A 142,514-nucleotide genomic window follows, 5' to 3' on the forward strand; every position below is an offset into this window, starting at 1 on the left:
TCAACTCAAACTAGTCTAAGACTTAAGGACATTTGTCTTCTCACAGCCCAGAAATCCTGGCAGGGCATGCTCCAGACAGGATGTCAAAGCTCTGACTTCACTTCTCCTGGATCCTATGAGCTCTGCCCATTGGCTGCATCTTCAGAGTGGAGGTGAGGTGCAGCTGCTCTGGGCATCACAGCCAGACACAAACATGACAGTATCCCAAGAGAAAAGAGGGCCCCTCTCTCTCTTCCACTGTCTCCTTCCTGCAGATGGTGGAGGTGGGTGGGGCAGGAGACGGCTTTTAGCTGTGGATTTTCTAATCCCCAGGAGAAGCCGATCATGAAGAGTGAATTCAAACCCCACAGGCTGTCTCAGTGGGTCTTCAGGCAGGCCAGGCAGAGCAGAAAAAGACAAACAACTACCTTCAGCGGGTTCCCAGGCCCAGTGGCCGGTCAATTGGGTACAGCCATGCCAACAAACCCCTGCCCACGGAAGGCAGAGTCCCTCTCTTCTGCTCAGAGCTTGGCACCATTCCACCAGTCATGGAAGGATCAACTCCAAACTGTCAGCTCGCCTTGCAGCCCTCCTCCCTCCACCCAAACCCCCTCCCAGAGCTGACCACCCACCCGCCCGCCCAACTCCTCAGGGTCTCTTAAACAGCCTTCTCACTTGTCACCTTGGCTGTGCTTTTCTTTTGCCCAGGAAGGAAGACAATTGGCATAATGGCTCTTTTTGCTGGATGTGTCACCAGAGCAGAGACTGCCAGAGCCCCTGCAAGCTCCCCTCTTCATCCTGGCTCCCAGCGCCCCACCCAGTGGCTCAGGCCCAGCTCAGCCATCTCGTCCTCCCTCCCCCAAACAGAGGTGGTGAGGGGCAGGGGCAGTCACCTGGGCGCTGCTGCCAGAGGTCCTGAGGCCAAACCACAGCCTTCAGATGATTGTCAGGGTGGAAGCAAGCGATGAGGACTGTGGCCAGTCCATCCTTCTTTGGTTTTCTTTTGAACAAAGAAGGGAAAAAAAGGCCCCATCACAAAAGTACCCTGCAACTTGAGTTGAGGGAAAATGTCTGGAGTCACCTGCCCTGGATGTACCTTCCTGGGCACAACTTGCCATTTGTCCCCAGTGCCCAATGGGAAACACCCCACTTGCCCAGCCCCAGGCTGCACTGTATAAAAGGAAGGTCGGAAGGTGGAGCATCTTTTAGGTATTCATTCAACAAACTTCACCAGGCACCCACTGTGGGTACCCCTGTGCTAAGTGCTGGCTGTGGATACTGATGTGGAAAGCATGTGGGCTTGGATAGGCTGTCCCTCAGTAGCGGGGTGGCTAAACAAGCCACTTAACCTGTGAGAACTCAGTTTCTGGATTGGCAAAATGGGAATAGTATAGACCTCAGAGGGCGACTATTGGGATTAGATGAGATGTGTAAAGAATTTAGACAGAGCTCAGAACATGATAGGCAGTGATGGCAGCAATGACTGTATTAGTCCGTTTTGCATTGCTATAAAGGAATACCTGAGGCTGGGTAATTTATAAAGAAAAGTGGTGTGATTGGCTTATGGTTCTGCATGGTTCTGCAGGCTATACGAGAAGCATAGGTCCAGGATCTGCTTCTGGTGAGGACCTCAGAGAGCTTCTACTCATGGAGGAAGGCGAAGGGGGGCTGGCATGTCACAGAGAGAGGGAGCAAGAGAGAGGGGAGGAGGTGCCAGGTTCTTTTTTTTTTTTTTTTTTTTTTTTTTTTAACAACCAGCTCTCATGAAAACTCGCTCGTTACTCTGGTGGATGGCACCAAGCCATTCATGAGGGATCTGCCTCCATGACCCGAACACTTCCCACCAGTCCTCACCTCCAATATCGGGGATCACATTTCAACTTGAGATTTGGAGGGGACAGACACCCAAACTCTATTGGACACAAAGCTCCTCCCCTCAGGGAGATCACAGGATACTATGGACTTGAGTTTAGCTGGGGCCTCCTAGAGGAGTGACTGGGCTGGGCTTCTCCAGGCATAGCAGTCCACGTATGCGTACTCGGCATCCGGGTGTCTTTGCAGTGACTCAGGGACCATGGCTGCTTTGCCCTTAGAGGTCCTTGGTCTCATCCCGAGGGAGACAGCACTTGGGGAGCTCTGCCTGCTCCTCTGGGCCTCAGCTGGAAATGACACTGACCATCCTGCTCTCCGTCCCTGGATCAGGACTTGCCACGTGGCCCCGCATCACTGCAGAGGGGCTGGGAAATGCAGGGAAGCACATGGATACTCGACCAGCAGTAAATGTGCACCACTCAGAGGGTGGGGCCAGGGGGCTTCCAGGCTTGGGGAGCTGGGACAAGAAGCAGAAGGGCGTCTGGGAGCCGTCAGTGCTCCGGGTGCCTGCAGGGTGACGGCAAGGAAGGCGGGTGGGGGCTGCTTGGTGGCAAGGATGAGACGGTGGGTCGGGCTGGGCTGGGCCGGGCTGGAGAGCTCTGGCTACAATGAAATGAAGGCAGTGGAGTGTATAGGACACGGAGACCTTTTGGGAGGCTGTTGGAGAGATCTACACATGGGGGATGGACTCCTGAATTGGGGCTATGGCAACGCAGCAGGGGAGGAAGAGGCAGGGCCTTGAGCTATCAAGAGTGGAATCCAGCTGGGGACAGGGCAATTCCCAGACTCCTCATTTGGGCGACTGTCATTCACTGAGCTTGCGATCAGGGAGGCTAGGGCAGCTTTGGGAAAAGATGACGGGCTTGTTGATGGATTGCCCCAGCAGGCAGCAGCATACAGCATTAGAGGGCTCAGAGAGACCTGGGCCAGATTCATCAACCTGCTGAACACCAGATGCCCTGGCTACCTCCCCTCACACCCTGCAAAGCACCCACTGCCCTTCTGCCTCTGACCCCTGCCGGGCACTGCTCAGCAGCCAGTCCCCAAAGAACAAAGGGGAGCCTGACAGATTAAAAAGCCCCGTGTGTTATCCTGGCAACTGAAGCCTGGAAGCCAGTGATCAATTCCCAGTCTGAACATAAGTAATCCCAGGACAGGCAGGGGTGGGACGTGGGGGCAGACATGAAGGTGCTCGTTATGGCAAGTGGAAGGATGCTTTTAACACAGAGATGGCCGGGGCACATCACATAAGTATCATGCTTTGCAATTGTGGAGGTAATTGAAACATGATTAACCTCCTTGGTCTTTGGTCGTTGGGATTTGGAATCCAATATATTATGAACACTCTGTTCTGAAACTGGCTCTGTCAGCCTCTCCTCTGCAGACAGGAGCTGTTCTCACAAGCATCATAAAAAGCTTCGTGCATTATTGAACAGTGGAGGTAGTTTTCCTGTGCCCTGAAGTCCTTTGCCATTTTCTCTGTTGCATTCTGGCATTTATTTCAAAGGCTGCTTTCAAGTCAAAACAGACCCACCCGTTCAGCCTCCAGGAAGGAGCCCCCTCAGCCCCAAATACAAGCCCTCGCCTCTCACTTCTGGGAAGAATCAGGTTATCTGGAGGTGAATCAGAGGCGAGCTCTTTACAAATCAGTCAGCATCTACATTACACTCTAGCCATTTCACAGATGGGTAAATGGAAGTGCAGAGGAGTTAAGTCATTTGCCTAGTTCACCAAGCAAAACCAAAATAGGGTGAAAATGGAAACTGAAAAACCTGTTCTGACTTAGGTAAATCATGGCCGCACCCTGTGCTCTGCAGAGGGAAAACACAAGCTCTACTGGACAATGAGGATGAAGCTACCCCTCAGCAATCCCAGCAGAAAGTGGCAGGCTTGGGAAATAGAGTCATGCTCGCTGGAGCCTCTCTGCCCCGCGGAGAGGCCTGAGTGCCTTTTATTAAACAGAGGACTATTCAACAATAAATATTTCTCACGCAAGGCCGGAGAAGTTACCACGCTTGGCTCCCTCCCAGCCTGGCTGAGTCAGCAGGGAATTTGCCAAGGTGCGGAAACCTTGTGTTCTGTGGTTTTGGTGTGTTGATATTTTTTAAATACTGAGCTGGAAAGCCTGAGGACTGCAAAACACACATGGATGCACTACCCCCATGGGTTCTGATCCTGAGAAACACGGGTTAGGCTCCCAGGGTGCTGGGAAGCTGCAGGGGGGAATGGGTGGGTGGACGGATGCTACAGGGGATTTGGGAAGGGGTCAAAGGCAATGTTCTCTCTCAAAGACAAGTTTCCTTTTCTATAGAATGGGTCGAATAAGGTGTAGACCCAGGGATGCTGTGAGATTGAGATTTTCGAAGTGCAGGGGCTTTAGCAGGGAGAGCGCTGTACTTGGATTTCAATCCTTCCTGATACAGTTATGACTTATCGGCTGTGAGTCCCTGGGTAAGAGGTTTCCCCTTTCTGAGCTTATTGTTTCATTTATAAAATGGGGCATTAATATTTCCTACATGAACCTTTAAGAGATAGGTACCAGGGCCCAAAGAACTGGATGAATATAAATGCGTTTGCACAGAGATACTTATGGCATGATTATTTTTGGTGTGTTGCTACTGCAGCGCTTTGCCTGGGGCAGGTCCTGTTCAGCCTCGGGACCTTGTTTATTTGTATTAGGCTTTTTGATGAGACTAGGGAGAGCTCCTTCGCTAGGACTTCACAGAAGAGAACTCGTCTGTCAGTCCCTTCACATAATATTCCAAATAAGAATTACACAGCCATTTCTATTAATATTTGATTCCTTGCCTCTTCAACTATCGGCTCAGTTTTCTGACTGAGTTGAAAGAAGAAATAATTGTTTTTACAGCCACTTCTACCGAGGAGGCAGCTGTAGACCCTGATCGCAGCCAGGGAAGTAACAACTTTGTTTGGTTGGCCTGAGGACAAGAGTTGGGATGCCTGTGTTAGCCTCAGTGGTTCCTGCAGGGAGAGAGAAGCCCCCCTCGGCTGCTTTTGAGGCAGATCCTGAAGGAATCGGCTTCTGAGTTCTGAGTGCCTTGGAGGCATGGGGAAGGCCTGCTAGAAGGCTGGTTCAGATGTGCTCCCTGCTGGGAAGAGATTGGTCCACCACTCCCGGGACTTACAGAGGCCCAGCCTGGGGGAGGCAGATAATTAGCAGATGGGGCCAGAGGGTGACTCTCGGCTTCGGTCTCCAACACAGCCCCTGTTGGGTACCTGCAGGAGGCAGACAAGGACCTGGCTTGGAGGACGACTGGGCACGACCTCCTCATCTTGGTAAAGACGATGGAGCTTCCCACTCTGGAAGGACAGAAGCCAGCCCTACACAGGGTGCAGGGCCTGGGGGCCTCTGTGGTCCAGGAGATGTCCTTCTCCACTCCTTCACTTCTCAGATGCTGGGCTCCTGCCTCCTGGAATTGCCCCCACCCAGGGCCCAACCAGAGGCCAGATATCCGCAGAGGCATGGGGATAGTGAGGGGGTAGCGCCTGATCAGAGTCTCTACCTGGACCGGATTCTTAGAATTTTATGTTGCCCCAGCATCCATTTTGAATATAAATTTAACTTTCTCAGACCACAGGTAGAGCTTAGACCCGCCTGACAGTTTCTACTTCTCTGGCTCCTCCCAGTTCCTCAATGTGTTTGATCCAGACATCTGCCCTATACCAGGCCTCCTGGTGACCATGTCCCCCACCACCTATGGGACAGCTGGGTGCAGCCTACTCGATTCACCCCACTGACGTCCAGAATGCATGGACTGAGCAGATAAGTGGCAGCCACCGCCTCTCGGCCACAGCAACCCCATGGAATGTGTGCCTGCTTGCTCTAAACCCACCAGCTAGAACTCCCATGGGAAACCTGCTTAGGTAAGGCCCTGGACCCCAGTGAAGGCTCTGGCCCATGGGTCCCCCCGGCCCTGTTCCCGACATGCTGGTGGAGCCTGTGTGCCCCACACAGCTCCCTGCTGCCCGCTGGCCCTGAGGCATGCTGCCCTCTTCTCTCTGGGACCTGTAAGTAATAACACCTGGTTCTGTTATTTCATGTGTTTTGCTGAGTTGCCTCCTCCGTGTCTCACTTGACTGACACACCCAAATCTACCTTCCCTCTTGCTCAGTGCTGTCCTAGAGAGTGGCTGTCCTGGTAGGAATAAATTGGACACAAGTCAGGCAAGAGTCACAAGGGCATCTGACAGCACAAAGGACAGGGACACCTGGTCATGGGTCAGACACTTGGGCCTTAATCAGGCTGTTCCTCCAGGGCAAAGAAGCATCCCATGAAAGGTACACAACCACCTCCCCTGCAGCGCTGTCAGGGCAGGGCCAGAGCTTATAGCTGCTCTCCTAGGAGAGACCTGAAGGCCACATTAGGGGACAATATAACATCAGCCTTGGAGCCTTTGCAAATTCTGTTCCAAATTGAGAAGTCATTGTGATGCCATGTTTAGAGGCAGGTGGCCCCAGGCAGCAGGGTCACCGTCAAAGGTGGTGTCCATCATGAGTTGTGCCCCATTTGTAGGCCCTGCTCCTCCTCTGTTTTGTCCAAGTCTCAGCTCCATCACCCCTCTACCCCCTCCCATGACAGAGCCTGGCCTGGCTTGGGAATAAAAGGAGAAAACAGGAAATAGCAAACTGCCCCAAGGATTGTAATTGTGACATTATCATCTGAAAATGTTTGCAGTCCTTGTTGGCATATGCTGCTGGAGCAAAAACATGCAAATCTGGAGCAAGGTGACAGGTGGCCCTCAGGATCCTGGGGGAGACCCCTGGGTTCCAGTTTGGTTCTAGTCTGCTGGGGTGGGATTCTCAGACAGCATCTGGCCCAGAGTACCATTTCTGGGTTGGATGATACTCTGAACAGGGCACTGATTCAAGGGCCAATGAGTCCCATCCCAACCCTGCAAAGCTGTGTGCATTTTGCCAACTGCATGAGCTTATAGACGGGGCAGTGTCCTCTTAGCCTTACTCAAGTGCTTGCAGGCTCAGCTTAGCTGGAGCACCTGGAAGCCATTGGTGCAGAGCTGCAGACTCAGCCGCTGGTGTTTATCACCCCAGAGGTTGCAAAGTGATGGCCTGTGGGACTCTCCTGCAATCTGATGGCATTGGTTGTCACTATATTGTACAATTATTTTTTCTGATTTAGTTGCTCATCCAAGATTTATTTTTTAAATTGAGCTATTTCACAATAATGTTCAAATTTCAGACTCCCATGCTCCATCCAGTGGGAGCTGAGACATAGCTGCTTCCTTGGATGGGCGTGTGTGCTCCACCATGCTGAAGACCCATTCTCTGTTGGCCACCTCAGGTCCTCTCATTCATTTCCCAGCACCCCTGGCCTGGGTGGGTCAGGACTGCCCAACCATGCTCTACACCATCTAAGAGAAGCCAGAACAGGGCAGGTGGCAGGCTGCGGTGTCTTTGCCTGAGCTAACAGGCATGCCCTGGCATAGTGCCAGGCACAAGGTCGGTGTGGGATGAGCAAGCATCCCCTTGCCCTGTCCCTTGCAGTGAGATCAGGAGAACGCTCACTGCCCCTAGACCCTGTGCTCTTTGAGGGGGATCAGCTTCTACTCCCATCCTTCCCCTGTGGCTTCAGCACAGCCAGTAGTTTGCTGTGTCCTTGGAGACTGGGGTGGGCTGGAGACCTGGACTCAGAGAGGCCAAGAGGCCAGGAGGCCTGGCCTCACCAGGGACCAGAAGGCCCAAAGCCCAATTCTGGATGGAGGGACCAGCTGTGAAGCTGGCCTTCCTCAGGGTTTCGGGGATGTGGCCCACAGGTGTAGGCCCCTGAGCTGTGCCTGGGCTGAGAACACGACATCTCAACCTCCTCAAATGCTCAGGACATAAGAGGCTTAGCAGACAACAAAGTATTCCCCTCTTAGACCTGGGGATGGCGGGAGGGGCGGGGTTTTCATTGGATGCTGAAACCAGGGTATGGACGGCCCTTGGGCCCTTTCCCAGAGCAAGCTTGGGGCAGAGGGTGGGAAGCATGAACAGTGCCCTTGAGTCTTAAGGGCAGGGGGATTGCAAGTGAGACTCAGAGAAGAAGGTCGGGTCCTGAGGCGGAGGAGGGGCCTCAGAGGCCATCGCTGAGCCCGAGCTTCCCTTGCCGGAGTAGATTCTCCCTGGCTGCTTCTGGTGCTCTCTCCATCCTCTGGCCCCTCTCCCACCTGCATTCCTCTTCCCCCTGCACACATGCAGTGTGCCCAGACAGGGCTCACCCAGACCACAGGGGATCCTAGGTGATGCAAACATCCAGCACTAAAGACAGCAGGGCCACAGACTAAGAAGGGCATTTGGTTATCAGCTTTCTTAAAATCAGAAAGATAAAATAAAACTGATGCATCTTTTTAAAAACTGATCCCTGTGAGAAAGCCTGCTGGACCCTGGGCCCTAAACTATGGCACTCACTCATATTCCTGTTAACAAGGAGAAAGGACTCATTAGTACCTAGCTGGAGATAAGTAACTTTGTTTTCTTTTCATTGTATTTACTTAGCGATTTTTTTTTAATAGTAAATGATGGTGGTTTTTCCTTTGTGATGAAGACAAAAATTGTCATTTAAAATGCATTTTTAAAACCCTTTTTAAATGAATATTTCCAAATATAGACCAGAAATAGGGATGAATGCCAGCATGCCACCCGCCAGCCTCAATGACCCTGGCTGGTCTCATTTTTTGACACCCCCAGCTCATCCCACAGCCTATTATTGAAGCAACTCCCAGCCACCATAGAACTCCACCTGTGTATATTTCAGTGCCAACTGCTTCTGTGTGACTATATCAAAAGAACATGGTGAGTCAGTCATTGCGCAGGGAGTCCGTGTGTAAAGAAAATCCCTGAGCATGGCTTGGAGTGATGTGGCTGGGAACACTTGCCTGGGCTGGCTTCTCACTGAGTGCACAAGAACTTGCACCTGATGGGGGGCAGCCACCTGCCCCAGCCCTGACGTGGGCATGGCACCTGGTTCTTCCCTGTCTGTAGCCTTTCAGACTGTGGGCCTCCCAAGGGTAGGGTGGGAGTCCTGGAGGCTCATGTGTGATGTCCCTGGAGCCTGCTCAGAAAATATTTGCTGAAGAAGTGGGACAAGCTAGCTGGTTGGCACTCCTAACACAAAGGGTGAGGTAGGCCGAATTTTAAATGACCCCTGGGATGGTTAATTTTATGTATCAACTTGGCTGGGCCATGGGGTGCCCAGATATCTGGTCAAACATTTTTTTCTGGGCCTGTCTGTTGGGGTATGTATTAGTCCATTCTCACGCTGCTAATAAAGACATTACCAGAGACTGGGTAATCTAAAAAGAAAAAAGGTTTAATTGACTCACAGTTCAGCATGGCTAGGGAGGCCTCAGGAAACTTACAATCATGGTGGAAGGGGAATCAAACATGCCCTCTTCACATTGCAACAAAAAGGAGAAACATTGAGTGAAGGCTGGGGGAAAGCCCCTTATAAAACCATCAGATTTCAAGAGAACTCACTCACTATCATGAGAACAGCATGGGGGTAACGGCCTCTGTGATTCAATCACCTCCTACCAGGTTCCTCCCACAACACATGGGGATTATAGAAACTACAATTCAAGATGAGCTTTGTGTAGGGACACAGCCAAACCACATCAGAGTGTTTTGGGATGAAATTAATATTTGCATTGGTAGACGGAGCAAAGCAGACTGCCCTCCCCAGGGAGGGCGGGTCTCCTCTAATTCAATAAGGGCCTTAATAGAACATAGGGCTGAGTAAGAAAGAGTCCTCTCTCTCTCTGCCCCACTGTCTTTCACCTGGGATGCCAGCCCCCTCCTGCCTTCAGAGTCAGACTCAGGCTGAAACTTGTGGGCCAGGACTCCTTAGCTTCCATGATCATGTGAGCCAATTTCTTACAGTGCACAAATACATACATGCATGCATACAGACATACATCCTATTGGTTCTGTTTCTCTGGGGAATTGTGACCTTTACCCCCATCACCTTTACCTGTGCCCTGGTGTCATGCTCATGAATATGTCGGGTTACATAAGAAATGAGACTCTACAAAAGTAATTAAGGTTACTAATCAGTTGACTTTAGCAGAGGGGGTTATTTTGAATTATCCTCAGTGGGCTTCATGGAATCACATGAGCCCTTAAAAGCTGGCAGAAAAGGAGGGCAGAGGGGTTTGAAGAGTGAGAAAGACTTGCAATGCTGTTGCTCTTTGGTAGGTGGAGAGGGCCACATAGAAGGAATGTGGGTGGCCTCCAAGCATAGAGAGTGCACCCACGTTGGCACCCAGCAAGGAAATGGGGGCCTTAGTTTTATCAACAGCTAAGACTTGGATCCCTCCCCAGGACCTGTAGGTTCGAGCCTAGCCTGACCGACACCTTCCCTTCATTCTTGTGAAACCCAGAGCAGAGACCCCACCAGAATTCTGGTCTACAGGCTGTGAGATTAAAAAAAAAAAAAAAAATGGATGCTGCTTTAAGTCATGAAGTTCTGGTAATTTCTTATTCAGCAACAGAAGATCGATTCAGAGAGTGAGGAAATCCCTTTCTGTTCACTTCTCACAATGAGTGATACCGATTTTGGATGACCCTGGACAGGGGACAGTCCCAGAAGAGAATCCTGTTCCACATTTCATGTCACAGGGAGGGATGTGAGGCTCAGAGGGGGTCACAGCAAAGGAGGAGTGGAGCTGAGGTCAGAGCTGGAGTCTGGGTGCTTGCAGCCCATGTACAAAGTGCTCAGGTGAGCCTAGCACGGGTCTGGTGGGGGTGGGGCGCACCCCTGAACAGGTGCTCACACCGCTCCCTGCCCCCAGCTCTCACCCACATCCACAGCCATATGCACAGCAGGCTTCAATTTTGTCTAAGTAACTTCTAAGAGCCAACCCCCATCTAAAAGCAGAGTCCCTGGAAGTAGACACCAGTGTTCCGTGGTGACATTGTCACAGGACTCATCTTTTCAGAACCACTCTGTCTATTGCCCCTGAGCCACTTTGGGAAGCCATGTGGATGGAGCTGATGGGTGTCCAGGAGCCAAGGAGGGAGATGGGCCCAGGAAAGAGGCAGGACCACAGCTGCGCGGCCTGGCAATGTGGACTTGGACCTGGCTAACCTTGTTGGTGCAGGGGAGGCGCTAAGCATGGGCATCAAAGGTGTTTAGTCATGGGGCTGACAGGATCAGATCTGTGTTTTGGAAAGGCCCTGGCTGTGTAAGTAGAAAGAACCAGTTGGCAGAAGTCGGGAGAGGATGCAGGGAAAGTAGCAGGAGGAGGCTATTGTGACAGCCCCAAGGGAGACATGAGACCGGTCCAAACCAGCAGCTGTCAAAGGTCAATGCGCGCTGAGGGAGCTTGTTAAATCCACAGGTGCCCAGGTGCCACCTCAGACACTCTGATTCAGATGACTGGCCCCACCCCACTGTAATAGAATCTCTGGTACCAGGGCCTAGGAATCTGCATTTTGAAAACTGTCCAGGTACTTCCAAGACGAGCCAGGCTTGGGAAGAGGACGGTGGCTCACTGAACTGGGGTAAAGGAGCAGCAGTAAAGATGTCATGGAGACTTCTCCCACAGGCACCACCTGAGAAGGTGCACAGTGGACATTCACAGAGCCCGGGGTGGTGGGGGTGAAGCAGGTCTGTGTTGGAGCTGGCAGGAAAGCTGGGCTGGGGAGGAGTGCCCATCGTGATGCACTGCTAGCTGCGTCTGCCTGTGCTTGTTCATTTCTATTATCCCCCTAAACACCGCTTGTAACATTTCACTGCATTAAATGCTCAACCAGGAAAATGAAATTTATTTAGAAGGCTGAGGTATTTCACATCTAGGGCAGGCGATGCTGCTCTAAATTTACCAAGTCAATAGCTCATTTTTGCTGTTGAATGGGTTGTAGATCTTATGACAGAAGCAAGTAAGTGAGAACGCTACCAGCTGTAAACTTTATCTTATTGGCGAAATGTCTGTTATGCAGCTAAAAACATCTACTTAATAGGTGCTGTCCTTCAACAGTTGATAGCAACAGAGTCTTAGGTGATGATAACAATGACATTATGTCTCTTTTATCACCTGTAGGTTCTTTGTATTGTCAGTTACTGGCTGCACATTCCTTCCGGCCTCAGATGCTGTAGGATAAACAGGTTGCACCATTCTGATGATGTGGTCATCACTGGAGGCACTGGGGGTCTGCATCTGATTTTCCTTCAGAGGCTTCTGCCTGTATTTTAGGATCCCCAGTCTTCACCAGGACATAGTGAAAATCATATGAAACTAACTAAGTCTGATGGATGAGTAAGTGCTCATCAAGCCAGGTGATTCCAAGTGGGTCATTCATAAACACTTATAGGCTCTGAGCTAGGGGAGGGGCATGCAGAGACATACAGGACTCCATTCCTCTGGAATAGAGTTCTGAAATCTTAAAGCTGCAGCAGCACTTTTGGAACAAGCAAACCGCCCCTCAGGGGGACCCTTTAAGAGCAGATGGTGCTCGTGAATATACAAGTCTGGACATTGGTTTAAAACAAGCCCCATTCCTTTTTTCACTGAAGGATTGATGCAGAGCCGAAGTCTGCTGATCTAAGGAACCACTAGTTGTTATTGTCCTAAATCTGGTAGAGGTTTTGGATGGGGTGTAGGAAATTTTCACAAGAACCCAAATTTCATGTCGATTTGTGATGAATTAGCATACCAAAATGGGCTTAAAGTGCACTTAATGGATGCATTACTGCAGAAGGCAGCCGCCTAACCAGAGCATTGCTAAATTTATGAAATTGAAATGCACTTCAGGTTACTGAGCAGTCTAAATTCGTCAAAGTCACAGAGTGGGAGGCAGGTCATTACTGGTGGCAGAGGTGGCAGAAATCTGAAGCCAGGGCTGCCAAAATGAATTTGAAGGCCTCCGCAATGACCCCAAGGGCTCCCTCACACCCAGGTGCAGCCCTTTTCAGTGGCAGGAGCAGGACCTGGGGCTCCTGAGCCTCAATGTTTACTGAGCCCCTCCTAGCACGCAGGAGGCAGAGAGTGACAAGGTGTGTCCATTCTTTGCCCTGCCCCACGGCGCTTCCCTAATGGGTCTGCCCACTATGGACTTAAATTCGTCGGCACTGGTGCACACTCATGGAATAGGCATGGCCTTTTGTCTTTGAGTGTTTGGTTTGTAAGCCTCAGTCTCCTGGCCTGAAAAATGGGGATAAGTAATACTGGCCTCATAGGCATGGGAAAGTGCTCAGCACAATGCTTGTCACAAGGTGGGACTTTGAAGGTCCCTTTCTTCAGGAGGGGGCTGAGTCTTAGTGACCTTAGTGGTTCCAACATTCAGCCCTGTGAGGGGCACACAGCAGGTGTTCAGAGAGTGTCTGCTGAATAAATGAATGAATGAATGAATGAGTGAGTGAGTGAATGTGATTTTAAGGATTGTGGCAGGTCCCTGACATTCCAGGTTGCTGGCGTCCTTGTAGCATCTCTTACAGAATCTTTATTCAAGTTATACTTATTCATGGATTCAATTCACTACATAATTGCATGTTAACAAACATGCAATTATGTGACTATCATGGGTAAAACTACTTGCAATAATAATGATTACTAATAAGAACGATTTTCAACTCTTACTGTGTCCCAGGAATTGTGCTGAGTATTTTTAAAATACTTTGTCTTCAGTCTTGACACCAGCCCACTGAGGCCATGTATCAGCCAGCTACAGCCACAACAATGCTGTGTAACAAAACACTTTGCAACATTCAGTGGCTTGCAACAATAAGCGTTTTCCCTGCCTTGCTCATGTTCTGTAGGTTGCCTAAAGCAGCTCTGAGTCCTGCTGTATGTGGAGTGACATGGCTCCAGAGAGCGAGTCAAGTTCAGGTTTCTTCCTTGTGTGTTCCTTCTGAAGCCTCTCTGGAAGAGGCAGCAACATGTTTGTCTCATGGTGGACCACCAGAGCAGAGGAAAGCAGGTCTGGCCCTGCAAGCACATTCCAAGCCTCTGATCCAGTTATATTCCCCATTATCTCATTGTCTAAAGCAAGTCCAAAGTCAAGGAATGGGGAAGTACAGTCCCTGCACTGGAAGGCTGTAACAAGGATGCAGATGCGTAATAACCACCACGGGAGAATGAGGAGTTGGGATCAACAGCTCAATTGACTGCTCGTGGGTGCTATCAGAAGCCTCAAACTGAGGCATGGAAAGAAGTGACTTGCCCAGGGTTGCTCAGCTAGTGGGTGGCAGAAGTAGAATTTGAACCCAGGCAATTTAAATCCACAGTTGTGGGGGCCTAGAGTGCACACACGGGAAGCGGGGATTTATTTTCTGAAAGTATTTGCATTTTTTTCTTTCTTTTTTCTTTTCTTTTTTCTCTCTTTTCTTTTTTTTTTTTTTGAGAGGGAGTCTCACTCTGTTGCCCAGGCTGGGGTGCTGTGGTGTGATCTTGGCTCACTGCAACCTCTGCCTTCCAGGTTCCAGGGATTCTCTTTGAATCTACAGGCATGCGCCACCACGCCTAGCTAATTTTTATATTTTTAGTAGAGACAGGGTTTCACTATGTTGGCCAGGCTTGTCTCGAACTCCTGACCTTAAGTGATCCACCCACCTCGGCCTCCCAAAGTGTTGTGATTACAGGTGTGAGCTACCGTGCTTGGCCAGTATCTGCATTTTTTCAGCTGTGACTTGCTAATACCATGTTGGTACCAACCTCTCTTGCAGTTACACATTTATTTGTCTATCCTTCTACCCATCCACAGGGACCTGGCATTTGGGTGTTCTTTCAATTCGCTGCAATAACAGGCCCAAGTGCAATTCTTGGGTAATTTTTTGAAATTAAGGTTGAAAGGAAAAAATCACCCTCTAGTTAATCTCAGGCATGTGTATAAATACCTTTGGAAAGTCCCTGGTGGAATTCGTATCAAAGCGGCACCGTGATTTTTACTTAAAAACAATTTGCTCCATGTCAACTGTGGTTTCTGACACCTGAATTTGAAAGTGATCTGGGTGGGCCCAGCGCCATCTCCATAACGGAGTTATGTGTTTACTTGGAGGGAGGAGAGGAAAGGCATTATTCTCTGGCAGTATGTGTGGCCCTGGAATAATGTTCCACACACCCTTACAGGAGGGGATTTCCTCCTCGCTGTTTCCACAGACCCTTCCCTGTGTTTGTTTAAACCCGTTGCACACTGGTCTGACAGCTGCCTGGCCCAGGGCCTTCCTTGCAGACGCATGTACAACCAACCCTCTTTAACAGCAACCTGCTCTGTGTCCCCTGATGCAATTACTCGAGTATATAAACCTCACTGAAAGGCAGGCTTTTCTTGGGAGCTAATAAATAAGCCCCAAAGCCACAACGTGTGTGAGACCTTGAAAAATGGCATCATCATCTATTGGGAATTGTGAACCCTGCAAAAAGCAGCTCATTGTATTTTCAGAAATAGGTTTTTGTTTAAAAAAATAATAAAGAACAAAAATCACCAAGTGGAGTCTATATGGAAAAAGCAATCTAGTCTGAGATTCTAAGGCAAGTCTCTTTGCTGCATTCATCTTTCTTCGCAGATTTTATGTAAGAGGCATTATTTGCAGGAAAACAAGACAGGATTTTAAAGAACTCCCCTCTCATCCCGGTTTCCCATCTGCAGTTATAATCCTCTGATGGTGACCTCTGCATTAGTAGCCATGGATGCTGAGCAGAAGTTTATGACCTCAGGGTGGACTGTAGCTTCAGGGGGGTGAGATGAAGCCTCCAGCAATAAAGAGATAATGGGGAGAAGGCACTGTCAGGAATGACCCTTCGGTGGCATGCAGTCTATAGTTAACGGAGCACTTTCATTTCTACTTCTGGTTGCTTTGAGGAAGAGGGTGCTGGACTCTGGCTACGGGAACACAGGCCGGCAAAAGACTGCAGATTCTTTTTGTCTCTTGGACCTCAGTTTCCTGAGAGGCTGGGCTTGGTGCTCCAAGCGCCCTCTGAGCGAATCTGCCAGAATTTCATGTGTCTTTTCTTTAACTGATGGCATCTTTGGCCCAGTCAGTGGAGTCGGCCACTGGTGCCGCTTTCTTGCCCTCGGGCTGTCCAGGTGGTTCCCTGGGGCAGCCGACTCCAGGCCACTGCGGCAGGCAGTGGCGATCGGGGTCCTGCAGAGCTTTACCTCCCCGCGGAAGCAAACACGCCGGGCCAAAGAGCCGGGCCAGCCTTCCCGGGATGCAAAAATACAACAGAGGGCGCCGAACTCACCAGCGCTGTGGCCTTGAATGTTAATGTATGGGCTGGCTCCAGACCGCCAAGTTCCTTAAAGATGTCTCTGGCGGCCGGGCGCGGTGGCTCACGCCTGTAATCCCAGCACTTTGGGTGGCAGAGGCGGACGGATCATCTGAGGTCGGGAGTTCGAGAGAAGCCTGACCAACATGGAGAAACCCTGTCTGTACTAAAAATACAAAATTAGCCTATTTTGCGTGGTGGCGCATGCCTGTAATCTCGGCTACTCGGGAGGCTGAGGCAGGAGAATCCCTTGAACCCGGGAGGCGGAAGTTGCAGTGAGCCGAGATCGCGCCATTGCATTCCAGCCTGGGCAACAAGAGCGAAACTCCGTCTTTAAAAAAAAAAAAAGTATCTGGCAAGGTGTCACTGCCAGACTTCAGGGGTTTGATGTGCTTTTATTTGGAATCACCGCAACGCACAAGCAGTGTTGACTCGGAGGGGGAGGGGGCAAGGGCCAAACCCACCGCTCGGCGCACACGCCTTGATCTGGCATTCCAGACTCGAGCTGATGTGTGTCAGCGCGACATGGGGCGGGGGGAGGGTTCTCTTCGGATGTTTCATTCGCCGTCTGCACGTCACTCCCAAACTTTTCCTCCCAGCGCTTGGGGAGTCAGGTTGACGCGCCCTGGATGCGGGGCTAGAGGCTCAGGGCTGGGCGCGCTCCCGCGGAGCCGGAGCCGCAGAGGCTCCCGGGCTGGACTCAGGCTTCTCAGGTACAAGTTAGGTGCCAGACGCCGAGTTGGGGCGGCAAGGAGCGGCGGTAGGAGGTCTGGCCCTGGGCTCGGGGTTCCGGCGCCCCTCCGCGGGTTCGGGCCAGGCAGCGCCGGCGGCGGCCGGGGCTGAGCGTAGGGAGTCCGGGCCGGCGGAGGCGGCGCGCAGCCTCACTCCCCGCGGCTCTCCAGGCGCGGTGGTGGCGGTGGCGGTGGCGGTGGCGGCCCAGGCAGACAATGAACTTGCGAGCGCGAGGAGCCGAGGCAGGTTTGGGCCCGGCGATCCTCGGCCCGGCCTCCCCGAGACTTCAGCGATTCCCAGCGGGAGGCGTCCCTTCGCCATTGGCCCTGGCCGCGCTCCGGGCGCCCTGCGCGCTTGAGGGCCCCGCGGGAAGGGTTACCCAGCGGCGACGCACGCCCCCTCCCTCGCAGACAGGACGCGGCCGGAGCGAGGGGACAGGGGACCGAGCAGTGGCGTGGTGGCGCCGTGGATAGCCGGAGGCCGGCGGGGGGCGCACGCCGCGTGGAACGCACCGGCGGGCTGTCCGGGAGAAGGAGCCCAGTAGTCGGAATCGGGGCGCCCCTGCACCGCCCAGCTCTGGAAGCCGCAGGCGGGGGACCGACCGACGGATAGACCAGTGCTTTCGCGGTGTGAGCGCGCGTCGTTTGGTGGTAGGGGACGGGGATTCCCCCCAGCCTTGCGCTCCTCCCCCACACCCCTATCGCACTTTGGGGAAGTTTCCAGGCGCGGCTTGGGGCAGGTAAGTGGGCATCCGCCACTCTCTCCCCCGTCTCGAGCTCGGATGCGCTTCCAGAACCCTGGCTCCAGCCTTGCGGCCGTTCCGGGCGGGGAGCCCAGAGCTCGCCGGCGCCTAAGCCCGTGGGACCCGGTTCAGGGAAGGGGGATGGCGGGGGCGGGCCTGGGAAGAGGTGGGGGCGCGGCTGAGCCCCGAGCGGTGTGAACTTTTGCTCCCCGCCCCCTCCTCCTTCCTTCTCCCCGCCCCGCCCCCACTGCTGTCCCCTCCCTGCGCCCCGCCGCGTCTCGGGAGGCGGCGTGACTCGGGAGTTGCCGGCGCTTCCCGGCGGTGGCGGCGGCGTCCCTGGCCGGCCTGGGTGCGGCGAGCCGAGCGAGGCAGGTCTGAGCCGCGCGGTCGGGCCAGAGGCGGGGAGCCGGGGCTGCGGGGCGGCGAAGCTGGGGAGCCGGGTGGCAGCGGCCAGGGCGCGGAGACGACGCTGGCGGTGGAGATGGAATGCGAGTCTGTTGGGTTGTGTGTGCCGGGAGATAGGACGCGGTGGCCGTGGGTGGCTGGGTGGCGGGCTGTGGCGCAATTGGCCCCCTGGGATGGCAGGATGGAGGCGCTGGGGCGAAGGGAACCTTGCCTTTGGGAGAATGAATGAATGAAGAGCCGTGGAAGCACCTTCCCGACTTCTCCAGGCAACCGATTGGCCGGCGTGCGCGCGAGTGTGTGCGTGTTGAGGCTTCGGAGCCGCCCGGTTCCTGGGCACAGCTGCTTGACCGCCCCGTCGCGGTCCGGGTGCCCACGTTGCCCGCCCGCCCTGCGCCCGGGGCCGGCCGGCGCGGCTGGGACAGCGGGTATAGAGGAGGAAGGCTGGGGCTGGGTTGCCGGCTGCTGACGGCTGGAGGTCCGCGCCCAGTGTAGGGAAGTCCGCGAAGGAGGCTGCCAGGCTGGGGGCTGGGACCAGCTGCTGGGGGCGGGGGCCCTTCTTCGTCTGCCGGCGTGCGCGGAGCCGCTGTGACAGCTGGGCACCTTCGCCTTGTTCACGTTGGGTAAGTTAATGGTACCGAGTTCTCGGGAATGAAGTGTGGCTCCGGGGTGCCCCGCAGAGGGATGTGACAAGCCGGTCAGTGAGGCTGAGCAAAGGGGCTCACCTTGCCTCTGGGCGCCCTAGCAGTGCCCCCAGCCCCTCTTTATCAGCTGCAATTCCTGAGTGTTGTGGGATGCCTCGGTGGGTTAGGGTAGCCACCCAGTGTTGGGGCAGAAAGGCCTCGGAGAGCATCTGCACCCCCCTGAGGGGCCCTGAAGTAAACTGAGGCCTAGAGATTTGCCCGGCGTTTCTCCTGGACCCTCCTTGGACCTTCCTGGACCATTATCCATCCCCCGCTTTCCTGCTCCTCCTCCCACGACCGGCAACCTTGCAAAATCAGGAACCCTCCCTTCCAGAACATGGCACTTACTAATTTTACAAACTGAATATTGAACTAGGATCTCTTGATTGATACATAAAGACATACATAGATCATATATGATTTTATTCAAAGTAGTATAGGAATAAAAATGCCTTCTAAGTAGTAGGTTTTTCCAAACAAGTTTTTCTCCCCCAAATTCCTGAGAAACTGTCAGAAGATTTTCTTTCTTGCCACCTCCTAGATGGGCACACTGAGCTGGCGAGGTCAAGTGGCTTGTTATGGCCTTCCTGTGGGCACATAGGTGAGCTGCAGGTGGAGCTGCCGGTCTGGGCTTCCCTCCAAAGTCCAGCTCCTGAGGAGAGCCCGCTCAGAGGCCCTCTGCAGAAGTCCAACCCTGTCTTTGCAGCTCTCTCCTCTGGGCATTGGATGATTGCAGTGAGCTGGCTTGTAGGTGAAACATGCAGGGGTAATTCATCCAGGAGATTGTCCAGGGGGGTGGCAGGCAGGTCGGCCCACAGTGGTCACATGTGTGCCTTGCTTTTCTCGGATGATCAAAGCTCGCCATGTCTGAGCCACTGTCCTGGCCAGGGACCCAGCACGGTCACCGTGGCTTCCATGAGGGCTGCAGTTTCCTTCCACACCTTTGTCATCCCTGGTTGCTGCTGCCCCTGGCCAGGAAAGGTGAGATATCAGAAGCATTTGATTTTTCACATACCTGGAAGAGAGAAGATTAATTCCTGCATCAAGAAGTGTTTGGGGAAAGGTTGGTAAAATGGGAAGCGGATTCTACTTATTTGGCGTCTTGAGAAACAGCAGACAAGAAACTCCAAGTTAACTAGCTGGGCCCCAGGAGTCTGCAGCAGGGGAAGCTGTAGATTAGTGCTGGATTGTGGTAGTCCAAGCCATTTCGAGTTCGGCTGGAAGGTCCCCTGCTAGTGGAGGGGGCTGGGGAGAAGAGGGAGACCCCAGGGCTGTCCTGAACAGGTGAGCACATGCCCAACTACAGGGGACAGACTCGACTCAGCTCCAGCCAGTTTGGGGGAAAACAGAGTCGACAGGTCTTGTGAATTTTCGAGAGGATTCTCCAGCCTGGGTATTTAAATTTGGGCTCAAATTCTAGAAGTATGGTAGAGGGTTAGGGGTGAGTGCCCTTCCAGGAGGTCTGAAGCTTGCCATCTGGCCCGGTGCTTATCTATTGGGAAGGGTGTCACTGCATCAGAGAGCAGGGCACAAGAGCCACACCCATTGTGGGCCCAGGGACTAAGAACTGATGGCTGACCATCATGCCTGCGGCCAGGTCCCTAGGCTGGAGGTGAGGCGGGCAGAGCTCCTTCATGTACTCGTGTGCCATGTGTTCATTCAGCAGCTGTTGAATGAATTCCCATAATGTAGAAAGTCATCTGCATGAACCTTTTCATATAATTCCTTTCACCAAATAGATCCTACAGCTGAGCCTCTGGGATGATTTGGCGGGGCTAGGACAGACAGGGTCCCAGCCCTCATGGGATGGGGACAAGCGGAATTGGCTGTGTAGACAGACAAATGGTCCAGAAGCTGCCATAATAGCCCAGAAGGGTGGTGATGCAAAGCAAGGCTTGGGAGCAGGGGTGGGGGAGTGGAGGGTGGACTCGGGGGAGTGTGAGGAGCCTCCTTTTCCAGGTGTGGACATTGAGTTTCAGAGCAGTGGGTGGGAGGCACCCATCCCCTGAGCAGGGGATGCTCAGATATGATATTAAGTTGGGAGTGACTTGCCCAAGGTCACATAGCCAGTAAGTGGAAAGTCAGGGGGTCTCTGATCTCCAGCTCTTGGCCAGCTCCTTCATCTCCACTGTACTGGGCTGAGGCCTCTTAGAAACCCCCAGAGGAGTGGACACTCCCTGTAATTGGCAGCTCTCATTTTTCCCATCTACACGTTCAGGCCCTGTCCCCGTTCCTAGGGCCTCAGCAGGCCCAGGATTGCAGAGATGCCATTTAGAGTGCATTTGTATGAAAGAAGAGTCGTCTAAATTCTAAAAGCAGAGACTGTTTTTAAAAGTGGTGGCTGACTTGGGAGTGTCACTGATCTGAGCAATCAGCCAGCGGACGTCTCTTTAGCAGCTTGTGATTTGAAGTGACTCAGTCACTGGTGAGAATCACACAGCCTCCCTCCCCTTCTGGTCTGTAAAGGGGATGCTCAGGTATGAGATGAAGTTACTTCAAAGGGTCACTCTGTTCCTGTGCTGTGAATGAGGAGATCATGTTTGCACTTAGCTGGCTAAGTGTTGGGAGACTGAGTGTTTCCACTGCTCGAGGCATTTCTTTATTGGCCTCCAGTATGAGGGTCTGATTTCTTTACTGAGATAGTTTCTCCTTTCAAATAAAGCACTGGGACAAAATGATTTATGTGTAGACCTGTGTCTCCACAGCAGGAGATGGAGCATAAAGGGAACATTTATCTAATTAGTGTGTCCAGTCTAGGTGTCTAGTTAGGAGTGTCCAGGAAGAAGGAGAAAGGTTTTGTGTCCATTTGGGCCAACATAGATTTTTAAAATTGTAAGTATGGGAGTTGGGGAGGAAGACAGTTCATCGCAAGACCTATCACGTGCTGCATCCCCATAGGTTGAAGCTGGCCCTCTGCTAGGCAGGTCACACAGGTGTATCCCTTTGTGTCCTTTAGAGGGCTGGGAAGCTGTTGGAGATGACACACACCAAGCTCTCAGCCATCCGGATGTGCAGGAGGAGGGATCGGGAATGACAGTGGAGGCAGGAGGGAAATAAGGGGGTGAGGGGAGAAGAACAACTGTGGCTCCAGAAGGAGGAGGCGGCGTGAATCAGCAAGTGGTTAAGTTGTGGGGAGGTGGCAAGTGGGAAGCAGTTTCTCATCTTCGCTGGTTTCCAAAGGGATGGAGAGGAAAGGAGACTGTCTGCAGCAGGACTTGCAGCGTTTCTGCCCTGCAACCCTGGGCCAGGTGCATGGGGGCAGAGAGTCAGAGCTCAGCACAGAGCACAGCTCTCAGATCAGTGGGCGAGGTGGAGCTTGTGCAAGTCAGAGTTATATAACGCCGTTGACAGGCACCTTAAGGGGCTTGGCAAAGTGCAGCGGGAGCCCGGGGTAGCGACTCTGAGATTGGAGTGTTCTGGGAAGACTTCGCCCCCTGGCTTGAGGGCGGGTGTCTTTTCTAAGAGTTAATACCTGGCAGTGCTTGGCACAGTGCCTGGCATCCAGTAAGTGCTCAGTAAACACTGGCTCGGGTGGTATTCTTCAGCCCCAGAGCTCCTAACCCTGCATGTCTCCATATTTGATTCCAGTATATTCTACCTCAAAGGGTATAGATAGGCAGGGGCCCCTGCAAGCCTTGGCTCCAGCTGTTTCTTTAGGGTGGTGGCTTCACTCTCTGGACTCTGTCTCCTCATCTGTGTGAGGAGAACACTGGTAAACAGCTACCCTTCAAGACCCTTCAGCTGACCTTGCAGCCAGGCTGTGGAGCAGCTCGGCTGTGCCCATATTTGATGCAATTAACCAGAGAGAGGAGACCGCGCTGCTCTAGGTGGGACTGTGCTGGTGTAGCTCGCTTGTGAATGTTACATCTCGCCCCACTCTCAGCTTAAAAGAGCCCAGAGGGGGTCTGAGGGGGGCCTCCTGGCTTCGGCAGGCTCTCCCCGAAGCCTATTTTACATTTCTAGAACTCATCGTGGCCCAGGCCTTTTAGATCTCTGAAGAAAGTAAGGCTGGCAGATCCTCAAAAGCAGAGGGTATCATTATAATGGAAACTTGGACACTTTCCAGAATTGCATTTGTGGTAAAAATATTGAAACAGACAGCCCAGGCACCCAGGTGCCTGGAAAATACCCCAACATGGGCAAATAATTAGATACAGGCCAGGCACAATTACGTTTTTCTGACAATAGGCTGGAACTTGGTGGCTTAGCATTTTCTCTTGAAATGGAATACGCCCCTGCCAGACCCTTTTGCTCCCTGTGGTCAAAAAGATAGTGGTGTGGCCACCAAGGGGGAGCGCATACAAGGAGAAGTGGCAATCCCATCCCTCCCAGGGTGGCCCTGGATCTATCTCAGGGAGGTTCTGTCCTGCTTTTGCTTTTCTGTATCCCTGTAGGTAGCTGTCCTGAGGGACTGGGCCCATGGCACCTTTGCTAGGAGGCCAGAGCCTGCATTTCAGAGTCTAAGAGGTCGAGAGAGGTGTAAGATGTATTATCTTACCCTTCCACGAAAGTGGTCTGGGCAGCTGTGTTCCCTTTTGTAACCCCTGGCAGCTCACTCACGCTGATGGCGGTAAGTTCACCTATACCTTCACGTTTCTTGTCAGCCAAATGTTTGGTGCAAGTGACACGGACGCTCTTTTAGCCCAGGTGTTAGATCCCATAGGCACTGGGTAGGGCAGGGCAGGTAGTGGGTTGAGCCTGGGATCCACGCTGACTCAGGTTCAAGTTCATGCAGTGCTGCTTCGTCCCATTACTGTGACTCTGGACAAGCGGCTTAGCTTGCATCTCGGTTTCCCCATCTGTAAAATGGGGTTAATGATCTCTACCTGGTTGGGTGGCTTGAGTATTTGAAATAGTACAATTTAGGGTTCAGGGGAGCTCCCCACATGGAACCACTTTTTTCTGGGCGAGGTCTAAACCTCTGGAGAGATAGAGGAGGAGGAGGAGGAAGGCAGGTGGAAATCCACATGTGATGGCCGTTCCCGACTGCAGCTGTTGTTGGAGAATGTGGCTGAACCAGTGGGCAAGGAAGTGGGGAACAGGGGCAGTCAGGCAGACCCACCTACCCCATCGCCTGTGGAGCTGCAGGAGCCTCTCCCAGCAGGGATGGGATCGCCTCCTTGCCATGAGGAAAGGCAGGGCTGGGCTGTCACGTCCAGGCCCTCTTTCCATATTCCTGGGATGGTGTAGACACCACCAGGTGTAGACAACAGGAAAGTTACACAGCGGGAGCTTCCATCTCACGGAAGGAAACATCTGGAGTCGTGGAGAAGAGTCGCCTTGTGGCAAGGAATATGATGTGCTGGGCTCCGTGCCTGGCCCACGGTTGGAGGGTGGTCAATGGCATCTGTTAGGTACGTACTTGGTAGAGGTGGCCACAGTGTGTCAAATAGGTATAGTTGTCCGCTTTAGGAAATAATGTGGCTTTAAATTCAAGAACATCTCTTTCCTACTTGTTGGCAGAGCATGATTGAGATAATGGTGAGCCATGGATCTCAAGGTTGCATTCTAACTTGAATGCAATTCACAGGGAGCTGAGGTTGTGCTTGACTCCTAGCCTGGACCTGGACAAGTTTCTCTGCCTCCTCTCTCTTGGTCCCAGCCCCTGACAGGGCCTGTGCTTCTACCAGACCTGGCTTTGTCTTCGCAATGAGACGCCTGGCCAGCCGGGCCTGGATCTAGCTGCACTTGGGTCCCCCGGCCACTGGAGAGGGGGAGCCCCCACATCTGCCTACTTCATCATCGAGCGCCCCCACCCCCACCCCCACTGCCTTCAGGAAGCGTTTGCCAGTCATTCTTGCTATCTCCTCCCGGTACCTCCCTCCCCCATCCAGGTGGAGCCTTCCTCCTCTGAGCTTCTGCAGTTTTCCTCTATTGTATTTCTCAACCTTGACCCTGTCCCACACTGTGCTGGGCTTCAGTTTCCTGGGTACACGCTGCTCTCCCAGCCTGACAAGGCTCTCTTCAGGAGGAGGGTGTCTGGGGCTCACGGCACGTCCATGTAGCTAGACTCTCACTTAGTGACCAGTGACTGCCATGTGTTGCATTAATGCATCAATTAAAAATGATTCTTCCAAAGGCTAGTTTCTCCTGGAGATTTTATGTGAACCCTAAGTTTGATAGTGTGGCACAGGAGAGCTCACACTTGTCACTCAATTTCCCAAGGAGTCGAGAGTCTAATGGAATAACCTTGGATTTCCTGGCATTAGGTTTTGGGGCTATTAAAACATAGTAACCACAGTTTTTTGTGTCTTGAGAGCCTTAGGGGAAAATGTTATGGAAATGTGGTTGTTGTTTCAGGAATATAAGCGGAGCCATCCACTCAGGCGAGAAATGTGGAGGCTGCTGGTGTTTCTTATAGCTGGTATAAATAGCTTGGCTTCAAGTTCCATGCTCCTTTGTTTGGAATGTAAATATTTGCATTAAAAATATAAAGTATGTCCTGGCATGTATTTTTAGGGACCATAATTTCCAAACCCCAAATCAGACTATGGGTCTACTGAGGATTAATTTTTTCTGCTTTGTGAACCTGTGTATGTAAAGAGTCTTCCAAATGTACACACCAAACCCTGTTTGCTTTGTGCCTGGAAGGGACCGCCAGGATTACAAGAAAGCAGGGTTGCCCCGGGGAGTGTGGGCCGAGGGCTTGCGTTTCTCTCCATACAGTTCTGATGGTTCTGCCTGGTAGCTGCAGCAGCCCAGGGCGGTGGGGTGGAGGAGTTTTGGCCAAGATCCTGTGGGTCATCAGGGGCCTGGCTTCTCTGTCCTTGGTTTCCTGGACATCCAGGTGGGGATTTGGCTGCAGCTGGCTGACCTCTGTGTCACGTAACCAGACGCTTGACTTTGGAGTTGCTGTTGCTCTAGGAAGGTGTTCGGGAGTTTGAGTGCCCTTTCTGTGGCCTGGTGGAGGGAGCAGGAAGTTCTCATGTCCGCTTCAGAGGGGAACTGTGAGGCCCTCTGTGCGGTGTCTTCTTCCACTGGATTCCTGGGGGCTGTTTAGCTTTAATTTTTCTATGAAGGATAACCCAGATGATTTGTTAATCCCTTACTGTGGGTGGGATGTCATCTCTGGCCTGGCCTCGGCCTGTTCTCAGTAGTGGGGGGCTTGGTGGGGCAGCAGGAGCTGGGCAGGCCATTTGCCCCTGGTATGGGGGAGCTTGTTCCTAAGGCTCTCTGGGCGGCCTTCAATGGACACCTTCTGGCTCAGAGGCTCTAACGGAGAAGGTTGGGCCGTGGAGGTCAGCTAGCCTGCAGGGAAGGGCCGAATGCAGGTGGGCCCCCAACTGGCAACCTCCCTCATGTCTCATCACAGGATGAAGGGCAGATGAGAAGACAGCCAGGAGGGTCCTGGGCCCTCAGCTGTGACTCCCCGAGAGGCAGGTACCAAGGGCTTCCTTTGTCCTTGCTTCCCAGCCAGCGCATGGCCCCTGCCCTTGAGAGAGTCAGCTCCTCCTCCATCCCACTGAACACTGTGATGCCTCAGGACTGGACTCCTTGGGGCAGCGGGGACCCTTCCGTCTTTCCTTCCCTAGCTCTGCCTTCCAAAGGTGCAGCCTCCTGAGCCTCAGAGTGTCTGACGTCTCTCTGCCTGGGGACCCTCTCTGAAACATTGTGTGGGCTTAGAAACTGTGAGCCTTGGGAAGGACCATCTTCCTCCGAGCCTTGGGTGTGTTGAACTGCGGAGGCTTACCACTTCCTCGCCTGTGGTCATCTCCAGCCTGACCCACGGTGGCGTGATCCTCTCTCATCATCCGTCACAGTTTTTAATAAAGAAAATATGTTCCAGAAAGGCCGAGTCCCATGCTGCATCAGGTCAGTGATCCAAGTGCATTATAGTGAAAGTCAGAGGAAATAGCTGCTTTTAGGACACGCTGAACTTGCCTAAGAAAGTTATTAGTGGGAATAAATGAGGGGGAAGAAAGCATGCTCCGACTAACGAGAACAGTATCAGCCTGACATTTTGTGTCGTCCTAACTTTGAAAAGCTATTTATACCCACTTGATAGCAGTTTCTATGAGAAATTAGATATGAGGAGATGTGCAGAAGAGAAGAGTGGGAGCTGGGTGACTGTGAGCTTCTCCTCAGAAACATCTTCCAGGCAAAAAAAGAAAAAAAAAAAAAAGAAAAAGTCATTTGCTCACCTATTGACAATTGAAAATCCAGGGATCTTTTGCATTGTATAAAATTTGGCTCAGAGAAGAAAAATGATGTATTGAAAAAAAGATGAAGCTTCAGTTGCCATTTGAGTGGTAGAAAATAAATTTGCTTTTGGCCGTCAAAATGGAAACAAGTCAATAGAAAAATGCAGGCCTGCCCCCTTTTGAGTCAGCAGTATTTTTGGTTTATGGAAGAGTGAGAAGACTTGCTCACCTCAAATCACCCACTGGATCACTTAGGAAGCTGCAGAAGTGTTGAAGGGCATGCATGTGTATCTTTCAAAGTTCTCAACTGATTTATTAAAAAAAATCACAAAGCAGACTTTTGAAAAACCTGTTAAATCTATTCTCCTTTAACAGCTTTACTGAAATATAATTCACACACCGTAAAATTCACCCAAAGTATACAATTCCATGTTTTTTAGTATATTGACAGATATGTGCAACCACTACCACAGCTAATTTTAGACCTTTTTTTATCTCAAAAAGAAATCTTGTACCCCTTTATCTCCCCATTCCCCTACATGTACCCTTTAGCCTTGAGCAACCACAAATCTACTTCCTGTCTCTGTCCAATCCAATTCCTCTATTGTGGACTTTCGTATGAGCAGAATCACATAGAATGAGGTCTGTTGTGACTGGCTTCTTTCACTCTGTGTAACTTTCATGGTTCATCCATGCTGTGGCATGCGTCAGCGCGTCATTCCTTTTCGTGGCTGAATAATATTCCATTGCATGGATAGACCACAGTTTCATGGATCCATTTGTCCATTGATAGACACTTGGGTGGTCTCCACCTTTGGCTCTTATGAATGAGGTGGCCATAAACGTTTTTGTACAAGCTTCTTTGGGTGTGGACATGTGCTTCTGTTGCTAGGGTTATGTTTTATGAGATATTTTCACTTTCTTCTAATAATAAGATTCATTTTTTAAACAATGCTCTTTCCCTGGTCCTAGAAAAGGCTTTGTTCTTAGATGAGATCCCAATACCCCTGTCAGTGATCCTGGCTGAGATACTGAATTGTCTGAATTTTAGAGCTGGAAAGGCCTTCAGCCCCTTTTTGTAGCTGGGGAAGCTGAGGGCCAGAGAGGCCATGCATAAAGAGACAGGATTGAATACAGGTTTTTGGAGTTACAATCCAATTACTCCAAATGTGCTCCCTAAACTCTTAATAAAACCCCAGGTTGCCTTCTTGACTGGCCTGGGGCAGCAGATTAAGGTGGGTTGGGTGAACAGATGGTGGTTAGCTTGCCCTCTTTTATGTGATTATGGGTCAAGGTTTTCAGTTATCCAATGTACTCTTGCCTGTTTTCCTTTCACCCATCTGTCTGTCCATCCAATGTCCATCTGATGTCCAAGGCCCAGAACATCTTCCCATCCACCAGTGGCCAAATGAGAACTGCAACTTGTGGCGCCAGCATCTTTCTAGTTCTTTCTCCCCTGCAGTGATGGGCGGCCCGGCTGCTTATCCGGGGAATAATTAAATTAGGAACCAATTCAGAGAATGAAATTTTATCTGATCTGGCCAAGCCCATAAGAAAGGGGCTGTAATTGTGACTCCAGGGTACATTAGGAAGTTGTTTTTTCAAGCATACACTGGGTGAAAGCATTGAAAGAAATATGTGGAGGCCAGGCCGGGAGACCTCCCTGGGCCAGGTTTCTTGCATGGCCTGGGGGTGTGGTCCCATGGGGGCAGCTGTGTCCTCAGGCTGGTCCTTCCAGCATTTATGTTTCCAGGCACCATTTAGCTCTGATGAGGTAGATAAAAGTGTTTTGTGGCTGGAGTGTTCTCTGTGCTTAGGAGAGTTCTGTTAAAATCCTAATGGATATATATCTGATTGTTACCATTGATATTCTAACGCACCTTTACAGCTGTAATAAGAGGTAAACTTGGCGGAAACTCTGTGGCTGTAAATCAGGGGCGCCGCTTTGCAACCCCCACGGAGCTTATTGAAAGAAATGCACATACTTTGGTCCTACATCAGCTCTGTTACATCATGTCTCTGGGGATGGATGCTGGGCATTTGTGTGTGTGTGCACGCATGTGTGTGTGTGCATGCATGCATGTGTGTGCATTCATGGACCTGGATTCGTTAAGCTCTTTAGCTAAGAAACACTGAGGGAACTTAGCGGTGATTATCATCATTCTTCTAATGAGAATTTCCAGTTCTCCTATGGCAGAGATAAGGGACAGATAATTAGCACAGTGGTCTCAGGAGTGAGCCTTATTTGTCCTCAATCTGTGATGAGACTTTGTGACTGTCTTTGAGTTTCATGTTCAGATTCCCTGATTGTAACTAACGCACATTGTTCAGCACTCAGTAGCAGTGGTGGAATTTTAGATCTGTTTTTCTCTTGGGGAAGGACCCCATTCTCATCCCCACAGTGGCCCGGGCTGGAGGCCCAGGAGTCTCCTTTGACAGATAGCTGGTCAGTGCAGAATTGCCTCCTTTCTGTCTCTGCCACTGGAAGGTTATCTGTCCCTTCAGAACAGGAAATGTGTCTTATTCAAGGTGGCATCCCCAGGGCCTAGTCCATGGGAAAGAATGATTGGACCGATGGCCAGACAGATGAATGAAAGGAAAACAGGCAAGAGTATAGTGAATAATTGAAAACTTTGACCCCTAGTGCAGGGATGGTGAGCATCTTTCAGATCGTCTGTTTATAGCTGGGGAAACAGAGGCCTGCAGAAGTCAGTGACTTGCCCCAGTCCTTCAGCTTTGATCAAGAAGATCAAAGAAGATTTGGGAGCCTGGCCCTTCGATGTCTTCAACTCTTCTGACTCAGGCTCTGCACATCCTCTTGAGAGTCACCCTCCAATGAAAAGAACTCCTTATTGAGGCCTTGCTGTGTACCCCATGCTGTCCTAGGAGCTGGGGATCTAGCAGTGAGTTAGACACACAGGGTCCCTGTGCTCACAGAGGGCATATCCTCATGGAGAGGGCATATCCTCATGGAGAGGGCATATCCTCATGGAGAGGGCATATCCTCATGGAAAGAGACAGGCCGCAGACAAGGTTGCAAATATCAGAGAACAGACAGGCATAAGGGCCATGTGCTGGAGTGACCAGCTGGTGGGCAGGAAAGGCCTTTCCACGAAGGCGACATCTCCATTGATTCTTGAATGGTCAGAGGGTGCTGCTGTCTGATGCTTGGAAGGAGGGTACAGTCAGTGCCAGGACCCCAAAGGGAGAACCTGTTCATGGGATGGGATTCATTTATGCTCGGGAGAAAGAGACTTCATTTATTGGACGCCTGGGTTGATTTTCTTCTCTTCTGCATCCTCTGCACTGACATTTGCAGCTCTGCCTTCTCCCCGTCCCGTCTCTGAGTAAAGAACACCTGTCCGACGCTCGCTGGCCTGCAGCTGCTGCAGAGTTTCAGAAAACAGGGCTAGCAAAAAACAAAGCACAAGCCTAACGTCCCTGTCCTCTCACTAAGGGCTTGGCTGGGGAGGCAGAGTTATTTTTATGTAAGCACATGCTTGAGGGGGGACGTCTTGGGGTGGGCAGCTGAAACCACACTCATAAAAACAAGACCGAAATAGGACTGTGAATTCCCAAAGGTGAACACAGGCTGTTAACTTGAATTTGGTGACAGTTCCATGCAGCCTAGGTCCTGGAGCTGGAACCCTTTGGAGGCGGATGAGGCATGGAAAACTGTTTGCTGGATTGGCCTCTTCTTTAAGCATTGCTTTCTGGCCCTGGCTGTGACAGAGACCCGGCCCTTGCTCAGGATGTGAGCCCACTCAAGGGGAAGTTCTTCCTCCCTCCTGGTGCTGCCTCCAGCTGTTTCTGTCCCCTCATCAGTAAGAACCTCTGTTTCTTGAGGGCCCTGCTGTTTGTTGTCCTCTTGTTGCAGCCACCTCCCTACCTGCGAGGGAGTGGGCCCCAGGCTGCCTCTCCATCCCAGGTCCTGCTGTTAACCTGGGTAACCGTGGTCTCCACGGGGCAGCACTCTGGCCTCCCAGGTCCTGCATCAGGACACTCTGAACCTTGTCTACTCCCGGACTGCTCCATACCACGTGGAGTCCATCCTTGTTAATGACGTGTTAATGCCGGGCTTTCTTGTGGAAACCACACCCAAGACACCAGCTGGTCAACCTGACACACAGTAAGGCCTCAACGGATTGTGTCTATCAGTTATTTTCATCAACTTTAAATCTCTTTCTGGTCTCCCCAGACATCCTTAAGAGTGATCCTTTGTCACATTGCAAAGTTTTCCCAATAAATATTGATCAGTAGTTGTGACAGTAATATACATCTCCATTTTATGTTGTTGACTAATTTTTAAATGGTGGACAAAACATAAATTTTTCTGTATTTTAATAAATGGAAAGATAAAAGAAATATTTTTTTCTGAGTAGTTTGGTTTAGAATCATTCCAGTTGTTCATTCAGCATCTCTTCCCAAGTCACGTGAGACCCACACCAGGAAGCTGTGGCTGTATTGACATGCTGAACGCTTGTTCAGAGTCCCCATAATCTGTTGGCACTCCTATATGCTGCTTCATACTTTTATTTTAACTTTTTATTTTGAAATAATTTCAGACTCACAAGAAGTTGCAAAAATAGTACAGAGTCCCTGTGTACCCTTCACCCAGCTTCCCACAGGGAGAATATCTTATGCAACCCTCGGACATGATCAAAGCCAGGAAACTGACACTGGTACAATACCATTAACTGAGCTGCAGATCTTATTTTTCTTATTAAACCTAGGGATCTACAGCATTTTAGAAGCATTTTAGAATTTCATAAGCTTTAGCATTGTTGTTTGTCTTTTAGAGGATGTTTCAATCCCTTCCAATTGACAATCAATTAAAATTCGTTTCCGTAAGTTCAACAAATACTGGAGGATGAATTTCACAGGTTCCACGGGTCCACATGGTGCTGTATGGGTGCATCATCTCTGATGCGTGCACGCAGGTGACCTTCTGCCGCAGATCTGAGAGATTCTCAGAGATAAAGAACCTTAGACAGTAGTTTGGTTCATAGGACAGACCAGGGGAGCTGGAGTTCTGATAATGGAAACCAAGCTGCATTGAGTACTTAGTATGCTTTAGGTTTTATCTACTTTATTTCATTTCATACACTCAGCAACCCTTGAGGTAGATACAGTTAACATCCCCATTTTACAGATGTAAAAACTGAGTTCGGAGGAGTTCACCCTGCCCACATTCCTGCAGCTGGATGGTAGAGTTGGGTCTGTAATATAGGCAGCGTGAAGTCAGAGACTGCTTGTTCTTACCTTGCCGGGCTCCCTCCTTGGCTCAGGCCTACACAGTGACTGCTCTGTGCCCTGGGGCTGTTCTGACTTCTCTGAGTCTCTGTTTCTTTACCTGCAGTGCAAGAGGCTTGTGTGACATCTGTCGTGTCCCTTCCATTTCTGAGTGCAGGTGGTTTTATTGGTGAAAACAATTCTACCTGTAGAGCTAGAAACGCCCAAGCAACATCCAAACGAAATTTGTACCTTGCCCCTTGTAGGTGCTTTTAAGGCTGGTAAAATTTCTGCAGCCTAGTTTGGTTTGATGGGAGCCTCAATTCCAATTGAATTATACTCTGGTGTATTTTAATTAAACCATCTACAAGCTGATTTTATAAAGAGGCAGAATCCCCATGTAGTGAGCTGTGCCTGCCTCCCTCTGCGCTCAACTCCGGAGCCGAGTGAGGCTCGTAATAACCAGAGGACTATGTGAGCTGCTCACGTTCGGCCTCATGGGCAGCATTAATTGTGAGATGCCACCGGAACGAGATGCGAGGGCATTATCAGCATATACTTAATTGATTTTGCATTCTCCACAAAGGAAGGTTAAAGTTAAGCTTGTTTGTAAATGGTGTTTAAACTGCACAGGCTTGGGGATGAGTTGCAGAAACTAACAGAGCAGGGCACTGGTTGGAGGGCCTAATTTTCTCTTTAGGTGGTGGACAGAGCACATCACTCAAATAAGGTAAAGATCCTCCCATTTAAAGGGGCTGAAAGAGTGTAAGCCTCGGCTCCTAAATTTGACAGACAAGGCCTCCGATTGAGTGCCTCAGGGATGGTCTGGACTCTGGGGATGAATGTGTAATCACATTAGCGTGATGAATTAAAGGGCCCCATATTTTTAAATCATCAGGCAGAGCTGCATTAGAGAAGATACTGTTCGAGATCAGACTTAAGATAAACAGGCTCATGGAAACAGCCTTTGCTATCCTCATTCCTGGTACAGAATCTAAGATTCTGATTGTCATTCTGACATGTTCCAGGAAAGGTCTCTGCTCAAACCCAGATGAGCTTTAAACCTGAGGTGGAATGCCATTCTCTAAGTATCTGTTCTTTGGCTCTAACATATACCAGGAATGAGAACAGCATCTGGGTGTGTTCTCATTCTCTTTTAATCCTGATAAGAAAACTTTTTAGGTATCTCCAGGACCGTCTATATAATTTGCAAGACATAGTGCAACATAAAATGCATATTAAAAATTATTAAGAATTGGCCGGGTGCAGTGGCTCACGCCTGTAACCCCAGCACTTTGGGAGGCTGAGGCAGGCAGATCACGAGGTCAGGAGATTGAGACCATCCTGGCTAACACGGTGAAACTCCGTCTCTACTAAAAATACGAAAAATTAGCCGGGCGTGGTGGCGGGCGCCTGTAGTCCCAGCTCCTCGGGAGGCTGAGGCAGGAGAATGGTGTGAACCCGGGAGGCGGAGCTTGCAGCGAGCCGAGATTGCACCACTGCACTCCAGCCTGGGCGACAGAGCGAGACTCCGTCTCAAAAAAAAAAAAAAAAAAAAAAATTAAGAATTTAAAAATAGGGAAAGCAGAGCAATACATCCTGTATAGGGTGTTTCTGAGTAAAGGGCCCTGTGTGATTGACCATGGGTCCACACCCTTGGAGTTGGCTCTGGGATCTTGTAGGATGCTGATCGTAGACCATTGTGATTTATAGCAACTTGTATGAATTGTGAACCTCCCTGGGGGCATGGGCTGCAGCTGAATCACCTTGGTGTGCTGGGAGGGGTCTAGCTGGAGGCCTGACCCAAGCACACGCTTAGGAAATGCCCGCTGAGCTGAATCAACTAACTCATGGAGCCATCAGCCTGGTCTGCTGGGGAAATTTTATGTGGCTCTCTCAGTCTCCACGCATCGGGAATCTGGGACAGTCTACCGCTAGGCTCTTCAGAACAGACAGGGACAAGGACCAACATTCTCTAGTGAAACTCACTGACTTGACAGCTCAGCTTTGAGAAGAGAAAACCTGAATACAAAACCCATCTACATTATGTGTGTGTATAAGCCTCAAGTCCTGGTGATTTTTCACTGTAAAATGGAAAAGACTGACACACAGTGGCTCTCCAGTACCTCTGTGTGGTTAACGTGTGTGTCTGTCGTGACTTTGTGGCTCAGTCTCAATAGAGGGGCAGCCCATGTCCCCTGGTTTTTCATCCCTGATGTCCTCTCTGTGAGCTCTGCCCCTCCCAGTGGAGTAAAAAGCTCCTGGAGAGAGTCTAGGATTTTAGGGGCCACTGTAGGTCATTCTTGTCATTCTGGATCCCGGAGAATGCCACCTTGCAAAGTTAAGGGGGGCATAGTGCATCTTGGTAAGGAAATAAAATCCCGCCCAGGAAGCATCTCTCCCTGGAGCAAGAGGCTTGGAAGGGCCCGGGACTCCTTTGTGCTGACTCTTTGTTCCCTCCCTGCAGGCTGGCCCAGACTCAGTGCGGCCCTTCCCCCTTTGCCAGTGGAGAGGGAGAGAGGAGCATCCAGGGCCAGCTGCCAAAGACAGGGGAGGTTCTAGCCAAGGAGAGCCCGGACTTTTCAGGTTTTAAATTGGAAGAGGGGTTCTTGAATGAGCATTAAAGTTACTTTTTTATTAGAAGGGAGTGTGGGGGGTGGATGCTGTGCTCAGAATGCATCAGGAGAGAGCTGCCCAAGTCAGATCTCTTCTGAGCAGCGTCTCGGGGGAGTGACTGTGCACCGCCGCTGGATTTTCCTCCCTTTGTCCTCGGTTTGTACAGAGGTCACTGGAGATGTGAGCTCAAAGGGAGCCGGGAAGCTGTGCTCTCCTCTCATTGTCACAAGTCAATGGGCCTGAATAGGCTGTGACACTTGAAGAAAGAAAGAAACCATCCTTTATACCTCCTGGCTGGGAAGAGAGAGCAGGGCAGGAAGCCTGTAGTGCTGGAGGCCAAAGCTGCTCCCGTGGAGCCTCAGATGTGTGGAGGGAGGTCTGTGCTGTTCCTGGGTGTCTGGGATTGCACCCTCCCCGCCATGGGGATGCACAGCCTGTTCTTAACTTATTCAGCAAATAACAAACATAGCACCTCCATGTTCAAGCAAAAGCTGGCTTTATTTATTTTCCCCATTAAGCTATCCACAGTCATTGTTTTCACTTTCAAAAGCAAAATAATAGGAAAAAACTTCACAATATTTGTATTACCTGATGTGGGAGTCTGAGAGAACTTGAATAATAAGTCTGGTTTAAAAGTATTAGGGGAAAAATCTTGATACACAAAAGAGAAACAGAAACATGAAAAGAGGAATGTGCTGAAACAGTCCTCCCTGCAAAACATCATTAACTCCGCGGGGGCTGGGAGCCTGTCTGTCTTGTCCACACACTGCACCCCCCTGCCTAGCACAGCCGCATTCAGAAGGAAAGTCAGCCCTGGCTGCTGGGAGGCAGTGGCGAGTGAGACATGCCCAGGTCCTGTCTTCCTGGAGGTTAGAGTCTAGGAGGTGAATGAGGTGGAAACACTTAGGCAAAGGATCGTTTAATTTCAGTTGTGATGAGCTGGGGACAGGAACGGGAAGTGGTCTATGAGCGAGTTTGCTGATGCCGTGAGCCCAGTCTAGCAGAGGCGCGGGGTGCATTGGAGAGCTCCAGGTCATAATGGGGGAAGCTCTGTGGGGAGGGAGAGGAGGCAGAGACTGCAGACGTGGCGAAGGTGTTGGGCATGCAGGGGGAAGTTACGTAAGTCCCCAGTGAGGTGCCTGGACCCAGAGTTCTCATTTTAAGGCTTAGAATGTGCTAGAATCCTTGTTTCTAGAGACTGGATTGATGATCACAACTGGGCAATGCTCCCACCCAGGCCCCTGCCCCTACCTGCCACCCGAATTGTGCCTTCTGCAGTCGGGTGGCACACTGTTTACTGTCTCCTGCTTACAGCCGCCAGGGTTCCAGGGACTTGCTGATTTTCTGTCTCTACTGAGAGATTTGAGAAATTCTTGAAGCAACTTGCCAAGTAGAAACTGTCTAATGACATCAGTGCAAGGATTTGGTGTCTTTCCCAGCCGGGGGGCACTGGCCCTGCAGAGATGAAGTGGAAAGATCCTGGGAGGGAGAGCAAGCCACCTTCCCTGGGGGTGCAGCAGGAGTGACTTGAGCTTGCGCTGATCACACCCACTTCTGCCCTGAGAAAGTCTTCTATGCAAAGAGGCTGAAAAGACTATGTGGAAAACATCTCTTTTAAAGCCCCCACCTGAGACCTCTCCCCTGCCCTGTGTGTGTCTAGCCCGTAGGTGGCTGCCAAGCTGAGCAGGCCCGGGATGAGGCTGGGGAGGATCTACAGCCTCCTGGCCGAGTCCACGCGGGAGGAGCCATTTAAGACCCTGGAAACCCATCAAACCTGGCAACTGGAGGTCATTAGCCGTCTGACTGAGAGGCGGGTCGTAAAATAAGCCCTAAGTGGTTACGAGCTCTGTTAACCATTTTAAAATGCACGAACAGAGGAGCTTTGGTTTGGCGCCTCTGAAAGGAAATGGGCGTCGTCTGATGGGAGAACATTCGCCTTCATGGTCAAGGTGCAAGGATCCGCCTGCATTGATTCATTCATGCGTCTGTTGAATGGCTGCTGTGCCCTTTGCCTCTTCCTTGGTTTCTGATGGGGCAGAAACTTACCACCATGTATCTAGCTTTCTTTTTTGGTGAACTTTTAAGGAATTGGAGTATAACCTTCACGCATTAAAAAGCATCTATCCTAAGTGTGCTGCTTGGTGGATTTTCACAGACAGAACTCACCTATGCAACCAGTACCTAGATCAGGTATACAGACAGCACCCCAGGACCCCTGGGCTCTGTTCTGGTCACTACCTCTCAGCCCCCATGCAAGGGAAACTGCTATCCTGACTTCTGCAGCCTGGGTTTTTGGCCTGTTTTGTGCTGCCTCTAACTGGAATCGTGTGTGGTTCTCCTTTGTATCTGGGTTCTTTTGCTCAGTACTACGTCTGCGAGATTCTTCCCTGGTGTAGCTTGTCCATTTTCGCAGCTGAATTGTATTTATCCGTTCTACTGTGGGTAGACACTGTGTAATTTCCAGTTCTTGGCCCTGCAAATAGTACAATGAGTGTTCTAGTTCATGTCTTTTGATCAGCATATGGATGCCGTTCTGTTGGGCATGTAACTAGGAGTGGAATTGTGGTCTTTGGGAATGAGTATGCCCTGCTTCAGTAGATAATGCCAGTGTTCCAAGCAATTGTACTCATTTACCATTCCCATCAGCAGCGTATGAGTCTCTGGAAAGATGAAATAAGAGCCTGGAAAAAATGTAAGGTGAGACTGCCTCCCTTTTGTCCTCTGCCCAAATTCCCAAAAAGAAAAGACCCTGGGGGATAACAGCTGGCCCTTTTTGCATTGAGTGGGTGCCCTGGAAGAGAGAAGGCTTCTGGGATGCCCCAGAAAGATGCCCCTGTCCTTCCTGGGGTTCTGCCCACGTGGTCACATTTCACTGGAAGCCAGTCTGTTTCTGAACTTGGGGATGGGGATGGGGTTGGGTGGTCTCTGAGAAGAGCCAAGAATTCAGCATTTTAGTCTCCATGCTTTGGGTGTCTGCATGCAATGAAGCAAAGCCTCCAGGCTCATGTTTGAGATGAAAGTGGCTGGCCTGGTAGCTGGCCTGGGTTTTCTCTTGGGAGGGCTTGAGAGCTGCCACTATTTAATGGCTCAGTCAAGAAAGGTTTTTATTTGTAGATCAGTCTAGTCTCAGAAGCAGCTGGTTCTGCACCCACCCCCTGGACTTCCAACCCGGTGTTCTAGATGGAGAAAGAGCTTTCCTTGTGCCAAAAGCTGTTGTTTGGTGTGATGAGGGGTCCAGAGCAGTGGGAAGAGGCAGCTGACATTTACTGAGCCTCCTGAGGGCTCACGAGAACTCTGAATGCAGGTGTGCTGGTCTCCCCAACCACACAGGAAGTGGAAGAAGAGACGACGCTGCACTGTCCCTCAGCAGCAGAGCCCCAGCTGGGGTGTGTGTCCTGCCCTGGCTCTGTCAAATTTGTAACTCACAACAGGGGCAGTGGCTGGATACAGGAGACTTGGAAGGAAGGAAAACCTGTGGCCGGGTTATTGCCCGGCTGTCTTCCCTACCCCAAGTAGATTCAGTAAATCTGGGGCAGGGCTTGGAAGCTGTTTGTAACAAATGCCTTAGGTGAGTTTTACTCAATTTGGGGAAGCAGTGACTTCCCCAGGGCCTTTTGATGGGAGGCTGGGTAAGGAGAGGAATGAAGGAAATAAGAAACAGATCTCGCACTCCAGGAGCTCCTGGCCTGAGCAGCCTGGTGCAGGAAGCTCTCTGAGGAGCTGGACAAGCTCTGTGTCTGCTGCTCCACAGGGTCATGCTTGAAATGTGACTAGGACGGCTGAAGAATGGAAATTTTACATCTCATTTAATTTTAACTAATTTAAATTTAAAAGCAGATACTTAATTCAGTTATCAGAAAACTTTGAAGAATGTTTGGAGCAGCTTGGGTCCATAACTCCTTTTCCAACTCTAAATCTTATGAAATCTAGATACATCCCAGGTACTTCAGATGAAAATGTAGCATCCAAATTGAGATGGATCCAAGGGTAAAATACACACTGGAATTTGAAGACTTAGTATGAAAAAAATGCAAATTTTTAATTAATAACTTTTATACTGACTACATGTTGAAGTGGTTATTTTGGGTCTATTCGAGTTGAACTACATGAAAATTAACCTCACCTGGAACATTTAACCTAGGTATGGGCTCACACGCTGTTTTTATTGGGTAGTGCTGCTCTGAGGCACTTTCTTGCTGGAATTCGACTCAGAGTGCCAGTGAGTTGGAGGAGAGGAGAGAAGCCCCTGCTGTGGCCCCTTGTTTGGCTCACGTGGGAGCAGGGTTTCAGGCTGATGGCACACCTGGCCCTACAGATGGCCACAAGGCCACCTGTGATGGGTCCGTTGGGCTCTGGCTGGCCTGTCCATCTCCTTGGGTACCTTGCCCGAAGAGGGAAACCACCAGTTCCCTCCAGGTAGTGCCTTTAGAAAATGAGAATCTTCTCTAATGCTCTAGGCTAGGAAGAGAGAGCTGAGCATGTCTCACCCTGGGCTGCACTGCATCTCACACAAGTGGGACGTGGCCTGCTGCTGGTCAGGGTGAGAACTCTGCCTTTAAATTAGAATCAAATCAAATCAAATTGAATCAAATTGAATTCTCTACCCCAGTGGGGTAGAGAGCACCGCCAAATACTAAGCTACAGGAATGTGGCCCAGAAAGCAAATTAGGTTTTATTTCTGCCTCCTGCCTTTGCCCCGCTGTTTCTGGAGGAGACCCCGCAGACAGTGCCGTGAAGGGCAGCCTACAGAGGCTGTGGAAGGCAGGGACTCGCAGGTGAGCCGGGTAGTGGGTCGGCAGGTTCTCATCCATGGCGCTCAGCCCGTCTGAGGTCGCCTGCCCTCTTCTTCATTGGATTCTGGAAGCCTCCCCACCAGCCTGCGAGATGCAGCTGAACAGGGACTTGTTTTGTTTACTGCTGCATCCCAGGGCTCTACACTTAGGCCTGACACAGAGTAGGGCTTTAATAATCTTTACTGAGGGCAAGGCACAATGGCTCACTCCTGTAATCCCAGCATTTTGGGAGGCCCCGGGCAGGCAGATCACAAGGTCAAGAGATCAAGACCATCCTGGCCAACATGGTGAAACCCCGTTTCTACTTAAAAAAAAAAAAAATTAGCTGGGCATGGTGGTGTGCACCTTTAGTCCCAGCCACTTAGGTGGCTGAGGCAGGAGAATCTCTTGAACCCGGGAGGCGGAGGTTGCAGTGAGCCGAGATCGAGCCACTGCACTCCAGCCTGGTGACAGAGCAACACTCAGTGTCAAAACAAAAAGAGAACAAAACAAAAAACACTTTATTGAATGGGTTCATTTGGAGCATGCCCCCTAAATCTGATGGTCAAATATGGCCTTCATGTTGACCTTTCTGAAGTGACATCCTTGTAGTTGGGCATATGCATTTCCCTTGGGAGAGATTCCCAGAGGGGCCTCTGGCTTGGGACTGGCTAGGAACCTCAGACCTACACTGCGTTTTTACTCTAGATCTGTAAGTGCAGATTTTTCTTTTTTTTCCAGAAACTGTTTCTTGGACAACACTGCAACTACTTTCCATTGCAAAGAAAAATCCTGTCCCAAAGCACTCACACTGCCAGGCTATATCATTTGTTCCTGACAACACGCTGGGGGGGACATCACCATTTTCTGCATGTCCCCAGGAAATGGGCGAGACCACTCGTCCAAAGTCCTACGGCTAAAGGGAGGCACAGTTGCACCTTAGATTCAGGGGAACTCCCATCTTGGGGTGACTTCTTTGCCCTCATTATATTCCACATGTCATGGAACCTAATGGATAAATCTGGTTTGGTCAGGCCTGGAGCGCAAAAATGTTAAAGGTGGGCAATGAGAGAGAAATCTGCGTCCTTCCTCAAGGCATGAGCTGGCTGACTGGGAAGGTCCAGGCTCAGGCTGGCCTCTGCCCAGGTGTCCTATGGCAGGGGCTTGTGGAGGGGCACTGTTCCTGTTTTCTGGGTCCCCTGCTCTCTCTCACCTGTTTAAAGTCAGTGACTCAAATTTTCAAAACTGTGAAACCGTGAACTGTCCATCCCTGTTCAGCCTTCCCCAGGCCACGGGCCCTGCACGCGGCACTGCTTGTTCGTGGTTCTCCTCTGTGTCGCCTTTGAGGCTCACTCATCTTGATGACTCAGAGACTTGCCAGAGACCCTGGACTCCCTGTCCCAAATTCCCCGAGCCTGGCCCCGATGATTCTTGCAATGTTACTCTGCTCATGGTGCCTCTGCCCCATTTCCATCTGTGCCATATCACCAATGATGGGGGGATCCCCCAAACAACAGGGACTAACTTGAACTTTGCAAGACTCTTGAATTTCCTGGCGATATTTATGGTCTGTATGGCACTGATTTGTACTAGAGCTGAGCCTGCAGAAGTCAGTTGAACCCATCCTCTGTATATTCAGGAGGACTACAGGATGTAGGAACTCAAACGGGATGTTGATCTGTGGGAGTTTGCAACTTTGCCTAGCAGCACAGACCTGCCTCCTTGGGAGAGGCCTCTGGGGAGGGATGCTAAGCCGATGGATGTCTGTGCAGAGACAAGGGACTCTCCTCTTCACCTGAGAGGCCGTTCTCATCCTGCCTAGTCCTGTCTGATTCACATCTGACCCCAGCTTAGCCCAGACAGAGGCATGCTAAAGCATGTTCTGATACTTTCTAGCTTGGGTTATCTCCTTGTATGCTTTCTTTGTATACTTAGGGCCCAAAATACCATAAGGCGGAACATTCTAAAGTAAAAATGATCCCCTTTTTATTGTTTGAAAATTTGTGTTTCTTATTAAAATAGAACACTTTACAGTTATTCTCGAGATAAGGTCTTTAAAAATAACTGTTTTCCTCTGTCTTTCTGACTTCCCTTTTTAATTCAAGAACAGGGATATTAAGGCAGGTGATGAAAGCAGAATTTTTAATAAGAGCATAGTGATGATTTTCACAACGGACTTAGAAGACATTAAAATATATGTGTTTTGATCTTTTTCTAGATTTGAATATGAAGGACTAGTTATTGCAACAGACAGCAAAGTAATTCATTTCGGATGCATTTCAGCAAGCCAGGCCTCTAGGAGACGCTGGAATAAAATGTGGAAGTGTGTGACACAGACCAGACCAGACATGTACCCAGGCCATCAGCTAAAAAGCCAAAGAGCAGGTGGAAACAGGAATAATAGTGACAATGGTGGTTACCATGATGAAGAGCACTGCCAACGATTCCAGCACTTCCCAGGTGCCCTGTCCTTGCTTGGTGCTTCCCATGGATTATCTCAGTCCTCCCTGTGGCTCCATTAGACTACATATTGTCACATCATCCCCATTTTTCAGATAAGGAACTGAGGTGGGCTAAGTGTCAGGCCATGGAGCCAGGATGAGAACCCCAGCTGTCTAGACAACTTATGTCCTGGTAACTGCCACTCTGCCCCCGAGTGGTCAGCACGTAAACCACTGCAGCGTGGGGACTGGCTTCACCATCCCCTTGGCTCTGCCTCTCACCCCCGGAGCAGGTGGGAGCTCGAGCCAGCTATTCCCGGAATTAGCCATATGCTCATTTTTTGCTTCAGTTGTTTCACTAATTAAGGCAAAGGTTCTGGTAGTTTGACATTATCTGGATAGTTGCCTCAATGTATCATTTTCACTTTGCACCCTCAGACACAAACTTTAATGAAACTTGAAAACCCAACTCTACTTGGGGGAAATGATATTCACTTCTGTTTCTAGGCCAGGCGCGGTGGCTCATGCCTGTAATCCCAGCACTTTGGAAGGCCGAGGCCAGCAGATCACAAGGTCAGCTGTTCGAGACTAGCCTGGCCAAAATGGTGAAACCCCATCTCTACTAAAAATACAAAAATTAACCGGGCATGGTGGTGGGCGCCTGTAATCCCAGCTATTCAGGAGGCTGAGGCAGGAGAATTGCTTGAATCCAGGAGGCGGAGGTTGCAGTGAGCTGAGGTCACGCCACTACACTCCAGGCTGGGTGACAGAGCAACACTCCGTCTCAAAAAAACAAAAACCGTCTGTTTCTAAATCTATTTCTGAAAGAAGCTGAGGGCTCAGACTTCCAGTTGTAAGCTTAATTGCCCAACATGCAGAAGAAGTCTCCAACTTCCCTGTTTATCAGACTTGAAAGTCAGCCTTGGTTTGGGGCAGGTGGCCTGCTCCTGGTCCTTATCTGGGAGATGAGAGGTTTTGACAGCGTGATCTCTCAAGTGCCTCAGTTTGGATCTGAGCTTCTGTTCTAGCGGCTTCCATGCCCAACTGGATTGCACGTTTTAGGAAGCAGGAAAGAAGTGCACCCGCACTGATTACTGAGCAAATTGGTCTGAATAAGTGCAGTAGATGCCAGAGATTTCCACAAATGATGTGCATGTGAATCACTGGCCAGAAAATATCCATGGACGATAAATATCTGGGCTTCATGCTCTGAAAATGTTCCTAATCTCTTCTTTGTGATCCCCAAAGAAATTTTTAAGGGAGTTTGGAAGTATGCCACTTGCAGAAGTCCTGGTATTCACAACATTAAGTGCAGGATGTGGAGTCTGGGGTGCGATTGTCTTGTCACTCAGATGGGGGGCTGCATGCCCGGCACAGTGCTAAGTGCAGCCAGTTACTCTGGAATGTGCAAATGGCCCCTCTGCCCCAGCTGCAGAGCCCCTTGGGGGTGGCTTAGGTCCTAGTGGGGGTAGGAAGAATGTGACAAAGGGAGGAGGCTAAGCCTAAGGCATGTGCTGTCACCAAAAGTCCTGGCTTTGTCTCAGAAAGCTGTGGCTGGATTGGGCTTGGTTGGTCAGGGGAACAGGGAGACGCAGCCCAGGAAATGAGCTGTGGCTGGGCTGGAGCCCACCCCCCCAGGAGGGAGGTGCATGGCAGCCCAGGTGGGGGTGCCCCCATCCTGAGATGAAAGGTCTGTACCTCTTGCTTAAATTGTAAGGTGAACACTTTTGGCCATTTCTAAGGAAAAGCACCTTTGGGATTTGTTCATCATCCTTCATTTTTGCTCAAGGTTTTGGGTGTGAAAACCTCAGAAACCAAAGACTTTCCAGCAATGTCATCGACTGTGTTGTCATCCAAAGGGGAAAATAATCCCAGCTTATGAATATTTAGAAAGAAGATAATTGCAAATTGCTTTGTGACCGTATAAACTAGTTTTGTTTTTTTTTTTTTCCCCAGCCAGTTACATAAGAGGAGGTGTGGGTCAGTCCCAGAAATAGATGCAGAAGCAGTGACAGAACACATCTTGGCGGTGGTGGAGACAGACAGCCCTGGGTTCGAGTCCCAGACTCGCAGTGTGTTAGCTAAAGAAGTTTGAGAAACATCTGTCTCTTTCTTTCCATTTCAGCCTCCTCCCCCTTCCCCTAGCTGGTCGACACTCAAAGCTCTCCTAGCCCAACACTCTATAACTTGATGAATAATTTTTTAACCCCCCAAATCTAGTCCTCCCATAAAACCCAGTGAATCTCTCAAATTGGTTAAATGGAGGCACTCATTTAATTAGATCGGTAGCTGGTAGTTTTCTTTTCTGAAGGGTAGAAGAGGGGAAAAAGTGTGAGGGGACCAAATAAGAAAAAAAGACAAAAAGACAGAAGAATTTGGGTTTTTAGTTGATTCCGAATACTCGATGCTTTTGAAACGTTTCCAAGTTTCCTTTACGGGAAAGGAATGAAAATGATCCAAAAGGGAGGAGGGATTTTTTTTCCCCTTCTTTTGTCCTGAGCTCAGTACCTGGGATTTTGTGGCATGTGCTGAAAAATTGTATCTTCTGGGTGCAGAAATTTGCCTGAAAGGTTTATATGAAACTGAGAATGGGTCAAAACAAAACAAAACGGAAAAAACAAGACTTCTGGCCACAGATAAGAATCATATAATTTACTGAGACATATCATTTTGGCATGTTTTGTTAAGGGCGAAAGCTAATTTGGAAGAGGCAGGAAGGGGCTCTTGAGGTTGGTGGGAATGAGATGCCGTAATGGGGCCCGCAGAATCACCCTTGTGTCTGCTCCCAGCAGGACTGAGGGGGGAGGGGCAGGGAGTAGCTCTCTGTGGGAGTCGGGAACCCCAGGGCCAGTGAAGCCTGGGGCCAACCCCCAGCAGTCCCACAACAGGGTTGGGTGACAACAATTTGCCTGAAAGTCATGGAGAAACAGGTTTTCAGTGATAGAGAGACTAAGCCTAGAGGCAGAATTGTAAAACCTACCAAGTTTTATTATTTATTTAGTTTTTTCTTCTTTTTGAGATACGGTCTTGCTCTGTCACCCAGGCTGCAGTGCAAGTGGCATGATCATGGCTCACTGCAGCCCGGGTCTCCTGGTTCAAGAGATCCCCCCACCTCAGCCTCCCAAGTAGCTGGGACTATAGGCGCCACCACTATTCCTGGCTAATTTTTAAATTTTTTGTAGAGATGGGGTTTTGCCATGTTGCCCAGGCTGGTCTTGAACTCCTGGGCTCAAGTCATCCTCCCACCTCGGCCTCCCAACGTGTTGGAATTACAGGCAAGAGCCACGGCACTCAGCCCAAATTTTAAATTCAACCCCCGCCCCCAACATGTATTGGGCATTCTCTCTTTATGACTGGGCTATGTTTTTATATGTGTTGCCTGCCTACCTTTATAATTTTCTTCAGGACTTTTTTTGTAAAAGTGAACAAAAGAAGAGACTCTTGCCTTCACGGAGCTGATAAGACTATCAGCTGGTTAAGGCAGATGCTAGTCAGACAAGCACACACAAAAAAGGGAAGTGGGAAGGGTTGGAGGATCAGGGCAGGGCCAGTGTGGTCTGGGGTTTCAGGGAAGGGGTCCTTGCCTGAGATCTGAAGGGTGAGCAAGAGTGAATGCATCTAGCAGGGCCAGTGGTGTTGGGGAAAATGGGATCTGGCTAAGGAGACTGGGGGAGGCAGAGATGGACACACAGAGACAGCGAGATAAAGGCAGCCAGCAGGGGTGGGAGGTCAGGGGTGGGGTTGGGGGGATGCAGTGCTGCAAGGGGGATTGAATGTTCCCAGGTACAGCCCAGCAACGAAGGAGGGGCTCAGAGGTTGAGGGACCCGCCCAAAGTCACAGAGTGGGTGTGGTTGTTTCATGATCGCGTGGTGTCTGTCTCCTGGGCTGCAAGCCCCACAACGCCAGGGCTGTGCCTACGCTGTGCACCCTGAATCCCCATGGACTCCACGTCAGGGGCTTGCGTTCTGCTCCGTGGCCACTGCTGTACCTTTGCAAGGATGGGGAAGGCCTTGGGGATGGGGAGGCCATCACACAGGCACTCTGATTGCATCGAGCAAAATTCTTACTTATTCTGAAATGACTTCAGGTCTGAACAACTGCGTGCTTTGATCAAATATTTATTTTTCTGAAACAGAAACCAGAGCAGTTCTTGATTGTACCAGTCAGCTGAACCAGTCCGCTATAATGACTTTTCGTAAGTCCATTTTTTTTTTTTTTTTTTTTTGAGACTTCGTTTTAGCCCAGGAGGAAATCTGCTATCTGCAAAAAAGTCCTGGCCTTCATAATGAGGCCTGAATGCTTTCCAGATCTTTATGAGAAGGATTCCACTCTTCTGTGATTAATTCAGAGAGGTTACTAGTTTCTCATACCATAGATCATTTGCTTTGTGGGAGATGACTGTGCCTCAGCCAAGATCCACTTATTATTTTTTGAACAAGTTTTTTTTATTATCATGTTTACATAGCACTGAGGACACAAAACAACGCTCGAAGCTCAGCTGTCTGATTCATACGCTGTATCGCTGCCTCTCACTTCTCACTTCCCCTCTCTGCTCTACCTCTCTGCAAAAGAAGCTTTCCTTCCAGAGCTGGCAGTTGCCCCTGTTTCTTGACAGGATGAACAAGACAGCGGCGGTTTAAGCAAGGTCTTCGCTGTGCTCTGGAGAGACGTGGGTATTCTGGGGGAACATGCCTTTGTTATAATATTTATTGAATGTTCACTTTTCCAGCTCTGAATACTGAAACCTAGTGAGATTTTTTTTTCAAGCCATGCCCCATCAACACTTTCAGGTTGTCTCTAATGGAAAAGAGAAAAGAAAAAGATTCCTTTTTGATAGACTGGGCATATCTAAGTTCAGTGTCTTGGGTGATAGGTCTATAAATAAATACTTGTTTGACCTATTTTACAGAGGTTGGAAATCTAGATTCTAGATCTGAGTGGAGTTATCAGAAACTAGGTCTGTTATCTAAAAAGCTGGAGGAAGTTGACAAAGAGAAGGAGGGTCTGAAATGACCTTTTTTTTTTTTTGAGACGGAGTGTCGCTCTGTCCCCCAGGCTGGAGTGCAGTGGTGTGATCTCAGCTCACTGCAACCTCCACCTCCCGAGTTCAAGCGATTCTCCTGCCTCGGCCTCCCGAGTAGCTGGGATTACAGGCGCCTGCCACCATGCCCAGCTAATTTTTGTATTTTTAGTAGAGACGGGGTTTCACCATCTTGGCCAGGCTGGTCTCAAACTGCTGATCTCAGGTGATCCACTCGCCTCAGCCTCCTGAAGTGCTGGGATTACAGGCGTGAGCCACTGCGCCCAGGCTGAAATGACCATTTTTAAATTAGTTTCTTCTCTGGCTCTCTCTCTCTTTGCCTCCTGGTGTCTTGGTGGGACCACCGTTTTCATGGCCACATCAGGGTGGAGAAGGGCTCTCTCCCAGCCTCTCAAAAGCAGTTTTGTTTAGACATTGCTGGTCTGCATGCAGCCTTAGCCAAACCCCCCAACTCTTGAAAATGGGAAACTGCTTGATGAGTGAATGTGAAAATACATGTCCCCATCCTCCACGAGGTGAGAGGGCTACAGCTTGCGTTTAAGTCCAGCTCTGCCTCTTACTTGCAGTATGATTTAGGGCAAGCCACTTCACTGTCAGAGCCTCGGGCTCCCTTCATCCTTTTTAAAAGTATTCGGCCACTGATTCGGGCTCGGCTGCATCTTTATACACCAGGCCAAAGTCCTTACTGTTGGAGCTGAGATCCTGTTTGCAGAAACGGGAGGGAGGAAAGAAAAAGAAATGAGGCTGGTGGTGGTGGTGGTTGCCGTTTGTTGAGCAGTTGGAGTTGGCAGGTTCCATGGGCATATTTTTGTGGGGATTCTCCCATCTAATCTCCACACCTGTCCATGGGGTTGGTACTGCTGTTAATTTCCCTGCTACAGATCAGCAAAGGGAGGCACCGAAGTGCAAAGCAGTTTGCCTGAGGGCACACAGCAAGTAAGGGGTTGATACAAACCAGATGGCATGTGTGGATGTTTACCTGCCTCTGCGTTTTGGATTTTCATCTTTCTTCCCCACCATGTTTCTCTTTCCACAAGGGTATGTGCCCGTTCCTATGTGCCCAGTAGCTGTGTGGGATGAGATCCTAGGCTGCCTCTGTCGAACGCTCTTTGGGCATTGGTGAACATTCATAAAACAGCATCCTCTGGGGTCACATTGTCCCTTTTGTTCTTGGAGCTGGAGTTCCTTTGGTCCGTGCGTGTGTGTGAAGATGCATGCCCACTCCAGGGAATTCTGTGGTCTGCTTGGGGTTTTCCACTGCAGTGGCAGAGAAGACAACAGGAAATGTCCTTCCCGGCTGCACTCCCAGGTCTGTCATTTGGAGTTGAATGGTAATAGAAGGTTTTTTTTTTATGATTTATAGTATGTCTGGAGGAAAGATGTTATTAATTCACAGATAACTTGAGAAAGGAGGGGACACAGTGCAGCTTGGACAGAACTTCCCACTGGTGCTTTGTGCGAAGTCTTTAGCCCACCTCTGCCTTGCCTTGTGTGGCCCTGTGGCCTCATTTCAATTCCCTATTTCACGTGATCTGATGAGGGAGGCAACGAGTGCATGCATTTTCTTTTTCTTTTTTTTTTTTTTTTTGAGACGGAGTCTCGCTCTGTCACCCAGGCTGGAGTGCAGTGGCGCAATCTCGGCTCACTGCAAGCTCCGCCTCCCGGGTTCACGCCATTCTCCTGCCTCAGCCTCTCTGAGTAGCTGGGACTACAGGTGCCCACCACCACGCCCGGCTAATTTTTTGTATTTTTTAGTAGAGACGGGGTTTCACCGTGGTCTCAATCTTCTGACCTCGTGATCTGCCCGCCTCGGCCTCCCAAAGTGCTGGGATTACAAGCATGAGCCACCGCGCCTGGCCGAGTGCATGCATTTTCAACAGATAAAGAAACTGAGGCTCAGAGACGTGTCTTACTAGGTGTGAACTCACGTCCTGGAGGCCTAGGCTCAGTCTGTTTTCTATTTGCCACACCATTTTTTGTGCATTTATTATTTCTTCTTTATTATCTTCATAGTTACAAAAGTGATGCTTGCTCTATGTAAGTAAAATTGGAAGCAAGATGGAACGTGTAAATAGAAAGCAAAGCCCCCAAATCTACCCACAATCAACAGTGGGAAACTGTGTGGGAAGTGTATTAGTCCGTTTTCATGCTGCTCATAAAGACATGCCCAAGACTGGGAAGAATAAGAAGTTTAATTAGACTTATAATTCCACCTGGCTGGGGAGGCCCCAGAATCACGGTGGGAGGCAGAAGGCACTTCTTACATGGCCGCGGCAAGAGAAAATGAGACAGAAGCAAAAGCGGAAACCCCCGATAAACCCATCAGATCTCGTGCTTATTTACTATCACGGGAATAGCACAGGAAAAACCGGCCCCCATGAGTCAATTACCTCCTCCTGGGTCCCTCCCACGGCACGTGGGAATTCTGGGAGCTACGATTCAAGTTGAGATTTAGGTGGGGACACAGCCAAACCATATCAGGGAGTGAATGTGAATGTGCATGTCCCATCCTCTATGAAATGAGAGGCAGTTTGGGCTTCAGCTTGTGTTTAAATCCAGTTCTGCCATTTACTTACAATGTGATTTAGGGCAAGCCACTTCACCCCACCCAGAGCCACCATTTTCTTATCTGCACAATGGAGCGATTACACCTACCTTTAGTGTTGTCTAAAAGTCAGAAAGAGATGAGAGGAAGCAGGTTCCCAGCTTAATGCCTGCCATAAAACAGCAGCTCATCCTGGTTCCTTTCCCTTTCTCTCTACACCAGTGCTTCTCAAACTTTCCTCTTCAGTACTCAAAGGTGAAAGACAGTGAGAGCTCCCTGGGGCTCCCCAGCCTGGCTCCGACAGCTTGCAGCCAGCAAGGCGAGTTGGATCTCTGCAAATTTTCTGTCAGTTAGTAATATACGTGGATATAACTTCATTTGAAAACAATGTTTTCAATGTTGGAAATTTCAAATATTTTCAACATGGAAGCTTCAGTTTGTCTTGCGGCTTCATACAGCTCCTGGCTAACCTCTGCACACTGGAGGTAGAGGGGCTGACACACCTCCACATGCCCACATGCCCCTGGAAGAGGCACACCTTTGCACACTCCTGGTGGGGCTGGCACACCTCCCCATACCCCTGGGGGTCTGGCACAACTCCACACATCCCTGGGGGCCTGGCACACCTCCACACACCCCTGGGGGACTGACACACCTCCACACACCTCTGGTGGGGCTGGCCCACCTTTGCACACTCCTGGTGGGGCTGGCACACCTCCACACACTGCTGGGAGGCCTGGCACACCTCCACATACCCCTGGTGGGGCTGGTACACCTTTGCACACTCGGGGGAGACACACCTTTGCACACTCCTGGAGGAGCCTGGCACAACACACATTTCTGGGGGGGGGCAGACGCACCTCTGCACACTCACTCCTGGGGGAGGTACATATCTGCACACTCCTGGGGGCGGAGCTGGCATATCATACACTCCTGGGGAGGACCAGCACACACTGGGGGGGTTGGAACACCTGTGCACACACTGCATGGGGGCTGGCATACCTGTGCACACACTGCATGGGGGCTGGCACACCTGTGCACACTCCTGAGGTCCCTGTAGCCAAGCTGGGTTGGTACTGGAGCTGTTCTCCTCACCTCTTGTCAGGCTTAGTAAGGGCTGGGTCCGTCTGGGGGCAGACAGTGAATGTCAGCTGATTTCAGGTGACGCCCTGGAGAAACTCCACTGGCCTGGCTGTAAAACCCTCCAGAGGACCTCGTCATTTATTTGGGTTGCTTGGTCTTTCCATCAGAAAGAAATAAATTCCAATGAAGGGTTTTCAGGCAGTTCTTCTCATTGAAGGGTTAACCAGATTCTTATTTTGCTCATCTTTGGAAATAAAACAATGTTTAGAACTACCCGGATCAGCAAGGCCATCTGGTGGGGAGTGTGCAGCTGCTCCCCTTTCAATCGCGCCGCCTGTAATGGATTCATTCTAGGGTGCATCGTGCATCTGCAGAATCATGATTTGCAGTTGGTTTTGAACGTGTGAGCTATGTGTCCATGTGAGACCTTTCTCCTCTGCCCGTCCTGAAGGACATCTGGGCTGGGCATCTTCCACTGTCCTGAAGCCTTTTCGCTCTTCATGAAGTCAGGTCAAAGTGGGCAGGGGGACTCTGGGGACCTGAGGGTGGAGAGAGTCACCCTGCTCCTTCTGTCCTTAATCTGCAGGCTCTGTGCATTATACTCTGGGCTGCTGCTTTTCATTCATTTCTCTATTTGTGTCAAGGAAAAATTGTTGGACAGCAACTAGAATGTACCACTCATCTTTGTAGTCTAAATACACCACGGCCAGAATAACCCCTAGTCTGAAAATGGGTCACTTTTTCCTGGTAATTAAGGTTTGATGTTGCAGGTGTTCGAACCCTGAAAACGTGCAAAAAGAATAATTATAACATGTATTAAACATCCTGGGCTCCTGAGATCACTGCACCCATATAACAATGCTGAGCCTTCCACATCGACTTTGAGATGAAGAGAATGAGGGTCTAAATGGTGAAGGGGTTTGCCTACGGTCATGTGGCTGGTTAAACCCTGTGGCCGGTGTTCAGCCTAGGCCTTGGGTCTCCAGCTCATCCCTAGGCCAGCTTGCTCTCCTGTATTCTGTAAGTCATTTGGGGGAGGAAGTGTGTAGCATTAAATTCTCTGGGCCACAGTTTCCCCATCTGTAAAATGTAAGTAGTAATTGTACTTTCCTCTTAGATTATGACATTTAAATAGAATAATCCATATCAACCCCGGCCTGGTGTCTGGACACAAGAAAGCCCTCAACACATGTTAGCTGTCGTCACTGTTGTTGTGACTCAGCAATAAGAACTCTGTTCTGGATATTTGCTGGATATTTGCCATGCTTTCTGGAGCTTGTTCCCTGACTCTTTAATTTAAAAGTATTTATTGAGCACTTACTCTGTGCTATTCAGGGTTGAGCACCAGTGACCCTGGCCTTTTATGGAGCTTGTAGTCCAGCCTCACCTCCTTACAAGGGAGATGGGTTGCTGGTGGGCTGAGTGACGGCTGACCGTGCTCCACTGTGAGCCTTGAGTTTTGAGCATGTTCCCCTACAGCTGCCAATAACAGCTTCGTTCACCTGCTGCAGGAGAAAGGTCACAGGCTTTGCAGCCACACAGACCAGGGGTTGGATTTTGGCCCCACCGCTGGTGAGCCCTGTGACTCAGGGTTATGTGTTTAACCCTGCTGTGCCTCAGTTTCTCACACATGACTTGGGGAATCTCAGTGCTGACCTCAGAGAGTGCCTTCAAGAAGGGACCTAGCATGATCCTTTTCAAGTGGCAGACACTGGACTATCAGGCATTTCCTTCTTCTTTTGCCGCCATCCCTGGGGTCACTTAAAACCCTAAACTGACTCTGTGTGCTGCTGAAATGCTTTGCAGCTATATGACTGTCCTCGCTTTGTTCCCTAGAGCCATTTTGATAGACGCGCTTCTCGGCATGCCCTGTAAGCTCCTCTTGAGTGGCCTCTGCCTTATTGGAAAACCGGAGTCAGTAGATATACAAGCATGAGAAAATCTAGTCCCTACACTGGTGTGATTTACTACTGGAAATAATAAAATGAGCACTCTGAAATAGTTTTTCTCTCCACTTGGTTTCAGAAAAAATTATTGATTGTGTCACAAAGACCTTTAGAGTCTTTTGTGCACATTGAAATCATTGGGGGAGAACTGCAGCATGAATATATTTGAAGTCTCTGGTCCACCCTGCCCCTTTGCTGAGAAAACCTGATTATTTTGTGCATTTCAGAGAGACTGGGACATCTGCTGTGTTTGGCCCATATCTCGGGTGGTTGCACAAGGGAGCTGGAGCTGATTACCCTATTAGAGAGCAAGCTATCACAGAATAGGAAAAAGACCCCATTCTCCCTCCTGCCTGCCACGGCCAGAGGCCCTGGTTCGCTGAATCACTGCTGTTGTTACCATGCTTGTTTGGCTTGCTGGAGCAGAGCTAGTTCTTCTTTTTTTTTTTTTTTTTTTTTTTTTTTTTTTTTTGAGTCTGCTCTGTCCCAGCTGGGCAGTGGCATCTCGCCACTGCAGCTCCCCCCTTCCCCTTCTCCTGCCTCCCTCCGTAGCTGGACTCAGGCACCCGCCACGCCGGCTAGTTTTTTGTAGTAGAGCGGTTCACCTGCCGATCTCCTGACCTGTCCGCCCCCCCCCCGGCTGGCCGGGCCCCGCCCCCTTCTGCAGATTCTCTGGGGCTGGGTGGGCTTCACGGCTGTCCTTGAAATGGGATATACAGTCCCGAATGTGGGCATTTTTCTGGAGCCTCTGGAGTCTTTGTTCTGGAGTTAGATGGGATGTTCCCAGAGGACCCAGGCTGTTCATTTTTTTGTCTGTACGACCCGACACGCTGCGGCCCAGGCCTGTATGACTGGACATGCTGCAGTCTTTGTCTTTGGAGCCCCAACAAATGCAAGCCCTGCACATAGTAGGTGTTTAAATAAACATGTGCAAAAGTGTGTGGGCCACTAATCTGGAGAAAACCCTGTGTCTCTGTTGGATTAATTATCTGGCTAATAATGCAAGCGCTGTGCTGGCTAGTCAACGCTCACTGCGAAATCATTGGCCTCTGAGCAGCCCTAAAAGACATAATGGATGAAGATAATGAGTTTTTATTAAGGAGAAATTAACTTCAAATCATACACCCATGAGTGTTATGGCCAAAAGGGGTAGTCCCAAATCCATATCTTATATACGGAGAAACAGAGGCCCTGAGAGATGAAGTGACACTCAGCGTGACCAGCCAGGTCAGTGATAGGACACCAAGCAGCTCCCTGCCTTGCTGGGAAGGTCTCTCCTTTGCTGCTCTGAAGTTTTAAAATGCAAATTATCATGGAAGCCACCACCTGGGCCGCAGAGTGTCCGTTTGCACAGGCCTGGGTTGCTGTGTGTCCGGTCATACAGGCCTGGGCCCCAGAGCGTCCGGTCGTACAGGCAGGCCTGGGCCGCAGCGTGTCCGGTCGTACAGGCCTGGGCCGCAGCGTGTCCGGTCGTACAGGCCTGGGCCACAGCGTGTCCAACTGTACACAGCCCAGGCTTCGTTGATGTGCAGGGACAAAATAGGAGTTGGGGGCTGCGCACTGGGGCCTGCCTCCTGTGCATGGGGCCAGTTCCATTCCTGTCCATTGTCTCAGCTGCAAAGGTAACTACTGACAAGGGACAGCCCCACCTCTCCCTCTTCCCCTGCCCCTGCCCGCCTTGCTTTCTGTCCTTCCTTCCCCTGTCCCCACACTTGGCACCAGGCCAGCCTCTACACATCTCCGTTCCCCCATCCCTTGTCTCTGTCCTGGGGCTGTACCCGTCTCCTAGCACACTTCCCCGGCTGCAGGAGACAAGCCTGAGTGATGAATAGAGTCTGAATTGAGACAGTTTAAGATTCAATGCCCCAGGCCGACAAGGTGCTCAAAGGAGATTGAAGGAGGTAGGGGAGTTTCATCCCATCAGCTGCCTCCTGGGATGCTTCCCTCACCTTCCTGTCCTGTGTCTCTGGGTGAGACTGCAAATCTGTTTTCTCGGAAGGGATTCCTCAAAAGATTGGAAGGGGGAAGGGCACCAGGGGCCTGGAGAAGCCGCTGGACTGTCTGAGGCCAGGCCTGGGTGGTAGGGGTAGAGGTTAGGATGGGCTTCCTCTTGAGGGATGGTGGAAGACTGAGTGTCAGGCTCCTGAGGCCTCTTGCCCCATCTTTCTATAACGGGCTGCATGTCCTTGGGGAAGTACGGACCACACTGGCCTCGGTTTCTCCTCTATAAAAGGCAGGCTGGATGCAGGTACCCGCAGGTTTATACTGGCAAGTTGATGATTTGCTGGAGCCCACCTGGGTTTTGCCCTGGGTCTGAGTGTACCCAGCATCATTGTTGAGGGGTTCCGGGTGTTTCTTACTGTGAATGACTGCAGTAGAATCCTCAGGGATCCCAGGGGCTTCACTGCCTTGCATTTCCCATCTGTACAGCAGTGGCTGGTTTACCCTGGATCTTTGGGGATGGGTGCGTTTCTGGAAAGTTGGCCCTTGCTTTTGAGCACTGAAACAAGTTCTGGATGGGCATGGTCGTTTGGAGGGGGGTGAGCTTTTCCAGAATTTTCCCCACAGCTGTGCCTGGCTCGCCAGAGCTACGGGCCCTGGTGACAGGGGTGCCTGAATGATCCTGGCCAGCTCAGCTTTTTAGTACCTTGTTCTACTACAGAACTTGGGTGTTACTTCCTGCATCTGTGTGGCCACCTGCCTCTTCCAGTGCATCACCTCCGACGAGTGGCAGACAGGAAAATGGGACACCGGTGTCTGGAATTATAAGATATGCACACTGAAGGCAAGTAACCCTAGAGTGAAGACCCAAGGGTCTCTCCAGTAATAATGCAAGGAATCCAGGTCATTTACCAAGATGCAGGAGAGCCAGAGATCACCTCCAACCCCCTCCTCGTGAGCTCTTATGCAGGCTCCTCAACTGCATCCAGAAGCCCCCTTGACACCAGGCAGACAAACAAAAGGAAAGCAAACACACTTTGTTAGTTTTACATGGACCTGGGAATCTTCACAAGAGAGTGAAGTTTGAAGGAGTGGCCAAGGCAAGATGTTTTTAGACCTTTTAGACAAAGAACAATCAATTTCAGAAGAGACGGAACAGAAGGGACCTGCTGGAGCAATATACATTTCTAGGGGAGTCTCTGGGAGATATATGGGGTGTGTAACACCAGTGGAAGAGAAGGGTTACTTTGTGAAGTGTATTTATCCTGATCCATTGCAGCCCCCAGTTCCCAGGCTGTGCTGAGGAGGGCCATTTTCTTGGCCTGGCAGGGGAAGGGTACTCCTCCCAGAGGAGTCTATGGCTTGGAGTATGCAGGAAGAGACAGGTCAGCTGGCCCTTTCTGAAACTATAATTTCTCCAATGTTTTTGACTCAAAATAATCAACACATCAATTTGGCACGTTTTGGGATGGCTCATCCTCCCAAGGTGGGCAGGGTACTAGACTCTGGGTTAAGCATTTTGTGTACATGACCTCATTTCTTCCTCACATCCACACTAGGAGACTGAGATCATTTTATTCCCATTTTACAGATGAGGAAACCTAGTCACAGAATGGTTAAATTCATTGCCTGAGATCATAGAGCAGTTACAGACTTGATTCGGGTTGAAATGCAGGTCTGCCCAACTCCCAAGCCTGGCATAATGTCTTATTTTTGACTGCTTGGAAACCATTTTTCCTACATCCCATCTTTCTACCAAGTTGAGAATCAGTGAACTCAGGACGCAGGGGAGGCGCTGGCTGCATATTGTAGAGGTCGGATCTTGGGGAAATGCCTGTTTATTATGGATATGGCTTATGGACTAAAACAATAGCATTGAATGTACTTTGTATGCATGTAAGGTAGTTGTGATTAACCAAAACCAACATTGATAATGAACTTAACAGAGAGTCAAGTGTGCTTTAAAAATAAGCTTAAAAAACTGCCTGGGTTTTGTATGCACAGGTTTTGGGCCAGCCAGGAAGATCCCCCAGGTTGTGGTTTGAGAATACCTGTTTTAGACAAAGCACGGGTGACGTGTCCCAGTCATCAGGAAAGAAAAAATCTGGCAAGGAAACCATACGGATCAGCTTACAGGAAGGGCTTGCTCAGGGAGAGGAAGGAAGCAAGGAAGAAATTAGTAACTGAAAAGAGGCAAGGAGGAAGGCCTCTTCATCAGGAGGTGGGGGAGTGTGGGGCAGTTGTTCGGATAACTAAAACAAAACAGCTGTGGTTGTCATAAGCACACATTTTGTCAGAAAATAACCTGGTGTGTTGTTTTCCGATGTTTCAGCCATTGTGTCTTAATTCAGGAACAGCTCCCTTCCAAGTTTCTTTTTGTTTGTTTGTTTGTTTTTGAGAGAGGGTCTCACTCTGTTGCACAGGCTGGAGTGCAGTGGTGTGATCACTACTCACTGCAGCCTCAATTTCCCCAGGCTCAAGCAATCCTCCCACCTCAGCCTCCCGAGTAGCTGGGACTACAGGTGTGCACCACCACACCCAGCTAATTTTTGTATTTTTTTGTGGAGACAAGGTTTTGCCATGTTGCCCAAGCTGGTCTAGAACCCCTGGGCTTGAGTCATCCGCCTGCCTAGTGCTGCGATGACAGGTGTGAGCCACTGCGCCCAGCCTCCCCTCTGAGTTTCCATCATCACATTGGCATAGCTGCTGCTGGTGGTAGCCAGCCTCCGGGAGGCAGAGGTTGCAGTGAGTTGAGATCACACCACTGCACTCCAGCCTGGGTGACAGAGGTGACAGAGTGAGACTCTGTCTGGAAAAAAAAAAAAAGAAAAGAAAAATCAACCCTTTATTATGTCTCTGGTGTCTTTAGGAATTGGCTGGGATCCGGTGGGTATTGGTTGCTCTGGGTGGGCTCAGCCAGGTGGCCCTGCTCCACATGTCTCCCCCTCTTCCTGGCCAAGCAAGGGTGCAAGAGGACAAATGAGTACACAGGACATGTCTTAGTGCCTGGCATGTGCCAGCCTTAAGCCCACTTCTGCCTTATTCTGCTGGCCAAAGTGAGCCACCCAACTCAAACCAAAGGGTGGAGAAATACGTCACTCCCGTAGCTGAAGGCCCTCCAAAGTGGCAAAGAATGTGAACATGGGAAGAAGAAAAAATTGAGACTAATAATGCAATCTATGGTAAAGAGTAATAAATGACTACCGAATTCCCACTGTGGGCCAGGACTGTGCATCTGTAATACTAGCTAACATTTATTGAGCACTGACTATGGGCCAGAGACTCTTTTTTTTTTTTTTTTTTTTTTTGGCAGACTCTTGCTCTGTTGCCCAAGCTGGAGTACAGTGGCGCCATCTTGGCTCACTGCAACCTCTGCCTCCTGGATTCAAATGATTCTCCTGCCTCAGCCTCCTGAGTAGTGTGGATTACAGGCGTGCGCCACCACTCCTGGCAAATTTTTTATTTTTAGTAGAGATGGGGTTTCATTATGTTAGTCAGGCTGGTGTCGAACTCCTGACCTTGTGATTTGCCTGCCTCAGACTCCCAAAGTGCTGGGATTACAGGGATGAGCCACCACGCCTGGCCGGGCCAGACACTCATTTAAGCACCTTACATGAATAAGTTCAGTGAATGCTTACGGCACTGCCATGATACAGGTCCTGTGATTATTCCTAAGTCATATCCAAAGAAATGGGGAGAAGAGATGTTTAATATCTTGTTCAAGATCAAACCTGGGCAACCTGGCTCCAGCACTCAGGCTCTTAACTCCAATGCTGTACGTGATCTGTTGCTAGCAGAGACTTCTTTTGAAAAATACAGAGGCCGAGAAACCTTAAGTGATTTGTCCAAGGCCACTGGGTGGACATGGACTTGGAATCCTAACCCATGTGACTGCTGTGTCCTCTCTGCTATGCTATGGGCCAGTGAATGTTGATGGAGTGGTGTGGCTTTATTCTGCTTATTGACTGGGATGTGATCAAAACTGTCAAAGTCCAGGTAGAAGAGTGAATCTGATTATTTATAATTTGTACAGAACTCTTCAGTCTTGTTGGCTTTCTTCTCAGTCTCAGCAACAACCTTCTATCTTTGAGCTACATGTGAAAAATATTCCTTCGTCTACTTGTTGATTAATATTCCTTGAAAAAATATATTTCCATATACATAGCCTAAAGAGGAATGTCAGCAGTTAGACATACTAATCAGAAGAAGGCTTTGTGTTTTAGTAAAGGTTAATTAAGACCCATTGAATTTTTTTCCTTAAAACATAAATGTAAAATAATGTAATTAGCTATTTTTTTCCCTCTCTGTCCCCATAGGGCAAATGTAAATGGTCTACCTAAATGAAGCTATTTATTTAAATCCATCCAGTTTTCTTCTGAAGTTTCATACATCTTTCTTCTGCTATATCAGCTTATAGCTATAATAATTTAATAAGTTTTTCCTAGGGTGAAATTGGATGCCCTTTATCGATCTTACACTGAGGGGGCATTCAATTACTTAATCTAAAGTGGTATTTCTGGGTCTCTCAATTACAATTTTGTTATAAATGGCTTGCTAATGATGCTTGGGTGCATAGGTTAATAGGGGGTGTCCAAGCAAGGGCTGGATAATTGAACACTTTCTATTTTGGGACCCGTTATCTGATTTCTCTCCTGGTGCCAGGTTCCCACAGTGATGGTCTGCATCCATCAGGCTCAGAATTGAGCCCAGGTGGGAAGCAATCGCACCGAAATGTATACCTGAATCCTTTGGTTTAATACATGAACGGAAGTGCCAAGGGCCCCGTCTCGTCTGAGTCGACCGGCACCAAATGTGGACATTCCAGACAGGTGAAGTGCAGGGGGCACACATGACTCCTTTCTGAAGGAAGAACCACTTGAGTGTTAGGTTTCTGAATGACTGTTCTTGGGATAATTTGTGGCCTATGGAAAAGGCCAGATACAGAACATAACAGCAATCCATTTTCCTTTCAATACCACCCCATTAATTGGATTTTTCTTCCCTGAGTTGTGTTCTTTGATAGTTATACATAGTGTAAAAATTCTTTTGAGGCCAGGCGTGGTGCCTCATGCCTGTAATCCCAGCACTTTGGGAGGCCAAGGCGGGCTGGATCACTTGAGGCCAAGAGTTCGAGACTAGCCTGGCCAACATGGTGAAACTCCGTCTCTACTAAAAATGCAAAAATTAGCCGGGCGCGGTGATGCATGCCTGTAACCTTAGTACTCGGGAGGCTGAGACAGGAGAATCGCTTGAACCCGGGAGGCGGAGGTTGCAGTGAGCCAAGATCGTGCCGCTACACTCCAGTCTGGGCCACAGAGTGAGACTCCATCTCAAAAAAAAAAAAAAAAAAAAGAGAATATGTAGTATGCCTCCCTTTTTGCAGTCGAGCAAATCCCACCCCTGACTTTGGCCTTCAAGACTCTACAGAGCCTGGTCCCTGCCTCCTCTCCCATCGGGTTTCCACCCCCACCAGCCTCTGCCCCAGGGCCTACCCTGCCAGTAGCCCTCATGGGCTGGGTCTCCCCCCAGCGTCTCTCCACGGGGCCTTTGCTTCCCCTGGTCTCCACGTGACTGGCTTCCTTCTTGTTCAGGTTTCTCCTCCAACGTCCCCTCTGAAATCAGGTCTTCCCTGTCACCCTGTGTATCATACCTCCCACTTCTCTAAGGCAGTAGCTCCAACCCAGCAGTGATTATGCACCCCAGGGGTGATTATGCACCCCAGGGGACATTGACAATGCCTGGAGATGTTTTTGGTTGTGACATCTCAGGGGAAGGGGTGCTATGGCATCCAGTGGGTGGAGGCCAGGGTGCTGCTAAGCATCCTACAGTGCGCAGGACAGCCCTGAGAACAAAGAATGGGCCAGTCCTAGGACGGCACAAAGAATTCCAAAACCCTGTTCCAATGGTTTTATTGTTCTCTCCCCCCTTTTCTTTATTCTTTTCGGCATAGCCTTTATCTAGCAGCGTCTGTGATTATCTTATTCATTTGGGACTTCTTTATAGCCTGTGCCCTGCAGCCCCTACTCCTGGTGGGACAGAAGCTCCCACTCTGGGTCAGCCCTGCACCACTCACGCCTGTCAGGGGAGGTCTTGTTTGGAAGCCTCCAGGCTCTAGGGCCTTCACTTACAAGGGACTCACCTGGGCTTCCGATTGCTTGTCCGTCTTGCTGAGTATTTGACATACTATACAGTGGCTATCGATTTTGGTGAAAACTTGTAAATGTAAGATAGCTTTATGTTTTTTTCTCAGAGAGGACCCCCCCACACACCCACCCCAGCCCAGGGGTATTTTCCAACACCAGCAAATCCTCCAACTCCAGAACCTGATTATCCTACCATTCAATTCAAGTCTGTCCCTACCAGAGGCAGCCTCAGACTCTACAGGTTTGAGGGCTTGGTCTCACCAGACTGCCCCACTTCAGACGCCAGTCCCAAGTATTGGGTCCCCAGGTTACCCACACTTCTGTCCAAATTGGCTGCAAAGGCAAGAGAGTCCCACAGCCTCCTCGGGTTCAGTAATTCACTAGAATGACTCACAGAACTCAGGAGAGTGCTTGACTCATCATCAGTCTATTATAGCATACAATGCAGAAACAGCCAGCAGATGAGACGCATGGGGCGAGGTATGGTGGAGGAGGGTGTGTGGAGCTTCCACACCGTCTCCCTCCACTCCACCCTCCCAGCACCTCGAAGGATCCACCAACCTGGAAGCTGCCTGAGCCCTGTGGTTTAAGGGTTTTGATGGCAGTTCCATTACAAAGGCATGATTGGTTAAATCATTGGCCACTGGTGATTGACTTAATCTGCAGCTCTTCTTCCCTACCCGGAGTTTGGGGGGTTTGCTGAAAGCTGCTCATTGAGGCTTGGTCTTTCTGGTGACCAGCCCCCATCCTGGAGCTATCCTGGCCTGCAAAGGGTCACCGCATCAGGATACACTCAGGTATGGCTGAAAGGGGCTTGTCATGAATGACGAAAGGTGCTTCTCTCACCCCATCACTCAGAAAAATTCCAAGGATTTTAGCACCTGTGTACCAGTACCCGAGGATAGAGACCAAATACTCATCTCTTATTTCCACATCACATCCCTCATCTTGTATTGGCTTTTGGTCTCCCCCTGTCTGGACATGCGCAACACTCAGCTGTTCTTCAAAAGGTATTTGTTGAATAAATGAATGAATGAATGAAAGAATGCTAGGAGCTGAGAAAACACTGTATCTGAGTGTTTTGCTAAGGCCCTTGCATCATCTCAAATTGCCTCCTCAGGTCTTTCTGTTTAGGAAGCAGGACTTGCAGAGGCTGGGCTGGTTGGTGGGGGCAGCTGCCCCGCAGACATGCTCTGTGGACCCGGTCCGGGCACCCCATCTTCCCTCCTGTCTGTTGAGACTGTCGGCTGCTCATGTTTTTACTTTGCTTGAAATGAGCTGCCCCTGCCCTTGTTTAGGAATGTTTTGCCCGTTCGTTTGGGTCCAGATTATGTACATTCCTATCTTGGAGCTTCAAAGTCCGTGTTTTGTTTGCTTTTTAAAGAATCTAATTCGATTTTCTGCAGCAGAAAGACAGGAGGGTGCGAATTCCCTCCCCGCTGAGCTGCTGGTTGGAGTCTCATTTTTAACCCCGGCTTGGCCCTGTCTTGGACATGTGAAAAAATGTTTTCTTGGCTTTAATGATGGAGTTTCCAAGTAGGGGATCTTGCCCTTTTGTTTCTTTAGTTTGGAAGAATTGTTTGTAGCAAGCAATGGGTCAGGGGTGGTTGAGCAAGTTTGAAGCAGAGGTTGATCCTTGAGGTTTCTGACATGTCCCTTCAGCTGCCCTCATGTCCCTCCAGCTGCCCTCAGGGATAAGAGATGGGGGTAGGGCCTGAGATGTCTGGCCTGGCTTCCCAGAACTGGCCCCTTCCGCATCCCCACCCCGGCGCCTCTGCAGGACTCAGGTCTCAGCCTCTACTGACCAGCCGTTCTCAAACTGGCTCCTTGATACCCTAGTGAGATTCCTTGGCCAATTATGTACTTCCAACTTTGTGTATTATATTCCTCTCTTGCGGATTCACAGGGCTTATTAGCATATCAAAGGCCCTGAAAAGTTCAGCTGTAAAGAATTCTGTGTAATTTTGTCCATTCCACATTTTCTCCAAATAATTTAAGCACAGAACACTCACCAACGGCAAGCAGAACATTTTGTGGGAGGAAGACGTTTTGGGAAACACAGCTTGGCTATTTCTTGGCCACCATATTTTGAGAAAACATGAGGTTTTCAGTCCAAGGGGCATGAACATTTCTTCTGTTGAGTTCTGATTGTTTAATCCTTCAGCCAGTACATGGAGATCTTGATGCGGGGTTAGTTAATGCCGCCTCTATGGAGACAGTGAGGGTTGTTTGAGGGGTGGCGTGTGTAGAGTTGGAGTCTACCACCCTTGGGTAATTTTCAATTGCTAAAGAATAATCATGTGGTATAGGATCTCTCATCTTTGATTCCATTTCAAATGTTTTTGGCATTCACTGACAATGAAAAATCACAATAATAATAGTTGGTGATGCTGTTATTATCAATGCTATCTACCTTTTATGGTATGCTAAATATGTGTCAGGCATTATTCAAACTGTTTACATGTAGTAGCTAATTTAGTACCTGTTAAGGTGTCCTTATTATCCTAATTTTACTATTGAGGAAACCAAAGCTCAGAGAGGTTATGTGGCTTGCTCAGGGTCACACAGCCAATTAGTGCTGATCTACCACTGCTAGAAACTAAGTAGGTCTCCTTTTTTGCTTATCCGTGGCTCTTTTTATGACATCTACAAAGAAGTGTCATTTGGGCAACAATATATTTTATAACCACAGGATTCTATTAATGGGTTTTTAAGAATCATATCTTGCTCGAGATGATGAAAGTGAAAAATTATGTCAGGGTCTGAAGCTCTGTGTCACTCGAGGGAATACTATACATTGGATTTAATTGCTTAATAACTTAAAGTCAAGTGGTTTTTTAATATGATACATTCTACTGAAGGAGAGACTCATTTCATTGTTTCTAAATTTCCATTAACTTTTGCTTCCTAATCTGATAATAAAGGTTAACTCTAAGAAAGAGACTGCTGATGCCAGCGAGAGGGAAAAAACACATTTTCTCTGCCTGCTCCCTTTCTAATCATCCTCCTTAGTATTCTTGAGATTTTTCATTGACTGAAAAGCACTGATATTTCAATTCATCCCTCAAACTTGTAGTCACTGACTGTGCATGAATCTGAGAATGATCACAACATCCTGGGATTCAGAGATCCTGTAACTGAGATGTATCAAGGCAGAGGGATTAGGGGAGATGTGGACTATGCACAATGTGAGATGTTTGATGTGGTGCTGGTGGTGCTAGGATTGGGGCCATGTTTGGTGGCAGAAATTGAGCCCCAAAGCCAACTGCAAGGACCTGAAACCTCTTCCTTTATCCTCACAATTTTCTATGACTTGCTTAGAACCAGGCTGGCTTGGCTGGACTTAGAGGTGGAAAAGAGAGTGAGCATCTGTCTCTCCTTGAAGGACGAGCTTTGGGTTATTGCTATTACCACACAATGTAATAAAGCTTCTTGTCTTTCTGTGTAGGAAATCTGGCATTTTTTAAAGTTTGCGCCCCACAAAGAGGAAATATTCCAAAGGTACTCAGGATGTAAAAGCGAAGATCTTCACAGATGCCTCCGTGGATGGCATGGCAATCCATCCATCAGTGAGAAGACCATGATTTCTTTTAATTTTGTGTGTGTTTCCACATTCCCCAGTGAGAATTCTTCCACCTTTTTTTGTGCCATGGGAAAAACCTGAAGGGCAGGCAGAGCTGCTCCTGAACTTGTGACCTTCTCTGAGGTTGCAGCGGCTCTTGTAGAACATGACTCTGGGACATCACTTCCTTTTGTTTTCTTTTGGAGCTGAACCAAAGAACGTGCATCCTCTTTCTCTAGTGCTGTGGTGTCTGCTTATTTTTGTATTTGTGCTTTCCATCCATCTTCTGTAATCACAAGGCATTCTTAAGGTTTTCCAGCACGACTTGCGGACATCCAGACTCCTGGGGGGCCCACCCATGGCTCGGTAAGCCAGCAGCCCAGGGCACTGGCACTACCATGAGGCACTGCATTAATTGCTGCATACAGCTGTTACCCGACGGTGCACACAAGCAGCAGGTCAACTGCCAAGGGGGCCCCCATCACAGTCACCAGGCGTGCCCCACGTGCAAAGGAGAAAACAAAATTCTGTTTCGTGTGGACAGTAAGCAGATGAACTTGCTTGCTGTTCTCGAAGTGAGGACTGAAGGGAACGAAAACTGGGGTGGGTTTTTGCGCTTCAAAAAGGGGAAGCGATGTAGCCTCGTTTTTGGACTGATAATAATGACCTTGGTAATGGCTTCTTACATCCTTTCTGGGGCCCACCAAGAGCTTCTGATCTCATCACCTTTCCATTACGGAGGCTTCCCCAGCAACCCCAGCTTGATGGACAGCGAAAACCCAAGTGACACAAAAGAGCATCACCACCAATCCTCTGTAAATAATATTTCATACGTGAAGGACTATCCAAGTATTAAATTAATTATCAACAGGATCACAACTAGGATTGAGTTCACGACCAGACAGCTCCCAGACTTAGAAGACCTTAAGAAGCAGGAGTTGCATGTGAGTAGCTTTGTGCTAATCTTGACTGATTGGTTGATTTTTAGAAATGAGTGCTTTTCTTTCTATCACCATCTTTGGGAACACAGAAGGAAAATGACTAAAAAATGTCTTAGATGCAGCAAGGATCATTTGACAGCCTTATGGATTTGAATGCACTGAGAGATTGCTGTTTGCTTACGCTATGGAGTGCCAGGAAGGGAATCTGCTGTCCTGAACGCTGGGCTAGGCATGTTCAAGGGCCGCTGGCTCTCATTATCGCATTCCAGGACTTCTTGCTTGACATGTGGTCGTGGTAGTTAAAAGTTGCTTTTGCAGATCACCATCATTTGGGATTTTAAAGTTGCGTTAAATTTGATTTTCTGCTTCTATTCTACATTTTAATCTCTAACGGCAATTTAAACATACAACTAGTAAAAAGATTCTGTTTAATTACCGTATGTGCGTGTGTGTTGTGTAAGTGTCAGAAAGGTAAATTATGGTAGAATGGTTTTAATTAAGCTTTTATCTTTATTCTCTCCAAGTTGTTTTTTTTTTTTTTTTTGCGGGGGGGCGGGGGTGAGGAAAGCACAGTCATTGACCGTCTACCAAGTTTTGCTTTATTTGGTAATCATCGTCAAACATTAGTTCAAATTTGAACACGGTCGTCAGTCTCAGGGCATGTTCCCATTGCGGTTAGATTGTGTCTTTGCTCATTTTTCCCTCCTCTGTTTCCTTGCAGATGTTTTCAGTCATTCCCAACAAATTCCTTCCAAACAGTAAGAGCCCCTGTTGGTACGAGGAGTTCTCGGGGCGGAACACCACCGACCCCTACCTCACCAACTCCTACGTGCTCTACTCCAAGCGCTTCCGCTCCACCTTCGACGCGCTGCGCAAGGCCTTCTGGGGCCACCTGGCGCACGCGCACGGGAAGCACTTCCGCCTGCGCTGCCTGCCGCACTTCTACATCATAGGGCAGCCCAAGTGCGGGACCACAGACCTCTATGACCGCCTGCGGTTGCACCCTGAGGTCAAGTTCTCCGCCATCAAGGAGCCACACTGGTGGACCCGGAAGCGGTTTGGTGAGTGCCAGGTCCTAGGGCTCCTGTCTGGTCTCGTTCCTTCATTCGTTCATTCCTCCCGCAACGTTAGCGCTGGGGTTGGGGGGCGAGGGCGGCAGAAAGAAATTGCACAATTCCCGTGTTAGGAGGCTGTTCCCAGGCAAAGACGCAGCAGGGTCTGGAACCCGGTTCCCAGCCATGCAGTGAGCATTGATTGCCAGCTGTGTGCAGGACACGGGGACGAGTCAGAACTGGCAGCTCTTCTTGTTCCGAAAGCCCGGGCACATGACCCGAGCAGTCAGCGGTAAGTGCCAGTGGCCAGTAAGGGCCAGCAAGGGCCAGTAAGGGCCAGCAAGAAGGGCGTGATCCGGGCTCTTGGCTCCCAGCTCTGTGCTGTTCCCTGCTCTGTGCTGTTTCCCTGCTCTGTGCTGTTCCCCTGCTCTGTGCTGTTCCCCTGCTCTGTGCTGTTCCCCTGCTCTGTGCCGTTCCTAGCTCTGTGCGTTCCCTGCTCTGTGCGTTCCCCTGCTCTGTGCCGTTCCCTGCTCTGTGCCGTTCCTGCTCTGTGCTGTTCCCCTGCTCTGTGCTGCTCCCCTGCTCTGTGCTGTTCCCCTGCTCTGTGCTGTTCCCCTGCTCTGTGCTGTTCCCCTGCTCTGTGCTGTTCCCCTGCTCTGTGCTGCTCCTCTGCTCTGTGCTGTTCCCCTGCTCTGTGCTGTTCCCCTGCTCTGTGCTGTTCCCTGCTCTGTGCTGTTCCCCTGCTCTGTGCTGTTCCCTGCTCTGTGCTGTTCCTCTGCTCTGTGCTGTTCCCCTGCTCTGTGCTGTTCCCTGCTCTGTGCTGTTCCCCTGCTCTGTGCTGTTCCCCTGCTCTGTGCTGTTCCCTGCTCTGTTCCCAGCTATGTGCAGTTCCAGCTGCAGTCGCTGCACCTGGGGGAGACTGAGTTGCTTCAGGCCTCAGCTTCTCTGACCTGCCCCATCTGCCTTATGGGTTCCATATGATAACCACATGGAGATCATTCTGGAGGCCTTGCTCTAAGCCCTTTGCCACAGGCTTACCATGACCACTGCCCATCCCTCTCTGCTCCAGCTTAGCCCCATGCACCCTGCGGTCCTCAGATCACTGTTTCCTCTCTGTAACCTTTTCCTTGTGCCAGGAGAGGTTTGGTCACTGGAGCTGAGGGGTGATAGGTGCCTATTGTCAGCCAGAGTCCTGGCAGGCCACGAGGGTGTTTTCCAGTAATGGACTCAGGTTGACTAGAAGGGAATCTTCAAAGTTTTCCCTAGACCAACTCTTAATGTGTTTCCTGACAAACGTTTGCTTTCATCCTTTTGATGTTCGTCCTACAGTGAGCTAAAGTGTAAATGTTTCTTTTGTGGTTTAGCAGCGGCCGCTGTAGGAGCCAGGGTTTCACATCCCTATGCATTTGCTGGACGTGTCTGAACACACTCCCTTGCTGTAGGGTGCTCCCCCGAGGCTCACAGTGATTTCCCCTTAATGAAAACCAGCTTTCTACTGGCAGGAAAGGAGGAAGAACAGAGGCGGGCCTCTGGAATCTAGTCTTCAATGTCACCTTGAACCTCTTGTTGCTTTGGCCACGGATGTTCTCTTTCCAATTTCCATTGACTTCAGGAGTTGTGGTGTTGGGAAGTGGATTTTTAAATGTTTGCAAGTGAAATTTATTTATTTTTCAGGCAGGGGGTGAATTTAAGCTGTATGTGGCTGATGCTAGAATCCATGTCTGTCTAGAGTATGATCAGTTCCCCTTATTGTTTGGATAAAGGGCAGGGTATTTGATTGAACGGGGAGGAGAGAGAACATCAGGCAGGTGCTGGCTGGGCCCCATGAGGAAGGCATCATGGAGTTTATAGGATACTGCCCTCCTCTCTCCTGTGGGCTGCCCTCGGTCCTCTCTCCCTGTTTGACACAACGCATGCATCCTGGGTGTCATCGCTGCCCAGCCACTTAAGAGTCCCACCTGTGCACAAGTTAACCAGCCCCAGACTCTGTCCCTCCAAGCAGACGTGTTTCTAGCTCTTGAATAGGTGTTCCAGCCTTTAATCTGCCACTGTCTAGCTTAGTGGTGGTATCTTCCAGCCCTTGAGGCATGCATGGATTGAAGTGGGTAGCCAGGCTGCATAGACCCCCACCCCCATTCCCAGCAGCCCTTTCTGAAGCTTACCTGGGCTGAGCCTCTTGCTGCTGTAGCCAGGCCCTTTAGGCCTTTCCATCTCTTTTTGGTTGCTGTCTGGGAGGCCATCACTCCAGCAGTAGCAACTTTGTCCTCAGTATCTCCTGCTTCTTGGTTCTCATAGGAATCGTCCGTCTAAGAGACGGGCTGCGAGACCGCTATCCCGTGGAAGATTATCTGGACCTCTTTGACCTGGCTGCACACCAGATCCATCAAGGACTGCAGGCCAGCTCTGCAAAGGAGCAGAACAAGATGAATACAATCATTATTGGTAAGGCTTCTGTGTCACTCTGACAGGGCTAACACCCTCCCTGGGGTCCTGGCTCAGGCTCCAGGCCTAGCCCAGCTCTGCTTCACCTCCGGAACATTTGCATGGTGGCAGCAGACTTCTTTTGAGCCTCCACTTCTCCACCTGGCTGTCACTCTTACCACTGCGTAAAATGTTCACATCACTTGAACAGTTACTATAAAGTGGAAATGTTGACTTTCTAATTCTATGGAGACTTAAGGACGGCTGATGGCTTTCTTGAGAAGTTGCCATTTCTTTGTTTTTAAGAAATTAAGCAGAGATATTGACTTCTTTTCCTGATGTACTGATCTGATAAGTTTGGATGGGGAATTATAAATGCAGTTAACTCGTTAGTCATCGATTTGCTGCTTGGGGCTTTTGTAATCCCTGGCCACTGGGACCATATAAGACGGAGGCAGCTTCTCCTGAAATAGACTCAGCTCTGACACATCGCCTATAACTAATTGCTGTTTGAAAAGCCTAGCCCCTGTCAACCTAATGCCTTTGGGCTTTTAAAGTGAGGTTGATTAATAATAATTTGTTTTAAATATTCACAAGAATATTTTATAAGTAAACATATTTGCTTTTTTTAAAATTTATTTTTTATTGTATAATTTAAGGTGTACAGCATACTGTGATGTTTTGATGGAAATAGAGACAGTGAAATGATTACTACAGTAAAGCAAATTAACATAGCCATTTTTTTTTTTTCACAGTTACCTTTGTGTGTGGGGAGGGGGGCGTGTGTGTGGTAAAAGCATCTGAAATATACTGTCCTGGAAAATTTCCAGCATGCAGTACAGGATTAATAGGATTAATAATACCGTACACATGCTCTACCTTAGATCTCTAGACTTGTTATTTGTCTGACATAATTCTTCTTATTGGATTCAGCTTAGAAGGTGTTTATCCACTGATGCCTTCTAAAAGAGAAATTGAGTCACGTTTTGCTTAAATTGTTTACCTTAGATAGTGATCTATTTTTTAATTTTCCTAGATCTGTTATATTTGCAATCTCCAAATTAAATAAATCTATTAGCTACTAAGAGGAATTGTAATCAGCCCTTTGAAAGATGACTTTTTAACTTAAGACTCTCCTGTCCAAGGGGACAGGCTTATGTGCCTAAGTCCTGACTTAGTTACTCTTTTTTTTCTTTTAAACTCAAAGAAATTAAGTCACTGGGAGTCACCTCCAGTATGATTTGGCTGTTAGCTAGTTTTTTGCAAACTTGGGGCTCCAAACTCCCCAAATCTCAAGTCTGACTTACATTTCATTGTGACTCCTGTACCATATGCCTCTGGGAAAATCACATGTTCTTATGAAAGAGCTGAAAATATGTATTCTCGGGCCAGGAAACGGAGACTAAGATAATGAATGAAAAAGGAAAGCCTCAGTTTGGTCTCCTAATTTTGCTTGCTCCAAGATTTTAAAAAGAACAAAAAATAAAATCACTGTGCTGATATTTACTTAAAGCAGAGTTTGGTGAATTCTATGGTAGTCTTGTGGTGTGACAAGTATCTAGCCCTGCTTGGGCCAGCGACCAGCTCTGTGCCTTGCGGCCGGTCATTTTTCCTGTTCCTGGACTCTGTCTACACCTCTGCAAAGTGGGATTGTTGGACCAGGTCAGTTCTAGACTCCTTCCAGCTCTGAAATGTGACTCAGCTCTGCCCCAGCTCTTCCTCTTTGTTAGATTCCGGGCAGAAACAGCAGGATCTTTCATCATCTTGGGCCACTAGGTCAGAGAGGACCTTTCTTCTGCTGTCTTTTTGACAGCTAGCATCACACAAGAGGTTCAGGATACAGGTGGCCTGAATGTGATGGCTGAAATTGGGGCCAGAGCTTTAGACACATTGAAAGGCTCCTGCCTCTACTCCCAGGTACCCCACGTGGTACTCTTCATTTCTTGAATTGCCATTGTCCTCCTTATGCCTTAAGGTCCGAGAGAGGAGGGGCCATGCTTTCCTCCCCTGATCTGTCCCTGGTGCCAAGCACAATGCTGAGCACAGATTAGACACCAAATGAATGCTTCCTGTATGGACAAAGGATGGATGGTGGCTGGATGGAAGGAAGACAGTCAGGTGGATGGACAAATGCCTCCATGGCTCTAAAACCAGTTCATTTTTGAGATCTGACAGAATTTGTGCCAATTTAGCTAGAGAGTTCACTTGTCCTTTATATTCTTACTCATTGCGAGTAGAATTTTCAAGGGACTTCTGATTGACTTGTTTTTTCTGTATCCTAGGCTATTGTCTCTTTAAAAAAAGAAAGAACAAAAGACCAGAACAGAGCTGTTCACCTGGATGTGATTACGCATCTGACAGAACTGATAGGGGCCTGTAGGGATATGATACACTTGTCACCGACCAAAGAGACTCAGTCATCTGGCTCAGTCTTTCCCTGGATAAGTAACTTTCAGATGTGTCCCGTAGTCCTTGGCAAACTGTCAGGAAATCAATTGAGTGCAGAGCTGATTGATGGATTTGCCTTCTTTTTTAAATCTCTGAAGACTTTCCTAAACACACACACACACACGCATGCGTGCACGCGCACACACACGCACACACACACACACTGTCTCTCCTCAAACCCTCAGGAAATTTGGCTTCATCCTCTGAGAGAGTCTGTGCTGTTGGAATGCCTGCCTGTGTCTTGGCATCACCTCTGTGCTGGGACGTGTGTTTGCCATTTACATCCTTCACTTGTGAGGACCATGATGAAATGTGAAACTGGCTGGGACCCAGTTCCCGTTCACCCAGTCTGCACTGAGTAGGCGCCAGCTGCGTGCAGAGCAATGGCCTCGCAGGAGACAGGGCGTGTGAGCCCTGTGGCAAAGCGCCTCTCTCTTTTAGTCTTAGAGTATGCCCTATGATGACAGTTACAGCTTCAAGGAAGGAAATCGCACTCAAATTCCTCATAAGGGTTAGTGTTCCCACCCTCCTCCTTTCTCCTGATGCTTTGGAAGGAAATCATCTAGTACCAGCTCCAGGCTCCTGGTCTGCTAGACCAGTTCTCGGCTCCTCCCGGCTGTGAAACGTGGCTCAGCTCTGCCCCAGCTCTTTCTCTTTGTTAGATCCTGGGCAGAAATGGCAAGGCCTTTCATCATCTTGGGCCCCCAGTTCAGAGAGAACTCCATCTATTATTACTAGAACCATCTACTGTATAGAACATATATTGGAAAACTATACAGGAAAGCCATTTTCAAAACCACCTATAATTTCCCACCTAGATACCTGCTGTTTATGTTTTGGTGTATTTTTCTCACAGACTGCGTTCTCAGTGGGCCCTTAAATGCCACAGAGCTGTGCACCATGAGCAAAGTTAAATACTGTGAAACTGGGGGTCCAGGTGCTAGTGAAGGTTTTCATTCTTGCTCCCCTCGGAAAGAGGAGCTCAGGGTTGGGGGCACTCAGTGTTGCATGGATCGCCTGGACTTCCAGACAGAGGTTTTTGGGGTGGAGGTGGGGTGTGGCTGTGGCAGGGGTGGGCATCCAACCTTCTCTCTTTGGAGTCCCAAATGCCCGCAAAGGCTGACAGCTTGGCCTGTCCTGCTGCTTAAGAGGAAGGCATCGGGGCCAGGTTTGGCCTCTGGCACCTAGAGCCACTCCGTGGGGGCCCGAATCCCACCCCAGCTCACTTGGAGTGTTTTCTGTTTCCAGGGGAGGCCAGTGCCTCCACGATGTGGGATAACAATGCCTGGACGTTCTTCTATGACAACAGCACGGACGGCGAGCCACCGTTTCTGACCCAGGACTTCATCCACGCCTTTCAGCCGAACGCCAAACTGATTGTCATGCTCAGGGACCCTGTGGAGAGGTGAGCAGTTTCTGTGTGTTGCATTTGGGGTGAGAAAAAGAGGAACTTTTGAAGAACGGTGTTCCCCTCTCGTCACAAATAAGATTTTGTCTCCTTTAGAAAAAATTAAACAGGCTGGGTAGGGTGGCTCATGCCTGTAATCCCAGCACTTTGGGAGGCTGGGGTGGGTGGATCACCTGAGGTCAGGAGTTCAAGACCAGCCTGGCCAACACGATGAAACCCCATCTCTACTAAAAATACAAAAATTACCAGGCGTGGTGGCACACTTCTGTAGTCCCAGCTACTTGGGAGGCTGAGGCAGGAGAATTGCTTGAATCCAGGAGGTGGAGGCTGCAGTGGGCCAAGATGGCGCAACTGTACTCCAGCCTGGGCAACAGAGCGAGACTCTATCTCAAAAAAATAAATAAATAAATAAAAACAAACAAAAATAAACGGAACTCGCAATGTTACTGCTGTTTCTTACGTAAGTGTTATTCTTGAGGCTGTCCCCACTGAGTTGACACACGTTGCAGATTGTTTTCTTAACCATTCTGATACTGGTCTGTGTGACTTCAGCCCCAGCAGGCCTGACCAGGGACACGGGACGGTTCCTTGGTACTGTCAAGGCGGGGGAAACACCCTTAGAATCAGGGGCGTAAGCTTCTTCACATGGTTTAACTCCTAGAATTCTGCGTCTCTCCATGTGGTCGATGCTTTTATCCTTGTCTGCATTGAATGTACAGTTTCCAGCTTTCCTTGAGAGACCAAAAGGAAGAACGATGAGCAGAGCAGCTTTGCTTTAAGATCAAGCGTTGCCCAGTGTGGGTGAGGCCAGGGTAGTGGGATATTGAACAGCCACTATGGGGCGGCCCGGCTGGCACTGAGCGCTGCTTGCGTCATTGATGCCTGTGTGAATGCAGAATCTCAGGGCTGCCAGGACCTTAAAATTATTTAGTCCAACGCTCCCTCCAGTACCACCACATCAGAGCTAAGGGGGCCCCTGTCTAATCCGAGGCCCTCTGAGTCAGGGAATTCTCCATGGAAGATGGCCAGTGTAGCTTAGGACAGCTGTGTTCCTATGTTGAGACCAGGTCCGTTTTTGGGGAACATCCACTCATTGGTCCTGTTTCTTCTCCATACAGTCAGACAGACCAAGTCTAATCCTTCCCAAACAGGAAAGGCTGTCAATATTTAAAGACAGGGACCACAGCCCTTTGTGTCTTATTTTCCTTTGGGCCAACTACATCTTCTTATGGATTGAATTATGCCCCCCAAAAAGATATGCCGAAGTCGTCTCCTCCAGTGTGTGTGACTGTGATCTTATTTGGAAATAGGATCTTTGCAGATGCACTCCGGTTAAAATGAGGTCATACTGGATCAGGGTAGACCCTCACCCACCGTAAGACACAGGGAGCATGCCTCGTGACGAGGCTGGAGTGATGCTGCCACCAGCCAAGGGGTGCCAAGGAGTGCCAGCAGCCACCAGGAGCCAGGAGAGGCGTGGAACAGATTCTCCCCTGGCACCCCAGAGGAACCACCCCTGCCCCACACCTGGGTTTCAGACTCCAGCTTCCAGGACACTGAGGGAAGAAAGTCCTGTCATTATGCACCACCTGTTCGTGGTGATTTGTCCTGGCAGCCCCGGGAAACTGACCCCTGGGATCCCTTCCTCAGGTGGCATACCTTCCTGGCCCCATGTATTTGCCAATTATAACAATAAGGCGTGTTTGTTGTGGAAATTTTAGAACATATATTGTTAAACTGTTTTCAAACTATAATTTCTCACCTGGATAACTACTATTTATGTTTTGGTATATTTTCTTCCAGACTTCTTTTCTATGCAAATAAGTGTGTGTGTGTGTGCACGTGGGTGTGATGGGTCAGTCTTATGTCCTGCTTCTTTCACTTTGCATTGTTGCCTCCCCAAAACATGCTTTAAAGTCTGCCCTGGTCACACTTCTGAGCTGATGTCCCTCTTGTGGAGTCTGCATGGCTCCTACTGCTCTGAGTATGACCTGGTCAGGGAGAGGCTGGATCTGCCGTCCCTCAGCCCCGGCTTCCTGAGCCTGAGCTCTCGGTGGCTGTCCCGGTGCCATGCCTTCTGGCAGGTGCCAGGTGTGGTTTCTCTCCCTGCTCTCTGCATCTCCCAGCCCAGGACTTCGTCCACTCTGTTCTGAGGCAGGCACTGACTTGCTGTCCCTTGTCATGTCCCACCTGCTGGTTCCCGTGTTTTGGAGGCAGAAATTGGCCCCGCTGAGTGGTCTCCCTCCTTCCAGCAGGGCTGACGCACACTAGCCGAGCTCTCATGGTGACATAACTGTCACCTTGAGCTGACCCCTCGCCGCCCCCGGAGGTGTTTTCATAGCTGCTCTGCCTCCTTCCCCCACACGACCTCCAGCTGAAGGGCGCACGTGCTGGGTGTGCTCATCAAATGCTTTCCTGTCGCTGCTGCTTAGTTCCTCATTCTGAGAAAGGTCAGACCACGCCTTAACCTCAGGGGTCGAGAGTGCACACAGCAGCCTTGTGTACTGTCTGGGCACAGAGAGGTGTGGGCCCATCTGTTGGGACTGGGTTTGGTGTGTGTCAGCCCTGCTCTGGGCCCTGGGAGACTGGAGCTCCCAGTGGGGACGTGGGCATGGCTGTGGTTGGCTGCAGTTCTGCAGAGTAGGAGGTGGGGAGAGTGGGGCTCCTGAGTAGGGAGATCCAGAAGGAATTGACCTGAAGAAAATTGATGCCAGACTGGGTTTTGAAGGATGAATAAGAGTTTGCTGTGTAAACAAGGCAGGAAGGTGGGTTAAGATGAAGAAGCCTTCCAGGCAGAGAGAAGGACAAGTGCAAAGGAAAACACCACATGTTCTCCTGTTTGGGGTGGAGCCAGGGTCCCTGTTAGGGGTGGAGCCAGGGTCCCTGTTAGGGGTGGAGCCAGGGTCCCTGTTAGGGGGTGGAGCCAGGGTCCCTGTTAGGGGTGGAGCCAGGGTCCCTATTAGGGGTGGAGCCAGGGTCCCTGTTAGGGGGTGGAGCCAGGGTCCCTGTTAGGGGTGGAGCCAGGGTCCCTGTTAGGGGGTGGAGCCAGGGTCCCTGTTAGGGGGTGGAGCCAGGGTCCCTGAGTGTGTTTCTTTCTTCCTGGAGTTCTGGTCCCACCTCAGAGGACACCAACACCACAAAGGTGAGCGTTGGAACAGAAGACAGCAGCACCATGCAGGTGCAAGCAGCTCAGCTAGGAGCAAGACCTGCCAAACTCCTCTCTTACCCCAGCCTGAGTCTGCCAGCTAGAAGGAGGCTCACAGTTCACAGCATGGTCCCCTCAAGTAGCCACCATGTTTTCTTCTTTTAATAACAAATACTCTATGTATCCTAGGAACTGAATGTGAAAGCTTCTTGCCTCCCTGGTCCTCAGCCTAACAGAAATAGTTGGTCAATTCAAACACATATTCAGCCCCTGCCACAGGCTGGGTCCTGTGCTGGGCACTGAGCATACGTGCCCTGGTGAACAACAGTGGCGACCCAGTGCCTACCCCTTGGGAGCTGGTGCTTTATCAGAGAAGTGGGTGGCAGCTTCGTCATGGTGCATGTCCTGGTGCTGAGGAGAAGGGCAGGATGCCGGGGCAGCAGCAGTGTTAGGACGCTGACCCAGGCCTTGCACTGCCTGCTGTACTAGTTATGTACTGCTGCGGAACAAGTTTGCCAAAACTTAGCAGCTTCAAACAGTTTCTGGGGGCCAGGAACCTGGTTGCAGCTTTACTGGGTCCTCTACTTAAGGTCTCTCATGAGGCCGTGACCCAGCTGTCATCAGGCTGGGGCTCTTCAATATGCTTGACTGCAGAAGGACCTGCTCCCAAGTGCACATGGTTGTGGGCAGAATTTAGCACCTCAAGAGCTGTTGGAATGAGGGCTTCAGATCTTTGCTGGCTTTTGGCGAGAGACTACCCTCAATACCTCGCCACAGGGCTTCTCCGGTGTGGCTGCAGGCTTTATCCAAGCCAGCAAGCTACAGCATCTGCTAGCAGATTAGAAGTCACGATTTTTTCTAACCTAGTCATGGGTGTGAAATCCCATCATCATTGCCATATTCTGTTGGTTAAAAGCGAGTCATGAGGTCTAGCCACACTCAACGGGAAGAGACTACAGGGTGTGAATACCAAGAACCGGGAATCACTGAGGACCATCCTAGGAGTCAGCCACCTCCCATTCTATACCTGATCCTCAGGAAACTGGGGCCTGGGCTTTGCAGCCAGGAGAGTAGCTTCCAGCTTGATCCCAGCTCTAATGGCAGAGGAAGTGTGTTTATGTGCGTATTTTCTGTGTAAGTTACTGACATAGCAGCTGTTTCATTTCTTCTTAAACATTTATAAAAATAAGTAACAATAGGAATTTCTTCTTTTTTGAAGCCCATGACTCATGGCCTATCTGAAATGGCTGGCGCGTTTCCCATCTCAGCCAGAAAGGATGATAAATACTGCGTGTTTAGGTCACTCTTGAAGAAACAAACACTCTGAGCCCAAGTTCCATTAGTCTAACGGGATCCTGGGCCATTAGCCCTGTGCTGTGACCTTGCACTTCTGTAAGCAGGAGATTTTGGGGGTTGCTGGCTGCAAGTTGGATTGGTCCAAGTTGTTCTTTTCCTTCTATAAATTGGCTTGGAGAGGGGAAATACCACTTTTATTTTTAGTTTTAGGTTCACATTCAGCCTTTACTTCTATAATTGATCCAAAGTAGAGGGTTTGAAAATGTTGGAATTTTAAGCAAAGTCAAATCACTTTTAAATTTCCAGAGAAGGATTCAAGTGGCAAGTCCATTTTTTTTTTTTTTTTTTTTTTTTTTCTGGAGGAGAACAGAGGAATAATGGAAAGAAGTGGACCGGATGGTTCATATGGCCAAAGAAGCCAGCCAAGAATTCATGTTCCAGTTTCCTCTCTGTAAGAGATCATGACAATTTAAAACTAGCTTGATGCATTCCTATGCTAAATTGGCCCAGTTAATTAAAAAGAAGCCACCAATTGCAAGCAGAATTTTTCTTTGTTTAATCCCATTCGTAAGTGGTAAAGACTATTCTTTTCAAACACATCTCACATTAGCCTCCTGCCTCTTCATTTGTGAGACAGTTGATAGTGTTTGTCTCTTAATTCAGAGGCAGTTATAGCCTCCATTAAGTGTGAAAAATGCGTGGAAGGTGCTGGCACCTCCAACCTAGTTGGATTCCTCATTTATTCAAGGGACATTTGGAGTGGGGTCATGCACCATCTGTTAAGGATTTTACAGTGTCTATGTCTGGGGTTTGATTCTGTGTGTAGTCTTAATGCAATGCCCAGAAACAACCCACCACAGGAATGGTTCATTTTCCCATTCTGTGATGATGAGTCCAAAGGGAAGGAGAACTCAGCTCGGTGAAGAATTCAAACTCGATTTTGACCCAAACCCCTGGAGTCTTGGAACCTGGCTAGTTCTTTTCTTCATCTGCTTATATAAACTGATTTTTTAAACCACCCCTTGGACTGGTCAAATGATTCAGTTATGACGATAAACTAGGAAAGGAAGCAGGCTTTTAATGAAATGGATTCTGTTATAGGCAGTCACTCATGGGGACACAGAGGAATAGCGGGATCTGAACATTTGGGCAGGAACCCTGGTTTCGTCAGCCTCACTCTGTCTGCAGAGTGTGTGAGGGGGCCTGAGGGTGGTGCACAGCTTTCACCCGCTGAGTGTCTGGGAGGTATACTGGAGTCATGGTGGCAGGGACACAGGCATTGGAACCCCAGCCCTGTCACTTACTGCTCTGTAAACTGGGACAAGAAACTTAACCTCTCTGTGCCTCATTTTCTCATCGGTAAAATGGGGGAAGATAGTCCTACCTCCAGGGTAGTGAGAGTTAAGTGACTTAATATTTGTAGTAACGTGTTTAAACAGTGCTTGACAAATGGAAAATATGTAATCATCATTATTATTAGGTATCAGTTATTACTACTAATAACAATAAACTGATCACTCATTTACTCACTCCCCAAATAGAGTTGCAAACCACATAACCAAGTTTTGGTCAACAGTGGACCCCATATATGATGGTGGCCCCATAAAGTTATAATCCCGTGTTTTCATTGTGCCTTTTCTATGCTTCAATACATAAATTCTAACTCTTCTGTTACAACTGCTTACAGGATTCCTGTGCTGCAGGCTGACAGCATAGGAGCAGTAGCTGTACCTCGCTGCCTAGGTGTGTAGGGGGCTGTGCCATCTGGGTTTGTGTGAGCACTCTATGACATTCACATGACATCACCTACTGACGCATTTCTCAGAACATACATATCCCTGCTGTTAAGTGACGCCTGGCTGTATTTATTGAACACCCTTGATGAGCTAGATGCAAGCTGTACATAGGAGAGGAAAATCCATCCCGTTTGCTCTCACGGAGCCTCTGTCTAGTTGAGGGAGTGGGGCCAGGCTTCATGTAAATGATTGAGCTGGGGCAGCCCCTCTGCCCCAGAGCTATCTCTGGGTGAGGCTTCTGCCATCCATCCATTGTTGGACAGGACCACCTGTGGAGGCTTAGCCTTGGGTGCCGCTGGTGGCTTCTTCAGCTGAGGCTCGTTCCCAGGAGGGACTGGGCTGTGAGTTACTAGCAGGATGGCTCCCCAGTTTTGCAAAGCTCTGTAAATAGGAAGGACCCGGTCTTTGTGGATGCCTAAGCCTGGACGCACCTCATTCACCTACTTCCACATCAGAGGGAGCAGGATGCCCACCCTAGGGCAAAAGCCAGCACACACAGAAGGGAGCTGAGCCGGATTCATGCCTTTGAACCACAGCGGAACTTTGACTTGAGAATCTCTCTTGCTATTCAGGCAGCACCGGAAGCCCTTCTCCAAACAGCTCAACTTCCCCCAGCCCCTAGAAGCACTGATTGAAAGCCCTGGATGTGTTCTCAATCAGAAGAGAGCCTGGCACTGGGAATGTCATGCGATGTTTTCTCTGGAACAGATTTGCACAAGGATTAAAATGCAGGCTGTTCCTAGCACTGAGGGATTCATTATTGATTTAAACCATCTCAAAGGGAAATTAAGAGAACGCCTCTGTGGAGAAGAGACGGAATGAGGAGAAAGCCGTGGGGGTGTAGAGGTTGCAGCAATAGCCATGGATCGATTTCTCTTCCTCGCCTCTCCCTCCAGCTCTTACTCTTTCCTTTTCTCTAAGATTTTGGAAGATTAAGAATTACAAGGGTCCTTGTGAGGACTGCTGTAGTGCGGTGTCTTTATTGAAGCTGCCTATTGATTCCTGGTGGGTTCAGGCATTTTGCTTCCCAGAAGCTGCCTGTTGACACACCTTGATATGGGCCCTGGAAGCGGCGTGAGGTCGCTTTAATAGGACTGAGCTGTTGAGCCACCCGAGGTCAAGGGGATTGGCCTAGATCACAGAGCGGGGAGGGAGAGCTGGCAGCGCCCAGGCCAGAAGGACAGCTCGGGTCTTTGTGAAGGGGTTCTCTGAAGACTGTTCAGGAGGGACTGCCTGGTGAGGCACCACATCTTGTTATTGGTGGGAGAAAAACCACCAAGCTGAAAACTCCCAAGTGTTGAACACTGTTTATGTTTTGGGGGAATGTTTGTGAAGTCCTTGGCAGTCCTGTGTATTCCCACACGATTGTTTGGAGAGGATGGTTCCGAGCAGGAGGAACACCCTAGGGAAAAGGAGCCCCGTTGTGTCTATCTGCGAGATCCTAAGGTGAGATGTGTGCCTGCTGGGCTGGGATCAGGGAGGGCACTTAGAAACGACCCTGGGGCAGCCAGAGTTCAGGGACCTGTCTCACCCGGAGTTCTGGGCCGCTTAGTGAGGTTGACGCTGTTGAAGGAGGGGGTGGCAGCACATGTCACATACTGGCCCCGCCCCGGTGTGCAGTGGCCATTGCCCTGCAGTGAGGGGCCCACACCCTGGGCCTGGCTTTGTAACCAGGGGTAGCCCACCAATCCTCAGTGCACCCTAGTTTTCTTGCCTGTAGAAACATCTGCCATGAGAGTCACTGGTGAATCACGAGAAGGTGCTTTGTAAACCACGCCAGGCTCGGAGATGTCAGGGATGCTTGGTGTTGCCTCTGAGAAGTGCTGCCTCCCAGTCTGTGAAGTTGCCAGGTCCCTGTGATTGGATGCTCTGGGAGGAACAAAGAGGGGCTGGGAGCCCCACTTGTGCACAAGGAACCTAGGGCCTGGTAGGAAATAGAATGGCCCCAACAAACAGGACACCTATCATTCATTTGGGCGTTTTTAGGACCAAACATGGATGTTCTTAGCTGGCAGAGAATGAGCCTCACCAATGTCACCCCTGTGTTCAGTCTAAGGTGACCTTAGACATTCCCTCCAGATCAGCTGGCCTGGCCAGTCTTGTCTCATCCAGCCTCCTGATGAGACAGTCACAGTTTGTGATTCAGTGGAACAAAAGGGCTCCATCTCAGCTACATTAAATGGCCTTTTTTTCCTGGTAGGAAAAAAATATATAATCATTATTGATGGCACCATATCACAGGCTGGGAATTATTGATCAGTGATTTAAATTCGGATGCCAGCAAATGGAGAATAACGAGGCCAGGTGCTCTGGCTGCCTCTCATTACAACCCTCACGTGGCCACAGTACTGCAAGATGTTGTTGAGGGTGAATTGGAGGACATGAGTGTGTCCCCATCTCGGGTCCTCCTGCCTGAGGAAATGTGACCGTTGCCGTAACTGTCACTGAGGAGCCAGTGTTTGAGGAGCACGGGGAGGTGGGGCCAGTGTCATTGGGGTGAGCCAGCCCAGGGATGGTCACCTGCTCCCAGCTGCCTGCAGCTGCAGCTCCAGCTTGGGGTCTTTCCTCAAAGGTGGCCCTCTGAGAAGTCCCACACGTGGAGCAGTAACCGGAGGAGATGTCAGAGCTCCAGGCCACCGAGCGCCTGCCCTTGTCTGAGCTGAAACTGCGATTGAAGCTTGCGCGTTTGGGTGCCTTTTGAGCTGGGTGATCTTAGTGACTTCTGACATGAGTCCCTTTGGGAACTGCTGTGTTAGAACCAGCAGTCGCTCATCAGGGTGATGAAAACATCTTGGGACTGGGGAGTGGTGGTGTTCACACAGCCGTGTGGTGTATACTAAAAACTGGTGAATTGTTCACATTAAATGGGTGAATGCTACAGTACGTGGATCATTTCTCAATATAAAAATGATATGAACAAAAATACTGCACAAGGAGGAGGAACCCACTGTGGAGAGAGGTTTTCCCAGACTAGTGGCATTGGAGCCGGGACCTGCAGAGCTCTCCACATAGAGGCCAGGCCCATGAACAACCACATCATCACTTAGGAACTGGAACTGTCAAACACTAATGAGCTATTGTGATCACCGAGGAGTATTAGCTTTTCCAAGAGATACAAGATGCCGCAGTGTGTTCCGGCTTCATGATAGATGCCTGAATTCCCTTTGCTGTTGCTGTCACTTTTCTAGATGCCCGATGTGATGTTCTGTAAACACATTTGCTGTTCCCGACCGTGGCATTGGAGTTCCTCACGTTTATCCTAAGTGTTTATTTGCCACTCTATTACATTTGTAATTGTTTATCAGTCTCCTGTGACTTATTAAGTAGTTCTGGAGTAGAATTGACTTTTTCTTCCAAATCACTGTGCACCTAAAATAATAAAAACACCTAAACAAACAAAACCCGAAAACTATCAGTGCAGACGGCCAGCACCCACTCTAGTCAGCCGTGGATTCGTCTCCTTGCCTAAGCTCGGAGGGCAGGGGCCACGTCCTGCTGGGTGAGGGGCTTTGGGGTCAGGCAGGCCTGGGTTGGTTTGGGTCCCAGCCCTGCCCTGGAGCTTCCTGGGCTGCGTGACCATGGGCAAACTCCTTAACCTCTCTAGTGTCAGCCTTCTGCCCCATAAAATGGGGTGGCCCACATCTCATTGTGGGGTTGTGAAGATAGACGCAGAGCATGCATGCAGCACCCAGTACAGGGCGTGGTGGTGGTGGCCCTCCCTGCCCCCCAGCATCCACATCAGGAGTGGAAACCGAGAACATTGCAGGTGCTAAACCCGGAAAGCAATCACACAGAGCCCTGCCAGGAGGAGCAGCAGCAGCTCCTGCTTTAATAGTGATCAGCTCACCGACCTCTGCTCGCTGGCTCAGAACAGCACCCTGTAAGTGTCCCTGAATGAATTCAGCAGTGGTCTTGGGTAATCATCCAGATTTTACATAGTAGGGCCTTGCCCACTGCTGGCCTCTCCTTTGTCGCTTGGGGAGAGACATGGTCACTTTCAGAGGCACTGGATTGATAGAGCCCTATGCCCCCTAACATACATTTCCCATCCCACTGCTCCTCCAGGGGTCCCAGGACCCCTGCGCTCCACAGGAAAGGGGCTGAGCAGTACCCCATGAGCACAGGCCCAGTGTGAAGGGCTGCGCCGGCAGCCTTCTAAAATAACCGCAGCACAGAAGGCCTGGAATGCATTTGGACTTATATTTGGAATTGTCGTTGGAAACAGTCCTGGCCAAATGTAATACCCATCTGTTCAGGATGGTTTGAGAGTAAGAAAATGAGGTGGCTCAGCTGGAGGGGGCTGGGCAGCCCTGAAACTCAGGGCTGGGAGGGTATCAGGTCCCCTGGCCCCCACTCTATCCTAGAGCCCTCCTTCCCTCCAGCCTAGGCTGCTCCTGCCTCCTAGGACCATTCCCTCGTGTTGGCCTGCCCTGACTGGAGGTATTTCCCCTTGCCTGCAACCAGGCTTTCTTCCCGAACCTTCTGCCCGCTGGTCATCCTTCAGGAGTTCGGGACTGGGCTCCTTCCTGCTGAGTTTTTGCATCTTCAGGGAGAGCAGACAGGTTTGGTGCCCAGCACTGAAAGCAAGCGTCCACTGAGGCCGTGAGCTGCCCGTCACCTGGCTCCACCCTCCCACATTCCTCATGCCGTGCCTCTGTTAATGCATCCTGGGGTTGCATCCGTGCCCCTGCAGTTCTGTGATGATTCATCGTGAGCTGTGTGTTTTCCATTCCATTGGTCTCCTTCCCCCACTTCCTCATGGGATAGTGGATTTTGAAGACTAAAAGGTGGACATTTCAGTTTGTTTCTGTATGTTTCATCTTGTTCCACGGTGTGCCTGTCCGGCCTTTTGACGTCCAGTGGATACTTATTCTTGATATGTTTGCTGTTCTCAATATTTTCTGAGTGGCTTTAACCTATCCGAGTGGCTTTCTCTCACCCAAGATTATTAACTCACTCTTTTCCCCTGGAGAGTAGTCAAGGGGGAAATGATAGCTTTGTTACTTGAAGACAGTCTTAGGAAGCATTCACTTAATTCTTGGGGAGAACCCAAACAGTGCTCCCCTGTCTCAGTGCTCCCCCGAAGGGAAGTGCTCCTGTCTGCATTTGCCTTCCTTCATGCTTCCTTGTGGGAAACCTGGCCACATGGTCCCAGTCCTCCGCTACCCTCAGGGCCACTTCCAGGGTCTCAGGGTGTCAGAGAGGTGTCGGCAGAAATAACTCCTTGGAGTTATTGGTCTTCCTTAGAATTGGGGTTTAAAATCTGTATTGGTTTCCTAGGGCAGTCATAATAAATCACCACATTCTCTTATGATGCTGGAGGCCAGAAGTCCTAAATCAAGATGTCTTCAGGATTGGTTCCCTCTGGTGGCCCTAAGGGATAAAAGCTGTCCCCTGTTCCCAGCACTTGGTGGCCTCCAGCAGTCCTTGGCGTTCCTTGGCTCATAGATGCCGCACTCCAGGCTCTGCCTCCATCTTTCTGTGGTGCTCTCTGTCCTCTCCTCTTTTTATAAGGACACCAGCCATTGGATTTGGGACCACCCTAAATCCAGGAGGATCTCATGTTAAGATCCTGCACTTAATGACATCTGCAAAGACCCTATTTCCAAGAAAGGTCACATTCACAGGGGCTGGGCTTAAGACTTGGACATAATTCTTTGGTGTCCACTATCCATCTAACTATGGAATCCAGATGGTGGCCATAGCTCGTGGTGAATGTAGACCCCGTTCAGATGTCTGTGACACAGCAGGATGCCAGGGACCCAGCGTAGGTTCTCGCAGTGGGGTTTGAGGGGCTCCCAAAGCCCACTGCCAATTCTCTGAGCAGATCCAAAGTACCCAGAGGTGACTGAGAGGCCAAAGGAGTCTCTTTTCATCCAGCCCAGGAAGGAGCGTGGCCTGGCCCTCAAAGGCTGTACATGTGACTCACACGAAGTGAGGTAGTGAGTTCACTTTAACCCACCCCAAACAGATGAAAATCAGCCGTTTCACCTGCTGGGGGTGGGCTTGCCTGATTGGAACAGTGGGTGTGTCCCAGTTTTTCCCAGGGATGACTTCTTGATCTCTGAAGAATTGTATGGAATCAGCAGATTCCTTATGAAGTGACTTTGTATTTAAAATCAAGACAGGCTTAGGTGCTTTTGTTTTATTTATGAGCCAAATATCTGCAAGAATTGATATTACCACAAAGAAAATTCTCAGTATGGAAACCTTCAGCCAATGTTTGGGTTTGTGTGAGGTAATTTATGTGATGGAATTCCAGTTCCACCAAACAATTTGGGTAGTTCTGTGGGCATCTTTGGTAAAAACTGGGCTTCGAATTCTTATTTAACATGGGATTTTATGACAGTTTCAGAAGCATCTGTTACTTTTCATTGACGTAGTTTCTTGGGCTGAGCCATAATATTGACAGGACTCATAGGAAATGTGTGAGCCAGGAAGGGTACTCCTCAGACCAATTGCCACCTGGCACCCCTCAGTGCACACAGCCAAACCTTGTTTGAAGGTTCACGCGTATCTGATTTTGGCACTTATTGACCAGCCATTTAGGTCATAGTAACTATGAGCGACGCTATGGCGACAGATGCCGTGTTTCAGTTTTGATGTATCTTCTAATTCTGAAGAAGGAAAACAGCACAGGTGATGTTGGGGACACCAGTAATAAGCTGATGTGGTGTTGTCTTGGGGACTATTCTCAGGCGAGTGTGGATCTGGGGAAATCTACTCAGTGGCCACCGAGCACCTTTGCTGACTGTCACTTTGGACAGTTTGGCTGGCCAGGCTGTGGTAGATGGAACACTACTGTTCTGGTGGGTGTTTTGATTCTGGGAACTCTGTGGGTAGATCTCAAACCGCTGAAGACTTCCAAGAGGTGTCCTCTGTGAACATGGGCCGTGGATGAATTCTAGAGGGCTGTGTCAGAGGCACCCCATGTGCCAAGGCGGGCTACAGAGGTGGATAGCTTCTGGGCCTGTCCCTAAGAAATGCTGCTCCTCATATCATGACCTCAGTTAGAGGGGAGGGCAGTGGAGAAGGCACATTTGCAACAGACCCTGCTATAAGGGAGCACAGTTTTTGCAGGATAGTGTGTGGCTGAAGGTCTGATGTGTTTGGAAGTATGGATGGCCGCTGGGCGTGGTGGCTCACGCCTGTAATCCCAGCACTTTGGGAGGCCGAGGAGGGTGGATCACCTGAGGTCTGGAGTTCGAGACTAGCCTGGCCAACATAGTGAAACCCTGTCTCTACTAAAAATACAAAAAATCAGCTGGGCGTGGTGGCGGGCACCTGTAATTTCAGCTACTCAGGAGGCTGAAGCAGGAGAATTGCTTGAACCTGGGAGGCGGAGGTTGCAGTGAGCCGAGATTACGTCATTGCACTCCAACCTGGGCAACAAAAGCGAAACTCCGCTTCAAAAAAAAAAAGAGAAGGAAGTATGGATGTCAGATACCTGGATGCATGGGTGCAGAATGAGAGTCACAGAATTGCCTTCCCTGGAAAGAGGGGAAGCCAGGTTGGAGAAGTTGAAGGAATAGAAAGTACAGAGCTTCGAGGAGAGAGAAGTGTGACCCTGTAGAGCCACATAGGCCACGTTTTTCATAAGCCCAGTTTCACCCTTGGCCCAGAGATGCAGGTGTGTGCAAGAAGAGAGTAGGACATATGGCAGGAAGGTTGAAAACAGACAAAACGGGCTGTAAGGAGAGATAGAGGAGAAAAAAGAGTAGGAAACTCACACCCTGAAAGTTCTGTTGAAGACAAAAACACCTCTTTTTTTTTTTTTTTTTTTTTTTTTTGAGACAGGTTCTCCCTCCCATTGCCCAGGCTGGAGTGCAATGGCACGATCACGGCTCACTGCAGCCTCAACTTCCTGGGCTCAGGTGATTCTCCCACCCCAGTCTCCAGAATAGCTGGACTACCGGCATGCACCACCACGCCTGGCCAATATTTTGTATTTTTAGTAGAGACGAGGTTTCACTATGTTGCCTGGGCTGGACTTGAACTCCTATGTTCAAGTGATCCTCCCACCTTGGCCTCCTAAAGCGCTGGGATTACAGGCATGAGCCACTGTGCCTGGCCCTGACATTTGTTACAATGGCAATGCAGGCCTTCTTCAGGACCATTGTAGTAGGTATAGGGACTGCCATGACAGTTTTCCAGTAGAGGAAAGAGACTCCAAATGCAACTAGGAAAAGTAGGGATTTTAAAGCCGAGGCAGGTGGATCAGTTGAGGTCAGGAGTTCAGGACCAACCTGGCCAACATGGTGAAACCCCATCTCTACAAAAAATACAAAAAAATTACCCAGGTTTGGTGGGCAGGCACCTGTAGTCCCAACTACTTGGGAGGCTGAAGCAGCAGAATCGCTTGAACCCAGGAGGTGGAGGTTGCAGTGAGCTGAGATCACGCCACTGTACTCCAGCCTGGGGGACAGAGCGAAACTCCGTCTCAAAAGAAAAAAAAAAAAAAAGCCAAGGAGCAGGGTGAGGGGGTTGGTGGCTGGAAAATTACTAAGGGGAAACATCAAGGGGGAAGGGGTGGGGATTCTGGCTAAACCAACCCAATGGGATTCTTGCTGGAGACAGGCCAGGTGGCCAGGCATCTCCTGGGGGTGGTGGACCAGGAATCTGATCAGATAAGAAGGGTGGTCAATTAACCAAGGGTGGGGGATTCTGGCTAAACCAGCATAGCAGTGTCAACAAACAATATTTTGACAAATTTAGTTTAGAGATCTCACTGGTGTTTATTAGCACGGTCCGTGAACAGGGCAGCATCCCATTCCTGTAATATGAAGGTACTCCTGTGGGCCCAGCCAGGTTCTGGCTTTATAGGCAGAAACGGGCTGAAGAAGCAAAAACAGGGAACAGAGAATGGATTGTTCATTTCAAAGTGACTTTCCTTCTAGGGTTAAAGCAAAGGGGACGTCTGACTGGTTGCTGTGTATCCCCTGGTTTTTTGGAAACTGGCCCGTTCTGAGTTCAGTTCAATTACGTGGCACCTAGCACAGATGACTCTGTTCTGGCCTGTGGGGGCCTAGTGCAGAAGCTCAGTCCAGAACAGTAGCCTCTCATACATTTTATTTAACAGCAGGATTCTTGCTAAAATAGGGTGATGCAGAGATGGACCTGGAGGTAAAAAAGTTGAGGTCTAGTTGGGAGGAGGATACAGAGGAGCCTGAAGTGGGTCAAGGAAGACGATCAATTCCCGTGCAGCAGCATTCTGCCATACGCGTGCGTGGTGTCTATGAACAGATCTGTGTCCACGGGTAAACATGTAGTTCTGCAGGTATTCACGTGCATATGTGGGGGTGCTTTTACATCGTGTTAAAAACGAGGTCCCTGCCAACCTAGAAAGATACATCTCATCATTTTTTTTTTTCAGTGTCAGGAATGTGTATGGAAAGGACTGGGAATTTCATGTGGAATTGTAATATTGTGAGAGCAACAGATGCTCTTATTTTTGTTCCCTTCAGTAGAGGAGAGAGGAATGAGAAGGTGCATACAATTTTCATGGCTTCTCTTTGCTAGTGTACCATTTTTGTAATCTGGTATTGTTTGAAGCTCCCTGTTACTGGGAAAACAGAGGCTGCCTGAGATGATGGAACAAGCAACAACATAAAAGCAGCTGGTGGTTTGTGTGGGGCCAGTAAGACATGCCTGGGTCTGGAAGAGCTTAGGTGGCCACGAGAAGGGTGGGAGCTCGGAGGGATGAGGGAGGTGGCTCATCTGCAAGGGAAGGAAGAAGGGTGGTTGTGTTTCAATCAGGAAAACTAGATAATGTAATTGTACACTGATTTTCATTGTTGCCCAAATGGTGTGATTGCACGTTCATGGGTGGTAAAAATATACATTTATTTTATTCACAGGTTGTACTCAGACTACCTCTACTTTGCAAGTTCGAATAAATCCGCAGACGACTTCCATGAGAAAGTGACAGAAGCACTGCAGCTGTTTGAAAATTGCATGTTTGATTATTCACTGCGCGCCTGCGTCTACAACAACACCCTCAACAACGCCATGCCTGTGCGTATCCCCCGAGCTGGCCCCTGGCAGAAGGAGCTGGTTTGTTGTTATTATGCAAGCGGCATTGTGGGTTTGGGTTTTAGCATAGGAACAGAGAGAAGCGTTTTAATGTGCAAATGCTGTTCCCCATTATTCATGGATGTAAAAGCTGAAAACTGATGGGCTCTTAGTCTGGCTCCCTGCCTTCTTCCCTGCTGGTCACCTGCCACCTCCCCCTCCTCCCTCAGCAGGAGGATGAGGGTGCGTTTAGGAAGATTACCATTTAGCAAGACACCCGGCAATTAGAATCAGCAGACACGAGGACACCCGACTCTCAAATTGTCTTAAGAGCATTCTCTTGAGCGGTGGATTGTTTTGTTGGTTTACAAAATTACCCATCAATGATTTTCAGTGCTTCTTTGACAGAGTCTCAATTGAAAAATATTTTCTGTTGATTCCTCAATCGTATCTCTTGTTCTTCCTTCAGAACTGTGTCTGTAAATTTCTAGCCTTTTTGAATGCAAAAAGCTGTTATTGGTGAATTCAGCACCTTTTAGCCCCGGGATAGTTTTCCATGCTGGTCTCCCTGGGCTGGCTGTGTGCTTCAACAGCAGGGCTTATGCAGCGAGGCTAATGCCGCTGCCTGTTCCGCTTGCTCTGCTCAGCGTCTCACGTGGCAAGGCACGAACAGGCCTGCTGTGGAGTCTTGGAAGCCCCCAGGTGGTGGGGCTTCAGGCCAAGAGGCTCTGCCCCCTCTTTCTTATTACAGAGGCCATGGGATCTGGGAGGCAGCATGCAGGGGCAGCAGGTGGGATTCCAGGCTGCCCTGTTGGACTTTGTAGTTCGGCAAGGAAGATGCCGCAGGGACACAGGTAACCCCAGAGCCTGCTCTGGTGCCAGGTAGGAGGAGTGCACTTTGGAACCAGCCATTGGTGTGGGTCAGGTTTCCAGCTTGGCCGTTTGCTGGCTGTGTGATTCTAGGCAGTTGTCTCAGCCTCTCTGAGACTCAGTTGCTTTGTCATACAATGGGGTAACAATACTGCTTTACCAGGCTGTTGTGATGGGTCTGTCTTGCATTCCTGCGTTCATTCTTGCCAGTATGTCCCCTGCATGGCACTGGGTCCTGGGGCCACAGCAGTACCAGGACAGGTGTGGTCCTTGCCTTCCTGTGCAGCTGCAGGGGATAGAAGATGGAGGCTGGGCAGGGAGCTCTGGCCACCAGAGAACCACCTGAGAACAGGGCATCAGACAGGTTCTTAGGAGACGGAGTGTCTGTGCTGAGGCCTGAAGGAGAGTTGGCCAGGGAAGTGAGAGCAGCATGTGCAGAGGCCCAGTGGTCAGCACCACTTGCCATGCAGAACACAGCCAGCCACGTGGTGTGGGAGATGGGGGGCACTGAGGGAGGGGGCTTGGGTGCGTGGTGCGTGGGACCGCACCGCCGGGTCTAGCCTCAGAAGTCTAGACTTCACCCTGAGACAGATGGGACCCCTCAGAGGGTTTTAAGTAGGGGATAGTGTAGGAGTGGAAAAGGAATATCTCACTACTGTGTTCATGGCTGAGGCACCTATAATAAAACACTAACGTGACAAACCACATATACTTGTTTAATGTAAGTTTCATGTAACCAAGGGAGGGAGCCTTCATAAGGAAACAGAGACCCGGAGAAACGGGAAACCTGTGCGTGTTTGTGCTTGGGTTTGATGAAGAGAGCAGTCAGGGAGAGGGCTGTGATTGTCAAAGGGGGAATGACCCAGTGGCTCTGTGGCCACCGTCACAGGGGACACAGGGTCTTGGAGAAACTCTATTTGTGTGTGGCTTGACCAGCACAGCTTGTCGACCTGGCTTCGTGACCCAGAACCGCTCTCAGCTGTGACTCTTGGCCCTGGACCCCTATGGAGTGAGTCTGAGAGAACAGGCAGGGCAGCCCACCCAATCCTCAAGGTGGCTCCCTGAGGGCGGTCTCAGGGCTGGGGCTGGCAGGAGGAAAGGGGTGCTGGCGTGACGCCTCAAGGTGGGGTTGTGGTTTCTTCCAGCACTGATCATAATGCTGAGCAGAGAGGGGTGCCCAGTGTGTGCTGACAGACACGAATCAAGTTGCAGCTGTGACTCAGGCCAGGCCCATTTTGTGCCACATCTACACTTTCCTGCTGCAGGTGGCTGTTCCATCCTGCAGGCCCCGCATAGAGGACCTTCAGTCCTGGCATAAACAGTAATAGCAGCAGCTAAGAGCCAGGGCTATTATGGGTCAAATGCCGAGGTTGGCACGAAAATCGGGGAACATGCTCGCGGACTGGGTTTCCCCGTCATCCTACCATGCCTGATTCAATCCACCCACGAGTCCTTCTCCCTCTTTTTCCCAGTATTTCTAGAGAGCTCCACTGTTCTACCCTCTGCTATTGCCGTGATTCAGCCACTGGCCCTTTCATTGCAACCCCCACCTGCACAACTTCCCTCTCAATGGGAGACAGCCCCTCCCCAGACCCCCTTCTCACCTTGATCCGTTGCACCAGCCATCTTTCTTTTTTAGGGACAGAGTCTCGCTCTGTCGCCCAGGCTGGAGTGCAGTTGCACAATCTCAGCTCACTGCAAGCTCTGCCTCCTGGGTTCACGCCATTCTCCTGCCTCAGCCTCCTGAGTAGCTGGGACTACAGGTGCCCACCACCACACCCGGCTAATTTTTTTTTGTATTTTTAGTAGAGACGGGGTTTCACTGTGTTAGCCAGGATGGTCTCAATCTCCTGACCTCGTGATCTGCCCGCCTCTGCCTCCCAAAGTGCTGGGATTACAGGTGTGAGCCACCATGCCCGGCTGCACCAGCCATCTTTCTAAGATGCCGAACTGCCATCACTATTGATGGGGTTCAGGGCACACTGCCCCCAAATATAACAGCTTGGCATTTGAGAAAACAGCAGAAGCAGGAAGGCCATTCTTGCCTCCCTGTCTCCTCCTCCTCTGAAGCTGGCCGTAAAACACTCAGAGCAGAGGTGCCCTCCCTGTACATCCTCATCTCTGAAGAACTGGGGGCACAGAGGCAAATCTGAACAGACAGGCCTGGCTGTGTCTCCCCCAGTGCATGACCACGAGATAATTCCCCCTTACAGGGATTCGTGGCTCTGAGCTCACTTCTTTGGCTGGCACTCATGCTCTCACTTAATCAGCCAATATTTATAAATGCAAAGCAAAGAGAGGAAATTCCCCAGCATTATTAAATGATATAATTTGAAATCCTAAACAACTGTCATTACAAACAAAATGTGTGACATCGTCAGGAGACTGTCTCCAGGTGAATTTAAAGCATGGCTGGGGGATTCGCCTACTTTAGTGTGGGAAGCGAGGGTGCACCTTTGTCCCCCGAGGGTCAGGGGGTGTAGGACCCCTCCAGGAATGAATCTTGAGGGAAAAGTCCAAGGAAAATCCAAGAGGAACCAAATAGGAGTGTTGTCCCATCTTTGATCGGGGCCTCCTTTCAGGGAAGGAAGAGCTTGGTGCACAACTTTCGAGGCTTGTCTGAGGCCAGCACCCTGACTGAGGGAGGGATGAGAAGGAGGAAGGCATTGGTGGTTCCCTGCCCCAGCTGGCCAGGTGACCCGGTTTGCCTGGCTCCCTTCTCTGCCCAAGTGCCTCCTGGTAGACAAGAGCCACCAGGTGGAGCCTGCCGAGGAGGCTGTGTGTGCTGGTCAGAGTATGGATGGGAAATGATGGATTCAGCCAGTGTAGACTCAGCACCAGCCTGGCACTACACCTTAACACAGGCCCTCCCATGCCTGGGGCTTCCTACTGGGAAAACTGAGGCTCAGGGAGGCAGCCTTCCTCTGGAGTCACAGCCAGTAAGCAGAGGATCTAGGACCCAAATCTAGGCCTTTTAACCCAGCTTCCCCTAGACGTGTGTTTGGTCTCAACATTTCCCCAACAGTCTGATCTTCAGTGGTTGCTACTCTGCACTCACGGCGTGGCAGGCCCTGGTCCAAGAGAGAAGGTGCAGGACGGTGCTGTGACCAGTTGTGTGCTTGGAATGAGGCATGTGTCCCCACCTTGGCGTTTCTACCACATTGTGCCTTTTGAAACTTTCTCCTGTTCGTGATCCTGCGTGACTCTCAAAACAAACCCTATAGGTGGGTGGGAAGACAGGAGTCAGTCAATGTCACTGTCAGCAGATGAGGACAGCGTGGGGCAAGGTATCCAGCTAATGTGGTCGTAGAAGGGGCCAGAGCCCTCCCCTGCAGGCCCTGGGACCACTGAGTTCTCTCTGCAGGAGACTGCCTGAAAAGGACTGGGAAAAGTGGGGCAGGTGTGGGCTTTGCACTGGGGACTCCTAGGAGGAAGCTGCTTAAGCTGGGCTGGGTTTAGATGGGCAGGGAGAGGCAGGGCAGGGGGAACTCCTGACCCAAGGCACAGTTTATTTTAATAGCTTTAAATAGTGTTTCTTGCTGCAGAAGAGCTAATATCTAATATGCACATGCAGTCTGCATGCTGCTGGGCACTTTGTACCATGCAGAGTGTGCTGACTCCCATCCAGTGCCCTGGGGCCAAGCCCTTGGATACTTTCTCCCACACAGAAGGGAGGGTGTGCCCCTGCCCTCCTGCTCCGGGTCAGCACTCCGACCGTGAACTGGAGAGCACTGCTGAAACTGAGCCGTAAGTTCATGGGCACCATCGTGATCCTCCCTGTGTTGTATATGCTTGAGTCTTTGCGATAAAAGGTTTCTAAAACTCCAGCTGTGAGAGGTGAAAGGGATCTAACCTTTGTTCATTACTGCCAGCCCCTGTCCCAAGCCCTTTCAATGCATCGTCTCATTAGAGATCCCTTGAAATCATCCCTGTTTTACAGATGGGAACACTGAGGCTCACAGAGGTTAATTCTCCCACCCATAGCTGGTATCAGGCAGGCTCAAGGTTCAATCCCGGGTCTGCTGGCCTTTGACACTCAGGGATTTTTTGCCTTTCCTAGCTGGCTCCTAAAAGCAAAGGATTTTGCTGGCAGGAGGCCCGGGTTTTATGTTCAATTTTGCATTTTGCTGAGGATGACAAGACAGTAGCTTAGCGGGTGCCTCTGGTCAGAGGAGATCCCCAGGGGCAGGCCCAGTGGACAAGAGGGATGCGGCAGTAACAGATTGTCCCTTAATCTTCTCTTCAGTCCCTGGAGAGCTCACACACCAGACAAAGAGCCAGGCAATCAGAAACCCTCTTCATAAAGGTGAATTTTCATTTCTGGGAGGAGAAGCCAGTTTCCCTCCAGCTGTGAATCCCAGCATGGCCACAGCCCTGGGAGGGCAGCTTTGTAAGGCACCCCGAGCCCCGGCACACCCTCCTGGAGTCATTCACCGCCTTCCTGTGGCACCCGGACGCAGGGGCAGCACAGACCCCGCTGCCTCTGGCCAGCCCCCACCACTGTTCTGCAGCACACCTTACCCTGGGGAGTGCTCAGAGGGGCCAGTGAGCCTGCCTCAGAGCAGGGTCCCCAGAAGACTGGTGCCTGGATGAGCAGCAGCCACAGCCCCTGGGAACTTGTCAGAAATGCAAACGCTCTGCCAGTCCCAGACCTCCTGAATCAGAAACTCTGGGGACGGGGCCATGGTCTGTTTCCCAGGCCCTCCAGGTGGGTGTTTGTGGGCTCCGGTTGGAGAGCCACCAGGGCTCTTGTCACCACTCCCTCCTTTGTGCCCTCTGGGGTGGGGCAGACTTGCTCCGGGGCGTGCTTTACTCTGACTGTCGTCTCTCTCCACCCACTCCTTTTCTCCACTGTGTGCATCACAAGGTGATCGCTGAAGTCTGTTTCTTTACCAGTTGAGCTCTGTCTCCATGAGATTGCAGCTTCCCTGAGGCCAGGGCCACTTCTGTTAGCAGCAAATCACCATTGCCTAGCAGCGTGCCTGGCACATGGTGGCACGAGCTCAGCTTATTTGCCAAATGAATGAATAGGGACAAGTGGGGAGGCTGGCTGGGGACTCCCAACTGAAATCCCTAGTAGGGGACGGAGAGGCTCGGCCAGGTACCTGTCTGGGGAGAAGGGGGGACTGGGACTGTGCTCAGCTCAGCCTCGGCTCTCGGTGGGGATTGCTCTTCTCTGGGGCCCTGCATGGGGAACAAGCTCCACATGCACAGGTGACCTGGCTTCAGGTCCTGGCTCCAGGGGTATTGGCCACTGACCCTGAGTAGCCCCCTGCCCTGCCCTGCACCTCCGTGTTTTTATCGGTGAATCAGCTGGCACGGTTAACTTCAAAGGCTTCTCGCAGCTCTGATGTTTTCTAATTTTAAGCACATTGGGCACTTGCCCTAAATACCCTTTTTATTTTTGTTCTATTTTGATTCTCTGTCCTATACTGGGAAAAGGTGAGGGGAAAAAAAATCTGCTGGGGGCTATCTTTGTCCTGTCTTCATGGTGCATATGGTTGCAGTACTGATACTGCCTGCACCAGAAACTGTCACTTCAGGTGACCACACTCCCCCTGCCTGGCAAGGGGGCTGGGGCTTGGGGTGGGAATTGAGGGGTCTTTGGGGTAGATAGATCAGAGGGAAGGCACAAAGTGGGAGGGGAGGTAGCCCCGGGAGAAGCAGCCGAGCGCCAGGAGGCCTTCCCCGCCTGCAGCCCCTGCGGTTTCCTCTTTTCCTCCCCTTCTTGGCTCAGCCCTGCCTGCTGAGGAGGACCACGCTGTGGTGCAGGCCTGTGTCCACCTGAGACAGCGCAGGGGGCTCTCATGAGGATGGGCACAAACAGGGTTTCAGAGAACTATCTGTCAGGTGCAGGTGCCCAGCCAGGTGCTCGGACAGACCACAGCTGCTCTAAAACACCGCAGCCTGCCACAAACACCTGGCTGCTTTCCTTCTGGAAAGTTCTCCTGTTGAAAGGCACATTCTCTGGAAAAGAAAAACCTCATCAGACTGGTCTCCCCTACGAGGGACGGCCTACAAGCCTGCCAGGGAGAGAATTGAAAAGCCCCGGGAGGCCGGTGACTTAACAGCGAGTTGGTCTCGTCATGATTCGTCTGCGTTGGAGGCGACACACATGTTTATTTCTGAGACTGGCATGTTCTCATTTTCCCTTTAGTTTCGGCCCAGCTTGAGATCTTTTTTCTGAGCTGGCATGTGAGGTAGCAACAAAGTGTGGGTTGAAAACAGCTAATGAATTTTGAAGGCAACTTATCCACTCTAATTGCTTTTCTTCCTCCTCATCCTCCTCCATGGTTAGAAAAATAATGAAATGGGAAAAGAATAGTTAGCATCTGTACATATTGTGCCCAGTCTTTCATTGTCTTATTGTTAACACTGTATTCAGCAATTGCACCTGAGAACCATGTTGAGGGCCAGAGTGCAGGCTTTGCAAGGATGGGATGGTGGAGAAGCCACAGTCCCTGCCCTCAAGGTCAAGGTCCAGGTCAAGTTGGGCAGGAAAGGAAATGTGACATGAGAGTGTCTGCCTAAAAAATGGGAACTCCAGAGAGGAGCCTGGGGAGCCGGGAAGTGCTGCATATATGAGAGGATGAGCTGGAAGTTTAAGCCAGGCCCAGGACTTTCTACACATAGAAAGCTGTGAAGGCTGTAAGCAGGGCTGGCTATGGCTAGATCGCTGCTTTGGAAAGCCCATGCTGGTGGCAGGGTGCAGATGAGAGTGCAGAGACCAGGGGAAGGAGAAACAGCCAGGAGGCTGTAACAGCTTCAGGTAGGTGTAGATGGGGCATAAACAAAGGCAGTGGTGTGAACTGGGGAGAGGTGGGAGATGAGAAGTTCTGGGCAGACACAGATAGGCAGAGCAGAGTCCCTGGGCACTTGGAGAAGGGGCAAGGGGAGAAGCCCTGGAGAAGGGAGCCTCACAGCAAAAGGGGAAGAGGCTGTTTTTTTCTGGAAGCTTTGCTAAGAGTTTAGGGTGAACTGTGGAGTTAGAGGAAACTGTTCCCAAGACTGCTCTCACTTCTGACACCAGTTGCAAGTTCAGGAGAGATATTCTCCAACCCACCTTCAGGTTCAGTAATTTTCCAGAAGGATTCTCAGAACACACTGGAGGCTATTCCGCTCTTGGTTATGATTTATTACAGGGAAAGGATGAAGATTAAAATCAGCCAAGGGAGAGGAAGTGGAGGGGGCAGACTCCAGGAGGGGCCCAAATGCGGAGCTCTGAGTCCTCCTCTCCCCGTGGAGTCATGGACGGTGTTAGTGCCACTGGCCATGGTATGTGACAATCCTCGTGGAGTATTGCCAGGCCAAGCCTTGGGGGTCCAGACCTTTTACTAGGGCTCCGTCACATGCAGCTCCTGTGGCTGACCTTTAGTCTCCAGTCCTACCAGAGTCAGAACCGATACCATGTGGCCCAAGGCCCCATCATCAATCTCAGTGTTAGCCTGCCCATGACCAAAGCCCTCAGGCCAACCAAGACACTTCTGTCAGGTAGGACGTCCAGGGGCCCAGAGATCACCCCCCAGGAGCCGAGGGAAAGGCCCGGTTCTCTCTGAGTAGAGTTAAATCTTCACCACATGGCTTGCAGTAAGGCACGAGAGAAGGAACAGAAGGGTGAAGACCCGGGAAATGGGTACTAGAAAGTAGAAGGGACTTAAATAGGAACATTCTCCTGTGTACTTGGTTCAGTGCTGATTAGATGCTGATTTACACACACCCTCACAGTCAAGGATGTTCCTCTGGCATCAGGCATTTGGCTCTTCACTCATCTAGGTTGTCTTTGGGGTGTCTGTGGTTGATTTTTCACAGCCAGTTGTGTGCTGCGCATAGAGGTCACAGTGGAAACAGAGAAACAGCCAGGATATTGTGCAAAGAACATGTGCACCATTGGTGGCCACAACCTTGACCTCTTCCCTGCACTTCAGTCCTTACCTGTGAAATGGAGGCATGGAGCTGCCCACAGGGTGTTGTGAGGATTAAATGCAACCCCTAATATAGGAATTCTTTGCACATGTAGCACAAAACCCCCCATAAAGAAGCAAGAACACCTTGTGTAAATCCAGCTTCTGAAAGTAACATTGCTAGGATAACTCTTTTGTGGTACAGTGAAATGCCATACCACTTTGGAAAAGTGCCCTATGGTGTTGGGGCAACTGCTCCTGAAATAATGCCCTTCTTCTGTGGTCCTAGGTGAGGCTCCAGGTCGGGCTGTATGCTGTGTACCTTCTGGACTGGCTCAGTGTTTTTGACAAGCAACAGTTTCTCATTCTTCGCCTGGAAGATCATGCATCCAACGTCAAGTACACCATGCACAAGGTCTTCCAGTTTCTGAACCTAGGTATGAGTGTGGTGCTTAGACTGACAGGGCAAAGCATGAGCTCTGTGGACTTGTTGTGGGAGTCCTCTGGGGCAAATGCAGACCTGGTCAGCTGGGTGGGAATGGGCTGAGCTGGGAGGCCTGGGGATGTCCTCCAGGAGGCCTGTTAAGTACCATTTATTGAGCACTAGCTGTACACAGGTCATTGTGCACAGTATGGTGAGGGATTCTCTGGAGAGGAGGAAATGGTTTCCCTTCTGGGAACTTATGGTCTAGTGAAGGGAGAGGAGGAAGCCGTAGCTCACCTAACTGAATGACAGGGTGCCATGGGGAAGGTCAGCACTGTCACGCAAGGTACGTGCTGATGGTTTGGGATCCCAGCTACTGCAGGGATGAAGAAGGCTTCATGGAAGGAAAGGGCCTGAGAGCTGAGCTTTGTAGGACCAACAGGATGTCACTGGGGGGCTGGAGCAGAGGACATGGGGCTTGGAGGAGGGAACAGACAGATCATTGCATCATCTTGGGTTCTTGGAAATTCCTGGAGTCAGAGCCGTGTGGCTGAGTTTTGGCTGCTGGTCATGGATGCTGGGCCCCTGGGGCATGAGTGCCTGCCCTCAGCCTGTGGATACCACACACACCCCCCCTCACCCCCCACAGGGGCCTGAGAGTCACTTTGTGGTGACAGGCCACACTGCTGACTATGGTGATGGCTGGCAGAGGCATGTGCTGGCGGAGCGAGTGCTGCCCATGTGGATGGGGCACCCAGGGATGGCTTGAAAGGCTGAGCAGGCTCGAACAAGCCGCCCTCCTTCCCAGAACACCTCCTGCAGCCCTGACTAATGGTCTTGCCTGGGAACTTGGTTAATTGAGTATTTCTGGAAATATATCTGCCTGCCACTGGGACTTGGGCCTCTTTGATCATTTGATTTTGTTTCTCCTTTTTTTGGAATTTGATGAGCTCTTTCCCTTCCAAGGCTTAGAATCATCTTTCTTTGATTTGACCACATGTTGACTCTGTCCCATTAATGAGCTTGTCTTTTGTCCCCAGGATGGATAGTAAGGCCAATTCTGTATCTCATATGGCCCTAGGATGCTGGGACATGCTTTTTCTGTATATGGGCTAAGGACTTTGGCCAGATCCCAAGAGCCCCCGGTTGAGGCTTGAGCAGTGATGGGTTACACCAAGAAGCTGTGGCCCAGAGGGTGGGGCGTGGGGGTGGCAGCCCCTGCTGTTTTGTTTCAGGGCCTCTCACTCCAGAGGGCGGGGTGTGTGGGTGACTGACAGCCCCTGCTGGCCTGTCCAGGGCCTCTCCTCACTCCAGAGGGTGGGGCATGGTGGTGACTGACAACGTCTGCCAGCCCGTTCCAGGGCCTCTCTTCACTCCAGAGGGCGGGGCGTGGGGGTGACTGACAGTCCTTGCCGGCAGGCCTCTTCTCACTGATTTCCTTGCTGCAGATGGAGGTTCAGCCAGTGGGGGCTCTGGGCACAGGTGGCCTCCTCCCAGCCCTCCTCCCTATGGCCACTTCACAGCAAGACGCACAGGGTGAAACTGTGCAGGCCCAGGGCCCTTGGCGTGAGCAGCCTGAAGTAGAAACGATGATGGTAGAATTCCAGAGGGCTGCTGAGCAGGAAAACCGAAACCCATGGGCTGTGCCCGGCAGGCCGCATGTTCCTCCAAGGATGGGCTGACACTCATGGAGAGCAGCCCACCGAGGGCAATTGGAAGGGAATCCTTGAGGTCAGCCTCAGACGCTGTATCATCATTAAATGCCAGCTGGGCTCCCCCGAGGATGGGCATCCTGCACCCGCCGCAGAATTTCTTTGCAATTTCCTAATGGTGTTTCCACCTTCCTCCCTCAGTGCTTCCAAAATGGATCCAGCCAAAGAATTTTAATCCCTAAATACATTCTCTTAAAGGAAACTCCCGTCTGAATACGAAGCATAGCTGGGATTTTTGCAAAGTCCCTTTTAGTTCCTGCCATGCCTCCTGCCTTACGGGACTCGTCTTCTTTTATTCTAGGGCCTTTAAGTGAGAAGCAGGAGGCTTTGATGACCAAGAGCCCTGCATCCAATGCACGGCGTCCCGAGGACCGGAACCTGGGGCCCATGTGGCCCATCACACAGAAGATTCTGCGGGATTTCTACAGGCCCTTCAACGCTAGGCTGGCTCAGGTCCTCGCTGATGAGGCGTTTGCGTGGAAGACGACGTGAGAGCTGAACTGTTGCTGCACGTGCTGGGCCCGCCAATGCCGTCATCATCAGGATTTTACAAATCTCTTTGCGGGGAACTGTTTCACTCATGGTGTGGAAAACCCCAGGACTCTGCCACTCCAGGCACACATGAATTATAACCATTTTGGAATTTCCTTTGTGATGTTCAAGAGCTCAGCAATGGACCCCTCACAGAGCTCCTCTGTCCGAGGCCATTGGAGACCCCAGTTTCTCAAGAATTCAGCTCTGCTCTGAGCGTCGTGGAGCTTGGGGATGCAGCCAGCTGGCCTGCCCTGGCTGTGGAGAGAACACCTAGGAAGGCAGCCCGGCCCTGCCCGCCTCCGCCTTCTGGAGAGCCTGAGTCTGGGTTCTGAGTTAGCAAGCCAGAGGTCATGCCACAGGCCTGGCTGGAACTTAGACTTCACGTTCCCTTTTCTCGCCCTAGAGATGGGGTCTCGCCGTGTTGCACAGACTGTCTGTATTCAGTGGCTGTCTTCACAGGTGTGATCGTACCACATTCACTTCTGAAACACTCTTGTTGAGATGGCTAACCTCACTGGGACAGAGAACCGCAGTCTTTCAAGAATGGAGGCTCTTCATGTATTTTTTTCCTTTACTCCAAACTCAGCCCTCCAGTTTCTTCAGATGTAAACCCCGTTAACATCACTGTTTCCAAAAGGAAAAAAATAAGTCAGTTTTTGGCAGCACCTTCATCTTTCTGACCTCCTCCTCTTCTGTCCTTGTGGACTTACGTTTAACATAGAAAATGAATGCGTTCAAAACAAAACCACTTTCTGCATTTAACCAGCCCTGGCTGTCTCTCTGCTGCCTCTTTATACGTTTTCTCAAGAAATTCAGTTTATAATTGGAAGGGAAATTTTTGCTGTTAATGCCAGAATGAGCAACCTGAAGGAATTGAACACTTCATGGAAAATCTAGGTAATTCAAGCCCTCATCAGGGTTATAAGATCATCAGAGAAACAGAGGATTTTAATTTTTAGTTCTGGCCAGCTACAGGCTCCATTTCTCTGCCTTCCCATTGGAAATAGTTTATTTCCACATTCTCCACTACGTGTGGTCAAAGTTCCTCACCCAGCAAGGGACTATAGATACTCGTGTCCCGATTCCAAAACAATGCACAAGCTGAACTTGGGCTGAACGTGGCGTGTTGAGATTTGGAATGAGGTTTCTAAGAGCCGTGTTCTTCATGGAATTTTCCAGGCTACTTGGCAGCTTGGTTTACCGATGGATGGGCTAGAGACCTTGTCATTTCTTGGAAGTCACAGGGAAGATTGAAGAGAACACTTGAGCATCCTTGGCAACAGCGCAGGTGGGACCTGGATGAAGCTTTACACTCAAGTGTTGTCAAGGGAAGCGTCCTGTGAACCAAAGTTCTCAGGCCAAGGTCTCGCCCACCAAAGCCAGAAAGTGCAAGCACCCATCTACCCAGCTCTAACTTGTATGTGTGAGACAGACCGGGCTTCAGGGGTAGGAGAATCTGCAATCGCTCAGCCGTCCCCTCCTGGTGCTGTTGTCTTTCTGTCATCAGAGAAGGGACACAGCACGTTTGAAGGTATGCAGAGGGCTCTGAGCGCCAGGATGGCCGGGGCTGTTTTTGCTACTGAAGGAGCGTGCGTCCTGAACTCCCACTTGCAGGGACAGTCCCCACCGTCTCTATAGCCGGCACTGGGAGCAGCCGCCAGCAGGAAAATCTGGCCTGAACACAAGGATGCTTTAGGGAGAGATCACTTCAGTGTGTGTGTATATTTATTTGCAGTACAGTGCGTATGTGTGTGTGTGTGTGTGTGTGTGTACGCGCACGTGTGGGTGAGTGCGTCTTCTGAGTGGGTTCTGTTCAGTTGCTAATGAGGCTCCTCCGCTCTGGACACAACCCTTTTATAGATTAATTTCTCTGCCAATTAACTTGTCATTTTCAGTACATATTTTACTATCCCACACCAACCACAATTACAACAAGGGATTTTTCTTATGCACTCCTATGCATGTGAATAACATGTGGTGTAATTCTGCTTCTTACAGAAGTATTTCTGAAGGTATTATTTCCAATATTATTTGGTTTATTATGCGGATCTTTTTTATATATGCAGTCCCATCCCTTCTGTGCCAATCAATGCCATCCAGACATGGTTTTTCCCTCCAGGGGCCTTTCTCCAGAGGGCACTTCTGCTGCCTCTGCTTCCTCTCGTTCGAGGCCCGGCTCTTGCTGACAGACTAGGTTCCGTTCTGGGCGGTGGTTCTCGAGCCTGCCACTCAAAACCAAAGCGAATTGGAGCATTTCTCACAACATGGTATTGAAGTTCCTTTTTGTTCTCAAAAGCTGTGACTGTGTTAAATTGTACTCCCTTAGTCCTGTAAGGTATGTTAAGCGAATCGCAGTTAACGCTGTACTTTTATTAATATTTAACAAAATTAAAGATGGACCCATATGAGTGACGCCTGTGGAGCGTGTGCTCTTCCTCTGCAGCCAAGCTCTTCCTGGTGCATGAGTGCATCGCAGTAGTTTAGTGTGGGACCTGCTCGAGTTGTGCAGGCTCTGTGTAAAGGGGAGTTACAGCTGTGCTGGCTGCTGAGAGACGAGGTGTGATTGTGCGAGCAACAGGCAGAAGAAAACTCAAGACCAGAGAGAAAAGGATTCAGATGTTAGCAGGGACTCCCTGTGTGAGTCCTTGTTGGGGTGTGAGTCAGGGTGGGAGATCTGGCCCAGCCCACAGTCAGGCCTAGCATTGTCTTCAGACCTTCAAATTTGAAGGTTAAGTGACCACAGGCCTCATTCCGGTGGCCTGCCTGGGCCCTGGCAGCTGTGAGTTTGAGACCCCCGGTGTCTCTGGCATATGTCCTTATCGCTGAGGTTAAGCCTGCAGAAGGAGGTGGTGTGCGCTCAGGTGGGGCAGCCAGGACAAAAGACCACAAACAACAGAAACGGATTTTCTCAGTCTGGAGGCCAGAGGCCCGAGATCAAGGCGCCGCAGGGCTGGTTTCTCTGGGGGTCTCTCTCCTTGGCTCGCTGATGGCTGATGGTCTCTGTGTGTTCATGTGGCCACACACACATGCCCCTGCCGCCTCTTCCTCTCCTTATAAGGACACCAGTCAGAGTGGATGAAGGCGTGCTCTGACAGCCTCATCTTAACCTCATCACCTCTTTAAAAAACTTTATCTGCAAATGCAGTCACATTCTGAGGTACTCAAGATTGGGACTTCAGCATATGAATTTGGGGCACACTTTTCAGCCCATACAGAGGGGACATCTCAGGCTTAGGGCTCTGAAAGCTGGGCCATCCTGAGCACAGCGTGGACCATGGTGGGTCCCCCAGTTCTGGGCAGACCTTCCTGGGGGAGCCTTTCTCCCCAGCACCACCTCCCACAGTGGCGTGTTGAGGTTGGAGGCAGGTGTGTCCAGGCTGGAAATAGGGGAGACCCCATCTTTTCCTGCCAGGGTCAGGAATGGCTTTACCCAGCAGGGAATGGAGGATGGGTGGGAGTCAGGAGCAGGACGACTGGGGTGCATCTTTGAGGGCTGAGGGCACGACCTCCCTCCGTTTCAGATCTCCCCTGAAAGCCTCTCCCGTGAGGCCACCCACTCCCCATGGAGAAACCAGCCCTCGGGAAGAATCCTGATGAGCATGCCTCTTCCCCACAAAATGACCCGATTTGGGAACTGAGGCAAAGGCTGTGCTCCAGGTGGAGGAACTCCAAGGATCCCTGAGTGTGGAGACAGGGATTCTGTGGGTGGCTGTTTTCCTGTTACTCCAGAAATCTCACCCTCTAGGCAGCTGTGCTGCCTATGGTGAGGCGGAGCCCATGGGGACTGATAGGAAAACATCACTCTGATGAATCGGGTTTTCCCAGTACTTCACCGGGCAAGGTTCCCTGCGGAGCAGCAGAGACAGAATAGGTCCCGTGGGGCAGAAGCTGCATCGGCCGGAGCGGCTGTCGGCCTGGGAGCTTTGTGAGTTTATGTTGCTGTAAAGGAGTACCTGAGGCTGGAAATGTATAAAGGAAAAAAGGCTTGTTTGGCTCATGATTCTGCTGGCTAAGGATTGAGCGTCGGGTGAAAGCCTCCGGCTGCTTCACTCCTGGCGGAAGGTGAAGAGGGCTGGGTGCGCAGAGGTCACAGGGGACGGCAGGGCCGGGGGAGGGAGGTGCCAGGCTCTTTTTAACAACCTGCTTTTGCGGGAACAAATAGAGCAACAACTCACTACCCCCAGGACGGCACCAAGCTGTTCTTGAGAGCTCTGCCCCCATGACCCCAACGCTGGGGATCAGATTTCAACATGAGGTTTGGGGTACACACATCCAAACTACAGCAGCTACTATAAATCACCCCAAACTTAGTGACTCAAAGCAACAGAAGTTTATGATCTTACAGTGCTGGAGGCCAGAAGTCTGAAGTGGGTCTCACTGGCCTAAATTCAAGCGATGAGCAGGACTGGTTCCTTCGGGGGCTCAAAGGGAGTCTGCTTTCCTACCTTTCCAGCTTTGAGAGGCCGCCTGCACTCACGCCTCCTGGTTCTTTCCTCCATGGTCAAAAGCACGGCATCTTCAAGTCTAACTCTCTCCCTCTGCTTCAGAGATCACATGGCCTTCTCTGATCCTCATGCTCCTGGTGTCGTAAGGACGCTCGCGATGACACTGGGCCCACCAGATACTCTGGGATCATCTCCCCATCTCCGGATCACATCTGCAAAGCCTCTTTGGCCATAGAAGGGAGCATACTTGTAGGCTCTAGGGATTATGACGTGGACGTCTTCAAAGGCCCTTATTCAGCCAACCACAGGAGGGTGGTGTGGAGAGCTGGCCAGTCAGGCAAGCGTGGGATGGAGGAGGTTCCCCGGCTGGTTCCCTGTGCTTTACTGTACAGCCCAAGCAGGTCTGAGTGGGGAGGGGGCTGCCCTCAGCAGAAGCCGAGCTTCTGGATGCGTCTATTCCAGGACAGCGCATCTTCCCGTCCAGGCAAGGCCCTGTGACTGGGGTAGTGGAGTAGGTGAGACAGGGCAACGCGAGGGGTCAGGCCACAGACCCACCTCCTCCTGAATTCACATCACAGTGTTTTTCCCATGGAAGGTCACCTGCTTTCCAAGAGTCAGCCTTGTCCCCCACAATGGAGACAGGACAATTTCTCCAGCTCTTGGTAGAAGTAGTTTTTGAGTGCTTACTAGTTATTGACCTTTTTACTTTTTAAAAAATTTTTGTGAAGTTACTTTGTGAGTTTTCCAGGATGTGTGTAAACTACACACATGAGCCACCTGGATAGTTTTGAGTTGCTGAAGTTCAGCTGTTGTTGACTTCAAAGGCAGCAGCTTATGAAAGTTACAGAAATAGAACATTTTCCAGTCCCTGTTCAGGGATTGGTGACCTCCGTGGCCCCCAGCCTCGCAGCTTTGGGCTTTGGAAGGCTGGTGTCCGGTCTCACTGATGGCTACAGGCTGGACTCACCCCCACCATCTCTGTCCTCACCAACCCTGTCCCCAGCCACCTGGCTCATCCCCAGTATCCTCTGCAAACCTGCTCCTACTCGGGTCTGGGGCAGGAGGCTGAGCACTGTGGGCCGTCCTGGGAGCCTCGGGCTGCACAGGTTGCTGACCTTGGACTGTAAGGGCTGAGTACGAAGGCAGAAGGTGGGGATTCTCAGGCAGCGCAGCAGGCCTGTGAGAGAGGCTGGGGAGGAGCAACAGGGCTCTCTCAATTGCCACCTGCAAGTGGCTGCGTCCTCCTGCCATGGGGCACCCAGGACCCAGCTCAGGCTTGCACCTGGGTTCTTCATTATTGAACCTGTGGCAAAGCAAGGAGGAGACTTGGTCTACTCGCTGCTGGGCAGCCTCTGCTGACTGCCCTATAGGTGCTGGGCACTGTGTCTGGGGCACAGAGACTGTGAAAGGCCTCCTCTCCCATGGTGGAGAGCCGCCAGCAGCATGAGGAGGCTGGGTTCCCGCAGGGTCCTTGGCAGGCCTGAGGGCCAGTGGGGATCCTGGGGGCTTTCTGGGGTGTACCCTCAGCTCTGCATGCTTTGAAAGGCCCCTTTAAAGTCAGGTCCTGGTCAGATCTAGAAGTGGGCAAGTCTCAGCTGAGGCTGAAACCTTGGCCTCCCTGAGCCTTGTGACTTGCCCAGGGTTGGAGGCCCCCCACTCTCTGAGGAATTCTCTTCCTGGCAGGGCAGAGAAAGGTGGGGGCTAGGGAATCAGGGTGGGGAAATCCCAGCTGCCTCTCCCTACACCCTGGCCCATCTTCCCCAGGTCATGAGCCACCCCCCTTCGACTGTTGTTCCACCATAAGGGACGATGATTTGCATCTGCCAAACTCTGCCCCTGACAGGGACAGTGTGGGAAGAGGGTAAGCCCTGAGTTTGGAGCCAGATGAGCTGGATTCAAAGCCCAATTCCGCAGCAGAGGGCCTGGGACAGCCATCTCATAATCTTCTCATAACCTTGGGTACACCACAGGCCCTTTCTGTACCCACAGGTCTGTCTTGCTCATGAGTGGGTCTCAGAGTTTTACAAATCTAGACTGAGGATCAGAGAGGCTGCACGCCTGCCTGAGGTCACACAGCTCAGATCCCCAGAAAGAGAGCAGAATGGCAGCTCAGACATTTCGAGTCAGTGCTTTTAACCATAGTGCTGCATTGTATACCCTTAGCACCAGCCCCAGGCTTCCATCCTCAGCAGCCTGTCTACATTTCGAGGGTTAGTTCTCCTTCCCCTCCATTTCAAATGCCCCCCTTTCAAGTTCCCTCAGGGAAGGCCAGTGGTTTCTGGGGTCACCTGGGCCAGGGGTTTCTGCAGCTCAACCCATCAAGGGTCTAGGTGATGACTGGGATTTCTAGGGGGAAACAAGGGAAATAAACATGACTTTTTCTGCCAAAAGACTCTCAGCCGAGACTTGCTGGCATGGATATTCCCCCTGCCCTGGGCTGGCTGGCGTGAGTTGTCTGCGCCTCCCTGAAGGCAGACTTCAGGGGCTGGCTGTGATGGGCTAGCTGTGGTGAGGAGTCCCCTGAGCCCTGAGTCACATCAGAAGCAGATTGCTCCACCCCAGGGCTTGGCCTTGCCCAGGGCCTCAAAGGCACCAAACGTACACACCTGAGCTAGAAAGTGTAAAAAAGCCAAAATTTAATTTTCTCAGCAAATATTTTCTGAACATCTACTATGCACGAGTCATTGGGCCAGGCATTGTGGTGAGGGTGCGACATTGTTCATTTGCTCATTCATTGATTCCTTCACTGGTTCTTCCAACAAATATTGAGGGAGCACCAGCCATGTCCTTGGTATTAGAGGCACCTGGGAGAGCAGAGCTGGTCCCTGCCTGCATGCAATGCAGCAGACAGATATTGATCAGAAACAGACAAGACATTGATCACAGCATTGCCTAAAGCATTTCAGAACTGCAATGGGCATGAGGGGCGATACTGGGGACAGTGACATATTTCTGGTGAGATACCCTCACTCCTCCTCAGCTACTCCACTCTCTATGACCTCCCCATCTGCCTCAGAGACCAAGCCCCAAGAGGAGGCTGGGCTGGAATTGACCCCCCAGCTTTCCCCAGGCCACACGAAGACCACTCCCAGAATGTTTCAGGCCTACCAGAGCCTCCACCTACCAGGTCACCCCCAAGGCTGCCATGCCCTGATCCTCAGGAAGCCACTGTACCTTGCATTGGGTCCTATGTGTCCCATGGCCCCTCATCCATTCTCAAAATGCCTCCTCCACTTTCATGCTCTGGCTCAAGATGACCAAAGCGTTTCCATAAAGGGCCAGATGGTAAATATATTAGACTTTGTGGGCCCAAGAGGAAAAATAGAGATATTAGGTACTAATGCAACAGAGAGAAAAGAGGTTCCACAAATATTTAGAGATGGAATTCAAAATACAATAGTTGAGTACAATTTTTTGGTAATACAGCTCTGCTTATGAGAAGCAAGGGATTCTTTTGGGAGTGGGTAACATGCTGCTTCATTGAGGGTCAAGTTGAGTACACCCTGTCAGGCCCTCCGCAGATGCTCGTCTGGAGACGCCATTCCTAATCCAATCTCCTGGCCCTGTTAACTTTGTTGGCAGCTCCTCCTAAAACTCTCACTTGGTCTCCAGGACAACGGATTCCTCGCTGGTCCTCATCCTGCCTCCATGGCTGCACCTACTCTTCTTTCTGGCCATGAATGTCGGGGTGCCCAGCGGCTCAGTCCTTAGCCCTCTCCCATAACTGTTCTTATCCAGTCCGTGGCCTCAGATGCCGTATCTATGCTGATGACTCCCAGACCTCAGCCCTGAGCGCAGGCTGGTGCACCCACTGCGTGACAGGTGGCACCCCCAGCATTAATGACTCAGAGCTCTTGGGTCTGTCCCTCCACCTAAGCCGCCTCCCCAGCAGGGTTCCAGCAGTGACCAGCCCATGCAGGCCACATCGCTGAGCTCCACCCGGGCACTGCTCGCCCACATCCACCCTGGAACCCATCTCGCCAGCTGTCCTGCTCCTGCCATCTCTTCTGCGGGAAGGCTCTGCCCCCAGCTTCCTCCTTCAGGCTGACCGCAATCTCCCAGTCAACCAGACCACCTTAACCAAAAAGCCACCCCACCCCTTCCCAAGCCACTCTCTCACCGTCCTGTCTTCCCCCTGCCTCATAGGATCCACCATTCTCCCGGCTCTGCCCCCTCATCTTGACCACTCTTGTATTAGTTTGGTTGATTATTTTCTGTATTTTATGATCCCCTGACATCTTGCTGATCTGGGAAGGACTGCCCTCTCGGGACTAGCTAACCCCTAGATATAGCAGCCCTTGGAGTACACCTTTTGTATGCAAAACAGCCAATCCCAGCCCACCCCGGCCGTCTCCCTTCCTGAGCTTTTACAGCGGGCAAGTCCCCAGTTGCCTCGCCGGCCAGGAGCCAGAAACTTGGAAGCCCAGACACCCTGAGCCCCATAAAATTATTCAAACTCAGCTCTAGCCCTGCATAGCCCGGTTGCTGTTTGTTCATTTCTTCCTATGAAAACCACAGCAAAGGCTCTGGCTCACCGTCTCCCCGGTGCTCTCTCCGCCCCTCACCCCGGTGCTTCCCAGTGGCCCCACATAGCCCGGTGTGTCTCTTCCTCTTGGGAACTGTGCGTAACAAACCATTGTGTCAAAGGCAATCTTTTTTTTTTTTTTTTTTGAGACAGGGTCTCACTCCGATGCCCAGGCTGGAGTGCAGTGGTGCCATCTCGGCTCACTGCAGCCTCAACCTCCAGGGCTCAGGTGATACTCCCACCTCAGCCTCCTGAGTAGCTGGGACTACAGGCACCTGCTATCATGCCCAGCTAACTTTGTGTATTTTTTTGTAGAGATAGGGTTTCGCTATGTTGCCCAGGGTGGTCTTGAACTCCTGGGCTCAAGCAATCCACCCACCTCAGTTCCTCAAAGTGCTGGGATTACAGGCATGAGCCACTGAGCCCAGCCAAAGACAATCTTCTGAGCTGTTGGTCTCACTTTACCTGAATAACAGTGAAACCTATGATTCAACACCCCCCACCCCCACACCACTCCCGCATGGCGGTGAGAGCTGGGGCCAAGGCCCTCCTGGCGCCTCCACTGTCACTTTTCCCCTGCAGTCCTTCAAACCATGTCACTCTCTTCCTTGAAACCCTCCCCAACCCCCCAACACACCTGGGATAAAAGGCCAAGACCTGCTCATGTCCCTCGAGGCCCTCCCTGACCCTGCCCTGCTGACCTCTGAGACCTCAGCTGCCCACACTCACCTCAGCCTTGGCCGTGCTGACCTCACTGCCATGCTCAGCACACCAAGCCATTCCCTGTACTGGCCTGTGACCCTGGGGTGCCCTGCCTGGCACACCCTTCCCTGACCTAGGCCAGGCCAGCACCTTCGCCTCACTATTGTCCCTTCCCTGACCCTGGCCAGGCTGGCGCCTTCGCCTCACTACAGTCCCTTCCCCGACACTGGGCAGGCCGGTGCCTTTGCCTCACTGTGTTCCCTTCCCTGGCCACTTACGCAAAATAATACCTCTCCTGCATGTGCCAGCCTCCCTGCTTGATTTGCTGACAGCTGTCACCTGAAACTGGACCATCTGTGTGTCTGCTGCTGCTTCAGCAGCCCTCTGCCCATCAGGGACCTCCGCTCCTTGAGGTGGGAACTCTGTTCATGGCTGTGGCCTCAGAGCCTGGATCAGTGACTACACATAATACTCACTCAACAAACTTAGATGGAGCAAAGGCATGTGTGATGATGCTGTAGAGCAGGCAACCCCCCAGCCCTCGGGCATGGGCCAGTAGCACTCCCGGGCTGCACAGCCTGAGGTGAGAAGGAAAGCTTCATCTCTATTTACAGCCACTCCCCATCGCTCGCATTCCCGCCTGAGCTCCACCTCCTAGTGGTAACACTGGATTCTCATAGGAGCTCCAACCCTATTGTGAACTGTGCATGTGAGGGATCTAGGTGGCATGTGCCTTATGAGAATCTAAGATCTGTTGCTGTCTCCCATCACCCCCAGATGGGACCATCTAGTTGCAGGAAAACAAGTTCAGGGCTCCCACTCATTCTACATGATGGTGAGTTGTAGAATTATTTCATTATATATTTCAGTGTAGTAATAATAGAAATGAAGTGCACAATACATGTAATGAGCTTGAATCACCCCAAACCATCCCCCTGTCCCAACTGTGGAAAAATTCTCTTCCATGAAACTGGTCCCTGGTGCCAAAAAGGTTGGGGCCCGCTGCTCTGGAGTGTGAAGCAGGGAAAGAGGACCTCACCGTAGGGGCCAGGCTCACTTTCCTAAGGAAGGAACAGGGAGAGCCTAGGAGAATGCAGACCCTGTGCAAATGTCAGAACCTCCAGCAGAGGAGAGGTCTGCAGGGTGCATGGGGGCTGTGACCCTGATGGCATCAGGAAACAAGTGGCATTTAAGCTGAGCCCCAAAGATGGGCAGGATCTAGAAAGGTGGGCAGGCATGCCGAGAGGAGGCGCTGGCTGGGGTGAGCAGGGGCAGGGAGCAGGGAAAGCACAAGAGCAGGGAAGGTCTCAGTGCCTCCAGAAAGGAGCATACGAACATTCTGGGCTTTGGAGTCAGGGAGACCTGGGCTACAATCCTGGCTCTGGCACTGTCCTCTGTGTGACCTTAGGCAGAGGACCCGATACTACTGAGCCTCTGTTTTCTTATCTGCAGAATGGAGATGCAGTCACACTCACGCCCTTATGGCGATATTCAGGGGTTCCTGCATGTAATACCCTCCACATGGCATCTGAACCCTGGAGGTTGGGGCAGGTCACCTCAGCAATGGTCCTCAGGCACGATTGTTGTAGCAGTAGGAGGTGAAGCCACCCAGGTAGGTGGGCACCAGGTCAAAGAGGGTTTGGGTCTCAGGGTAAATGCCTTTGGTTGAACTAGTGGTGTATTGAGCTTCCCACACTGACATTTTCTGAGCAGAATTATTACTTGGTTAGAGCAGGGATTTAGGTCAATTTGGAGCAGGTAGAAGTGCCTGGAAATGGAAAGACTAAGGCTGAGGCTTTTATGGTCCAAGTGAGTGATCACAGGGGCTGGGAGTAGGAAGCACGGCTGAAGGGCCATCTCAAAGGCACTGTACCAGTGGGATGGTGACATCACTACTGACGGCACCCACAGAGGTAGGGTATATGCATGCTTATGCGTAACTTCCCATTTTACAGAAAAGGAAGCTGGGGCTCAGGGAGGTTAGGTGACTGCTCTAAGGACACATACTTAGTACTGGGCCCAGTGCAGGGACCCACCAAATCTGACCCATCTTGTGCTTGTGACTAACTGAAGGATATGGCAAGCAATGGAGGCAAGGTCAAAGGCAAAGTCAAGCCCCAAATGGTCAAAGGCAAGGATTAGACTTGGAGCTGGTGTCCAGCCTGAGGGTGGAGGGGTGGGGGCATTTAGCACAGCAGGGGAAGGCTGGGTCGAGTCAACGTTCTTGCAGCACCCGTAATTGCAGCGTTAGCTGGGCAAGTTAGATGGGTGGGGAAGTCCTACTTAACCACATAGACATTTCTTAAACATTTTATTTTTACTTAAAATATGTAAAGTACAGCACATCTATTTGTCTGCCTTTTGGTATGGAGCCAAAACCTTTTCTCTGAGCATGAGCCCACTGATTGGAGCTCTGGGTCATCTCTGTGGCAGAAACCGCAGCGCAGTGAATCAGCACTGATTTCTGGTTTCAGTGTTTCGAAAGGGACATGAGAACTGGAAGGCGCTTGCAAGGCAATCTCGAGGCAGAGTCCTTCATTATTTGTGTGATTATCTTCCTCAAATCATTACCCTCATCCGTGCTGGGACTTTCCAAAGCTTCCAGCCTGGCGTTCAGGGGGCACCTCCCTTTCTGCATTAGTATTTCATCAGCTTCCGTCAGTGGCTCTCCGAGAGTGGCCCGGGGACCACTTGCGACCCTTTCAGGGAATCCAAAGTCCAAACTCTTTCTGTGGTCAAACTAAGGTGTTGTTTGCCCTTGATGATCTCATTTTCTCCAGAAGGTACAAATAAAGATTTTCAGAGACCCCAGCCCTGCCCTCGGACAGCCGATGGAATGCGTGCTTGTGTGTTCCTGTGCTTTGAAAGTCTCTCATCTTTAATTTCGAATATGGTAAATATCAATCAATGCAAGCCACAGAAACAAAAGCTGTTTCGGATCTTCAATGGTTTTTAAGAGTATAAAGGAATCTTTAAACAGTTTGAAGCTGGGCACGGTGGCTCACACCTTTAATCCCAGCATTTTGGTAGGCCGAGGCAGGAGGATTCCTTGACCCCAGGAGTTTGAGACCAGCCTGGGCAAGATGGTGAGAGCCTGTCTCTACAAAGTAAGTAAGTAAATAAATAGATAGATAAATAAATAAATAAATATTAGCAGAATGTGGTGGCACACATCTGTGGTCCCAGCTACTTGGGAGGCTGAGGTGGGAGGATCATTTAAGCCCCAAAATTTGAAGCAGCAGTGAGCTGTGATCATGCCACGGCACTCCAGCCTGGGGGACAGAGCAAGACCCCACCTCTAAAAACAAACAAACAAACCCAACTAGTTTGAAAACTTGCTAGCTTATATGATATTTAATTAACCCTTGCATTCATAATATCAAGAACAGCTGGCATGAAAAAGGCTTGGGGCAAACACAATTGACTTGTGGTAAATACAAATCAGCTGGAGGGTGTTTTGCCAAACGGCTGAAAGCCAGGAGAGCTGAGCACGCCCAGTACATCTAGGAGACATGGACACACCTGTCACGTGCAAAGGCCGGATGAGAGGCCATCCACAGTAAAGGGGATGAAAACGGTCATAACAGGGCCAGCTGTGATTGAACACACGGTGAGCGCCAGGCCCTGTGCTGGGGCGTCTCCTCCTGTCTCATTATATTCTCACTGCAACCCCAGGAGGAGGTTTTATCTTTATTCTGGTTCTGCCATTATAAAGGTGGGAGAATTGGGGCTCAGACGGGCTCAGGCCCCTCAGCTAGTAAGGAGAAGAGCTGGTCCTTGATCTCAGGTCTGCTGGTCCCCAGAGCTCGAGTCCCAGCCTCAGCTTCTCAACTCTGAGTCTCTGAAAAGGGTTTCCAAGGAGGCGGTGGAACCGTGTGGACTCAATGACTTCGGACATGGTCTGGGGCTGGGAGACCAGACCGAGCTGCTGCAGGTAGGGAAGGCTGAGTTCAGGGTTGGGTGCCATCTTCAGGTTGTGGAAGCAACGGCAATGCCAGGACAGCAGGGCCTCCTCCTCCCCTGCGCCCCACTGTGTGCCCAGACTCCCAGGGGCAGAAACTCCGTCCTGGGCTCCACCGGTGCCTTCACTGCATCCCCTTCCTGTCCCACATCCCCCTGCAGGCCGGAGCCGAGCTGAGTGTGCTGCTGGCCCTGGGAGGAACCCCACGGCTTCGCAGGCGCCCTTGAGCAGATGGGACCGGCTGTGCCCTGGGCCCTTCCACCTCACAGGCTGACGCTTGCTCAGAGCCCAGGAACCTCGGGCCGCCCCAGACACGGCCAATTCTGAGGTCAATACGGGGCCCCGGTGACCAGGAGCTCCAGCAGCTGAAGGTTCGAGTCACGGTGGAGGAATGGGGCGTGGCCGCTCTCTTCCCCAGGGTTGGGCTCCCGGCCGCGGAGGGGCAGCTGGCCCGTGCCCCAGTGGCGGGGGAGACCATTTGCTTACTCCCACCTCCACATGAGATAATCGGGAGGTCTCCTGCCATACTCTGCGCTTTCAGCATAATGGCATTCAGGAAAATTCCTGGGCCGAGCCACCAATTCTAAAGGCAGAGACCCGGGCAGCCTGCAAAGACCTCGGGATATGGGTACACTTCCTATCCCCGCTATCTTCCTGCTTCCCCTGAGAAACCACCTGCCTCCCGGGGCCCCAGGCCTCTGCCTCCTGCCTTTGCCCACGCGGTGACTCCACCAGGAGTGCCCACCCCCACATTGTTCAACCGAGTCCGCCTCTTACCCCACCCCAAGGCCAAGTTCAAGTGCTGCTGCTTCCTCCATGATGGCTGCCTGGATTCCTCCATCCCTATCCCCAGATATGCAGCAGTGGAGCGATGTTCCTGAGGCGGAGGCAGTGGATGTCTGGAGAGAGAACCGAACTGGGGGGCCAGAGAAAGAGCTGGACGATCTTACGCAAGCGATTTAACCTCTCTGAGCCTCAGTTTCCCCAGCCTCTGAACGGGGTGGGAATACGGAGGATTTCAAGGGGCTATTTCAGATCTGCCTCTTTATTGCCTTTTGAAAGCTCGCCACTTTCCCCAAGCTGCTTGAATTCCTAAGGGGTTTTGCAGAGAAGCTGCGCGAAGGGTGTGGAAGGGGGCGGGGGCCGGGAGTGGCAGCCCCGTCCCCACGCCCCTGGGGTTCTGCGGATCAGCTCGCTGGAGACCAGGAGGCGCCAAAAGGCAGCCCTGCGCTGCCCCCCGGTGGCCGATGTGGACACTGCAGCCAGGAAGCCTTTCCCTCCCGGCCTTCCGGAGAGAGGCTGCCCGCTAGACACTCCCCTGGCTTCGTGGCTCACCTCTCACCTGGCTAGGGAGCTCCCGACACCAAGGGGGACCCCAGGATGAGGGCGTTGGAGGGTGAAAGACTGGGTCTCAGCTCAGCCAATCAAGAGCGTGGTTCTGAAGGCGCCCAGTTGCGGGAAAGGAGTGGATGTGGCGGCCCCCAGAGGTGCGCCCACCTGCTCCTCAGTCTGTGGGCTTTTCCCACGGCCCTCTCAGGAGCGCCGCCCAGCAGCTCCGCTGGAAGTGGTAGGTGCGCAGACACCTCCTCCCCACCCTTCTGCCCTCCTAGTCCTTCCATCCTGGGACAGTTGCCCCTTCCCAACCCTCTCTCCTGAACCCTTACAAAACCCTGTCCTGAGCCAGTTATACTTTGGCTTCAAGCCCCCTCCTAGGACTGTGGATGGTTGAGGAGGGCCTCGGAAGGAGCCATCACTGTCCCCAGGGAGGCCTTGGAAGTGTGCGTGATAGTGATGGGGAGTTCCTGGAGCAGGATCAGGGGCCTGTCTGCAAACACACCAGGGCTCCTGTCCTTTTTCACCATCGCCTGCCTCTGCCTTCTCCACTTCTTCCCAGCATTTTGTCTTCCCTGTCCTCTCCTGTCTCCTCTCTGCGTCTCTTCTCTCCTTAAGCCTTGCGTCTGTGTCCTCGCAGTTCTATGCAGACAGGCTCTTCTTATCCCTGTTCTCCAAACCATTCTGTTCCTAGATGGAAGAGGGTGGAACAGGTCCAGGGGCTGCTGGGCTCCGACACCCCTGGCCCTATTCCCAGGGCCTCCCTGCGTTATCTGAGCACCTTTCCAGCTTAGTTCAACACGCTGAGGTCTGGGATTTCCATCTTGGACCCAGGTGCTCGTCTTGCTTGGCCCTGACCTTCCCCTTCCCTGTCCACTTTGCCTTTGAGTCCTTTCTGCTCCCTCCTCTCCTTTACTCACTTTCTCTCTCCTCCTCTCCATTTGCCCTTGCCCCTCTGGCGGTGAAGGAGATTTGCTGGGCTGGGCTAGGGCCGGGGTTGGGGTTCCGAGGGACAGAGGGTCTGGAGAAGAAGCCACTACTGTGCAGGCTTAGGAGTGTCCACAGTCTCGATTAAAAGCCAAGATAACACAGATAAATCCACATGCCCTGCTCTGCCTAAAAGACACACTTAGAAGATCCAATCTGTGACCCTTGGCTGCACTTTTTTAAAAAATTTTACTTTAAGTTCTGGGATACATGTGCAGAACACGAAGGTTTGTTACATAGGTATACATGTGCCATGGTGGTTTGCTGCACCTATCAGACTGTCATCTAGGTTTTCAGCTCCGCATGTATTAGGTATTTGTACTAATGCTGTCCCTCCCCTAGACCCCACCCTCCGACAGGCCCCGTGTGTGATGTTCCCCTCCCTGTGTCCATGTGTTCTCATTGTTCAACTCCAACTTATGAATGAGAACATGCTGTGTTTGGTTTTCTGTTCCTGTGTTAAGTTTGCTGAGAATGATGACTTCCAGCTTCATCCATACCCCTGCAAAGGACGTGAACTCATCCTTTTTTGTGGCCATATAGTATTCCATGGTGTATATGCCCCACATTTTCTTTATCCAGTCTGTCACTGATGGGCATTTGGGTTGGTTCCAAGTCTTTGCTATTGTAAATAGTGCTGCAGTAAACATATGTGTGCATACGTCTTTATAGAAGAATGATTTATAATCCTCTGGGTATATACACAGTAATAGGATTGCTGGGTCAAATGGTATTTCTGGTTCTAGATCCTTGAGGAATCACCACACTATCTCCCACAATGGTTGAACTAATTTACACTATCACCAACAGTGTAAAAGCGTTCCTATTTCTCCACAGCCTCGCCAGCATCTGTTATTTCCTTACTTTTTAATGATTGCCATTCTAACTGGCATGAGATGGTATCTCATTGTGGTTTTGATTTCCATTTCTCTAATGATCAGTGATAATGAGCTTTTTTCATGTTTGTTGGCCGCATAAATGTCTTCATTCTTTTTTATTATTTTTAATTTTTTTAAAAAATAATTTCCTTGGCTGGGCTTGGTCTCACCATCCCCGCCTTCCATGGTAGGCTCCTGGGGTGGCCTGGGGTGGAAAGGCCTTAGGTACCTGGGCCGGAATCTGGGCGGGGGGACGCGCCTGCTGTTGGTGCCCCTCCAATGGGGCTGTGTCTTTGGGTTCTACTAGTCAGTGCCCTCTATAGGCTGCTGCTGGTAGGGGGGCGGGGGCCTCGCACAAACCGCCATCGGTAGAAGAGGGGAAGGGGGCGCCCTCCGTGGGTGGTGGGGCAACTGAGCGAGGCCGAGGATGAATCAGCGGAACCTACGTCTGTTGGGGTAATAACGGTGACCTTCACGGGCACCCTCCCCCCTAACCCCGGGCCTAGTTACATTAGCAGCTTCTGTGCCCTTCTCTCCTTCCGCGACATCAAATTCCACAGTCTCCCCATCTCCAAAGCTGTGCAGAAACTTCCTGGGGTTGTTTCTTTTAACAGCTGTCTAGTGAACAAAGACATCTTCCTTGGTGTCATTCCTCTTGGTGAATCCATAACCACTCCGGACGTTGAACCGTTTGACAGTGCCCAGGACTCGGGTTGCCAGCACCGGCTTGTCTGCTTGACTCCGGGCCAGGGGGCGGGGGTTCCCGAGGCCGCCGTCGCCCGGCTGCCAGGGGTGCGGGGGCCCGGCGCCGAGGGGGTCCCAGCAGCGGGGCTCAAGGCGGCTCCGTCCCCGCCGCAGCCGCCCGCCCCGCCGCCTGCTTTCTGCGGCTCCCCTGCGGGCACCGGTACCACCACCGCTACCACCCCTGCCGCCGTCGCGGGCACCGTCGCCGCGGGGACCGCTGTCGCCACCACTGCCGCCTCCACCTCGTTCATCCCGCCGGGTCCACTACCGGCCCCCGCCGCCACCGCCTCCTCCGCCCGCCACCGCCGCCACCGCCCCGGCCCCTCCCCCGGCTCGCGAACCCGCTGCCCTGCTCGATCCTCGCGCTCCGAGCCTCGCCCGCACTCCCAGAGTCTTCACTCTTAATTGCTGCACTTTCTTTTTTTTTGAGATGGAGTCTCGCTCTGTCGCCCAGGCTGGAGTGAAATGGCTGATCTTGGCACACTGCAACCTTCACCTCTCGGATTCAAGTGATTCTCTTGCCTCAGTCTCCCAAGTAGCTGGGATTACAGGCGTGCGCCACAACGCCCGGCTAAGTTTTGTATTTTTAGTAGGATGAGGTTTCACCATGTTGGTCAGGCTGGTCTCGAACTCCTCACCTCAAATGATCCTCCCATCTTGGCCTCCCAAAGTGCTGAGATTACAGGCATGAGCCATCATGCCCAGCCTGCACTTCTTAATTGCTCCCTTTCCCCAGTCCCTCAAGCCCATGCTTGTTCAGGTATCACAGCCCCTCACCAACCAGTGGCTGTGCCTCCTGGAACACAGGGCCCTCTCAGCCCATGCACCAGAAGAGGGAACTACCATTGCCTTAGCTGAGAAGTGACCCATTTAAGTCCACTCACATTTCAGTTGCCAGAACTCGATCTGTGTCCCCATCCAGCTGTGAGACAGCCAGTCTGCCTTGGCCTGGATGGAGAGATGCTGTCAGGAAGTACTTGTGCTGTCTTGTATTTCACTGAGGACTCCTATGAGACTCTGCAAGGACAAAAACCATGTGATCATCTCAATCAACGTCAACAAAAGGATTTGACTAAAGGTAACATCCCTTCATGATGAAAACCATCAAATTAGGTATAAAAAGGAACATATCTCAACACAATAAAGGACGTATATGACAAACCCACAGCTAATATATTGAATAAAAAAAAGTCAAAAGCTTTTCCTCTAAAATCTGGAATAAGACAAGGATGCCCACTTTCACCACTTGTATTCAACGTAGTACTGGAAGTCCCTGCCACAGCGATTAGGTAAGAGAAAGAAATAAAGGGCATCCAAATTGGAAATAAAGAAGTCAAATTGTCTCTGTCTGCTGATGACATGATCTTCTAAAGGCTCCACCAAAAAAACTGACTTAATAAATTTGGTAAAGTTGCATGGTACCAAATCAACCTACAGACATTAGTACTGTTTCCATACACCAATAGCAAACTATCTGAAAAAGAAATCAAGAAAGCAATCCCTGGGCTGGACATGGTGGCTCATGCCTATAATCCCAGCACTTTGGGAGGCTGAGGCAGGAGGATTGCCTGAGGTCAGGAGTTTAAGATCAGCCTGGCCACATGGTGAAACCCCTTCTCTACTAAAAATACCAAAACTAGCTGGGCTGGTGGTGCACACCTGTAATCCCAGCTACTTGGGGGGCTGAGGCAGGAGAATTGCTTGACTGCGGGAGGTAGAGGTTGCAGCAAGGTGAGATAGTGCCTCTCCCCTCCAGCCTGGGCAATAGAGTGAGACTGTGTCTCAAAAACAACTACAACAACAAACCAAGAATAAATTGAATCGAAGTGGTGAAAGATCTCTACAATGAAAACTATAAAATATCAATGAAACAAACTGAAGAGGACACAAATAAATGGAAAGATATTTTATGTTTATGGGTTAGAAGAATTAATATTGTTAAAATGTTCATATTGCACAAAGTGATCTAGAATTTCAATGCAATCCCTATCAAAAAAATTAACATTCTTCACAAAAATAGAAAAAACAATCCTAAAATATGTACCAAACCATAAAAAAACCCAAATAACCAAAGCAATCTTAAGCAAAAAGAACAAAGCTGGAGGCATTAAACTACCTAACTTCAAGATATACTACAAAGCTATAGTAACTAAAACAACATGATATTAGCATAAAAACAAGACATATAGACTAATGTGAGAGAATGGAGAACCCAGAAATAAATGCATGCAGTTATAGCCAACTGGTTTTTTTGACAAAGGTGTCAAGAACACACACTGGGAGAAAGGACAGCCTCTTTAGTAAATGGTGCTGAGAAAACTAGATATTGACATTCAGAAGAATAAAACTCTACCACTTTCTTTCAGCATATTAAAAAAAAAGTCAACTCAAAATGGATTGAAGAGTTAAATGTAAGACCTGAAACTATAAAACTACTAGAAGAAAACATAGGGGAAATGTTTTAGGACATAGGCCTGGGCAAGGATTTTTTGTTACCTATGCTTAAAAGTATAGGCAACAAAAGCAAAAATAGACAAATGATATTATAGCAAACTTAAAAGCATTTGTACAACAAAGGAAACAATCAACAGAGCGAAGAGACAATCTACAGAATAGGAGAAAATATTTGCAAACTATGCATCTGACAAGGGGCTGATATCCAGAATATATAAAGAACTCAAACAACTCAATAGCAAAAAACCAAACAGTTGAATTTTAAAATGGGCAAAAGATCTGAGCAGATATTTATCTAAAGAATACATAAACATTGCCAACAGAAGTGTAAAAAAATGCTCAACATCACTAATCATGAGGGAAATACAAATAAAAACCATAATGAGATATTACCTCACCCCAAGTAGAATGGTTATTACCAAAAAGACAAAAAACAAAACAAATACTGGCAAAGATATGAAGAAATGGGAACCCTTATGTATTAGTCTGTTCTCGCATGGCTAATAAAGACATACCTGAGACTGAGTAATTTATAAAGGGAAGAGGTTTAATTGACTCACAGTTCCACATGGCTGTGGGGGCCTCACAATCATGGGGGAAGGTGAAAGGGAAGCAAGACATGTCTTACATGGCAGCAGGCAAGAGAACTTGTGCAGGGGAACTGTCCTTTTATACCATCAGATCTCATGAGACTTATTCACTATTATGAGAATAGCATGGGAAAAACCCACTCTCGAGATTCAATTACCTCCCACTGGGCCCCTCCCATGAAACATGGGCATTATTACAATTCAATATGAGATTTGGGTGGGGACACAGAGCCAAACCATATCACCTTATATACTGTTGGTGGGAATGTAAACTAGTACAGCTGTTATGGAAAACAGTATGGAGTTTCCTCAAAAAATTAAAAATAGAACTACCATATGATCCAGCAATCTCACTACTGGGTATACTGTATATATCTAAAGGAAATGAAGCCAGTATGTCAAAGAGACACCTGCACCCCCATGTTTATTTCAACACTATTCACAATAGTGAAGATATGGAAGCAACCTAAGTGTCCATTAGTGAATGAATGGATAAAGAAAATGAGGTACACATACACTATGGAATTGTATTCAGCCATAAAAAGAATCAAGTCTCGTTATTTTTTGCAAGATGGGTGAACCTGTAGGACATAATGTTAAGTGAAATAAGCCAAGCTCACAGGTATAAATACCACGTGATCTCGCTCATTTGTGGAATCTGAAAAAGCTGATCTCATAGGAGTACAGAGTAGAATAGAAGTTACCAGAGGGTGGAGAAGCTTAGGGGAAAGAGGGGATGAGAAGAGATTGGTCAATGGGTACAAAATTACAGGTAGATAGCAGAAATAAGTTATGGTATTCTATTGCACAGTAGGGTGACTATAGTTAACAATACAAGGGGACTTCCAAAAGTTAGGAAAAAATGGAATTAAAAGATAAAAATTTAAAGCATAAACTTTATTTCTCAACATAAGCTCCATCAACTTCAAGAAATTTTTCTAAGAGATGTGATATGGTTTGGATCTGTGTCCCCACCCAAATTTCATGTTCAGCTGTAATCCCTGGTGTTGGAGGTGGGGCCTGGTGGGAGGTGACTGGGTTACCGGGGCACATTTCTCATGAATGTTTTAGCACTATCCCCTTGATGCTGTCCTCATGAGAGTGAGTTCTTCTGACATCTGGTTGTTTAAAAGTGTGTATCACCTCCTGCCCACCCCCACTGTCCCTCCTGCTCTTGCCATGTAAGACACCTACTCTCACTTTGCCTTCTGCCATGAGTAAAACTTCCCAAGGCCTTCCCAGAAGCAGATTTGGTTTGGATCTGGGTCCCCACCCAAATCTCATGTTGAATTGTAATCTTCAGTGTTGGGAGGTGGGGCCTGGTGGGAGGTGATTGGATCATGGAGATGTTTCTCAAGAATGGTTTAGCACCATTCCCTTGGTGCTGTTCTCATGATAGCGAGTACATGAGTTCTCACAAGATCTGGTTCCTGTACAGCCTGCAGAATCATGAGCCAATTAAACCTCTTTTCTAATAAATAGCAGTGTGACAATGGACTAATACAGGATGATACTAGCCATTTAGTCCGTTCCTAAAGAACTGAAGGTCCTGGGAATTTAACTATGTCAATGTGGTCTTTTTTACATTATTAACTAAAGGAAAATGGGTACCATTTAAAGACTTTTTAAGATTAAGGCCGGGCGCAGTGGCTCACGCCTGTAATCCCAGCACTTTGGAAGGCCAAGGTGGGCAGATCAGGAGTTGGGGACCAGCCTGGCCAACATGGCGAAAGCTTGTCTCTACCAAAAATACAAAAATTAGCTGGGTATGATGGTGCACACCTGTAATCCCAGATACTTGGGAGGTTGAGGCATGAGAATCACTTGAACCCAGGAGGCAGAGGTTGCAGTGAGCTGAGATCACGCCACTGCACTCCAGCCTGAGTGACAGAGCGAGACTCTTGTCTCAAAAAATAAATAAATAAATGAAATAAAAAATACATTTTTTTTTAAGATTAAGAAACAAAAAGAAGGCAGAAGAAGCCAAATCAGGACTGTAAGGTGCATGCATAATGATTTCTCATTGAAACTCTCATAAAAGCCCTTGTTTGACAAGAGGAATGAGCAGGAACATTCTTGTGGTGAAGGATTCTGGTGAAGATTACCTGGGAGATTTTCTGTTAAAGCTTTGGCTAACTTTTTGAAAACACTCTCATAATAAGAAGATGTTATCATTTTTAGTCCTCCAGAAAGTCAACAAACCAAATGCCTTGAGCATCCCAAACATGTTTCTATGACCTTTGCCCTTGACTAGTCTGTTTTGCTTTGACAGGACTCCTTTGTAGCCATTGCTTTGATTGTGCCTGGTGTTCAGGATCATGCTAGTAAGGCCATGCTTCATTTTCTGTTATAATTCTTTGAAGAACTGCTTCAGGATATTGATTCTACTGTTTGAGATTTCCATTGAAAGTTCTGCTCTTCTCTGAAGTTAACTTGGGTAAAACTGCCCTTATCTCGTTTATAAAATTAATCAGGGGCTGGGCACAGTGGCTCATGCCCATAATCCCAGCACTTTGGGAGAATCACTTGAGCCCAGGAGTTTGAGACCAGCCTGGGCAGCATGGTGAGACCCTGTCTCTATAAAAAATAGAAACAGTTAGCCAGGTGTGGTGGTGCATGCCTGTGGTCCCAGCTACTCAGGAGGCTGAGGCAGGAGAATTGCTTGAGCTCAGGAGGTCGAGGCTGCAGTGAACTGTTAATACCACTGCACTCCAGCTTGGGCAACAGAATGAGATGCTGTCTCCCAAAATAAAAGAAAATGAAAATTAGGGAAGAAGGGAGAGGGAGAAATAAAAATAAACCAAGCTTGCAGCACATTCAGCATTAATCATGAAGTCAGCTTATTCTCCGACCTTCTTCCTCACAGTTGTTTGGTGCCTGTTGTCCTGGAATGATGTAGACCCTGTTAGAAGATTATAGTTCTCCTTAACTGCTCTATAGATAACAACTTAAAGAGTATAAAATGTTAAGTTTTCCCTTTGAGATATACTTTTTCAGGTCCTGCATACTGATGAATTATTGACTTGGCTGGTCTGAAGGACCCCACTGATGCCAGCTGGTCTGAAGGACCCCATAAGAAGCTAACTCACCAAAGCATGAGTTTCCACATCTTGATGATGTCATCCCCCCTTACCTCAACCAATCAACACCCCTAATTCTCCAGCCCCTCATCCTCCATAATCCCCTTAAAAATCCAATCCTAGAACCCTTAGGGAGAGGAATTTGAGGGTCTCCTCCCATTTCCTTGCTCAGCACCCTGCAATCAATTAATCCTTTCTCTGCTGCAACCCCTACTGTCTCAGTGTAATGGGTCTGTTACTGCACAGGGGGCCATGGGCACAATGGGCTTGGCAACCATTGAGTGGAACATTTATTCAGTTATAATTTTACAGTCAGAATTGTATATGCTGAACAAACTGAGATGTCTATGGTCTTGCCTATTTTTTCTTCTGTTAATTGTCAGTCCTCTTCAGTTAGTGCACAAAGAAGCTTAATTTTTTCCTCAAAAATTGATGTGGATGATCTGCTGCTGTTGGCCAAACTTCTGCATGTTCTTATCCCTTTGAGTTATCCATGTGTAAACTGTTGATCTCACTGGGGCATTGTTCTAATAAGCTTTTTGAAAAGCATCAATGATTTCATCATTTGTCCATCCAAGCTTCACCATAAATTTCGTGTTTGTTCTTGCTTCAATTTTAGCAGAATTCATGTTGCTCTGATAGGGCTCTGATATGGTTTGGATCTGGGTCCCCACCCAAATCTCATGTTGAATCGTAATCTTCAGTGTTGGAGGTGGGGCCTGGTGGGAGGTGATTGGATCATGGAGATGTTTCTCAAGAATGGTTTAGCACCATTCCCTTGGTGCTGTTCTCATGATAGCGAGTACATGAGTTCTCACAAGATCTGGTTGTTTAAGTGTGTAGCACTTACCCCCTCCCTCTCTCTTGCTACTGCTTTTGCCATGTGACATGCAAGTTTCCACTTTACCTTCTGCCATAATTGTAAGCTTCCAGAGGCCTCTCAGAAGCAGACTCCAGTACTATGCTTCTTGTACAGCCTGCAGAACTGGGAGCCAATTAAATCTCTTTACTTTATAAATTACCCAGTCTCAGGTATCTTTTTATAGCAATGTGAGAACAGCCTAATACAGGCTGTTTTTAAGTCCATGTCTTACCCTTCTTAGTTCCTCAAACTAGATCCTGCTCAGGCATATTATAATAAGTTAGTTTGTGTTTATTTCTGTGCAAAAATTTTTGCAATCCATGCATAGTTTTTTTCATAATATGCACTTTCCATGAACTTCTTGAAGACCCCTCAGATTGTATCATATATTTCAAAATAATTAGAAGAGAGGATTTTGAAGGTTCTCATCACAAGGAAATGATAAATGTTTGAGGTGATGGATGTGCTTAATACCATGATTTTATCATTACACAATGCATACCTGTATTAAAACATGAGACTGTACTTCATAAATAGGTACAATTATTGTGTGTCAATTAAAAATAAAATATAACAACAACAAAATGAACTACTAGATTCTAGGTTGGTCCTCCTTATTCATTATTCCTCATAATTTTAATCTTTTCAGATTTTCTCTTAATCTTAATTCCTTTTAATCCTTTTCAGATTTTCTTTCCCTTTTTTTTTTTTTTTGAGACAGAGTCTTGCTGTGATGCCCAGGCTGAAGCGCAGTGGTGCAATCTCGGCTTACTGCAAGCTTCCGCTTCCCAGGTTCACGCCATTCTCCTGCCTCAGCCTCCCAAGTAGCTGGGACTACAGGTGCTCGCCACCAGGTCCAGCTAATTTTTTTGTAGTTTTTTAGTAGAGATGGGGTTTCATCATGTAAGCCAGAATGGTTTTGATCTCCTGACCTCGTGATCCACCCTCCTCAGCCTCCCAAAGTGCTGGGATTACAGGCGTGAGCCACTGCACCTGGCTTCTTTTATTTTTTCAACTTTTAGTTTCAGAGGTACATGTGCAGGTTGATTCTAGGGATAAATTGCATGTTGTGGGGATTTGGCATACATATTATTTCATCACCCAGGTAATAGGCATAGTACCTGATAGGTAGTTTTTTGGTCCTCACCCTTCTCTCATTCCTCACCCTCAAGTCGGCCCCCAGTGTCTATTGTTCACTTCTTTGTGTCGATGTATGCTCAGTGTTTAGCTTCCACTTACAAGTGAGAACACGCGATGTTTGGTGTTTTGTTCTTGCATTAATGTGCCTAGGATAATTGCCTCCAGCTCCATCCATGTCCCTGCAAAGAACAGGATCTTGTTCTTTTTAATGGCTGTGTAGTATTCCACGGTGTATATGTACCATATTTTCTTTATTCAGTCTGCAATTGATGGGCATTTAGGTTGATTTCATGTCTTTGCTATTGTGAATAGTGCTGCAATGAACACGTTTGCATGTGTCTTTATAGTAGAGTGGTTTATATTCCTTTGAGTATAAACCCAATAATGGGATTGCTGGGTCAAATGGTAGTTCTGTTTTAAGTTCTTTGAGAAATCACCAAACTGCTTTTCTACAGTGGTTGAACTAATTTGCATTCTCACTAGCAGTGTATAAGTTTTCTCTTTTCTCTACAGCCTTGCTAGCATCTGTTATTTTTTGACTTTTTAGTAATAGCCATTCTGACTGGTTTGAGATGGTCATTTCATTGTGGTTTTGATTTGCATTTCTCTAATGATTAGTGATGTTGAATATTTTTTCATATGCTTGTTGATTGCATATATGTCTTCTTTTGAAAAGTGTCTGTCCATGTTCTTTGCCAACTTTTTAATAGGGTTGCTTGTTTTTTGCTTGTTGGTTATTTTAAGTTCCTTATAGTGTCTGGATATTAGACCTTTGTCAGATGCATAGTTTGCAAATTTTTTCTCCCATTTTGTGGGTTGTCTATTTACTCAGTTTTACAGTTTCTTTTGCTGTGCAGAAGCTATTTAGTTTAATTAGGTCCTATTTGTCCATTTCAATTTTTGTTGCAATTGCTTTGGCATTTTTGTCATAAAGTCTTTGTCAGGGCCTAGCTCTAGAATGGTATTTCCTAGGTTTTCTTCAAGGCTTTTTATAGTTTTAGGTTTTACATTTACATTTTTAATTTTGAGTTGATTTTTGTATATGGTGTAAAAAAGGGGTCCAGTTTCAATCTTCTGCATATGGATAGCCACTTATCCCAGCACCATTTGTGGAACAAAGAGTCCTTTCCCCATTGCTTTTTTGTTGTTGTTGTTGATTTTGTCCAGGATCAGATGGCTGTAGCTCTGAGGCTTTATTTCTGGGCTCTCTGTTGTGTTCCATCAGTCTATGTGTCTATTTTTGTACCAATACCATGCTGTTGTGGTTACTGTAGACTTGTAGTATAGTTTGAAGTAGGGTAATGTGATGTTTCCAGCTTTGTTCTTTTTGCTTAGGATTGTGTTGTCTATTTGGGCTCTTTCTTTCGTTCCATATAAATTTTAGAATAGTTTTTACTAAGTCTATGAAGAATGTCATTGGTAGTTTGATAGGAATAGCGTTAAATCTGTAAATTATTTTGGGCAATATGGCCATTTTAACAATATTGATTCTTCCTATCCATGGACATGGAATGTTTTTTCATTTGTCTGTGTCATCTTTGATTTCTTTCAGTAGTGTTTTGTAATTCTGGTTGTAGAGATCTTTCACCTACCTGGTTAGCTGTATTCCTAGGTATTTCATTCCTTTTGTGGCTGTTGTGAATGGGATTGTGTTCTTGATTTGGCACTCAACTTGGATGATATTGATGTATAGAAATGCTGCTAATTTTTGTACATTGGTTTTGTATCTGGAAACTTGGCTAAAGTTGTTTATCAGGTCTAGGAGCTTTTGGGCAGAGGCTGGGGTTTTCTAGGTATAAAATCATATTGTCTGCAAACAGAAAATTTGACCTCCATGGATGCTTTTTATTTCTTTCTCTCTCCTGACTGCTCTGGCTAGGACTTCTTGTACTATGTTGAAAAGAAGTGGTTAAGAGTGGGCATCGTTGCCTTGTTCTGGTTCTCAAAGGGAATGCTTCCAGCTTTTGCCCATTCAGTATGATGTTGGCTGTGGGTTTGTCGAAAATGGCTCTTATTATTTTGAAATATGTTCCTTCAATGCCTACTTTGTTGAGAGTGTTTAACAGGAAGGGATGCTGAATTTTATTAAAAGCCTTTTCTGCATTTATTGAGATTATCATGTGGTTTTTGTTTTTAGTTCAGTTTATGTGATGAATACATTTATTGATTTGTGTGTGTTGACCCAACTTTGTATCCCAGGGAAAGACTACTTGGTTGTTATGGATTAGCTTTTTGATGGGCTTTGGATTTTGTTTGCTAGTATTTTGTTGATGATTTTTGCATCTATGTTCATCAAGGATATTGTCCTGAAGTCTTTTCTGTTGTTGTTGTGTCTTTGCCAGGTTTTGGTACTAGAATGATGCTGGCCTCACAGAATGAGTTAGGAAGGAATCCCTCTTCCTTAATTTTTTGGAATAGTTTCAGTAGGAATGGTACCAGCTCTTCTTTGTATGTCTGGTAGAATTAAGCTGTGAATCCATCTAGTCCTGGGCTTTTCTGGTTGGCAGGATATTAATTACTCATTCAATTTCAGAACTAATTGTTGGTCTGTTTGAAGTTTGAATTTCTTCCTGGTTCAGTTTTGGGAAGTTGCATGTTTTCAGGAATTTATTCATTTCTTCTAGGTTTACTAGTTTTTGTGCATAGGGATGTTCATAATAGTCTCTGATGGTTTTTTATATCTCTGTGAGGTCAGTGAAAATGTCCACTTTGTCATTTCTAATTGTGTTTATTTGGATCTTCTCTCTTTTTTTCATTAGTTTAGCTAGTAGCCTGTCTATCTTATGTATTTTTTCAAAGAACCAACTTATGGCTTGTTGATCTTTTGTATGGTTTTTCATGTTTCAATTTCACTCAGTTAGCTCTTTTTCAGATTTTATACCTCTTCATATCTGCATTGTATTCTGTGAAATTCTCTTACATTTATCTCCCAGTTCACCAAATCTTCCTACTTGTCTAAACCATCAATTCTGCTATTTAAACTATTAAGTTTTTAACGACTTTTGGGGCTCATTTTTCATTTTCAGTCTGAGAACTACAGTTTGGCTCATGCTCAGGTCAGGCTGTTATTATTTTTTAAGTAGAATCTTGTTTTTTTTCAACATGATTTTTATCCCTTCTTTATGTGTTAATCATTTAAAATATATTTGGTATATAATTTGATTTGGGTTATTCTGTCATCACAAGTGTCTGGGGGATCTAATATGCTGTTGATTGTATCTGCTGACTTCCCGTATTGTGAATTGTTTCTTTGTGTAGTTTGTGATTTTAAAAAAATCACTGAAAGTTTTCTTCAGCTGGTGTTGCCATTGTTTTCCCCTATGGGAGTCTCATGTGGCCTGGCATTGAAGATGTCTTTAGAAAAGGATTTCTCTTTGCTTTAGTTTTGGAGCCAAGGGATCACTCTTCTGAAATTAATTATATTATATATATAGAAATATATTGTATATAATATAATTATATTTTATAAATATACCATATATACATAATTATTTTTTAAAATATCTATTTATATAACTATAATTAATTATATTTTATTTATAATTATATTATATATATATTTGGTTTGGGATTTCCTTATTTTGTGGGAAGTATAAATTAAAACTTTACATCTGATTGGGATGGGATGAGTTTGGAGTTTCCATTTCCACTGGGATATTTTTCCCCTTTGCTTTTTCTGTGCAGTCAAGCTTGGTTCTGGAGATTTTGCTTGAGTTTTTCTAGTTCTTCTTATAAGAAGAGGGCAGTCTTCCAGGGTCTCAACTCTACTCAGAGTTCTTAGTTCACCTCTGCCTCATGTAGGTCAAAGTCATATTCCGTTTCTCCTAATCGGCATCAAAACCCAGCTGTGAGCCCTTGGGACATGCTTCCCTGGGCTCCTGGTGTGTTGGCTCATGGATTACCCGCTGGCTGTAGTTTCTATTTTATTTCTATTCAAGAAGTATCTTTTTTCCTTCCTTCAAGCTTTCCTGTGAATTAAAAAGACACTGACATATATTTGGAGGCAGAGATTGCTAGCATAGCAGCAAAGGAGATTTCCTAATTAACTTTTTGTTATTAATTTCTAGATTAATTTCACAGTGGTCAGAGGGTTAATTTCACAGTGGTCAGAGCGATTCAAATCCCTTGAAATCTGTTGAGAATTGTTTTATGACCCAGCATATGATTCATTTTATTAAATGTTATGTGTGCACTTAAAAAGAATGCATATTCTGTCATTGTAGGATACAGTGTTAATTAGGTCAGGCTAATTGTGCTATTACTGATTTTCTATTTGCATTTCTATCATATATTGAGAGGAGTGTGCTTGTGCCTCTGAATATTATTGTGAATTTGTCTCTTTTTCTTTTTTAGTTCTGTCTGTTTTTGCTTTATGAGTGGATTGATCCTTTTATCATTGCAAAGCAACTGCTTTATGTCTAGCAATGCTTCTTACCTTCCAGTCTACTTTTCTGATATTAGAATAATGATACCAGCTTTCTTTCGTTTAGTGTTTATCTGGCATAGCTTTTTTCAACTTTTACTCTCATCCTTTTTTGCTCTTGAGGTGGGTCTCCTGTAACCAGCATATAATTGAGTTAATAAAATCAGATCTGACTATTTTGGTCTTACTTGAAGTATTTAGTCAATTTATATTTGACATAATTATTAATATATTAGAATTTATAGTTACCATTTTACTTTTTGTGTTGTACCCATTTTATGTTGCTTTTCCATGTCTTTGGGTTTTTTTTTTTTTTACTTTCTTTTGGATGAATAGTTTTATTATTCTATTTTCCCTATATAAACTTGGTACTTAAGTATTTTAGTAACTACTGTAAATGTTGCAACATGTATCCTTGATTTATTATTGTCTAATATAATTTAGGAATTTTATTTCTTTTATACAATGTTGAGACCTCAGAATACTTTATTGCTCCGATTCTTTTCCTTTATTCTTGTCAAAATATATTTTAAATCCCACTAGACATCATTTTTGATGTTTTGTATGGTTAATATTTATTTATATTTACATATATACTCTTTCTGTAGCTTTTAATTTCTTCATGCATTTCAATTTTTAAATCTGGGTTCTTTTTCCTTTGTCTGAAGAATTTCTATTGGCATTTATTTTAGACTGGGTTTTTCTGTTTTGGTGTCTTAAATAATATTTTCCCTTCATTTTTGAAGGATGTTTTGGAAATTGCCTTTGCAAAAATTATAACAGTGAGAAAATTATGATAGTGAAAGATCTAATCAACTCCATCTTGCTTTTAACCTCCAAACTGCCCTTGGCCATTCCTGAGCATGGCCAGACTAACTTTGGGAGACTAAAACATAATAGCTCTTCCCAAAACTAAGCCGCTTTGCAAAACTAATGAAAGGCAACCAGGTTAGGAAGATGAGAGGGACCTGAATTCTGCTAAGATGTAGGCATAGTTAAATGATTACCAACCATTATTCTGGAAGTCACAAAATTTGCAACTTCTTCAACGACTCCTATAAAGAGCATCACTATTGTAGACCCTAAGATTGCCCTTTTAAGATATGTTTTCAGACTTTTACATTTCTGATGACTAGATGACTCCAACTGGATCAGCAACTCCTCTGTGGCTCCCACCCAGGAGTGAACTCAGCACATGAGGACCATTTACCACACCCCTATGATTGCATCACTAACTCATCAGCAGCACTCATTCCCTATCCCCCTGCTCACCAAACTATCTTTACAAAACCCTAGCCTCCAAGTTTTGGAGAGGCTAATTTGAATAGTAATAAAACTACAGTCCCTGTTTAGCTGGCTCTACATGTATTGAACTCTTTCTCTATTGCAATTCCCCATCTTGATACATTGGCTCTATCTGGGTGGGCAGTGGGCAAGATTAACCTATTGAGCTGTTACACTTTCACTGAATATAGAATTTCAGGTTAGTTTTACTACCTTCCAGCTCTTTAAACATATCATTTCTGAAAAGCCAGTCTTTAGTCTTATTGTTGCTCCATTGAAGGTAATATGTCGTTCCTCTCCTGCTGTGTTCACAATTTCCTTTTTTATCTTTGTTTTTCAGCTATACTAAAGTAAAATTTATTTTATATATACCTTGCTTAGAGTATTTAAAGATTTTAAATTCCTGGACTAATGTCTTTCCTCAGTTTTGGAAAATTGTCAGGTATTTAGTTCTTCAAATATTTCCTTATCCCATTATCTCTTTCCTCTCTGAGGCTGCAATTACACTTATGTGAGGCCTTTACACTGCTGTCTATGTCCTTTATGTTCTCTTTTGTATTTTCTATCTTCTTCTGTGTTTCAATCTTAATTTTTTATATTGCTGTATTTCCTAATTCACTAATCTTTTTTGCTGTTTCTAATCTATTCATAATAGATTATTAATAATAACAGATTATATTAATAATAAATCCACCTACTGAATTCTTAAGTTTAGTTTTTGCAATTTTTAGTTCTTAGAATTTTCATTTAGTTCCTTTCATAGCTTTTCAATTGTCTGATGAAATTCTATTTTCATCCATCTATCTTTTTCTATATTGTCTTTACCATATTAATAATAGTTCACTTAAGCCCTTATCAGCTAATTCCAATATCTGAATCACCTGTGGGTTGATTTCCCTTATCTAAATATCCCCCCCTGATATTTGACCATTTAGTCTTGTCTCTTGGTATGCCCTACATTTTTTATTGAATGCTGGACATTGTTCATCCTTTCCTCTGATAGGTAGATATACTGTATTAGTCTGTTCTTGCACTGCTAATAAAGACATACCCAAGACTGGGTAATTTATAAAGGAAAGAGGTTTAATTGACTCACAATTCCACGTGGCTGGGGAGGCCTCACAATCGTGGCAGAAGGCAAATGAAGAGAAAAGTCACATCTTACATGGAGGCAGACAAAAAAAGAGCTTATGCAGGGGTCCCATTTATAAAACCATCAGATCTCATGAGACTTATTCCCTATTACAAGAACGGCATGGGAAAGACCCATCCCCATGATTCAGTCACCTCCCATCAGGTCCCTCCCATGATATGTGGGAATTGTGGGAGCTACAATTCAAGAAGAGATTTGAGTGGAGACACAGCCAAACCATATCATATACTATGGGTTAGTCAGCTTAATTCAACCAGGGACTGAGTTAACTCAGGGCTCACTAGCAGTATTGAACCTCTACCTACTCCTGGATCATGTTTATTCTTAGAGCATGGTTTTAGGGTTTTCTGTTGAGTGGCTGGGGTGTTCATCATGGCCCTTGCCCCGTAAGTTCTAAATTCTAGTCCTAGTGTCTTCAGCACAGTAAGACTATTGAAAACTTCACTTAGCTTTTCAGAGGCTCTGTATTTGCCTACCTAGTTTACATTTTGTGTAGCTCCAGAAATTTCCCAATATCTTGAGTTAAAAACTGACTGAGAGTTTGGCTCAGTTATTTGCTCCATCTTATGGGATTCTGGATCCCCCACCCCTAAGAATTTAATTTTTGCTTTCCAGACCTGTAAGCTTCCCACATCTTTGCTAGTTTTCTTGCCCCCTCTAGTAGCCCAGGCCTGGCCTTCTGCCCAGCATTCCCAAGTTCATGAGGGAAGAGCAGCTTCAGAATATGGCTCATCTTTCCATGGTTTTTCCCTTTCAGGAATCTTGGCCTTTTAGGCCTGGTTGCCTCCACAGCTCTCCAATGTCTTCAGACAAATGCTTTTTGGTATGCCATCAGCATTCTTGTTCTCTTTAAGAAGATTGGTCCTCTGCAAGCTCTCCAAGAAACAGAAGCCCCTTTCTATTGTGTTTGAACCATTGTATATTTTGGGGTCTCTTTGTTACCCCAACCCACCCTACCCTAACTAATACATATTCTATCAGCATTTTAATATATTTTTAGGAGAAAGTGGCCTGCAATAACTATTCTTCTAGGATGTTGAACCAAAGGTCTTAGATTGATAAAAAATATGAAGGAAGTAACTCTAAAGCCAGATATTGTCATTAACCACAAGATTTAGGAACACAGTCAAATACTGTGTGAAGATTTTTTTCAAATGTTGAGTCTAATTATAAAGATAATATAAAATAATATCTTTTATAAAAGATAGTCATAATTATCTTTATATAAACAAAGATATAAAAATAAAGATAATTATAAAAATTTTTGAGTTAATATAAAAATAAAAAAATTCAAAGTTCAGTACTCAGAGGCAACTGCTATTTACATATTGTCATATTTTTTCCAGTCTTATTTCTATATATTTTGCTTTAGTTGAGATCATATTATATGGAAAATCTATATGCTGCTCAAAGAAAAACACACATAAAACAAAACTTAATGTAGCATATGCTGTGTGCCCTTGGCCCCTTCAATTAGTCTCACTGTACCTCAGCTTTCTCATCTGTAAAACAGATATTTATTACAGGGCTGTGGTGAAAGTCTAATCAGCTATTATACATGAAATTCTTAACATGATTTCAGACACATAATTGCCCAATAAATTGCGCCTATTAGAATTATTAAATGTCTTAGTCCATTTGTGTTGCTACAAAGGAATACCTGAAGCTGGATAATTTTATTTTATTTTTTTAAAAAGGAGCCTTATTTGGTGCACAGTTCTGCAGGCTGTACAAGAAGCATGGCACCAGCATCTGCCTCTGGTGAGGGCTTTAGGCTGCTTCCACTCATGGCAGAAGAGGAAGGGACACTGGCGTGTGCAGAGATCACATAGAAGGAGAGGAAGAGAGAGGAAGAGAGAGCAAGAAAGAGGCGAGGGAAGTGTCGATTTCTTTTTAACAGCCAGCTCTTGTGGGAACTGATAGACGGAGATCTCACTCATTACCATAAGAACTGCACCAAGCACTTCATGAAGTATTGGCCCCCATGACCCAGACACCTCTTGCTAGGCCACATCTTCAACATCAGGGATCATATTTCAACATGAGATTTGGAGGGGTCAAATATCCGAACCATAGCATTAGGACTAGTGATATCAGTAGTATCTCCATTTTAGAATGAGACAACTGAATACGAGAGGAGTTAACTAACTTGCCCAGAGTCACGCTCCTTGTAAGTGGCAGACTGCAGGTCCACACTCTGGTCTGCCTGACACCAGGCTCCTTCCACTGTCACCTTCTGCTTTGAACTGCACATAGAACCATGCTGGGTCCTGGGACATCACAGAAACTGAGTGCTCCTTCTGGCACCTGTGTGGAGCTAGAGTGAATCCATCATTAACTGCCACAATAATGCTGTGTATCAACCACACAACCTCAATGACACCCTATTATCCATGTCACACTATAAATACTGACACACAACTCTGTGGATCGGTGACTTAGGCAGGGCTCTGCCAGGCAGTTCTTCTGGTCTTGGTTGGGCTCACCCACGTGTCTGCTGGTCAGCTGTAGCTTGGCTGTTTTAGGATGAGCACACCTGGGACAACTGGGAAACTTGGCTCTGCTCCACATGACTCACCACCTGGGCTGTCTTGGCAAAGGAGAAGGAGCAAGAGTGAGGGAAAAGGGCAAGTGCTCCCCCACCCAACTCCACTCCGAGTCATGTTTGCTAACAGCCCATTGGCCAAAGCAAGTCATGTGGGGTCAAGGGGGCAGAATGCCACGCCCACACTGAAAGTCTCATGGTACAGAAAAGGTGAAGAAGAAAGCATTGATCCATTCGGCCCATTAGAGGGAGGAGAAGACACATGAACCATCTAGTTAGCCTGAAGACAGGCAGGTCAGAGTTCACCCTGTGCCCATCCCAGCAGGATGGCATGTAAAAAAATTAATTGATGGGCTCCTTCCAGCTCCACAAAACTCTATAATTGGTCGCTAGTTAGGTGACCACATTCCCTGGGGCTAAGTCACAAATAAAACAAAACGTAAATGTAAATAAAACAAAATGTAAAAGTGGGGTGGGGGATGAGGTGGCAGCTCCTGGATCTTAACTTCAAGAACCCTGGTCTAGGAATAAGCAAAACGTTCAGAAAAATATGCCTCGTTTCTTCTTCCTTCATCAACAGTAACTTCTCTTCCTGATTAAGGCAGACCCAGATGGCAAGGGGCAGCCCTCCTCCCAGGAGTGGAGGGAGGATACTCAGCAGCAGAGCTCCAGCGGGAAACTTGAGCTCGTGAACTAAGCAGGTCAGCTTCACCCAGCGCCCAAACCAAAAGGAAACCAACAAAATCTGTGAAAGAGGACAGGGCGCAGTGCACTCAAAAGAGGCACTGTTCAGAACCTACCACAAAGCCAGAAAGAAGGGACCAGGGCCTCACTGTCCTGCACTCTCTGCAGCGACCTTGCAGTTGAAGGAGCTGGATGGGGCTGGTACCCACAGCTACATTGGAGCTGCTCCCAAATCAGGAATTCATGAGCAATTCTGGGCTTACAAGAATCAAAAGCAGATTGATTGTACTGTATGCTGAATCCAGATACAGCCACACACAGAGTGAAGAAGACAAAATCTCTGGAGTCTCCAGGAAAGGGAAGAAACTGAAGGTGATTATTCCCCCAGGAGTCTATGCCCTGTGGGGGTTAATACAGCAGGGGTGACTGCCTTAACCCCAGAAGCTGGGTTGGCCTTTGGGTGATCAATTTGCCCTGGTCTACCCAGAACTTTTGCGATTTCAGCGCTGAAAGTTTTGCATTCCAGAAAGCCCCCTCAGTCCCAGTCACCCCGGCCGGCCTGGTGGGTGAGGACGCAGGCTGAACAGGAACTAGGGGAGCCCATGTCCTCCCGCCTGCGGAGTCTGCACGCGCAGGCCTCCCTGCAGACACCCATGGCTGGGTTCGCCCGCAATGTCTGCTGCACAAGCCCGAGCCCTGCAAATCTCAGGGAGACAGCGCTCCTGTCGGGCTGTCCGCCAGTTATTTCCCATCCTCACACCTGGAGGAAAATCCGCTTGGCCCTGAGTGTATTTAAGGGATCAAGAACTTCAGGGAAGGCGTCCACCAGGTGCAGAGCAGCCACCCGCAGGGCGCAACGGGCGGCGGAGGGTCCGCGTCACCCGCCCAGGCCTGGCGGCCGAGGGTCCCTATGATCACTGCTATGGCTTTGGTGCGTCCAGACGTGGGATGGGGTGGAGGATGGGAGCGAACGACACCCCATCCGCTCCCCGGAGCTACTGCCGCTTCCAGGGCTGGGAATCAGAGGGCGCTCATTACAGCACTTAAAAGTAGCGCCCAAAGACCTGCCCACCCATTCCAGCGGAGACAGCGAGGAACAGCCCGCAACTTGGCAGCCCGGGAGAGAAGCGGCCTCGGCTCTGGAAGCGGACGCCGGCCCGCCCGGGAGCCTTCTGTAGGGGCGCCCCCAGCACGGCGCGCAGCACGGCCAGGCAGGGCGTTCAGAGCGGCGGGGAATCGTTCCGCCCTTTCCGTCCCTACGGCCCTCCGTCCCCGCCCTGCCTCTCCCCTTCATCCCCTCTTCGCCCCTCCACCTGTCTCCTCTCCCTGCTCCTCCCTTCTCCCCATCGCTGCCCCATCCCTCCCTTCCACCTCCTCCCCTCCCTTCCATCCTCTCCCCTCCCACCCCGCCCCTCCATCCCCTCCCCTCTCCACCCCTCCATCCCCGCCCCTCCCTTCCATCTCCTCCCCGCCTCTCCCCACCCCTCCGTCCCGTCCCCTCCCCTCCGTCCCGTCCCCTCCCCTCCTCGTTCTCCGTCCCGCCCCGCCCCTCCATCCCCTCCCCTCCTCTTTCTCCGTCCCGCCCCGCCCCTCCATCCCCTCCCCTCCCCACCCCTCCATCCCTGCCTCGCCCTTCCTTCCATCTCCTCCCCTCCCCTCCCCTCCCCTCCTCGTTCTCCGCCCCGCCGCCGCCACATTTCTGTGGGTTTCCACAGCTCCCCTTCTGCTTCACCGTTGACAACTTGAGTTAAGTGGGATCGACTCAGGGGTCAGGATACAAGTACGTTCGCTCGTATCGCCTTTGAATGGCTCCACTGCTGAAAAAAGTTTCAAAGTCATTTCTCATTCATAAATCAAATTCATAATCAGTAATTAATATCTGCATTCAATTTTCAAAAATACGTACTTTTGAGGCGAGCTGGTTTTTCAGGCTTTTCCTGTCTTTTCAAATAAAACTCTCAGACCGGGAATGGGGAAGGGGGAGGAGGGGAAGAAAAGAAGTTAAACCTTGTGAGTGTGAGAGTGTATATTGGGTGTGTTCGTGTGTGGGTATTTGTGATTGTGTTTGTATGTGGGTGTGTGGGGGTGTTTGTGTGTGTGATTGTGTGTGGGTGTGGGGTGTTTGTATGTGTGGGTGTGTGTGGAGTGTTTTTTGTGTGTAAGGAGTGTGTGTTTATGTGTTGTGTGCATTTGTGTGGTTGTGGGGTGTGTGTATGTTTTTGATTGTGTGTGGAGAGTGTTTGTGTGTGTGATTGTGCGTGTGTGGTGTTTGTGATTGCATGTGTGAAGTGTGTATATGTTTGTGATTGTGTTTGTGTGTCAGTGGAAGTGTTTGTGGGTGTGTGTTCTTGTGAGTAATTGTGTGTTTACGTGTGGGGGTGGGGTATGCATGTGCCTGTGTGTGGGGAGTACTTGTGTGTGTGGGCATGTGTGGGGTGTTCGTGTGTGTTGGGGGTGAGTGTTTATGTGTGATTGTGTGTAATTGTGTTTTTGTGTGTGGAGGGTGTTTGTGTGTGTCTATGTGGGGGGTTGTGTGTGTGTAGGGTGTTTGTGTGTGTGACTGTGTGGGGGGCATGTTTGTGAGTGACTGTGTGTGAGGTATTTGTGATTGTGTTTGTGTGTGAGTGCGGGATGTGTATGTTTGCGATTGTGTGCGTGACTGTGGGGGTGTTTGTGTGTGTGATTGTGTGTGGAGGTGTTTGTGTGTGATTGTGTTTGTGGTGTTTGTATGTATGTCAGTGTGTGTGTGGATGTTTGTGTGTGTGTTTTTGTGTGGGTGTGGGGTGTGTGTATGTGATTGTGTGTGTGAATGTGTGGGTGTTTATGTGTGGGGTGTGTGTGTGACTGTGTGTGTGGGTGTGGGGTGTTTGTGTGTGTGATTGCGTGTGTGTGTTTTTGTGTGTGGGATGTGTGCATGTTTGTACGTGTTTGTGGATGGGCGTGGTGGTGTCTTATAGGCTGAGGACCCAGGGCTAGGTCCACCTGGTGCGAGAGGGATGCTCCTCTTCATCAGCGACCATCTGGGTTCCTGGGCCTCCCAGAAAAGCAGCAGGTGGCTGCAGGGGGCGGGGCAAGGTAGGGCAGGGGGCGGGGCAAGGTAGGGCAGGGGGCGGGCAAGGTGGGGGCAGTGCAGACGCTGAGTCCTCTGGGGCCAGGCCTGTCTAGCGCTGGGAATACAGCCCAAGCAAGGAGCTGGAGTGTCTGTCCTCCACAAGTGTCCTCACACAACTGTCCTTAAGCATCCTTGGGCTCACAGCTTAAGCCGGGTGAGTAGCGATCATTCAGGGCTGCAGAGTGCGGTGGGAAGCAGAGGGCGGGACCGCGGAGTGGAGCTGGCCAGGGGGCTGCTTGGACAGAGGCCAGGGCACCGAAACGAGCTGGGATGTCCTGGGTAGAACGGGAGGTGCAAGTGGCCAGACGGAGAAAGAGAGTGGAGAGAGGAAAGGAGAGAGCGGCGGGCCAGCTTCGTAACACTTAGCTCCCGCCGCTAAAGCAACCTCTCTCCAGCACTGTGGACTCAGACCCAGCCCGTTTGCCCCTCTGCTTGGGCGTCTAGTGAACACCTCCCGCTCCCCTTTGTCCCTCCTCCTGCTCTCCGTTTGCCCCTCTGTTTGAGTGTCCAGTGAACGCCTCCCACTCCTGTCTTCACCAGCATTGCACACCTGTCCTTCCCATCTCTCGGGTGCCAAGGAACCCAGAGCCATGCTGGGCTGCTCCCCCCACTCACATCCCACCCACCTGGGATCCTCTGAACATCTCTGAACACCTCGCCACTGCCACCCAAATCCACTTCACCCTCCTCCTCCCTGCAGGTGACTGGGGCTCTCTGTGCCCCCCTCTCAACACCCATCGCATGCCAGCAGCTGGAAGGAGCCTTTTGAATATGAGCTGGGAGCTGTTGCTCAGATCAAATCCTGCCGTAACTCCCCATTGGCTCAGATGAAAGCCCACGTCCTTCCTATAGACCCCAAGGACCTACCCTTTCCCTCGTTTCCTCCTTCCCAGCCCGTTGGATCCCCTGATGGTTTCTCAAATACCCAGGCCTGCCCACACCTTGGAGCCTCCCCGCTGGCTGATCCCCCACCTGGAAGGCTCACCTGTCACCTCGTCAACGAGGCCATCTGGTAACCCTCTCCTGGCATTCCAGGTCCCTTCAATCTGCTTTTTTTTTTTTAATAGCAATTTCATCTAGAAAACCATCATTTACTTACCGTTTGTTTATTGCTCCCCCTGCCCCCCACCCCTAGACAGCTCCATGGAGGCGAGGTGTTTTGACTCTTTGCCGTTTGGCATCTTCCATCACAATTGCCTGGCACTTAGTTTGTGTCCAATAGATATTTGCTGACGGTTGGCTGAATGTGAAGATGTGGTGCCTGGCTGGCCACGGAAGGAACTGGCGTTTTGTTCTGTTCACCAGAATAGGCAATAAGAGAGTTTAAGCACAGGTGTGATGTCAGCTGAGTCGAGCTCAGGACGAAGGCCCTGCTTGCCCTGGGGAAGATGGGCTGGGCCTGGGGGAGGAGACATACATGCAGACAGGGGTCATCGTCCCTTTTGTCCCTGAGAGATCCTGGAGCAGGGCTGTCCCGCGATGGAAGTGTCCTGCATTGGCACTGCACCTGCAGCGGCCACGGGCCCACGTGTGGCCCTTGAGCACTTGGAGTCTGGCTAGGTGTGGCTGTGAAGCTCGGCTTTAAAATTCACTTTATTTTAATTAAATTAGTGAAATTTACATAGCAACATATCGCTAGTGGCTCCGTGTGGACCATGAAGTTCTAGAATCATCCGGATTAAAGACGGTGGTGCATGGGCAAGGCTGGCGGCAACAGCAAAGGTGAAAGAGGTCACCTTTGGGCTCTATTTGGGAGGTAGACCCCACAGGTTGTACTGAAGGTTGGATTAGGTGTGAGGGAAAGAGGACTTAAAAAGATGCCCTGGTTTGGACCTGAGTAAAGGAGACAGGGAAGGCTCAGAGGGAAGCGGTGTGGATGGAAATGGCAGTTCTCTTTTATCTGTGTGAGTCTGGAGCACAGGAGGGGTCTGGTCTGTGGGGAGAAACAGGAGGCAACTGCAGGTGGATGGCACTTTAATCCTTAGGAGTGGATGATATCAAGGAAGGGGAAAGTGTACCTGGAGCTGCAAAGAGACTAAGGCGTCACCGAGCCATTCCCAGAAGTGATTAGATGACATTTGTTGTTATTTGGTGAATGGGGGCTGGACTCTCATATTAAGTCCTGTTATAGAAAAATAATACCTGTTTTGTCACCTGCTTTGTCCTGCAAAATTTATTCTTACTATAGATGCTAGCACATGGTGGGTGTGAGCCCAGGGTCCTGGCCAGGTGAAAGCAAAATTATACTTTCTACTGCAAATACTCAAATAACAGCAATGAACTGGAAGCCAGTCTGGCTGGAGGCTGGGAGTTTATGGGTGATTAAGTTTGGGTCATTAAAAGGTGCAAATCAGCTGGATTTCTGATCCTCTATCGCTGTCCTATGGGATCAGAGAGTCTGTTTTATGATAACTGCCAAAAGGTTTTGAAAAACACTAGACTGACTTAATGAAATTAGCAGAAGGGAAATAGACTGTTTTCTTAACAGGATTGAAACTCCCCGTTCCGATTGTTGAGTGTTTCATTGAAGCCCTGAGTCAAACATTTGAGGCGCTTAGGTCTCGAGTGTCAAATTCTAAATGACCCAGCCCTGCCTCTGGAACCTCAGCCTCGTTCTGCATCAAGTTCCCTGATGAACCATCTGCTGGCACGTGGTAAAGAGGGTCTAATTCCTGAAGCACAGCAACGCTTTTATTTTCCATGCAAACTTGAACGGACCCCAATATACTGGGGTAGAGGTGACCTGGATTCCAGCACTTTGACCTCCAGCCCCTGAACATTCTCCTCTCTGCCCCACTTCTGACAAAAATATGCTGCACACAAATTTTACACAATTTATGCCGACAGGCGGAACACACATGCAACCTTCTCAGTTTAAATACGTGGTTAGAATGAATGATGACTGTATCAGCAGCACTCTATAACTGATTTTGTGACGTGTCATTCCCAGTTTGTAAGCGTGAGCTTCACGGGGGTATCTGAGAACCCCGAAGTCCACCTTTGCACGATGAGGCTGAAGCCTGTGTTTGGTTCCCCGACAGAGCCAGCAGGGGGCAGGCTGGACCTGGGAATGCAACGGAGCGACATCCCGGAGACCTGCAATTTGCCGAGAGGATCCCAAGGACGCCTGAGTCCTGACTTCCTCCAAAGCCCCGTTCCCCACTGGCCCCTACTGGGACCCAGTTTTCTTCCCATCAGTGAGAAAAATCTCTGGAATTCTCAGCCGGGTCATCCAGTTCTCCCTTCCCCGCCAAAAGGGCCCTGGCTTGTTCCAGTAGCTTGTCCTGGCCAAGTTGTCCCTTGAGGGCTGGGGCTCTGGCTGGGGGGTCTGGCTCCTTCCCTCGCGCTGCCCTTCAGGGCCAGCTCACTTGGTCACCGCAGCGCCTGTGTTTCAAACCAGCTACACGCCTGCTGAGCCCACTTGGCAGCCCTGGGCCCACCCTCCACTCTGGGTCCTGGTCCTACCTGGATAGCCTGGCCTCAACTCCTGGCTCTGCCATTTAGTAGCAACGTGACCTTGGTCCTCCACTTCGTAGTTTTGTCATCTGTAAAATGGGA

General features: G+C 49.3%; 1 protein-coding gene and 1 pseudogene across 4 annotated transcripts; one reads left to right on the forward strand and one right to left on the reverse strand.

Annotated features, from left to right (window-relative positions):
- Nucleotides 1-16,499: 16,499 nt before the first annotated feature.
- Nucleotides 16,500-102,497, forward strand: CHST15 (carbohydrate sulfotransferase 15). Of its 4 annotated transcripts, none has more exons than XM_030805899.1 (8): nucleotides 16,500-16,786; nucleotides 63,983-65,040; nucleotides 65,759-66,098; nucleotides 68,385-68,531; nucleotides 72,207-72,363; nucleotides 88,461-88,617; nucleotides 97,675-97,822; nucleotides 99,823-102,497. In XM_030805899.1, exons 2-8 carry the CDS (start codon nucleotides 64,495-64,497, stop codon nucleotides 100,011-100,013), a joined length of 1,686 nt encoding a protein of 561 aa, XP_030661759.1. In that variant the 5' UTR covers nucleotides 16,500-16,786; nucleotides 63,983-64,494; the 3' UTR covers nucleotides 100,014-102,497. The 4 variants fall into 4 exon arrangements, with proteins under 4 accessions (XP_030661759.1, XP_030661774.1, XP_030661783.1 ...); XM_030805914.1 differs by lacking the exon at nucleotides 16,500-16,786 and adding an exon at nucleotides 16,812-17,544; XM_030805923.1 differs by lacking the exon at nucleotides 16,500-16,786 and adding an exon at nucleotides 17,687-17,919.
- A 14,541-nt stretch (nucleotides 102,498-117,038) lies between these two features.
- LOC100600779 lies at nucleotides 117,039-117,880 on the reverse strand (annotated as a pseudogene).
- Between the last annotated feature and the right edge of the window lie 24,634 nt (nucleotides 117,881-142,514).

Source organism: Nomascus leucogenys, chromosome 3, assembly GCF_006542625.1.
Source record: "Nomascus leucogenys isolate Asia chromosome 3, Asia_NLE_v1, whole genome shotgun sequence".
Classification (NCBI taxonomy): Eukaryota; Metazoa; Chordata; class Mammalia; order Primates; family Hylobatidae; genus Nomascus; species Nomascus leucogenys.

Excerpts from the sequence above, each read along its gene's own strand:
- CHST15 (XM_030805899.1), top strand. The coding sequence starts at position 64,495 with ATGAGGCACTGCATTAATTGCTGCATACAGCTGTTACCCGACGGTGCA. Across the intron at positions 68,532-72,206 it reads GATGAATACAATCATTATTG|GGGAGGCCAGTGCCTCCACG; the intron begins GTAAGGCTTCTG and ends TTCTGTTTCCAG. Across the intron at positions 88,618-97,674 it reads CCCTCAACAACGCCATGCCT|GTGAGGCTCCAGGTCGGGCT; the intron begins GTGCGTATCCCC and ends CTGTGGTCCTAG.